This window comes from Carassius carassius, chromosome 10 (assembly GCF_963082965.1).
Source record: "Carassius carassius chromosome 10, fCarCar2.1, whole genome shotgun sequence".
Classification (NCBI taxonomy): domain Eukaryota; kingdom Metazoa; phylum Chordata; class Actinopteri; order Cypriniformes; family Cyprinidae; genus Carassius; species Carassius carassius.
In genome coordinates, this window is record NC_081764.1 from 30,189,076 (window position 1) to 30,298,432 (window position 109,357).

General features: G+C 38.0%; 5 protein-coding genes, 1 long non-coding RNA gene and 2 other non-coding genes across 11 annotated transcripts; all 8 read left to right on the forward strand.

Moving 5' to 3' along the window:
• The first annotated feature begins 32,086 nt into the window (after window positions 1-32,086).
• plppr2b (phospholipid phosphatase related 2b) lies at window positions 32,087-41,069 on the forward strand. Its single transcript, XM_059559538.1, has 6 exons — window positions 32,087-32,102; window positions 32,209-32,415; window positions 33,483-33,733; window positions 36,356-36,532; window positions 39,407-39,546; window positions 40,851-41,069. Exons 1-6 carry the CDS (start codon window positions 32,087-32,089, stop codon window positions 40,960-40,962), a joined length of 903 nt encoding a protein of 300 aa, XP_059415521.1. The 3' UTR covers window positions 40,963-41,069.
• A 2,723-nt stretch (window positions 41,070-43,792) lies between these two features.
• myh9a (myosin, heavy chain 9a, non-muscle) lies at window positions 43,793-62,482 on the forward strand. Its single transcript, XM_059560875.1, has 41 exons — window positions 43,793-43,966; window positions 47,459-47,790; window positions 48,024-48,180; window positions 48,278-48,305; window positions 48,408-48,501; window positions 48,939-48,959; window positions 49,387-49,479; window positions 49,570-49,633; window positions 49,760-49,858; window positions 50,091-50,234; window positions 50,481-50,576; window positions 50,699-50,970; window positions 51,076-51,249; window positions 51,369-51,542; window positions 51,865-51,979; window positions 52,264-52,454; window positions 52,553-52,674; window positions 53,051-53,120; window positions 53,232-53,392; window positions 53,624-53,732; window positions 53,816-53,947; window positions 54,038-54,244; window positions 54,354-54,491; window positions 56,148-56,271; window positions 56,481-56,652; window positions 56,780-56,992; window positions 57,204-57,348; window positions 57,614-57,820; window positions 57,926-58,030; window positions 58,192-58,344; window positions 58,443-58,691; window positions 58,854-59,066; window positions 59,312-59,524; window positions 59,630-59,791; window positions 59,979-60,107; window positions 60,233-60,321; window positions 60,450-60,573; window positions 60,673-60,881; window positions 61,492-61,600; window positions 61,890-62,062; window positions 62,182-62,482. Exons 2-41 carry the CDS (start codon window positions 47,464-47,466, stop codon window positions 62,288-62,290), a joined length of 5,886 nt encoding a protein of 1,961 aa, XP_059416858.1. The 5' UTR covers window positions 43,793-43,966; window positions 47,459-47,463; the 3' UTR covers window positions 62,291-62,482.
• Window positions 62,483-65,731: 3,249 nt separating this feature from the next.
• LOC132152144 (mitochondrial glycine transporter B-like) lies at window positions 65,732-81,416 on the forward strand. Of its 4 annotated transcripts, XM_059560877.1 has the most exons (9): window positions 65,732-65,952; window positions 66,359-66,443; window positions 66,601-66,733; window positions 71,585-71,709; window positions 76,946-77,030; window positions 77,880-78,059; window positions 78,159-78,327; window positions 78,414-78,580; window positions 80,099-81,416. In XM_059560877.1, exons 3-9 carry the CDS (start codon window positions 66,719-66,721, stop codon window positions 80,219-80,221), a joined length of 864 nt encoding a protein of 287 aa, XP_059416860.1. In that variant the 5' UTR covers window positions 65,732-65,952; window positions 66,359-66,443; window positions 66,601-66,718; the 3' UTR covers window positions 80,222-81,416. The 4 variants fall into 4 exon arrangements, 3 of the variants coding, with proteins under 3 accessions (XP_059416860.1, XP_059416861.1, XP_059416859.1); XM_059560878.1 differs by lacking the exon at window positions 65,732-65,952 and having other exon boundaries at window positions 66,034-66,443; XR_009436483.1 differs by lacking the exons at window positions 65,732-65,952; window positions 66,359-66,443; window positions 66,601-66,733 and adding an exon at window positions 67,670-67,816 and having other exon boundaries at window positions 80,099-80,626; window positions 80,677-81,416.
• Window positions 81,417-87,553: 6,137 nt separating this feature from the next.
• rpsa (ribosomal protein SA) lies at window positions 87,554-91,230 on the forward strand. The gene is made up of 8 exons (XM_059560879.1): window positions 87,554-87,692; window positions 88,248-88,419; window positions 89,421-89,539; window positions 89,828-90,073; window positions 90,150-90,278; window positions 90,664-90,832; window positions 90,961-90,996; window positions 91,087-91,230. Exons 2-8 carry the CDS (start codon window positions 88,287-88,289, stop codon window positions 91,179-91,181), a joined length of 927 nt encoding a protein of 308 aa, XP_059416862.1. The 5' UTR covers window positions 87,554-87,692; window positions 88,248-88,286; the 3' UTR covers window positions 91,182-91,230.
• Window positions 88,046-88,187, forward strand: LOC132152324 (small nucleolar RNA SNORA62/SNORA6 family). Its single transcript, XR_009436489.1, has one exon. It is a non-coding gene; the product is annotated as a small nucleolar RNA SNORA62/SNORA6 family (small nucleolar RNA).
• Window positions 89,598-89,736, forward strand: LOC132152323 (small nucleolar RNA SNORA62/SNORA6 family). The gene has a single exon (XR_009436488.1). It is a non-coding gene; the product is annotated as a small nucleolar RNA SNORA62/SNORA6 family (small nucleolar RNA).
• A 2,967-nt stretch (window positions 91,231-94,197) lies between the features above and the next one.
• On the forward strand, window positions 94,198-97,229 carry LOC132152147 (uncharacterized). The gene is made up of 4 exons (XR_009436484.1): window positions 94,198-94,662; window positions 96,513-96,659; window positions 96,732-96,825; window positions 96,983-97,229. It is a non-coding gene; the product is annotated as an uncharacterized LOC132152147 (long non-coding RNA).
• A 265-nt stretch (window positions 97,230-97,494) lies between these two features.
• On the forward strand, window positions 97,495-104,775 carry ift56 (intraflagellar transport 56). Its single transcript, XM_059560880.1, is given in 14 exon segments — window positions 97,495-97,548; window positions 97,551-97,624; window positions 97,844-98,015; window positions 99,115-99,292; window positions 99,384-99,439; window positions 99,666-99,719; window positions 99,836-99,881; window positions 99,884-99,895; window positions 100,785-100,873; window positions 100,956-101,039; window positions 101,122-101,191; window positions 101,414-101,520; window positions 101,797-101,909; window positions 104,457-104,775. Coding segments are annotated over 14 exon segments (1,221 nt in total). The 3' UTR covers window positions 104,569-104,775.
• Window positions 104,776-109,357: the final 4,582 nt, after the last annotated feature.

Consider the following 109,357-nt stretch of genomic DNA (forward strand, 5'->3'; position numbering starts at 1 on the left):
CGTTATTGTTTGGGTGTGTGGGATCACTAATGAGTGTGTTTTGAATGTGAATGTGTGCTACGTGATTTATGCATTTGATATTTTACAAACTCAACTCATTTGTTAACAACTGCTGCTGAAGACTTTTGATTTCCTCCTATCTAAAGAGAAATGAAAAATGCACACAATGTGACTTTTACGTATTGTTTACATACAACATAACTATAAAATGTGAAAAGCTGATTTTGATTTATTGAAATCTCTTTGAATTGCGGACTTGCTCTTTAATCCCTTTGCATTCTAGGGGAAATAATTGTGATATTCAAGTTAATTATCATTTACTATAAGGTAAATGAGAATGTAAATATATATATTTCAATATATATCAATATACATTGAGTGGTTTAATGTATAAAGAGACAAATCCAACAGACCCTACAATGTTTTTTGTGTGTCATCTGTATGGCTGGTTGCAACAAACTTAATTAGTTAATGAGAAAACCTTTAGTTAGCTCTGAATGTACGATCACCTATACCATATTTCAGCAATTTCACAGGTGAAGTTCAGTCATTTCAATGGGAATCCAAGCGATTGGCAGTTTCATGTGATAGTGAAAGATTTCTTCATGCTGATTGGTCATACAAAAGAACCTTTTTAACCACCCGAAAGCTGCTTGGTTTGAAAATGTGCTGTGTGAACGGTTCATGATGCATCACTACACTTTACGATGGACTGTTGACCTTTTTGCCAAAAATGTCACTAATTTGACCTTACCTTAAGGGTTTTAATTTAATGTACTGTATATGGTTTGTCTCATTTGCTCGGCAAGGCTGCATTTATTGAATTAAAATACAGTAAAAACTGTAATATTGTGTAATATTATTACTATTTAATAACAGTTTTCTATTCTAATATATTAAAAAAATGTATTTATTGATGGAATGGCAAACGTTTAATTATTATCAATGTTGAAAACTGTTGTGCTGCTTAATATTTTAGTGGAAACAGTTTTAGGATTCTAATAGAAAGTTTAAAAAACAAGTTATTTGAAATCTATTTTTACTTTCACTTATAATACATTTAAAGCAAATACATTTAATAATTTCTTAAAATGAAAAAAATCTTACTGACCTCAAACTTTTGAATGGTAGTGTAGCTAGAAGCGTTCATGTACTTGTTTTGGGCCTGCTCTGTCTCTTGTTTGGATGTCAGGGTTGGGACTTCATGTCATCATTATTTAGGTCAGTCCCAGTCTAAGTGATAGTAACAAGGTCAGATGTCCACTGTGTGATGCAGTGCAGTGAATCAAAGCTAGATGAGGTCAACACAAGAGTCTCGATTCAGCTAGCCAGAAAAAAATATAAAATATATAAATAAAAAGATTTCCCAGCGGTATCAAATGATTAATTATCAGAGGGAGGGTGAATTAATGTCTGTCTCACCCAGCATCACAGAAACAGATGGTGAGATACCACAGATTCAAACATAAGAGGCTTTCTTCACTTGAGTATTTTTACACATGCTGCACACACACACACACATTTCTCATCTGTGCAAATGAGAGCAGAAGGTGGAAAAAGCTTGGCATCTTGTCTTCTTTCACATAGAGATGACAGCAGTGTACACAGGGACACCTGAGGCTCCCTGTGTGCGCTGAGAGGCACCTGAGCTTTTATTTGGGCAAAGCTGTGTGTTTTTTGTCATGTCTATCTAGTCTGTGTGTCTGAATGTGAAAGTATTTTTGTGATATATCTTTTACTTTGTTTATTTTGTGATGTGAGCCTGTATTATATTTTTATTATATTGTTATATTTTATTTTTGTTGTATTTTATTGTATTTCATGTAACATAATGAAGTAGAGAATGTGATGTATAGGGCTCTGTGTGAGCATATAGATGGGTGAATTATGAATTGTCCAGGTCATCTTTCACTCATGAATGGGACCATTCAAAATTGTTTTTGCATTGTGACATTATTTTCATATAGAAAGGCTTATTTATCTTAATGGGTTCATGAGTTACAGTTCTTTGTTTATAATGTTTTCTGAGGTCAACTTATAATGTTTTACATAAAATAATAATAATAATAATTTAGAAATAACTTTAGAAGTAACTTTTTGAAACATCCTGTTTTGATAGGCATGCCAGTTTCAAGACTTAGAAAGTAAAGGCCCACTGCTATAATTGGGAACAATTGTGCATATAAAAATGATAGATAGAATTGCTGTGATGTGCTATAAAAACATTATGGGTCATTTTGGTTGAAAGGATAAATACTCAGTACAATAACAGAAAAAGCAGTAGTGACACATAGTAAAAACATAGTTACTCACACAGTCACACTTATGTGTTGCAACATTAAAGTACTTTTGGATCCAACACAGTCAACAGTGTATCATCTTTTTCTTTAAAAAAGCCTGCATAAAAATCTTGTTTAAAAACAAATCTACAGTAAAATGAAGAAAAATAATAATAATAATTAACAGCATCTTAAGTGGTGTTTACTTGACAGTTTTCAACGAGTCTCACGTAGCCAGACCTTCAGACTGAAGGTCTGGAATTCATGGCAGGTTTCATTGGCCAAGGCCCACCCATGAGGCCGTTTGACCGACATGTCAAACAACCAATCACAGTTCGTTTCATTCAGCGTCACTTTTCGAGGCGTGGAAATGTCACCAGAATAACAGACCGGTGTGTAAAACTCTCGGACATATTTTAATGATTCTATTCTGCAAACTTTAATATTCCACATACTTTTGAAAATCCAGCATTTAGTTGATCCTGATAAGCACTCGTCGTCACAGTTGTAAACACAGTGGCTTTCTTCTTTCGTGAGGGAGTTTGGCACCATAGTATCTTTGTTTCCAGGCAGAACGTTAAAGAGTGTGACACACACGTCTCACTGAAATCCTGTAGAATTCAACCAATCCGATGACGACTTCGACACTCCTGAAGGATTTCCACTTTTTTTGTGCCATATGCATCAGACGTTTAGCCAGCGGTCTGTGGGCATGACGTCTGAGGCGGAGACCAGTTTTCAACTGACCTGAAACTTTTGAAAACATGTTGCACTTTGTGTTCAGTCTATAGGAATATTTGCACAGGAATGTGATATTGCCACCTGCTGGACTGGCATGCATACTACAGCATTTTTAGTCGTTATTGCAGATTTGTGTTGACAGGGATCATTTTGAAGAGGATTTCATCTGTACACAAATCTTTTCAAAGAGGCTAAGGAAGAACTTTTTCCATTTTTAGGCCAGTTGCTGTGGTGTGACCATACTTAAAAATAAAGTACATTCTTTCTTCCCTAATGTTACTCCGTGTCTACACCAGATGTGAGCAGCACAATGCAATGCGACTAAAAACAATAGAAGCCATTATAATTTGGTCTACACTGGTTGCAGCATGGTGCACTATTACAACATAGAAGGAGATTTGCAATGGCCACTTTACTGCATTCAGTGAAGCCTGTTGCAGTGGGATGCAACAGTGCTTGCATCTGGTGTAGACATGGTGTTAGGACCACAAGGAAAGCGGTGTAAAAATGGTCTTTCCATAATTTGGTGCACAGCATCTTGTAATCCTTGAAGGCATCTGGGAAGGAGGACCCAATTGCAGTGAGATAACAAGGTTTATTGACAAGACAGACTGATACAAGAGGCAGTGAAGTGCACAACAGATACCACAACAGGAACACAATAAACAGAACAGCTAGGGAAGGCTTCAGGAAACAACTGGCAGAATACTTGGGCAACAGAAGGGGAAGCAAGACCAGGCTGATAGAGAAAGCCACACAAGGCACCATAGAGCAGAGCTCAGAAACTTGTTGACCACTGACTCTGGAGACAGACCAAATGCCAGGCTGGTAGAACCAGGGCAGGATACATGGGAACAGGTCAGGAACTCGAACACAAGACTAGACAGGACAAAGCTCCACAAAAACACAAGTTAAAATCCAAGACAAAGAATATAAAACAATGAACTAATAGAAGTAACAAAATAAGAAACTACCAATTTAACCAACTTAAGAGAATGATCAAACAAAACCAAGAATCAAGACTAGAAAACTAAAATATTACAAATGAAAGCAAAGGGCAAGAACAAACAAATTACTAAAACAAGGAGCAAGACAAGAACACAGAATCACAAGGACTAGACAAAACAAGGGCACAAGACCAAACCAGACAGGGAGACATGGACACATATTCAGCCAGAGACAGAGGGGGTGAAAATGACAACAGACCAGCAAACACAAAAGGGTAAGACTAGAGGCACTATAAATAGGGAGGAAAATACATGAGGGACAGGTGAGCACAATTAGACCAACTAGGGTAACAAGAGGGTGTGGTAAAGAGGAAACAAGGAGGAGGGGCTAAAGGAGCACATGGCCAAGAAAATAACTAACAAGGCCATGTGCTGACACTAGACACAGGAAACAAACATAAAACAAAGTCACAGTGCAAAACCCTGAAAGCATCTCTATTGTTTTGTTGCTTAAGTAATCCTGTGTTTGCGCTGATCTCATTTTTACTCACCTCCTACTAAAATGGTGTAGAAGTAGGTATGATCTGCTGGTCTTTCGTCACACTATTATGTCATTCTGGGATAAAATATGAAACAAACTGTTTTGGTGGCTTGGTTTGTAAAATAATATAAAAGCATTCATTTTCATTTTTTTAAAGAAGAAGTTTTGAGTACAATGAATTGTATATGTCAAAAGATCAAAGAAAACCTGACTTGAAAGACTTGATTTTTATTCAGATTTTGAAGTGAAATATGATCTGGACATTTCTTCTCTTTCATCCATAGATGAATATATCTCTGTTGGAACACATGTTTATGAGCATGCTCTCTTTGTGCGTAACTACCTTTTCTCTTTGTCTTGAGGATAGTGAGCGTTTGCATCTGTGCCCCGTGTGCGTGCGTATGTGTGTGAGTGTGTGTGCGTGCGTATGTGTGTGTGCACGTGTGTGTATATGTGGGTTCTTGGAGTGTGTGTGGGCGGTTAGAGGTTTCTTGCTTTTGCTGAGAGTAGAATCTGGAAACGGTGATAGCAAAAAGGAAAAACTCTCCCGTCAGTTCTAGCACCTTAAATAAGACCGTTTTTCCTGCTATAAACTTCATTATTATTTAAGCTTAATTATTGAGACATGATGCCTCTCCACATCTGAAGATGTCAAGTGGCTCACTAATTCACAGCAGTCACAGACATTTGTGTTACTTAATGAGAGGAGTGCCACTGGGGACTGAATCGAGGTCCGTTCCATTTCAGTATAGATAGTTTAACAAGGAGGAGTGCTCACAATGCCTTACATTTCTTGAAAGCAATAGTTTACCAAATATTTTACATTTTGTCATAATTTTTTTTCAAACAATATGATTTATAGTTATTTGGCAGAATGTCCAGGCCGCTGTTTTCCATACAATAAGAAATGGGTATTAAAGCTACAAATAAAACAACAGCAAAAAAATAAAAAAATAATAAATATATAAAATTCACCATAAATGTAGTTTGATTTGTGCATTATTTTCCACATCTTCTTTGACTGATTGCTGTTTAAATCTAGCATCTCGACATGCTATATTTAGATTTCAGAACTACTATACATTGGAGGGTATGATTTTCAGCTTATAATGACTAAATCTCATACACAAAGATTTAATATGATTTCAGAGGACTTGGAATATAGTGTATAAGTCAACAACTTTTATTGTCAAGGACTTTTATTGGAAGGAATAAAATAAATTTGTTACAAAGCCATCGTAGTGTTGCAGTCACAAACCTGAACACATTAACATGAAAACCATCTGTTTATACAGCAGCGTGTCACGTCCTGATGAGCCCTGATGGAGAGTGAAGTACACAAAATGATAATGCAGACTGTTAACAGAGAAAGGTAGTGAAAACAGCCTGGAAAAGGTCAAAGAGTAGGTCAAGTTTTTAACTCTTAATTTAAATAGGAAACATATATCTGAGATTCGTCTAACATGAATTGCATTCAAAATCTAAAATACTGCACTGGAATAAGGATAACAATTATGAGGGATGTTGAAGGCATCAAGTATTATATAAGGAGTCCAGAAGAGGTGGTATGAAAAAGGGTCCTTACAAACCTTCATATACCCACACCACAAACAAAAACATTGATAGAACAAAAAAAAATTCACAAGTTACATAAGTATTTGTTGCTAGATGTTGGTGTGAATAATCTATTTGAAGCCCACTTTTTAGTTAAGGAAACATAGCCGAAATATATTGGTAAAACATGCCTCTACCTACCTACAAAACTACAAAAATGTACCAATCACTGTTATTATTGCGCATTATTGGGTTTAATCTGAACAAATTCTAAGCATTAACCTTCAGTGCATATTCTTCACTGTTTGTGCTATAAACAGACCTCAGATCATGCCAGTAAAAAACACTTGACTGAATGAAAAACTGTATGAAAAAATCAATGTGAAAAAGTATTGTGTGTGTGTGTTGCATGGAAACAGTAACAACATGCAAGTTTGGAACAACATGAGGGTGCGGTAATAATGAAAGAATTCCCATTTTTCAAATAAACCAGTCTATTAATTATGCTTTAATGAAGTCTACAAATGCTGACAAATACACCTTAAATAATTCATGCTGCTACAGTATGTGAGTTTTTGGCAGTCTGTTTTTCTGGTAAATATGGAAGCTGTTTGTTTGATCTGAAGTTGGCTCTGGCCCAGCAGAAATATACAGCATCATGCAATCAGAAGCTTCAGCTGGCTGATGTCACAACCCTTTATTCATGGATGTTTGGGGACCATGTGCTCCTATATGCCAGTAATGTGGTTTTGCCATAAGTGCGTTTCTGTGACCTCATTCTGTTTGTCTGAGGATGCTAGTGGAGAGATAATGGAGACAGGGAGAGAAAAAGATTTATTTAAGCAAAATCAAATAAGAAACATGTTATATCATCATACAAACAGTTAAATGTCTCACTACTGCTTGGCCATTTAAATTTGAGTACAGGAACTAATTATTTTATAATTGTTAATGTGAGAGCAGGTAATGCTCTTACAATAAACTTTAAAAAGGTAAAAAATACATCTGTAAAATTTAAAGGTAAACAAAAATGGCTTTGCATTCTAAAACTTTATCGTAAAAAAACTTTAAACCCTTAACTGTCACTCACATTTTTAAACATAGAATTCATAGTGCACGATCGAAACTTAGATTTTTATAATTCATGACTGAAAACATTTTGTAACATGATATTGATGTACCATTTACATGGTAATGCAATGTCTGATTTTAAAATGGGTTTTAAAGGATGAATTTTGGGTTTTAAGGTTTTAAGTTTTCAGTTGATATATAGTTTCTGATCATTTCTAAAATGTGACAGAGAAAAAGGCAATGAAGAAGTATTTTTTGAACAAAGGTCAGAACTCCTGTTATAATGTAGATTTTTGAGGGTGCACTTTTGTCATAAATCAATCTATTACTTTTCCTACATAATTTTTAACAAAATACATTGGTAAAATATATATTTGGGAGTCTTCAGGCCTGTTCACACCAAGAACGATAACTATAAAGATAGCGATATTAGCGTCCACATCAGCGAAAGATATTGTCTGTGTATTCTAAGTGGACGCGCGTCTGCTGCTTTAAATTCTCGAGCTCATTACACCAGGATTGATTCTGATTGGTTGGCAATGTTTTTATCGTTCATCAGAAAATAAAAATACGATATCGTTTCTCTGTGCCTTTATCGTTATAGTTGTGGTGTGGACTCCGCTATTCTTTAATATTGAGAACGATTTTTAGAACTATATCTTTATCGTTATCTTTATAGTTATCGTGCTTGGTGTGAACGGGCCTTTAGACCTTTCCAACGATATATAGTTTTAAACTTTATCCAAAAAAATTATGTTAATATACCAACTTACTGAAGTACAAAAAAAATCAGCTTTGTATCTTTCTAATACTGACAACCATCAAAAGCACAGATCGTAAAGAGACACAGGTACTAAAATTTTGCAATAAACATTAATTTGACAACATAAGATTTAACATATATCTAATTTACAAGACAATTGTTACATTTTCTCCCCAGTCTAGGGGTTTGAGGAGTAACAAGGAGAAAACAAAGATGTGGCTAAAAAAAGTTAGCCAAAGAAAAATTTGAACTAATAAATAAACTTGGAGAAATCTAATTTGCTTCTGTCCTAGCCCTAGTTAATCCTCACACACATTGTTTTCAAAAGGGTTTACCCTACACTCTTGATTAACATCATACCATAAATTTTATTTAAAGCTTAACAAAGCTAATAAAAATAGTAACTGCACAATCAGATTTATATAGTAAATATAAGAGGATAATATAGTATCCTCATATTCATAGGAATCTGTGCATGTTATTAGAGGGAACAGGGAGCTGAAGGACAGCTGTTATTTTTGGCTTCGGTGGCCCATCCCCTAACCAACTTTTTTACCCAGATAGGTGGATAAAACTCAGCATAATATTGTCTGTGTCATGCCGCTTGAAAATGTGTTTGTTTCAGCAGTTCAGTGTGGTTTGTTTATCTTGTAACCATAGTAACGTAGTACTAGTGCATGTGGGGAAATAGGAAGTAGCTACAATTGCCATGCGGTAATCAGCTACAGGAATGTGTGAGCTCTATCAGTCGTTCTGAGTCGATCGCTTTTCCTTTTTCCTTTTTGCTAAGGCAACGTCTGTAAGTATTTCTCATCGTGTAATATTTGGTTACTGCTTACTTTTAAGTTAGTAAGATTATTGAGACGGTTAAATTAGTTTGTTTATTGCTGCTGGTTGTTTCTACTAGCTTGATTGTGTTTATCATATAGGCTACACTGCTATGTTAGTTAAGTAGTGCTACTTACACTGTTATTGTGTATTTGAGTTTGATTAATAATATAGACATCTCATTGTACTGTATTGCAGTTTCACAAAATTCCCAGTAAACTTCATGGAAATGAATCAACTGTGTCCTGGAGTTTCTTGGGAGTGTTTAAGCTGAATGGAACATAGCCCATGACAGTGAAAAGACGGCATCACAGCTAATGAGGGACACAAGGATTGCCATCCTACAGAGCAACTCAATACCAAGAGATAAGCGGCTAACGCTACAGCTCCCTGTCAGCTACAAACTAGCTTCCTTCTCCTGATATTGAAAACGCGGTGAGTCACAATGTCACAACGTAACAACAATAAAAAAGGAAATGGAGATAACCAGACTGAGACTGTGCGCTCAAGAAGCAGTCGCTCATCTGGTTCATCGTCCAGCTCGAAGATGAGCATGGCCGTCGCCATGGCAAAGGCAAAGGCCGAAGCAGCGCAAGCTAGAGCGGTACATGCGCTAAAGGAAATTGAACTTAAAGTGGAGCAGGCACGAGTTCAAGCTAATCTTGATGCATTAAATGACGAAAAAGAAAAGGATGCTGCCATTGCAGAGGCAAATGCTCTCGTGGCTGGTTTACAAGATATGGGCTTTGAAGTATGCAGTAAGGCTAACAGCCCAGTCCCCCAATCGGTCAAAGACCAGCTCGTCGCCGCCTATGTGTCGACACAAGCCAGCCTATGCAGCAGGGGTCTATCCGTCAGAAGAGGGAGTGACTATGCTTCGCCAACGCTTCATCCTCCACACCAACCAATCAATGTTATCCCTTCAACACACCACCCACTCAATGCAAGTCAAACCCAAGCTGCTGCTTCCGCTGACATTATGCCACACCAAGTTCCTCAGACCAGTGGGGCACTGCCACAACAAAGCTTCAAGCAGCCTCTCAACTCCTCTCCAGCTCCTCAGCTTGGTGGGAATCTTCCGCAACAGAACATCAAGAAAGATTCCTCATCCCCTGCACACCTGCCTGCTCACAGGACGCCTTATGGAGGTAGCTATGGCCATTCTACGTCCGCTGGAGACCTCATCAAATACCTTGCTCGCAATCGCCTGGTGACTTCAGGCATCACCACATATGATGACCAGCCAATGAACTATTGGGCCTGGAAAACATCGTTCCTGAACGCTATCGCCGATCTAGACTTGTCTGCTGCAGGAGAACTCGACCTCCTCACCAAGTATCTGGGAAAAGAGTCAGCAGAACAAGTAAGAAGGATAAAAACAGTCAACATTAAGGATCCAGCGATTGGACTGAACATGGCATGGGGGCGCCTCGACGAAATATATGGCTCGACAGAGGCCGTCGAGCAGGCTCTGTTCAACAAACTAGAAAACTTTCCAAAAGTCACAACAAAGGATCCACGGAGACTCAGGGATCTAGCCGACCTGTTGTCAGAGCTACAAGCTGCCAAGGAAGATGGCTACCTTGCAGGCTTGTCATACTTGGATACCTCCAGAGGAATTAAGCCTATCATTGAGAAACTCCCATACAACATGCAAGAAAAGTGGCTTTACTTTGGAACCAGATACAAACAGGAACATTTCGTTAGCTTCCCACCCTTCTCCGTGTTTGTAAACTTCATCGCCATGGAGGCAAGGGCTCGCACCGATCCAAGCTTTAACCTCTTCACGCAAGCTCCAGCAGAGAGAAAGAGTAAATGGGAGAGGCCCATAAAGACATCGGTTTATGTTCACAAGACGCAGGTCTCAGGAACTGCTAAGGCCGAGTGCAGAGAAAGTATGGAACGAATTGATCCAAATAAATACTGCCCTTTGCATAAAAAGCCCCACCCTCTGAGGAAATGCAGAGGCTTCCGTGAGAAGAGCATAAACGATCGCAAACAGCTTTTGAAAGAGCATTACATCTGCTTTTGCTGTTGCTCCTCCACAGAGCATCTTGCAAAGAACTGCACTGCTGAGTTAAAATGTACAGAGTGTGAGAGCACTGCTCATGTGACAGCGCTCCACCCCTGCCCACCTACCTGGAAATCTAAGTCGTCCCCTTCCACTTCAGAGGACGGCGGCGAGGAGGACAGAGCAGACATCCAGGAGGTCAAGTCGACGTGCACTCAAGTATGTGGTGAAGGATTGAGTGCCAGAGCATGTGCCAAGATCTGTCTCGTCAGCGTGTTCCCAAATGGATGCAGGGAGGAGTCCAAGAGAATGTACGCCATACTGGACGAGCAGAGCAATCGCTCCCTGGCGCGGTCGGAGTTCTTCGAGGTTTTTAAGATCTCCGGAAGCTCCTACTCATATACTCTCAAGACCTGTGCGGGGCGTTCAGAGACAGCGGGGAGGAGAGCCAGCGGATACACTGTGGAGCCGGTGGACAAGAAATTGAGCATTCCTCTGCCTACACTCCTCGAGTGCAACCAAATCCCTAACGTTCGCTCCGAGATTCCTACGCCGGAAGCAGCCTACCATCATGCCCACCTGAAGCGCATCGCCGACAAGATTCCGCCTCTGGATCCAGACGCCAAAATACTCCTCTTACTGGGTAGAGACATCTTACAGGCACACAAGGTCCGAGAACAGATAAGTGGCCCAGGAGATGCACCGTTTGCTCAAAGGCTTGACCTAGGATGGGTTGTCGTCGGCGATGTGTGTCTTGGAGGTGCCCACAGACCACTTGAAGTGAGGAGTTACAAAACAGCCATCTTAGAGAACGGTCGTACGAGTTATCTTCAGCCATGCAACAACCAGATCAGAGTGAAAGAGGTATTTGGTCAAGTGCCTAAAACTCAGCATCATCCTGCACCTACCTCCACCTGTGGCTTAATGATGCTCAGTGGAGACTGCCTGGGGCAGACTGTCTTCGCTCATACTCCCGACGACCACAGACTCGCTCCATCCATGGAGGATCTAGAGTTTCTGAAGATAAAGGAAGCTGAGTGCTATCAGGACAGCTCCAAAAGTTGGGTTGCACCTTTACCCTTCCGGTCGCCAAGACAGCGGCTGCCTAACAACAGGAAACAGGCTTTCGACCGTCTTGTCTCACTCCGGCGCTCATTGGAAAAACGACCACAGATGAAAGCCGATTTCCTAGAGTTTATGGAGAGGATGCTTAAGAAGGCACATGCAGAAGTTGCCCCGCCAGTGCAGCCTGGACAAGAGTGCTGGTACCTGCCCCTGTTCGGTGTGTACCATCCTAGGAAGCCAGATAAAATCCGTGTGGTTTTCGACAGCAGCGCGTCATGTGAAGGAGTGTCACTCAACGATGTTTTGCTCACTGGGCCCGACCTTAATAATAGCCTTCTAGGTGTTCTTATGAGGTTCAGGAAGGAACAGGTGGCGATCACCGCCGACATTGAGCACATGTTCCACTGCTTTGTCGTTAAGGAGGACCACCGCGATTTTCTCCGCTTCCTGTGGTATAGAAACAACGACCCTACCTCCGACATAGTGGACTATAGAATGCGAGTTCACCTCTTTGGGAACAGTCCCTCGCCTGCCGTTGCAGTGTATGGTCTGCGACGGGCAGCTAAGGAAGCAGAAGCCGACTATGGCAGTGATGCAAGAAGATTCATCGACCGCGAGTTCTACGTTGACGACGCTTTAAAGTCCTTTGGCACAGAGGAAGAGGCCATCAGCGTCCTCGGGCGAGCACAGAAGATGCTTGCAGCTTCTAACCTCAGGCTGCACAAAATTGCTTCAAATCGACTGGCAGTCATCGAAGCATTTCCAACCGAAGATCGCACCAAGGACGTCAACAACCTAGATCTCTTTGTTGATGATCTGCCCATTCAACGTAGCCTTGGATTGTTCTGGAACATGCGCACAGACACCTTCATGTTTCAAATCAAAGATGATCAGAAGCCATTCACTCGCAGAGGGGTACTCTCAACCGTGAACAGCCTCTACGATCCTCTAGGTTACTTGCACCCATCACGGTTCATGGAAGACTGATACTCAGGGAACTCACCACGCAATCAGAGGACTGGGACTCACCTCTTCCCAAAGACATGGAGATTGAGTGGACTAGATGGAAACAGTCACTCCAAGACCTAGAGGGGCTCCAGATACCACGCCCCTATACGTCCTTCTCCACCGCAGGTGCGCTAAGAAGAGAGCTCTGTGTCTTTGCAGACGCATCAGTCAAGGCTATAGCAGCCGTTGCCTACATAAAGGTGACAAGCCACCAAGAACAGACTGAGATTGGCTTCGTCTTCGGGAAGGCAAAGTTGGCCCCCCAACCTGGTTTAACTATCCCTAGACTTGAGCTCTGTGCGGCTGTACTCGCCATTGAGATCGCCGAGATGGTAGTCACAGAGATGGACACAACATTCGACAACATCACCTACTACACAGATAACAAGGTTGTATTAGGGTACATCCAGAACCAAACAAGGAGATTTTATGTCTATGTACACAACAGGATCCAACGAATCCATCAATCACCTTGTTCTGGTCAGTGGAAGTACGTCCCAACGCACCTCAACCCAGCTGACATTGGGTCAAGAACTGTGACACCAGCTTTGCTTAGCAGCACAACTTGGCTCAAAGGACCAGCCTTTCTCCATGATGCATCTTCGTATTCACCTGAGCTTCCAGAGACTTATAACCTTATTGACCCTGACACTGACTCTGAAGTGCGTCCTCAGGTGGTGACAAGTCTCACACATGTTACCAGAGATGTGGTGCACCCACAACGCTTTGAACGCTTCTCCAAGTTCAGCACTCTCCTCACGGCCATAGCGCACCTCATCCACGTGGCTCGTTCCTTTGCCCACTCCACCCAGAATGAATGTCAGGGCTGGCACATCTGTCGCTCTACAGAGGAAGAGTTGCTAAGGGCCAAAGTGTGCATTGTGAAGAGTGTCCAGAATGAGTGCTATGCAGAGGAACTTAAGTGCATCAACTCAGGATCCAACATCCCATCTTCCAGCAGCCTGTGGAAATTGCACCCCATCATGGACCACGATCAACTTCTTAGAGTGGGAGGTCGGATTGGAAAGTCAGATCTGAGCACGGACGAGGCTCATCCCATCATCATTCCTGGCCGACATCATCTCGCAACCCTGCTTGTGTCTCACTATCATGAAGCAGTGAAACACCAAGGAAGACATCTGACCGAAGGTGCCATTCGAGCGGCAGGGTTCTGGCTGGTAGGAGCTAAACGCTGCATCAGCAGTCTGCTTCACAGATGTGTCACTTGTAGAAGGCTGAGGGGGAAGACTGAACATCAGCAGATGGCAGCTCTGCCGGCAGAACGGTTACAAGTAGCACCTCCTTTCACCTACGTAGGTGTCGACGTCTTTGGACCATGGGACATTGTCTCACGCCGCACAAGAGGAGGAGTCTCCAACCCTAAACGATGGGCTGTGATGTTCTCATGCATGTGCTCAAGGGCAGTTCACATCGAGGTAATTGAAGCAATGAGTACCAGCAGCTTTATCAATGCCTTGAGGAGGTTCTTTGCAGTCAGGGGCCCTGCAAAGCAGATTCGCTCTGACTGCGGAACTAACTTCGTCGGCGCCTCTCGTGAGCTGGAGATGGACAAGACTAATCCAGGCTTCAACAGTGTGGAAGAGTACCTGGACACACAGAGCTGCACCTGGGTATTCAACCCGCCCCACGCGTCCCATATGGGTGGCGCCTGGGAACGCATGATTTGCATTGCCCGCCGTATTTTGGACTGCATGCTGCTTGAGCAGAGGAGGTCTCACCTTACACATGAAGTTCTGACCACACTTATGGCTGAGGTAGCTGCAATCATGAATGCTAGACCGCTCATCCCAGTATCATCGGATCCGGAATCGCCTGTCATCCTCACCCCAGCAATGCTCCTGACTCTCAAGACAGGATCTGCTCCTCCTCCTCCGTCAGGAAGCTTTGAGGAAGCGCATCTCATCAGAGAGGAATGGAAGCGGGTTCAGGGCCTAGCAGACATGTTTTGGAACAGGTGGAAACATGAATACCTCAAAACATTGCAGCTTCGGCACAAATGGCAAGGAAAAAGGCAGAACCTCCAGGAAGGAGACATAGTTCTCTTGAAAGACAATCAGGCAAAGAGAAATCAATGGCCTACGGGCATCATCACAAAAACCTTTCCAGGAGAAGATGGACTGGTCCGGAAGGTTCAAGTGGAAGTCGTCAAGGATGGAACCAGAAAGGCTTTTTCTCGGCCCATTGAAGAAGTGGTTCTGCTTCTCTCTCCAAAGACTGATTCTGTTAATTAATGTGGGCTCTTTAAAGACCCCAAGCGGGGAGTGTCATGCCGCTTGAAAATGTGTTTGTTTCAGCAGTTCAGTGTGGTTTGTTTATCTTGTAACCATAGTAACTTAGTACTAGTGCATGTGGGGAAATAGGAAGTAAAATTGCCATGCGGTAATCAGCTACAGGAATGTGTGAGCTCTATCAGTCGTTCTGAGTCGATCGCTTTTCCTTTTTCCTTTTTGCTAAGGCAACGTCTGTAAGTATTTCTCATCGTGTAATATTTGGTTACTGCTTACTTTTAAGTTAGTAAGATTATTGAGACGGTTAAATTAGTTTGTTTATTGCTGCTGGTTGTTTCTACTAGCTTGATTGTGTTTATCATATAGGCTACACTGCTATGTTAGTTAAGTGGTGCTACTTACACTGTTATTGTGTATTTGAGTTTGATTAATAATATAGACATCTCATTGTACTGTATTGCAGTTTCACAAAATTCCCAGTAAACTTCATGGAAATGAATCAACTGTGTCCTGGAGTTTCTTGGGAGTGTTTAAGCTGAATGGAACATAGCCCATGACAGTCTGGATGTTTTCAAGTGTCGCCAATTTTTTTTCAAAAAGTTCATATGCATGTAAAAGTACTGTGATAATTATGTCGTAATCTAGATAAGAATCGATGGGCAGAGAAGAACAGACCTGCACTTTTCCTAAATTGAACAGTATTTTTCAGTTAATTTGTTTACGGTTGACCAATTAACAGGTTTTAACAGTGAAATTTTAACATTCTTTTATCATTAAAAATTACAAACATTTTTTTATCGAAACATAACAAATTTAATGGGTTTTAATGGGGCTGCATCAATACTGAAATCTAATAACATTTTACTTCTCTAATACGTGTTTGAGGGAGGCAGAGAAAGAGAAAACATTGAGGGAGAATAGGAATCAGGAAGAAAGAGAGACACATTAAAAACGATATTCTCATTGAGATCCGTGTCATCCGCACTCAGCTCTTGTAAGTGTACACCAATGCCCAGAGGATGTGTTTAACCTCTCTCTGCAGAGACAATCCACAGCCTAATCTTAGTAAGCCTTAGATTAAGGCATCAGCTTTTGTTTAACACTCCTACTCAGCCTTGGGAACACTGGGAGTTGGCCATGTGGGCATGGAGCGAGAGATGTGCTGGAGTAAAGAGAGAAGCAGGACTGTTTGTGGATTGAAATGTGAAAAAAGGAGAAAATGAAGGCCCTTTCACATGACTTGGACTTCAGCACACTGCTTAAACACAATCATCTTACACTGCTGTGACCTTCACATGCAAAGCATCATCGAAGGGTGATTCTACAAGGTTGCTAGATAGCTAGAAGAGAAAATGTTTGTGTTTAAAATAGAAAAGGACACATCAAACTTATTTTTGTCAATTAATGATGAGATCTAGCATTAAAATATTTTTTTTTAAAAAGGAAATGTTTGCAAAGATAGAAAAAAAGTATTATTATTATTAACTATGAATGTGCATTAAAATAAAAATAAAAAAGTAGTTCAAAGGTTTGAATTCTGGAAGATTTAAGTGATTAGTATTTTATTTTTAAATAATTTTTATTCAGTAAGGACATATTCATATAAATTGATCAAAAGTGACAGTAAAGATTTTTACATTGTTACAAAAAACATTTCAAATAAATGCTTTTCTTTTCACAAAAATATTATGCACCATACAGTTGTTAACATAATAAAAATGGTTCTTGATCACCAAATCAGCACATTAGAAAGATTTTTAAAGGATCACGTGACACTGAAGTAATGACTGCTGAAAATTCAGCTTTGCAACATATAGAAAACGATTTTAAATTGTAGTATTATTTCCCAGAATTACTGATTTTACTGTATTTTTGACTAAATAAATGTAGCCTTGTTGAGCATATGAATTTCTGACCACAAACTTTTGAATGAATATGCTATATATATATATATATATATATATATATATATATATATATATATATATATATATATATATATATATATATATATATATATATATATATATATATATATATATATATATATCAGACTGAAACAGGACACTGAGTAAGAAATAAACAGGACTTATTACATAAAATGATAGGATGATGAAATGTGGGCATTACCAGAAAGAATTCAGGTGCTTGGAGCACTCAAAAAAACGACTCTTTAAACTTACTTAATTTAATTATGGACAGTGGTTCCACACAACCAAATTGTGTTTTGATAACATTAATGGAATTTTTTGAATCTATGCAAACTCCTTGTGTTGTGACAACAGAACTGAATGAAGTAGAATCTATGTGAAATAGTAATGTCCAACCAAATCAATTTATTCACTTTGCTTCAACTTAAACCGGTTAAGTTAACTGAACATGTTTTGGTTTATTACAATCTAGCCAAATTTGTTTCATTCTATCAACATACGGAGGTTTGTTTCAAATTACTCATTTCAATTATGGACAGTGGTTCCACACAATTAGTTCTAGTTACTTTAACTAAATATTTTCTATTTAAAGTTACCCCCTTCACCAAAGCATTTTTTGTGTGATTTGTCTTGTAATGAGTCAAAAGACAAGATGTCACAAATGATCAAAGTGTATTTGTTAAACAAGCAATAAATAATTACACACAGTTAAATACAGATGAAACCATGTTACAAAATTACACAAAATAGCGGAAATATGAAACTACTCATTTTCTTACTGCCATTCATGGGTAACCAATCAAACCTTATTCCAGGAACAGGCTCCAGAAATAACTTCTTCAGTATTCCAAATGTGTACCTGAGTTCAGGAGGTTTACTCAAGTTCAGTCCATATATCAGTCCCAGAAACACGGTTTTGCAGACTGTAAACTGCTATAGGTCCTGAAGAACTTTATCCTTTAAAACTCCAACTTCTGCTGGACTGTCTTCAATGACTGCAGCTTCAAATAGATTCCCACGAGTCTTCTGGATCACCTCCTGATTGCTGGCAACATCTGTATCCTAGAAGTATTTAAAAGCATGGAGAACTCAAATTCTTGTGTATTAACTTTAACAAATCATTCATCAACCTTGAACTCACCATATACTCCATACTGCTAGGGTCTTCATTTGGATACTTCAATTTCATTAGCCTGAAGATGAAAACAACTAAATTTAGCCTTTGTTTTTTTTTCTAAAATTACATGGAAAAAAAATTCAGTCATTCATCTTCTTATGGGAAATACAGGCAAGCAGTCAAGATGGGATTCTAACAAACATTACAGTGGAAAATGGTACACACATCTGGACCCTGTTCAGTAAGCAACAGAACTGGAATGTTCCCAGACCCAGAGTCATAGTAAGGACATCAGTAAAACAGTCCATGTGACATCAGTGGTTCAACCATAATTTTACAAAGCTACAAGAATACTTTTTTGTGCAAACAAAACCAAAAGAGCGACTTTATTTAACAATTCTTCTCCAATTCGCATCTTCCACCATTATCAACAGCACGTAAATAATTCATGCGCATGGTGCTGCTGACCTAGAACACGCATGCGCTGAGCCTTGATTACATGCAGAGGAAAGCAATGTTCATGCCTCTTGTTACTCTCCATAATGGCGGCATATGTGATTTGGAGAGGAATTGTTGAATAAAATCGCTATTTTTGTTTTCTTTGCACAAAAACTTATTCTTGTAGCTTTGTAAAAGTGTGGTTGAAGCATTGATGTCACATGAACTGTTTTACTGATGTCCTTACTATGACTCTGGGAACATTTCAGTTGCATTGCTGCCTTTATGGAGGTTCAGAAATCTCTCGCATTTTCATAAAAATATTAGGGATGCATCGGTTGACCCGCCATCAATCGGAAACCAGACGGTTTTTGCTTAAAATACGCTATTGGTAATCGGCCAGACTTTGGCCTTTTTTTCGGCCGATTTTCCAGAAGTGCGTCAGCGTGCTCAGACTCAGAGGCGTCGTGCCCATTCAAAGTGAGGGAGCACGTGCCCCCTCAGATTTCTGAGCCAAGTGGATTTTAAATGCAGCTTCCAAACGAAAAAAAAAAAAAAATTCAGAATAATATTTTTTATATATTTGATACAATCACAGAGGTGTGATTAGATCGTTCAGTGCACAGCATCAGCTGCTAAATTTAAATCTGCGTTCGCTGGCTGGCGCTGAGCCAGAGACAGACGCGTTCGTACAACGCTTCATGATAACCAATCAGAAACTATTCTGTTGCGCTTATGGATGCAATGGCCAATCAGAGACGTCCAGAAGAGTCATCACTGAAACGCGGTGTTTTGTTCACTTGCTCGCTGACTGAATTATTTAGCGAATTCTCTCATCAGAAACAACAAAAAGTGCAGATGTGCGTACGAATGTAAGTAAGATATTCGTTTCATAATGTAAAGTGCTTCAGTGATTTTAATGGGAGTTTTTGATAGTGCCTGAACTCTGGCTAGACTGAATGAAAATGTTTTTTGATAATGTAAATGTTCTTTACTCTCTGTAAAATGAAAGTGTTAAAATAAGTATCTTACAATATTGTTATTAAAATTTACATTAAATGCAAATTCAGTCGTATTAAAAATATTTTATGGCATGATATGGCACTTAAGTAAAAAGTCAGGTTTTTATGTGTAGTTAATAGATTACACTTCATTTCCATATATTGATCAAATAACAATCTATAAAGGTGCAAAACGCGTTTACCTACACATATTTGAGAAACGAGATATTTCCTGATATATTAAGCATGTTTAGAATTGTTTTGAATAAAAAGGAAAAAAATAATTAAAAAAATAAGCCTATATCAGTTATACAGTGCTTTCGTAGAATGACTTATACTCCCGACCCCCCCCCCCCCCCCATTTGTTCAAATCAAGTTCACGGATAATTGTGCGTGCATTTATTAGCCTAATCATTATGATACTAAAATCCTAACAAATAGGCTATGCTATGTACAAAAAATCAGATGAGCCCATAATATGAACGGTTAAGCATTTTCCTCCCATAGAAAACCATTATAAGAACGCTTAATGTGGCTTAATGCAGATTAGAATGTCCCCTTATTATGTCAAAATAACGAGATATCGATACTAGGCTACTGTGTCCACCGTGGTCTCCTTTTTGATCAGCGGAAACTATTTTTGCTTAGTTCAAAAGCAAACTTTCCTGTCTTTTTGACATTTTTCCCCTGCGTGAAACGATCGAGGCTAACAGCAATCTCAACTAGTACAACAAGCGCGCAAGCCATGTGTCACAAACATTGAACACTACACAAACAGTAATTTTTTTTTTCATTTAGGCAATTAATTTTAGTGACACGGGAGGTGCCAGATCCAATGTCGGAGGTGACGGAACATGTTCCGGCTCAAATTAAACCCTGGTAAAACCTGACTTTTCAAATGAGCGTGAACGTGAACTGCGCGTGCTGTTCATTCCTACCAGAGTGAGCGCCGCTCTCGTTCACGTTCATTGTATGAAAAGTGATTCGTTCAGTTCAGCGTTAGGCGAAAATATGAACGCGTTCAGTGAACGTCGTTCATTGAACGTAGGGCTGGGCGATATATCGAATATTAGCGATACTATCGGAATAATTTTGACGTGTACGATGTACAATTTGAATATATCGGGAATATCGAATATTTCAAATTCAAGCATACTTTCCCAAAAGAACGCGCCGAATGTCCAAAAAAGGAACCTGTAACTGCTGACTGCTCTACGCCCCTCTACTACGAGACCTGTAATGATAGCGGTTGCCAGATAACAATAGTTTAAATCTCCGAATCATAGCTCCACTGTTACAAGGATACATTTTCTGCCCGGTGTTTGCTTATTTTAAGCAATCTGGCAACCATGCGCACGTGCTCACTCCTCATTGCGGAAGAGCCCCCGACGATAATCTGAAAACACTAACAAGCTGGAATTGAGCGATCTAATGAAAGCGTCGTTCAGCCGGTCTGTGTTCTGTCGTGAGATCTCAACTGTATTGTTTGCATTTGTGATCGCAAAATAAATGCACTTACTCGACCGCTGATGTTTGAATAGAGAAACATAGGCTATGGCCATTTGGAATTACTATTGGGGAATTTCACTGATATGTTTACCAGTTTCCATAATATAGACAGAGAGAATGCAAAAGTCTTTGGTATTCATTTATATATATTTATATATAAGAAATGGCTATGTGCTTCAGCAACTAGCTCCCCATCTAAGAGGGTTTTTAGTGTCAGTAGGAACATAGTTTCATGCCACAGAGCTTCTCTTAAAACCACAGACAGTTGACAGACTTGTGTTCTTAGCTTAAAAACTTGTTAAAAAATTAAAATAAAATACTTATCCCAGTTGCATAGTTTAAATTGTGAATTGCATGCACTAAAAAGTTGACAGAATGCACTTTCTGTAACTGTTACTTAATTTGCACTGCTTCAGTTACATATAGGCCTACATGTATTCATTAATAAAAAGCAGTAAGTGATCTCTTGGTCTAGACTTTTTAACTGCTTAAATTAGCTGTTTAATCTAAATGTTTTTTTTTTTTTTTTAATGGGCAAAAGAAAATCATGTTTTATTTTTTATTATTTAAATGCAAACATATCGAGATGTATATCGAATATCGTAAAAAATTTGACAATATCGAGATATCATTTTTTTTTGTATATCGCCCAGCCCTAATTGAACGCGTTCATGCACAACACTGGGTGTGTTAGAGCTAAACTCCAGAGAACACTGGCTTTCCTAGAGCAGGTCTGGACACCCCTGCCTTGCATCAAAATGAATGGTTTTTGGGAGGCAAATGCACTCATAATCTGTCAGTTTATAGTAATACCACATATTTTGTATTGTATTAATAAACCTAATCTTATTATATCTGTCTTTTTTTGTCAATTCCCAGTGGCCAGTGAGAGAATAATGTTTTAATACGAGGTATTATATGCAAACATATTCAAGTTTTGCAGTGTGGATCCATTTTGGCAAAGATTGTTGATTCTAATGGGCCTATGGTAATTCTGTATGTCTCAAATTCTGCACAAATCTGTAAACACATGAAGTGCAATGTGTTACAAAAAACAGCAAAAACCAATTCAATTATCAAAATATGAAGTGATTTATTTGTGTGAGTGATGAATAGTGTCATGTTTACCATTCCAAAAGGGTGAACCTGATTACATATCTGGAGCATTTGTATAATGTGAATAGCTCAGAGTGTCCGGTTTAAAGTCATTGTATGACCACACCGCCATGTTCATAAACAAAGCTTCAAATACTTTCACTGTGCTGACCCAGGTGTCTCCAAACTCGGTCACATTTCATGGTTAAACATTTATTGATTATTTAGCTTTTGCAATTATTTAAAATATACAGTACATATTCTAACAAATAAAGGTAATTACTTCCGCTTTTGAAAGTCATTATGTATTACTAGTATACAATTATATTAAAAACAAGTAAATATATTTTGCACACAAAATGAGATAAGAAAGAAACTCCTATTCGCCATTTGATTAGCTATAGGAGGAAGTAGCTGAATGACAAATCATTCTGCCTCTTAACATCTCTTATTGTAAGCCATTTGTATAATAAAAGTAAAGGTAAGTGATAGGACGTTTTATTTTTGGATAAACATTTTACTAATAAATACAATCTCTCTTAAAATACCTTATTGGGTTATGATATTTAAAACAGTTTGGTTTGATCTAGCGCAGAACTAAAACTTTAATGAAATATTTCCCCCAATTATAAAATAAATTTATGATTAGCTAGGTCCACACTGGAGAGCTGCTTTATAACAGGAAATCAAGTTATAATTCTAGTGACACTGACTCTGTATTTTCATGTTTAATATTGAAAAGCTATCTATTGCATAAGGACTGTTATATAAATAAACGTGACTGGACTTTTCTTTACTGGAGTGCCTGGAGAACCTCAGAGTTCGTGCAAACATCCACATCGCTGTAATCAGTGTTGGGAAGGTTACTTTGGAAATGTAATAGGTTACAGATTACAAGTTACCCTGTTTAAAATGTAATAGTAGTGTAACTTTTTCAATTACTTTATTAAAGTAATGTAACTAATTACTTTTGAGTACTTTTTGATTACTTTTCTAAATTTGTGAAAATTAAAGAATAATAAATAAAAGCATATACATCAACTTAAATACAGTTATCTAATAAGCATGTGACGTATTCTGTGTACTAAACTCCTGAAACATTGGTGTTTTTTTGAAACTGCTGTCTCTGTATATGATGATAGTTTTCTCAAAATAAGTAAAATGCACATTAAGTGACACAAAGCAGTTATAGAAATTATGTTTATGTGCTCGTGTACTCCTATATTGAGGCGGCAGAGATTGAAAACACTGCGAGCTTCAGTATGCCTGTGTGTAGTAAATGAAACCATGTCTTTGCCATTAATTTACAGGAGGGGCAGACTGGGAAAAAATTCAGACTGGAAAATTCAAACTCATACAAACAAATTCATGGACAAAACTATTTTTTATCTATTTTAAATCTTTAATTTGGGGACATGCAAAATAATTAAAAGTTCTTTCCTGAACTGTACCTTCACTTTCATTTTTCTCTTCAGTTTCTTTATTTTGACCTGTTATCCATCTCTCTCACGACTTTAATACTCAAGTTTGAACAAAACTATACTTTACAATACAATACTCTACAATACTACAATATCTTTATAGAAAAATCCTAATACTGTACACGAGTCATGTTTTTCCCTTACAAAAATTAACCTTGCTTTTATTAGCCTATATAAAAGTAAAATAACCTTGTTTAATTTTTTTTTTTTTTTTGCAAATGGATTTGTATTTATTTTTAAATAAATACATTTGTAAAATAATTTTACATTTTTGGTTATCACAGTTCAACAATAGTAACCATTTTCTCTGGATTTATAATTAAATATTAAAATGTAAATTTTCGTAAGGGTTGTGTTGTTGTCTGTCGTAGCTCCCCCTAAACCTATAAAAAAATCTGAATTTTTTTCAGCTAAATTACTACTGTAACATTACAACAGATAATAATGATGTCCTTTATATAGTATTTTGAGTGATGACTGATGAGCAACGTGCTGCTGCTTGATTAAATAAATAAAAAAAACAAAGACAAAAAAAGCATCTTTACAGATGAAACTCTCTCTCTCTCTCTCTCTCTCTCCCTCTCTCCCTCTCTCTCGCATTGATTACTCTGAGTCTGATCCAAACCGTTTGGCGGAGGCGCGGAGAGCGCGCGAGTCATTACTAACAATTCATGATTTATTAGAGATTTAATTATCAAATGGCGGATTCGCAAATGATCGCTTTAGTACATTCGGCAGGCAATTATACAATAATGATATTAAATAGCGGGCAAAATCAGCTGCCAGGCCACCGGGAATTGTCCCGGTTCTCTCGATGTCCAGTCCACGCCTGATTTCCACAGACACGCAGAATGTGCGGGTCATATATTGCATTTTTGGGGCTTAATATTCACAGACACTAGTCGATGTCATGTTTTGATTCAAGTGTACTGACCTACTTTTGATTTAGTCATCCAAAATGTGGCATATTCCGTCCGCGTTAGGTATTCCGTTTTTATGACTGGATTCTAGGAAGCAGACTGTATTTCCGCATCCCGGAAATTATTAGGGCGGTATGTCTCAGAATAGTCAGTGCAATTTGGGAAAGAAATCCGTTAAATCTGTATGTGGATGTGTGTAAATATTCAAATGTAATCCCCTTTGTAATCGTTAAAAATTTCATAAGTAACTGTAATTTAATTACTCATTTTTTCGTAGTAACTGTAACTAATTACAGTTACAATAATTTTGTAATTAAATTACGTAACGCCGTTATATGTAACTAGTTACTCCCCAACACTGGCTGTAATCAAATATGTTCTTAAGAGCTGCTTTTATATCTTAAGAGCTGCTTTTATATCTTAAGAGCTGCTTTTACATCGCGGTCAGTTTATGCAGTTATTGAGAGGAAGGCGTGCAGTATATATTTACATATTCATCCAAGGTTCGGATCGGCTCGGTTTCCTCAAACTGAAGTGATATCTTCTTCTTTTGAATTGAATCAGGAGAGTGTATTACAATCTTGCGCTACAGCGCCACACTGGTCAAACTGCATTATTGGAGGCTTTCACATTAGGCATACGAGATCAAAACCCTAACGTTACTCAAAAACATTTGCCGACAACTTTTTTTTTTTATCGTCAACGTTGTCGATAATGTCGGCTAATTGTTTCAGCCCTAGTGTAACGTTATATATATATATATATATATATATATATATATATATATATATATATACTCAAGTCAATACGTTACAGAGAGTCGTGCGCTTTCACATCTCCCAACCGCTCAAAATCATCTATTAACGGTGCAGTAAACCGATTTCACAATACTAGACTGCAAAACAAAAGCACCCCAAAACAGAAACTCTAAGAGAAATTAAAGACTTTGACTTAACACAAGAAAAACTTTAGATTTTCTTACCTGACTGGTACCTCTTGCTCTCCTTCGCACCGTCATCAAATGCGTTGGAAATCGTCACTTCCGGGTTTTTTTGAATTACGAAATTAAACACTTTCCCTTAGTTTAACGATTGATAATTAAGTAAAATTGAAAATGAAACAGTTTAAGTTGATTAAGCACAATACAATTGTGTTTTGGCGGAAAACTAAATATATTTGTGTTGTTTTAACAAAACATATCTGTGTAAAACGAACAGTGCCACAAATCCATTTTTTTGAGTGAGGTGCATGCCTCTACCCTGTTTGTTTTCAGCGTAAAGTACTGCCTTTGATGGATAGTCACTAAATGAAGGGTTTGTGTGGATTCTTGTAGTTCCATCAGCCAATCAGTGTTATCAGTCATGATGTAATTTTCCTGCAGCTACAACGTGAATAGTCACCTGGCATTTATGGCTCAAAACAACCTGGCAGCAGATCTAAGCACCCAGAAATTGGCAGATTTTGAAACGTGTACTTCCAGGTGGTCCTGCGCCAGCCAAGCAACTTCCATTGGGATGGGAATGCTATTAAACAGCACTCTCTTGGTATTTTAGACCTTTCATCACTAAGGAAAGTCATTTCAGAGGAGGATCAAGGTATTGTATTTTGACGAATGATTACAAAGACTAACATTTGTTTTTCCTCGCAGTAATGTGCACTGATGAATCATCTACAATGAGACTAAAGAGATGCTTTAGGAAAGTAAATGGGATCAAATTTCATTTCATGTTGACTTTAAAGAAGAGAATATAGCATGAGAAATGAAAACATTAGAAGGAAAGAGACAAGGACTGGTGGTTAGTATAGAGAGATGATGCTAACCCAGTTTCCCTATGGTCCTTGGAGAGATGCCCACAGAAAGACAGAAGGACAGATCCCAGAAATCAAGAATGATAGAGTGTGAAATCCACAAAAAGGGCAAGAGAAAAGAACAACTAGATACAAGAAATAAAAATAAGGTTGTGATAACAGTGGGCACACATTATACGCAGATCAATGCAAACACACTGGTACTGATATCTCAGTTTGCTGTATTCAAATGACAACAAAAAGTCTGACTGACAGAATGTGGAAATGAATGTGATCTGTGATGTGCTTCTGTCTATATTTGATCTGTATTGGATTAGCAAGAGCATGAGAGGATCAGCTGTCATACTGATGCCATGGTAATGCTATGACAACAGATATTCGCCTGTATCCTCAAGCACGTCACCCAGATAAGATCCTAAGTGGACTGTCAGTCTCAGGGAGAATGGGAAATTCAGCTGAGCAAACTTAATATGTTTGATTAGTGTGTCTTTTCAGAATAAGCTCATGTCTAATAATTTCTTCTTTTCGGGTGTCATTTACTCACCCTCATGCCACTCTAAACCAAAATGACTTTTTTCTTCTTCTGTGGAACACCAAAGGAGAATAATAGTAGAAGGTTGATGCTGCCGCTTTTTAGCACGGACAAGGAGATGTGTGGAAAAACAAATGTGAAATGAGAGTTGTGGATCTGGAAATGGCATTCTATGAGCAGTAAAATTTCAGTTTCACACCCCACCCCTCTCTTCCATGGAAGAAGAAAGCCGATTTGCAAATAATCATAAAAAATACAAAGTGTGAGTCCATTTGAACATTTTATTTGACTCTTGCAGTTTCCTTTTAAGATTTGATTTACCATTTGCGATGTTGGTTTGAGCATTAGATTTATGATTTGAGCATTTAATTATAGATTTTAAATAAGATTATAAGAAGGTTTATACTTGGTTGATAATGAAAATTACATTTCAAATACGAATGATTTTAAATTAAATTTTGATATATTTCATGCTTCCCCGAATGAGGAAATGAAATTTAATTTGAACATTTGAGAAGCCATTTTGAGCCAAATTTTATTTATTATTTAATAATTTGAGCATTTGAATTTTTGAAAATGGCACTGAAATATGCAAATACCAAACAGACCATCAGCAGCCATAAGCGGGGCTTGAGTAATGTGACGTCATATTGCTCAGAAAATCAAAGTGGCTTGATAAATGAGACTGTTTAAGTTTTGGGGGGAATTAAAAACAAAAGCATGGTTGGTTGTGTCTAAACACAGTTATATGCGAACACCATGTAAAATTGAATTTTGCACCCAATGTCTCCATCTTCTCTTTAGAAACAATGACCTTGTTCCTTTCCCAAACAGCCCCTTTAAGGCACATGATGTGTACAATGAATTATTAATATTGTTCTGTCACTGTGGACTGGCAGTATATTGTAAGTATCCAGTCCACTGAGAGAATTGGTTTGGCAGAAGAGAAGTGGGCCAATGGTTGGTGCACTGCACTGCCAGTGAAATGTCCAGTACTATTTGTGGTGTGATACCATCCTGCTCATAAACCACAGTTGTTCCAGGTGCACCAGCACCTCCCTATGAATCATCATAATTTGGAGATGTTGGTTGTCAGCATCAAAATGACTTTGGTCAACCAGCTTCAACAGTCAAGTCCAACAGCAAGACTTGCACCAAAATTACCAGTATGGAAATTCATATTGATTTTAATCTGTGGACGGTTTCATAAAGTTCTTAGACGAGTTTACGATTTATTATAATTATTATTGTAATAATCTTTTTAAAGGAATAGTTCACCCAGAAAAGAACATTTGCTGAGAATGTACTCACTCCCAGGCCATCCAGGATGTAAATGAGTTTGTTTCTTCATCTGTACAGATTGAGAGAAATTTACCATTTCATAACTTGCTCACCAATGGATCCTCTGCAGTGAATGGGTGCCGTCAGAATGAGTCCAAACAGCTGATAAAAACCTGAGTAATCCACACGACTCCAGTCCATCAATTTAAGCTGTCGCTTCTTGCCAAAATTTAAATCCTTTATCCATAAAATTGCTTTCATCAGTGAGAGAGTTCTCTTGTCTGACACAAGAGCAAAATATGCACTGATCAAGCACCATTTGCGAGCAAAAACAGTCCAAACCAGTTCTAAACAAATCATTATTTTAATGTGAGAGGACTATATAGGGGGTGGTCTTTTTCACAGGAGGACGTGTTGTTATTGATTGTGGATTTTGTCTAGAAGCAACAGTCTAAAGTTAAAATGTGTTAATGATGGATTTGTTTCTTATTAACATGCACCTTTTTCACATCACAAGACATTAACTGATGGATGGGGGTCATGTGGATTACTTGTGGATTATTATGATACACCACTTGCAGACTAGTTCTTAAGACATTGTTATCATCGTGGCCCCTGGTCTTTCAGTAAGGTCACTGACATTTTTTGTGTTAAAAAAAAAAAAAGACTAATTTTCCCAGAAAAGGTCATGTAAATTTGGCATACATATTTTAAGACTTAAGCAAAACAAATCTGTGTGTTCCTCTCACAACCTCAGTAAATATTATAGAGCAAACTACCTGCTGTTTTTTGGCTCGAGTATCCTCTTTTAGAAATTTAATTTCTGTAAGTTGTATTTTCACAATGTTTCTTCTCACTTAATTTGACCTTTGTCAAGTGCTATAATTTATGTAAATTTTGCCCTTGTGCACAAATCTTCTAGCTGCCTGCTGCACAATCATTATAGATTTAGATCCTTTTGCCAACTTTCTAGGTAAAATAACAGTTGGTGGTTCAAGTACTGCTGGCATCCCATCTGACATAAAAATGTCATCCCATCTTTGATCAATCTTAAGACTTCACACAATACGCACGTTTAGATCATAATATTCAGAACTGCAGTTAACACATCAGTATATATATATATATTTAGATATTTAGATATAAAATGTAAATGTACTCTACAAGTCAAAAGTTTAAAATAAGTAAGATATTAAAATCTTTCCCTTACACTTACCAAAGCTGCATTAATTTGATCAAAACTACAGTAAATTTACAGTAAACTGTTTTCTACATTAATTTGTGTCACATGATCCTTCAGAAATAATTGTAATATTTCGAATTGGTGTTCAAGAAACATTTTGAAACATTTTTTTTTTGCTTAATATTTATGTGGAAACTGTCCATTCAAAAACCTAGGGGTAAGTAAGGTTTAACTGTTATTTTAAACTGTAATAATATTTCACAGTTTTACTGTTTCTACTGTATTTTTGATCAAATACATGCAGCCTCAATGAGCATAAGAGAGTTCTTTTAAAATCATTACAAAATTTGCTGTGTTTCTCTTCGATTGTATTTGTTTTCTCAACACCTCAAGGCAATCTGTGGTGTTCATGTGGTTTATTTTGACACCCACTATAGACCGCAGAGGGTTTTTGACATCACTAAGTGCCTACATTTTTTGGTGCTCTATTTTTCTACTAGAAGCTTTTGATTTGACAGACTCCCGGCTGCCACGAAACGTCTGTGTCTACATTGTTTACACACTATATGATTTCCTCGGGAAACAGACATTCATACCATTCACTTCAGCCATCATATCTCTTTCCCCTTTTATTTCAGGAGATTGATCTTGCTTTGAACTCCTTGTCCCCATCCCTCCCTCCATCTGTCTTTCCCTCAAAGTCTTCATCATCAGCAGAGCTGTTTCATCAATTAAACATGTAAGCACTTCACTTCAACAGCTTCCATGAATCCACTCTTAAGACCATGTTTTTGTCATCTCTAACTACTTCTAGAGGACGAGTTCAACTTTGGATCTTAATTTACAGGTGAATATGACATGACAATGACGGCTCCATTTCTGTTCAGTGAGGATGATGTTGCCTTGGGGTTTTGCTGCTGGTGCTGAACACTGACCCTGTCTTGCTGCTTTATCCATTTCCTTCTCAGTATCTATGCCAAAACTACAACGAAATGCTCACTGGAAATGTCACTGTTTGAATATTTGTGGCATATCAATTCAAAAAATTAATTAAAAGGACAGTTCTCACAAATATGAAAGTAAATTGATATGATTTAGGATTGTTTGTTACTGTAGATTTATAGTAACTTATCAAGTATAGATTCAAAAACATCACACAAATTTAAGTGCTTTTTAACAGTATAATTTAAGTACATTAAGTAGCGTTCCTGTAACTCAAACAGTAGTGCATGGTGCTAGCAACATGGCACTTTTTATTTTATTTGTATGTTTTGCATAAATGTAAATAAAATAATATCTAAAGGCTGTTCAGGAACAGGTGTTCCCAACATGCATTTGTAGTATGAATAATTAACAAGGTTGCATTTCCGCAATTGTGTAATTTGCTCTGATGCTTTGGTTTTTATTTTGCACAAACCTGACCAAAACAGTACAGCCCTAATGTATCCATGCAAGTGAACTCTACCTGACTAAAGAGTGCTTTGAGCTCCTTTAATGGTTGACACAGGCATTCAATGAATTCCAAATGTTTTATTCCATCTGTGTGTGTGTGTCAGTTTTTCCAGAGTTCTGAAACTCTTCAGAGCAGGTGTGTTGTAATTGTGATGTGTTAAGGATTTGAAAGCATCATGGCTGACAGTATCACTGCTGCTTCAACATTGCAGCTTCAGAGCACTTCAGATATGTCAAGAGTTTTCCACTTTTTTTTTTGTTATACCACAAGACAAGAGCCATCAGAATGCCACAATATACCCCACAAAATATAATTTATGAAGCATCACTAAACATTTGAAGGTTACTGAGAAATTCAGGCTTTTATGTGCCTGAATAATTTCCATTTCCCTTAGTAAGAGGGTTAGAGTGGCATTTGTGAACTCAGAAAAATAAGGCATTAGACAGAGGATGAGCTCTTTTGGCACAGGCAATGATGCATAATAACAAGCACTGCTTTTACCACACATTCACCGGGATCTTTATGTCTGTGGAGGTTAAATAGTTTAATAGACTTGGTTAAGTATAACTCTTAAAAAGGTGTCTTTGTGATATTCAGTTCTAAACCTCTGCTGTTTGAGAAGCACACAAACTTTTCACAGTCGCAACCAACTCAGACACTGAACTCCATAACAATTGATTACTTTATGAAAGCAGTCAAAGTACTGCATTTTCTGCTCGTCCAGCAGCAGTAAGGTGAAAATTACAGTCTTCTGCTCTGGGGTTTCTTTTTTCTTCTTTTTTTTTTTTTTTTGGTATTGATACCATTGGTTTCTTATTGAATGTAATTGCTGAAAATGCATATATGAATATATGATGATAAATATATGATGTGCATGTTTTTAATTTATGAATTACAACTCATTTTGCTGTTTTTAGAAAAGTGATACTGTCCAGATATTATGAACAAAAATGTTTCTCCTCCAACTCAAAGTCATGTGCCTTCGGATGATGTAACCACAAAATGGAAAATGTTATTTGAAGAGCTAAATGTTGTGTGTCAAGGAGTGTCTTAACACCAACATAAATCTATAGTAGTATGAGTACATTTTTAAGAACTTGATATGTTTTACCTTTTGCTGTTATTTTAACTTGATCGTGGACACTTTTATTTATCATTGACTTTCAGTATGTGATGCTGTGTTCCAGTCTGTGAGGATTCATGTTTTATGAAAGCAATTCCATTAGGGCATACTGAACATATATAACCTATCTCAGCTGTGCTGATGCATTTAGCATTTATGTATAGGATTGAAAGTGAGATTCTCTCATTTTCATGATTTTGTTGTAAACTCTGGTATTGGAGTACGAGCAGTCTTAACAATGATAAATGTTTCCTTGTACATTTGACAATCAGTGTAAGGCAATTATTGTGGTTCCCCCCTAAGCGCTGTTCTCTGTCAGCTATGTGCACCTGAGAAATCTCATTCCCACATCTGTCTGCTCCAGATTCTGCTGGGGGAGCTCGCATCCTTCTTAACTAAACCTGAGGCTACGCAGGAGAAGACAATTGTTACGGCTGACTGCTGCTATTTCAACCCACTGCTGAGACGCATAGTCCGCTTCCTTGGTAAGCAATGCTTCCTTTTTTTTATTCTTATTATTCTTATGTAAATTGTTAATCTTTTAGAAACAAAGCATCAAACTTTTCCTGTTACATTATAATTTTTGGGTCTATGTGTTTGTGTGCAAGCACCTTTACTGTTTAAAAGCTACAAAGGTTCCATTCATTTATATGTTTTCTATTTTAAAGGATTAGTTCAACCAGTAATTGCAGAACATTTTTTCTAGTCCTTGTGAAGCAAAAGCAAAAACAAATCTATCATTAAGGGAGTTTAAGCCATCATTTCTTGCCAAAATTCTCGATTATAACACTTCCTTCAGTGAAAAAGTCCATCCCATGTTGTCCTCTCACATCAAAATCCACTGACATATTTGTTTAGAAATGTTTTGGACTGTTTCCGCCTCTAAACAGTGCTTGATTTGTGCTGATTTCTCTCCTGATTCAGACAAGATGACTTTTTCACTAGAGAAAGCAATGTTATGGATAAGGGACTCGTATTCCAGCCAGAAGAAATGGTTTGAATTAAAAACATCTTAATGATTGATTTGTTTCTTACAAACTTGCAGATTTTTGCTTCAGAGGATATTAATTATTGGACTGGAGTCTGACGGATTGTGATGTTTTATCAGTCATTTGGACTCTCAATCTGACGGCACCCATCCACTGCAGAGTTTCGTTTATTGAGCAGCTCTTGCAATGCTAAATTTCTCCAAATCTGTTCTGAAGAAGAAACAAAATCATCTACATTTTGAATGGCCTGAGTGGGAGTAAATGTTGAAATTTTTTTGCCGCTTAATATTTTTGTGAAAACCATGATATTTTTTTTCCAGGATTCTTTGCTAAATACAGCTTTAAAGAAAATAATTTCTTTGAAATATAAATCTTTTGTAATGTCTTTAATGACACTTATGATCATTTTAAGGCATCCTTGATGAATACAATTATTAATTTCTTTATAAAAAATGTACTGTCCCACAAACTTTAGAACAAGCTACTTTAAATGACAAAAAGAATGTGAAAATCCTCTTATAATTATCAAGTGGTTGATGAAATGTTTTCTTCCTCTTGTTCAGGTGTGTATTCCTTTGGCCTTTTTACCACCACCATCTTTGCCAATGCAGGGCAGGTAGTGACAGGAAACCAGACACCTCATTTCTTGTCTACTTGCCGCCCGAACTTCACAGCACTGGGCTGCCATTCAGCGCTGCAGTACATCACGGAGCGGCGAGCGTGCACCGGGAACCCTTACCTCATCACCTCCGCCCGCAAATCATTCCCCTCCAAGGACGCGGCGCTGAGTATGTACTCAGCTGTCTATACAGTGGTGAGTACATCCAGGACAATATTATACTGTGACGAGTGGGGCGGGGCCGAGGGACATGGGAGCGAGGCCGGGGGAGTGATTGGAGATGAACTACACCTGTTCGTCCCACCGGTCTCGCGGCCCATGGAGGAGATGGAAGGATATAAAACTGGAGCGACGACAGTGAAGGACGAGAGAGGACCAGGCCTGGGCTTTTAGTTGTGTTTTGGTTTTTATTTTATGCGCACCAGTCGTCCGTGAGGGGCTGGTGCGCTGTTTTGTGTTTATTTTGTTATTAAAATGGTTTTGATTGTCCGCCGGTTCCCGCCTCCTTCTTCCGGATGAATATCAAGGTTGATATCATTACAGTGGTGCCGAAACCCGGGAGAAGGAGGGACGTGCTGCTGAAGATCCCTCGCCGCTGTGGTGAATCCGCGGTGCCATCGAGCTGGCGAGGAGTGTGCCGCCATGGACGCTCGAGGCGGTGGGCTGGAGCGAGTTGCCGGGGACGGGCGAGCTCGCTACCGGCCGCCCACGATGTGGAGAGACGGCTGCCGTCCGTGAGGGAGCGGAGGAGTCGGCGCCGTTCGCCAGGTGGCCGGAGCCTGCTGCCTCCGCCGGAACGGGGAGGAGCAGGGAACGGGGGACTCCTGCCGGCTGCCCAAAACCGGAGGAGCCGTCGCCGTCGCCGTCCACCGGGCGGCGGCGGAGTGTCGTGCCGTCCGCCGAGGGCCGTCCAGTGCCACCGCCAGGCGCCGCGGAGGAGATCACCCAGCTGGTGGAGGGCCGAGCAGCGGTGCGTCTGGGAACCGGAATTTTTTTTTTTTTTTTTTTTTTTCTTCTTCCTCTCTCCCCTCTCTCGTCTCTGTCGCTCCTCCTTCCATCTCCTTTTCTCTCGCCTCGTCTGTCCTACCCCCAGGTTCCCGCAGGTCCCCGTGAGCGGCCCCCCCGGAGGGAGGGAGGGGGGGGGGGGGAGTAGAGCGCAGTCTCGGGAGTACCCCCCGGCCTGCGAGGGGCGATGGGGGTATGTGACGAGTGGGGCGGGGCCGAGGGACATGGGAGCGAGGAGATGAACTACACCTGTTCGTCCCACCGGTCTCGAGGCCCATGGAGGAGATGGAAGGATATAAAACTGGAGCGACGACAGTGAAGGACGAGAGAGGACCAGGCCTGGGCTTTTAGTTGTGTTTTGGTTTTTATTTTATGCGCACCAGTCGTCCGTGAGGGGCCGGTGCGCTGTTTTGTGTTTATTTTGTTATTAAAATGGTTTTGATTGTCCGCCGGTTCCCGCCTCCTTCTTCCGGATGAATATCAAGGTTGATATCATTACATATACTTAATAATGTTAAAATAGCTTTCATATTCTAAGATATTCAAAGTTTTTTTTTTTTTGTTTTTTTTTTTGCTGTGATGGCAAAGTCCAAATTACAATATTGTTTCTTGAATAAAAATACAATAAAAATACAGTTAAAAATAACTTAATTAATAGCATTTTAAAAGTTTCAAATATCATTTATTAACTTAAGACATTTGTATGTTTCCGAAAAAAAACGAAATCTTTGTTTGAATTGAGTTTGGTCATGTCTGTTTAGTTCTATTGCTTTTCGGTTCGTTCCTTCATTTGTCTCCTCAGTAGTTAATTAGCTCCTCACCTGTTCTGTTTTCCCCTGATTATGTTTGTTGTGTATATTGAGTCCCTCTCCTCGATTCATTAAATGCCGGATATTATTTGTGAATGCTGCTTGTGTTTCCCTGTGTTTTGAATGGATTTTCATTTGGGATTATTATTAAATTATATATTTGATTACGTTCGTCTTTGTGCATCTACTACACAATATTGTTTCTTAAGACATTTTTGTTTTTGAAAGTAGTTCATAATTCAATCCCAATTTAGCATTTAATTAAAATACAGGGAAACAAGGTATTATTGTACATAATTGTGAATGTTTGAAATATACATTTTTGGCAGAGATTAGCAAAGCCGTTATTCCAGTTTACTAAAAAGTTTTTGTTATATAATCCTTAAGATATTATCATAATGTGTTGATTTAGTACTCAACATCCTTCTATTATTAGCACGCTTGAAAATGATTCTGCTGTTTAATGAAGTATGGACACTGCAGTACACTTGCTGAAGTATAGTAGTGTGTGTAGACACCACACAATTGTGTGATTTCTACCAAGGGGGCTCCCAAAACTCTAAACGTGCCCCTGCATTTGGATATAAGTCTTTATAAACTTTTAAGTTTCAAGTCAAAATTTTGATTTAAAAAAAAAGGCCCAAAAACAAACAAGTTCCTTTAGAAACCATTTAGTCTCATTAATGTTGTTCTTTTGAGGGATGAAGTCTATTTCATAAACTACTGGATCTAACCATCACAGACAGAAGTGGACGCCCAGGCAATAAATGAGAAGAACAGCTAAAAGCACCATTGAGCAGTGCACAATAGACTCTGGCTTCATCTGCAACAGAAGAAAAGAGATGCTTGTTGGCCTTCTGGCAGTGTTTTGAAGTAACAACATATGACAAATAAAAATAAAAGGGCAGAATGGGCGAAATAACTTCAGGATTAGTTGTAAAATGATTAGACAAGAGCATGATGCATGAATTAATTACCAATGTGTATTTTGTGTATACTGCAGATGTATATAACTCTGGTATGGAAGACTAAAGGCACAAGGCTGACCAAACCCACTCTCTGTCTGACTTTCCTCTCATTGGCTGTTCTGGTGGGCATCGTGCGTGTAGCTGAGTACCGTAACCACTGGTCTGATGTTCTAGCTGGATATCTCACTGGAGGAGCCATCGCCGCTTTCCTGGTAAGAATCTGTCAACCTTGGAGACCAACAAACGCTAAAGCCAGGCAGTTCAGTGCATGCCCATTTGAGTATATACACTACCATTCAACAGCTGAAGAAATGAACTATTTTTATCCAGCAAGGGCACATCAAATTGATCAAAAGTGACAGTAAGGATATTATTTGTGTTACGAAAGATTTCAATAAGAGATGTTCTTTTGAGGTTTCTATTCAGCAATGAATCCTGAAGAAATGTATTATTGTCTCTCCAACAAATATTTAGCAGCACATCTGTTTTCAACATTGTGGAAGGGAAACAGGTCAATTTAGCTCAAAGGGAATCATTTAAGATTTTAAAGGGAATTTGAACAGAATCACTGTTTCACGGCTGATCACTGAGACGCCCTGCGATTCACTGAATGAGCCGTTTAACATCAAATCTGCGCTGGATATTAATATCCAAACTATAGTGAAAACACTATCAATTAGCACAGTAACCAGATCGGCAGTTTAAGACATTAACTTGTAAGCACAAAACACAAGATACTTCTCTCTTTTCAATATGAATAAGGCTTTATTAGATAAATCTAAGACATATAAACTAATCTAACACACAAACACACGCACACATTCACTCAAGTTGCAGGAAGATCGAAAGTTAGGGAAGAATGAGTTTAAGAGAATGGAAATGTGGAATCCCAAGTTTACAGCAATACGTTAAATTGCATAGACATGAACAACCATCAATCACTTAATTAACCCTCGCATTGAGTTCCTCAATGAGGTTAAAGTTATATTAGATACACCAGCACCAAATGTCTGAAGGTACATTGCCTGTGTTCCCGTTGTTGTCGTTGAAAGGGGTATCCCGATGTCGCTGATTGGCTGGAAGTTCAGTAGTCGTTGAAATGACGTCTTGGGAAGCCCGTGGTTGGGCGTTGGCTGAAGATGTGGAGTTGTGTGGCTGGTTGAAATTGAATGGGCAGTCGAGGTCAGATGTCGGAGACTCGACGTTACAAAACTTAACTCAGAACACAAAACTCTCAAACGGAAAAGAAAAGAAGTAAAGCTTGGCGAGATTAGGTGGTGTTTCTTCTCATCGTGGCTAAGTAGCAGCAGGCGTGCAGGCCGAAGCACGCTGGAACCGCGTTCAAAGAACGTTTAAAGCATGGCTAAAAGCTAAAGCTAGGAAGCAAAGCTACAAACCAAAAGCTAAAAGCAGGCATGACTAATAGCAGAAGCAAGGCTAAAACTAAAAGCAAGATTTTATGGTGTCCAAAGTATTTAAACTGGCCTGTTGGCCACACCTCAAATGTTGTCTTGACCAATCAGATATTGTCCTGGCTCGGGGGTATCATAAATCATATGTTATCTTATCAAGCATGTGGTCCGAATTTTCCCGCTCTTGCAGGGTCTAATTTTGGACATGATTCCTATAACAAGAATATGATACATTTGACAAATAACTGATGGTCATGACTGTTTCAAGCTAACAGATTCGAACACGTACATACTAAACATGAATATGTATCTTTAAGCTATACAATAGTTATTAAAAGACATACACAATAAGTAATTAAACATGATAGTCAAATGTGTGGGTTACACATAAATGAATAAGGAGTGAAGCGATGGACTGATATTCATTTATACGTCTTTTTGAGTTCATTTTGGTCCATATATATGTAGAAAAGACAGTTTCTGTGCCATTATCTGACATAGGGATGTTCTGTGGAGACCAGAGGTTAAAAGGCCCCCTTTAGGAATTTCAGTCTGGTTCTGCTAGGTGGGGGAAGTGTTTAAGGATATTGTGTATAACTCTCATGGGTTTACATGTGATGTCCGGCGTTGCATCTCAATTACGAACAACAAATTTGACAATCTCTTCTCCGAATTGAAATTGTCAATAATTGTTCTAGTGGTGTTAATGTTGAAAGCTGTTCTGTGAAAGAGTTGGTTGGTTATCTTGCTTGGGACTTGTGGCACAAAATGTTTTATGACTTCCTGTTGCCTTACTGAGGAATTGGGGTCGTGTTTCAACCACAGTCCTAATCGACTCTTTAATTTGTCTGATTCGGGTCAGATCTTCTACAATTGATAACTGATAATAAGGAATAATAATAACAATAATAATAATAATAATAAATGTTTCTAGGACAGCAGATTTCAAATTCAGCTTTGTATCAGGAATACATTACATTTTAAAATGTATGATTTTTTTTTTTTTAATTGTTATAATATTTCATGACAAATAAATATAGTGTTGGTGAGCTTTTTTCTTCAAAAAAATCTTACTGACCCCAATGTTTTAAACAATAGTGTAAAAAATACACTGCATTACATGTACTACATCGCTGAATATCTGGAATCTGCATCATAAAGTTGCAAGAATTAGCATCCAGCTAAACAAATGTATCTACAACTGAAAGAGTTCAAAGAAAACCATCACAAACTCATCCACTTTGGTTGAACAGGGTTTTGTGAACATTGCTAGTCCAAAAAGAATGACAGAAACAACCCCAAAATAATGAACCAGCCAGACTGCCACCTGGATTGCACACATCATTGCATACTATCTAGGATGGATAGAGTGCGAATTGGGACACGGCCAAAGTCTCACGCCATGTCAGAGGTTAAAACAGGTCATTACTCTGAGCACATACCTGTTAACAGCTAATACTAGTACGCATATGTTTAGTGAATCTGCAGCTAATCTGCTAGCTTTATATTCCACCCTTCATCCTCTTAGACAAGTCCAATCACAACCATACCAAGGCTGAACATGCTCTGGACATAAAGCCTTAATCCACAAGATGCAGAATTGCGTTGTCGTACTGTAAATGCTTTGCACGTTTTTGGTGTCATTATAAACCCTTGCTCTTGGTTCACCTCCAGGTCACATGTGTGATCAATAACTTCAAGCAGACCCAGTCTCAGCTGCCACCCTTACCGCCCCCTGTGCACCCTCCACGCCCGGAGCCCTCGCTCAACGTGCCCATGGTGGCCATGCACTGTGTAGAGAGTCCACTCGAAAAGTTAAGTGGCCCTCAGGTAAGGGTGACGGGTGGGTGCATTGAACACCAGGAAGGCGTAGGAGATTTAAACAAGACCTACAGTAACTGTACTGTATAATAATATACCTGCTACAACTGAAAGAGGTCGGCTGCCCACATACTCGGGGTTTTTAAATAGCCGTGAATAATGGGATCATATATTCAGAATGTGGTAATACTCATATTATTGGCTCTGAAGAGGAGTTTGGTGCATTGTTTTTTTCTTATTAGCTCGGTTCCAACAACTAGTTACCAGTCTACCTAGACAGCATTTTAAGGCATCATAGGTGTGCATCAGATGTAAAGGCTGTTCCAACAAATATCATAGGCTCCTTATTAACCAGATTTTAAACTATATTGCATCCAGTGTCGGAGATGAAATTTTTCAAGAGATATCATTTGCCCCTTGGGATTGATTTCCAGGGTCACACAGAGAAATTTGAACCAAACTATGTTACAGACTTCTCATTAAGACCCTAAAGAATCATATCAACTTGTGGAAAATGGGAATCTGATGACCCCTTTAAGGGGACAAGCAACTGTTGATTCAGAAGCATACACTGGAGTGAAACAGCTATGAATAAAGATTTTGCTAGCAAAATCCACTAGAGGGGGCAATCTGACTAGTCTCCCAGCTAGTCAAGTGAACTCTTCATTGGATTTCTGGAGTTTGAGAAAAAAAACATTGGAAATATTGAAAATCGACTCAAAAACAAGCTCAGCCGTCACACTAAATTTGGGTTGCTGTTTATATTTTTAATGTTTCAGTAAAAATAACCGTCTACATCAGACACAGTAAAACCCATTGTACTCAATCGACTGGCGAATAAAATTAGATTAACACAGAGGGCGCATGTCCTAAAAGGTTGAAAACCCCTGTTATAGATAATAACATTTTCTCAAAATCAACAAAATCCATATTTATACTGCAGAGATGGAACAGAAGCTGCATCTGATATGCCATTTAGGTTTATTTAAAGCTTGTTTAATGTTACTCAAAGGTGACATACATGTATTTACACAACAGTTACATAATATAAATAGCCTAAAAAATATGTAGAGCTGCAATATGACAAAATTTTGTAAATGTAGTGGCATAAAACGGGCATTTTTTTTACCACTTTTATCTTAAAGTTGGGAAGCATTTTGGTTCATTTAGGTGGCATTTTTGCCCCAACCCACAATAATTTCTCAATCTTAAAATATTTCTCAATTTTGAAATGTCACCCTGACCCTGTTCTCTCTCTTCTGCACTCTTTCAGAAATGCTTTGTTTTCTATCCTCAGCAGGTTCCAGGGGTTTTGTACACAGGCATCACATGACCATCAGCCATACCTGGCCCCCGCCCCTCCCGATGTCCTCATCCACTCACGTCGCTACATCTCCAGTGCAGTCTAGACATGCCTTCAGAATATTCTACCTGCGCTCGCCCTAGACCCTCTCTCACAAGATCATACTCCACTCAGGTCTAGGGGCTCCCCGTACTCTGCTGCCCCCTACTGACTCACAGAGACATCTATAGAGATCTATTGGGGTTTTTTTTCTCTTTGTAAATTTGCAGTGTATTTCCATCATTAAATGCCAGACACTTTTTGTACATTATAAAAAAGATTTTCTCATCTAACAGCCATACAGAAACTGAATATCAACTGTGAAATGTAAGATTTCAATTAACATCTACTGACATTTAAGAGTGAACGGGAGAAAATCAATTCTATTTTTTGGAAATATAGATTGGTAGGATGTAGCAAACTACTAGTAAGCTTATATGAAAGATATTAAATAGATTATTAGCTCTATTTTTATGGCTAAGTATTTGAGTTAAGTATCCATAGAGCAAAATATTGCATTGTTCAGAAATAGGGTTATAGAGAATCAAAGCTATAGCTGTACAGAGACAGTTTTCAAGGGTGTAATATATTTAAGAGAATTTCATTGTAAAGGAAACAAATATGTACAGAATGTAGCAAATGTTTTATATCTTGCACTGTATAAAATGTGAATGTTTTCCCTTGGAATTTTACTAGAATTATTGGCAGGTTTATTCAATCTGTAATATAATCCAGAACCAAAAATCCAGAGACTATAAGGAATGACCTCAGGTTTCATCCTAAGGTTAATGGGAGACATCTGCCAACTGTCCATGTCTCACTGTAAGATCATACAATTTTACTGTTTTCACTAAACAACTTCATTCTGTAGAATATACTGAATGTGTTCAAGAGACTCCGTTGTGATTTATGTTTATTTTTTATTTTTTTGAGATTGTGAAACTGAACCAGTGGAAATATTCTGTAAAGCTTGTTGTCAGACATTTTGTCTATTGATGTTATTGGCTTTTTTTTAAACCAGCATTTTTCTACATCGTACATCCACTAAAGTGAGATAAAGCCTTTGTGTGTAACATGGTGCTTGAATGTGACTGTTCAGGTATAGCCCTCCTTACATTTTATATTAAAAAAAAGATAGATGATTCTTGCAGAACAAGCTCATTGTTAATTAAACATTTAATTAAAAGGAAACGTCTTGAATTGTTTTATTGCAGTTCGCCCCTGATGGTGTGTGAGAGAAAATTACACAAGCTAATAAACATAAGTTACTGAGGCCTCTGGTCCTGTCGATTGATTGTGCATAAAGATCTTACAAATTCAAAACCTTATTAAAACAATATATATATACACTACTGTATACACTACCCATTAAAAAGCATGTTATCTTAATATTTTTTTATGTTTTTGAAAGAAAAAATATATGAGAAAAATCTTTTAGGAGTTGTGCAGCAGACACTGCAGGGCCCTGCAGTTATATGTTATGTCATCTCAGTTGTCTATTTTTACCTTTGGGCCTATAAATGTCAGGAAACTGCATCAGGCTGAGAAGTAGCTGACATAATGGAATTGTTTAGAGACCAAACAGTTTTTTTATTTCATTATCATATCAAATAACATACCCTACATTGGTTTGGTATGCATAATATGGATAAGAATACAGATGCCATAGTGTATCTGAAGCAGAACAATGTGCAAACGAAAGCAGGGTTTAGAAAGCTCAATTGCTGTCTGCTTACCTGGCGTGTTGTCATGTAGTGACAAGCCTTCTATTGACAGTTTATCTGCTCATCTTTCATGCCTCTGAGTATTTCAGATTAAGAGTAAGAAGGAAGGTAGAAAATGGGGAGGGCCAGTTTGGTTATTGGTAATCCAAAACCACTGTTGCTTAAATTACAGCCCTTTCACTCTGTTTGCTTCATTACCATATAAGGAAGAATCAACCCACCTGAGGCCAGGTAGACTCAAACTTATACTTGTCAGTGCGCTTAAGGACTCCCAAACAAGTTTTCTTGCTGCGAGTCTCCATTTTGTTTATTTCCATAAAATCAAACTTTCTGCCACAAGTCAGTTTCACATAGGATTACCAGCAAGAATCTGTCTGACATTCTTTGTGACCTTACGTGAACTTTTCTTTTTTTGTTGGAATTTTTCTATAAAGGAGGCCTGTTTACTTTGTTGCCAATAACAGCAACATCATTTACAATAATCAATTCACATATCTGGCAACCCCTGATTGACACACAGAGAAAAATGCAATATCTATAATCGCCCATGAAGATAATGTGTCAGTAGTTTACAGACCAGGTCATCATAGTTATCACCTGACCACTGGTTATTGTTTTATGATATCCTAAGGGTGACTTATAGCAGTATACGTTCACTTTAGTCTCCTGCTCTCTCTCTCTCAGTCCTTACCTCTACAGTATGTTTAAATATACTGAGGAAAATCACTGCAGGAATGCAAGTACAGACAAAGAACCACATTCCTTCACTAACAACTCCACCAGCAGCCTTCCTCCACTCCAGCTTCCTCCAGCATTTATGAAGCATCTAATGTTTTTTTAGTGTGTAATTATATAAGCAATTTCAGTAGTAAAATGTGTATAAAAATTAATTAATGTATATTTAACTAGCAAAATCTATTTTTGCCTCTTTCCAGTATAAAACAAAACAAACAAAAAAAATTTAGTTAAATTAAACTCAATGATTAAATCCTAGAACTAACAGCCTTAACCTAAGATCAATGTTTTGGATCAATTTTAAAGAAATGATCAATCACATCTTTTGATTGACACGTCCACAGAAGCGCTCAATCATATAAATGGGCGGGGCACGGGGTGTGTCGACGTTGTGTTGACACGCCCACACAGCTGATTTAAGAGTCAGGGCGAGTTTGCAGAGTGAAGCAATAGGAAGCTAGAGAGCAGTACGCTGATGAGCAAACAGGAGAGTGTCACAAACTACAAAGCTTTTTTCGGATACATTTGTCGCATCCGTGTTATTCTCTGTGAAAACGCAGGAGATTTGGAGAAAGAAGGTCATCTCAATAAACGGTGCCTGAGAGAAAACAGGTGAGCGAACATTTAATATTCAGCTGCAGTTCATTCTCAACTGAGCGAGCAAGCGCGCACCTGTACCTGTTCTACACAATCAGCCAGTGCACGCGCTTAAAACTATGCTGTTCTTCTACTTGATAAAATTATTTCATGCTACGGAAATGGAAATTCTAGTCTTTAATTTAGCGTAGCTTAATTAAACACTTTTAAAAATGAAAATATGATGCCATGTTGATTATGTATTTTCTTATTTTAGCAGCCTACTGCTACTCAAAATAATGTAGCTAGTAAAACGCACGCGCAACTCCGCTATCTGTAACATCTCAGGTGATCCGTCTGCTCTGTTTGTGCAACACGCCCAACCTGCTTTCAGGCCAGTTTCTTTAGACACGGCCCGAATTGCTCAGCCCTGAGGACACCCATTCTTCTGAGGACACTCAGTTATTACGTCACAATGCTAGTTGCATGAACGTTTTTATTTCTTTGTGAAGTCTCCTGTGTTGCTGTTGTTCATCTCAGAGCTGTTGGCATTTGAACTGTAAGTAAGGATTGAACATAAGCCAAGATCAGTGGGATGAGAGAACGTGCTGATGGAGGGATAAAGTTCGGCATGGCACTGCAGGTGACTACTCTGACGGCAGGACAGACAAACACATGTCCCACATCACCCCCTTCAAAAACAAACGGCAAATAAATCCGTTTGCATGTAAAGCTAATATGGCATTTAATCTTTTTATATTTCAGCCTATTTGAAAACTCATTTTATTGTATTACAAAACAGATTTAGATTTTACAATTATTTGCATTACATTTCCATAAAATTGGCATTTAAAGGAAAGACAACAAATATTAAATATAAAGGGGTATCTTGCATTAAATTTACATATTATAGATACATAATTAGTTAGTTAGTTTCCAGAGTGAAGTATGATGGATATTTTACCAAGTCTTGTGTTTGGCCATTATGACCAGATATAATTACGTTGGATATTCTCCATTTTAAATGTAGACCGAAATATTATGAATGCAATAAAATGTAAAGGTAGGCTGTTCATTTTAAGATGGCAAGCTCTAGCATGTTGCCTTCTAAGGTCATGCATTAATGCTTCAAGCTAGAGGAAGTGTGTCAATGTGGTTAAGCAATTTTTCAATATCATGAAACCATTTCACTTTTTTTTTTTTTTTTTTTTTTTTGTTCCTCATTACTAAACCATAATTGTCCAACTCTTTTGTCATTTTACATGTACTGCAATTCACTCCTAGTTAGTTCCTTTTTTTTGATCTTGTATAATCATATGACAAACCATCATGGGGCAACCCAGCAGAGGTGTATGTCATGTGCACACGCACATGCTGTCATCTGCATTTAATCACAGCGACTGTATTTGAGCTGTTAATGAACTTGCAGACAGAGATGACACCCTGCTAATCTCCTTATCCCTCTTACACTCCCTCTATCTCAACTGTATGCTAAAGCTGTGCTGTTCTTTCTTTTCACTTTCAAGATGCCTTTCTCATGCTTTAAGTGCTATCAGTGGTATCGCTGCACACCATGTAGCATCTCTTTTTTTCACTCTGGATGTCTGGCTTTCTATCTGTTAGGTTAGAAATGAGTGTACATGTCACTGCAAGTAAGTATATTCAAAGTTTGAATTGGCATAGAACTTTGACTCCCAGAAGCCTCTCTTTTCCTTGCCCTTGAGGCACAGGTAATATTTAGTACACTGGTGTATGACTCTCCTTTAGTCACAAGTGAAATCCCAACTGTAGGTCACTTATTTAGTGTTTTTTTTTTTTTCTTCTACTTTTAATAATTTTCTATATATTCTTTATTTTATTTTAATTGTTCTTTCAGTAACCATATTGTGTTTTACCAACATCCTCAGAATGAGAGTAAAAAATATAAAGTCTCTTTAGATACCGAAATTAATAGGATTTTATTGACCACGTACTATAGATGCACCTCAAAACAACAGACATTGACCATTTTTAGTGGTAATGAACCGATTTCTAGTAAATGTGAAGATATTGATGTGTACTTCTAGATCTTTTAAATGAGTCCTAACATTGCTCCATTCTTATGCAAATAAGTATTTAGCCATTTAGACTCATACAGCAGAGACTATATATCTTTTGCTTTCCAGAAGACCTTTGCATAATTTATCAAACCCATCTGATGTTTCTTATTTGCCCTCTAAATATTTCTTAAGTGGGCTCTTGTGATAGTTACTGAACATTATCTGAACATCCATCGCTCTGTAAGCCTTTTAAGCCATATAAGGTTACATTTTTGCTCTTTTTGATAGAAATAAAGGTCTTCTCGTTCGTTTCAGAGTTCTGGAGTCTTCCACAGGGTGTGGCAGATAATGACATTGTCCAAACTTGTTTAGGAATTACTGCTTCAGTACAGATGTTCCTCCACTTCAAAGTAATAAGAGCTTGTGTCTTGCGTATGTGTGAAACGGCACACATTAGGTGTTAGGTTGGATTGGATCTTAGTGGTGATCTGCCAAACGAACTTTTCATTACTGCTGTACGTTACTACTATTTGTCTTTTTCAAATTACATTGATCTTGCTGTGAATGAAGAGCATTAGATGTTATGGAAATACAAGCAAACAAACAAATGTAGGCATGGCACAATAAATGTTATGGTAATATGGAAAAGGTGAGTCATTCACTATTAACTGCATTCTTGCCACATAGTTCTGTGCACAAAATTGTGCATGCATAGTTTTACATTTACAAGACCGTTTTAGTTATTCAATTTATATGCAGTATAAAATATACCACAATATAGTTACAATGTATATAATGTAATGTTAATTAAAAATGATTAATATATGAATTATAAAATATAAAGTTTTGGAAATCTTGACCTTTTTTAATGTGGTGGTCTAATTGGTTCTAAATTTTTATCATTAAGTAAGAATGCATTGAAATGTGAACTTTTTGTGATTGTGATTTCTGAATGAAAATGGGTGTGTGCGCACGTGTTAAACAGTTACTTTTTGTAAGTTTCCAGGTTAGTCAGACTTTGTTTTTAGCCACAAAAGCTCTTGTATTTGGGGATCTGAATCTTTAAAACTGAATTGTGGGGTTCTGAAATTAGTGTGGGAATGTATGGAGTTGCTATAATTGGGGTTGTTGAAGGAAATTGACTCTGTATGGAATAAATAGTGAAAGGGAAGTAGAATGGAAGTAAAAGAGCTGAGGTAGTGCAGTATCAGTCAGAGACCTGTCACCTGAGCAGGTGTGGTTGTCAAGTTTTCTAGTACAATATTGACATACTGGAGTCAGACGCTTGAACGAGTCGCCCCAATGTAGATGTCTGTGCACGATTGGGGAACTACAAAGACACTGTTGTCATGCTAGTTTTAATTCTCAGATCCTCTTCTCTAAACATTAAACCTCATATTGGGATATCCTGTGGAACTTTAAAATCACAAAACCATAACATTTTAAACCACCACAAAACATAAATACTTATACCTTCTCTCACATGTAGCCAAAATGTCAGATGCAGAGAAGTTCCTCTATGCCGACCGCAATACCATCAACGACCCTTTGGCCCAGGCGGACTGGGCTTCTAAGAAGCTGGTGTGGGTTCCCTCCGAGAAGCTTGGCTTTGAGGCCGGCTCCGTCAAAGAGGAGACTGGAGATGAGTGTCTTGTGGAGCTGATTGACTCTGGCAGGAAGATCAAGGTGAACAAGGATGACATCCAGAAGATGAACCCACCCAAATACAACAAGGTGGAGGATATGGCGGAGCTTACCTGCCTGAATGAAGCCTCTGTTCTACACAACCTGAGGGAGAGGTACTACTCGGGACTCATCTATGTAAGTCTGTCTGAATTGCATATGTTTGTAGTGTTCAAGTTTAGGGAATTCTGCACACATTGTGCGTTTACTGGCAAGTTAACAAATGGACATGTTGACTATGCAGAAAACCTGTGGAAAACTCATAATTGTTCAACTCCATTTAATGCGGAGGCATTTATGATTGATAATTAAATTGGTAGTTAATGTTTAGTCAATGTTAATGTTTTGTTTCATGATGTAAATTGTTTCAGACATACTCCGGGCTCTTCTGTGTGGTAATAAACCCATATAAGCATCTACCGATCTACACGGAAGAAATCGTAGAGATGTACAAAGGCAAAAAAAGGCATGAGATGCCCCCTCATATCTACGCCATCACAGACACGGCCTACAGGAGCATGATGCAGGGTGAGAACACTAACTGCATGACTGATATTATTATTCTTGGTAAAATGGCACTCCTGTTCATGTGATAGTATTAATTAATTTTTCTTGATCTTTGTAGATCGTGAGGATCAGTCCATATTGTGCACGTAAGCTCGACTTGGACCTTAATGTGAAATTCCAGTGCCGCAATAAAATATCAAAATGACACCTGTTCTTTCAAAACTTATTATTCATTAATATTTGTCCAGGGGTGAATCTGGTGCTGGAAAAACTGAAAACACAAAAAAAGTCATTCAGTACCTTGCATCTGTAGCGTCATCCTTCAAAACAAAGAAAGATCAAGTGAGTACAAACCCTTTTTGTTTTTTTGCTGAGTTCAGAGTCATGGAAAAGTCATTAACAAGCAAATGTTTATTTGCATGCACAACTGACAGACACAACGAGTGCTGATTGTCATTACAGAGCAGTTCATAAATAATTAACCGCATCCATTTTTAACATCAGCTATTCTGTCTCCAGCCCCCATTATGATACTGTAAATGTTTTGTTAATATCACTCTGATCTCTTCCTGTTAAAAGTGTTTGTGGATTTGAAACTTCTTTCAGTCATTCTCCGCTGGGTATCAAATTACTTTGTGAATACCTGCATGTCTCTTAAAAAAAAAAAACAACCCTACATGCATCCCATTATTGAATGTTGTGCCGTACGTTTAAGCATGTTTGAGTCCCCCTTCATTTTGTGCCAATATTTTGAGAATTTCTTTCTTTTCATCCTCCAGAGCAGTGTCACCCTGTCACATGTGAGTTATGACTCCCTCATTCCTTTCTCTGTCCAACCACGTTCACTTTTTTTTTATTATTTTTTTTTTTTTTCCACTTTCCTGGTCATGTAGGCCATGGTTGTTTGCAGGCTTAACTATAGAAGTTATTTTGCAAAGTCTAACTGCTTCAGCTAATGCAAATTCTAACACTGTGGAACAAAGTTTAATGCATGAACTGTTTTTAGCATTATAAATTTAATGAATGTACTGAACTGCAAAAATAGGCATCAGTTTTCAGCCTCAAGCAAAACTTTTATTTGCAAATAGGTGACCTGGGTCTACTGCGTATTGGTGTATCAAGCTTTTTCAGGATTTTTTTTTTTTTTCACTATTTGCTAACAGTTCATGCATTTTTTACTTTTAAATGCACTCTTCCTTCCATATTCTCAATTCTTTGTCTGCTAAGGGGGAGTTGGAGAAACAGCTGCTCCAGGCTAACCCAATTCTGGAGGCCTTTGGCAATGCCAAGACTGTCAAAAATGATAATTCTTCTCGATTTGTAAGTTTGCACAGACAAAAATCTACTCGACTCCTTTTAAAAGGTCCCACTAAGTGTTGACGTGAATCAATATGAGCGGTTCATTCACAGGGAAAGTTTATCAGGATAAACTTTGATGTCAATGGTTACATCGTTGGAGCCAATATTGAAACTTGTATCCTTTTATTGACTGAACCATCATTTAAGAAACTAAATTATTAACAAGCTAACAATTTGTTTCATTGTTCTCATGCAGAAATGTATTCAGCGTTCTGTTAATCCCCTAACAAGCCTTTGTCAGATCTGTTAGAGAAGTCTCGTGCGATCAGACAGGCCAAAGTTGAACGGACCTTCCATGTTTTTTATTACCTGCTATCAGGAGCAGAAGACAAATTGCGTGGTGAGTACCATTTATGCCATAAACAGTCACCGATGTAGTGTGTGTGTGTATACATGTATAATATCCATACTGTTTGTGTATTTTTTTTTTTTTTTTTGAAGGAACATTAAATTAATCTTCTCTTAATGGAGACTTTTTGTGAATGTACACCAAGTTTAAATATACACCAAGAACTTTAATACTCTATAAACTTTTCATAGATTAGTCCTAAAGTTTATTTTCCTCTCTACAGCTGAGCTGTGCCTAGAAGACTACAATAAGTACCGCTTCCTGTCAAATGGAAATGTAACTATCCCCGGACAACAGGATAAAGAATTGTTTGCTGAAACCATAGATTCCTTCAGGATTATGGGCATCCCTGAGGAGGAGCAGACAGGTACAGAGACCCAAACAAGACACTTTCATTTGTAGTTCTTCTGCAATGTTTTAAACACCTAAAGGTGTGAGGTCTTTCATGAATCAGGAAAGTTTTCCAGTTTCACATGATGGACTCTGAGATCATAAAATGTAGTTATTCTGTCATATTGACTGAATTTGAAGTTTGGTGTTTATCTTCCTAAGGGGTGATGTGTTTGTTATTATCTTGTCTGGTGAAATGTAATGTTTGGTTCTCATGTCCCAGGTCTTTTGAAAGTGGTTTCTTCTGTACTCCAGCTGGGAAACATGAGCTTTAAAAAGGAACGCAACTCTGACCAAGCCTCCATGCCCGATGACACAGGTTTAAATTTCTTTATTAGCATGCACTATAAATTAGTCTTAGTTTGGTTTTATTCTTGCGTGTTATGTGTATGAGTTACGTATCATATACAAGTTCTCAATGTCCATTTTCTCATTTATCAGCGGCCCAGAAGGTGTGCCACCTCTTGGGCATGAATGTGACAGATTTCACACGTGCCATTCTCATGCCACGCATCAAAGTGGGTCGTGATTATGTTCAAAAGGCTCAGACTCAAGAGCAGGCAGAGTTTGCAGTGGAGGCTTTGGCCAAAGCCATGTATGAGAGACTGTTTCGCTGGTTGGTTATGCGCATCAACAAAGCTTTAGACAAGACCAAGCGTCAGGGAGCTTCTTTCCTTGGAATCCTGGATATCGCCGGATTTGAGATCTTTGAGGTATGAAAGGATTTTGGAAAAGAATAAACATTTTCCAGACATTTTATTTTGTGAGCGTCTTCATTCTAATGGCCCGTTTTGGTTTAAATTTTGCTTTCTCTTTAGCTGAACTCTTTTGAGCAGCTCTGCATCAACTACACCAACGAGAAGCTTCAGCAGCTGTTCAACCACACCATGTTCATCCTGGAGCAGGAGGAGTACCAGCGTGAAGGCATTGAATGGAGCTTCATCGACTTTGGCCTTGACCTGCAGCCCTGTATTGAACTTATTGAGAAGCCTGTAGGTTTATCCTTTCCTCTTTAAACATTGTAGAATACGATTTTAGTCTCAAACGCTCCTTCATTCCCTGATTTTTCCTTTCTTTTATCCCCTTGATTCCTTTTTTTCCCCTTCCTCAGGCTGGTCCTCCAGGAATCCTGGCTCTGTTGGATGAGGAGTGCTGGTTTCCCAAAGCCACAGACAAATCCTTTGTGGAGAAAGTAGTTCAGGAATTGGGTGGCAACTCAAAATTCCAGAAACCCAAGAAGCTCAAAGATGATGCTGACTTCTGTATCATTCACTATGCTGGCAAAGTAAGAACCACTATGGGTCTTAAACACTATTTGAACAAGATTAGTTTCTCATATGTTTGTAAAGTAATTGATACTGTGGATGTCTGTATCATGGAGTCACACTGGATTGGCAATGTCTGTGGAAATTGCTGAGGTGGCCAAGTGAACGCATCACAACGTTATAATGTTCAGTATGAAAAATAAATTTCAGCATTCTTTAAAAAATTACATTTCCCTCACCTCCCTGTATAAAACTAAAAACAATTGGGGCTTAATAGGATATACCTAATTGGTTGTTATTTTTAGGAGTGTATCATGTATGTGTCTGTTCGGTCTTCTACAGGTTGATTACAAGGCAAATGAATGGCTAATGAAAAACATGGACCCTCTGAATGACAATGTAGCTACTCTACTCAACCAATCATCAGACAAGTTTGTGTCTGAGCTGTGGAAGGATGGTATGTGACTTTAAGATGATTTTAATGGTTTGTAATTTGAGTATGATTTCACTAATGTCTAACAAGTTTTGACGACAATCCACCTGCTGCATTGAGCTTTTGTTTGTCAGGCTTTTAGGTCGTCATAAAGTAAAGTGAGTCTGGTTCTGCCAGTGTGTAATATGCAGGTGGTCTGCTACTGTTCATCCTGGACACTAAAAGACTCCACAGATAAACATGAAGTTGTCTTGCCTCTTATATTGGTTTCCGGCATAATGTGTTTTGTTTTTCATTGTTTTCATCAGTGGACAGAATTGTGGGATTGGACAAAGTGGCTGGAATGGCTGAATCCTTGCATGGAGCCGTCAAGACACGTAAAGGAATGTTCCGTACAGTAGGACAACTGTACAAGGAGCAGCTGACAAATCTGATGACCACTCTCAGAAACACCAACCCGAACTTTGTCCGATGCATCATCCCCAATCATGAAAAGAAGGTATGAAGAGAAAAATCTTCAAAACCATTTGTAAAGCCTGATGGATCATGTTCCTTTTGAGGCCTCCAACAATTTAAGTCATTGCTTTTCTCCTTAAGGCTGGTAAATTGGCGCACAATCTGGTTCTAGATCAACTAAAGTGTAATGGTGTTCTAGAAGGAATTCGGATCTGTAGACAAGGGTTCCCCAACCGTGTTGTCTTCCAGGAGTTCAGACAAAGGTATTTGGATTTTCATGAATGCTAAGTATTGGGACTGCTTCTATACTATGTAGCAGGAAATAGAATTGTCTATTCTATTTAGTACCTATAGACTTAAATGTTATTGGACAATTCTAATTTTAATTCAATGTAGAAACCTATATGAAGTATCCTCATTCAGGGACTTGTTTAATTTTTACTTGTTTAGTTAAGACAACATTCTTCATGTGCTAATTAAAAAATTCTTGAACAATTTTAACTCCTGGTTTTTTTTTATGTATTCCAGCTCAGTTTTGCCATAAAGATAGCCTTGGGTGCTGACATGTCAAAAACTACTACTACTGTATAGACTACTGAAACGGAGTCTCTAATTTATTCTCTCCTAATATAATTTCAGATATGAGATCCTTACACCAAATGCCATCCCAAAGGGCTTTATGGATGGAAAGCAGGCCTGTGTCCTAATGGTAAGAGTTAATACACACTGTTATGTAACTCTTCAGCTTTGACAATTGCTACTTTTTGTTGAAAATTTAAGTTGTTAATTGCATATATAATTTTGTTTCTCTCTCTTTCAGATCAAAGCCCTGGAGCTGGATTCTAACTTGTTCCGTATAGGTCAGAGTAAAGTGTTCTTCAGGGCTGGAGTTCTTGCCCATCTGGAAGAGGAGCGAGATCTGAAGATCACTGATGTCATTATCACTTTCCAAGCCTGGTGTAGAGGCTATGTGTCTAGGAGGTAGATATTTTAAATTTTTTAATTTAGTAAAGCTCACATTGCCATGACACTACAGCTAGAACCGACCGAAGTGACTTTTAGGGATTCACCAGATGCATTACAATTCAGGCTGATACTGAGAAGCTGAAAAACTTTTATAAGTGATATTGAAATGTCTTTGACAACAGATGTCTGTAAGGTGTTAATTGAACGGGTCTCTGACAATGACAATTTGTGGTTTGTTTTATGTAGAGCCTTTGCCAAGAGGCAGCAGCAGCTAACGGCCATGAGAGTGATCCAGAGGAACTGTGCAGCCTACTTGAAACTCAGGAATTGGAATTGGTGGAGACTCTTTACCAAGGTAGACATCCAGATTCATAAACCTGTATGTTTATAAGATCAATAAGAGGTCTAAAAGCAGTTTCTCCACTTTTCTCTTTTCAGGTGAAGCCTTTGCTGCAGGTGACCAGAAAGGAAGAGGAAATGGTCGCTAAAGAAGAAGAGTTGGTTAAGATGAAGGAGAGACAGCAGCAGGCTGATGACCAACTGAAAGAGTTTCAGGCCAAACAACGGCAGGTATATATGGTGGTGGTCTGTTTCCTCTACTTCAAGAAAGAATAAACCATCTTGGGGTCCATAATCTTATCCAATATATCCCTGTTAAAGTTACATGCAGAGAAGATGGCACTGCAGGAGCAGTTGCAGGCAGCGACAGAGCTGTTTCAAGAGGCTGAAGAGATGAGGGCACGTCTTGCTGCACGTCAGCAGGAGCTGGAGGAGGTCCTGCATGACCTGGAGTCCCGCTTAGAAGAAGAGGAGGAGAGAGTCTCACAGTTTCAGACAGAGAGGAAGAAAATGCAACAGAACATCACGGTCAGACCACAAGTTTGATGAAATGGTTTACATTTGGGAGATCGGTGCTTTAGAGCTTCAGACTGAAATTACTCTACTTGTAATTGAAAAACCTAAAATCCTTTCCCAGGATCTGGAACAACAACTGGATGAGGAGGAAGCTGCCAGGCAGAAGCTGCAGTTGGAGAAGGTCACCATGGATGCCAAGATGAAGAAGATTGAGGAGGAAATTATGGTTCTTGATGACCAGAACGCCAAACTTAACAAGGTCTAACAAAAATGTCATTCTTTTAGGTGCAACAGCTACGAAGTAGTTTCAATTAACAATTCCTTAATTGGGGGTGGGAAAGGAATTTAACAGAATCAGAATGAGCTTTATTTGCCAAGTGTGTGTGCAAACAGCGAAAGAATTTGTGGGGCTTTTTTTATATATATATATATATATATATATATATATATATATATATATATATTAGGAGCTCCTGGGACAAACATGCATACATTTGACATTATCATCATCTAAATGTTCTTTCTGTTGTCAATGTCATTGGAACATACATTGGAACAGAATATTTATGTACATATTTGTGCATTACAGTATATACAGCTGTATAAATAAATGTATTAACATGATACTTGAGCAGGAGAGGGGCAATAATTAGTTATGAAATTACAGAAGACCGGTGGTTATTTGTGTTAGCAGTTTAAGCTAGAGATGGCATGGGGGGAATGTTTTTATGCCTAGATATTGTAGTGTTTTTTTTTTTCTTCAGAGTATCGTCTCTTATCTCCCTATTTAGTGTGTGTTTTTGGTCTGTTTGTATAGGGCCTTTGTCCTGGTGAAACCGTTTGAGTTTGCCTTCAACCAGGTCATATTTAACAAACCTTGGTTCGAGCACACATGTCCTCACAGAAACTGATGTAGGATGTAACCGTCTGTGAGATCAGCCAGATCAGTGGCTGCAGCTCCAATCCGTGCAATCGAAGCAGGCTTGTAAATCCCGCTCCGCTTCATTAGTCCAACTCTTAACCGCTATTATTACAGGCTTTACAGATATGTTTTTGCTAGTAGAAGTTGAACCAAACAGTGATCTGAGAGTCCCAGAGCTGCTCAGGGGACAGAGTGGTATGCATCCTTTAAACTGTGTAGCAAGGGTCCAGTATATTGCTGTCTCTGGTAGGGCATGTGATCTCTGTAAGGCAATTAACAGGTGAGATTAGCTTTATTAAAATCGCATAGAATGTCATTGTCTGGGTAATGCCGCTCTGTGTGCCAGCTGTTTTAGGAATGTATGCACTCACTACGATAAAAGAGAGAAACTCCTGCAGCGAATAAAAAGGCTTGCAGTTAATAAAGCTTCCAACTCTGGCCAGCACATCTTTAAAACTGTCATGTACACCAGCCTTCGTTGATATAAAAACCTAATCCATCGTTTTCCCTGATGGAGCAAAACATGTGAATGCCGAAAAGTCTGCAAAAATTGATTAGGTGTGTCATTTCTGATCTTCTGGCTTTCATCCCTAGTAAAGCTTATTGGGGGAAAATGTTTCTTTAAAACGGGACAAAAAAATGGTAAAAGTACCAAGGCGCTACAAACAAGGAAGCCATGCACAGCGCCATCTTGTTCAAATGAATGTCAACAAACATGTCTCTGATTCCACCTTATGATTCTGGATCCAGACAGTTTGACTAATTCTACACAAAACAAATGTAGTATTTAACTACCACTACAATAACTTTCTCCCAAAAATGTGCTTTAAGCAAGTGACTTTCCTGAATAAGAACCATTTCTTGATTTCCAACCAGAATATAAAGTCAGCCATCTCTTCAACCCACCTGCAAGGACTGCACTAGGTGCAGTCTGCTGCAGAAACCATTAAGTGCTTGTCCTTTATAGTTGTGTGTGGGTATCTGTGCTTGCAGGAGAAAAAGCAGCTAGAGGAGAGAATTTCAGAGTTCACCATTAACATGGCTGAAGAGGAAGAGAAATCCAAGAGTTTGCAAAAACTCAAGAACAAACATGAAGCTATGATTACAGACCTGGAGGGTAAGTGTTTTCAGGACTTTAAACGAGCATTTTTTTTTAAAAATTAATTCAAAGTCAGCCCAAAAATGCTGATTGGAAAAAAATAAATAACATTTGCCATAACAAAGTCATGTTTTTGTGTTCTCTTTTCTCGATCTCTACATCTTTGCTTTTTTTTTTTTTAAATACTCCCTTTGATGTTAAATGATGTCTCCTTTTTATGTTCTCAGATCGTTTAAGGAAGGAAGAGAAGCTGAGGCAAGAGTTGGAGAAGAACAGGCGGAAGTTGGAGGGTGACTCTACAGAGTTGCATGATCAGATAGCAGAGCTGCAGGCTCAGATAGCAGAGCTCCGTGCCCAGCTGGCCAAGAAAGAGGAAGAACTCCAGGCTGCACTAGCAAGGTGAGTAAAACTTAACAAAAAAATAAGGGTTTACTGGAGAATTAGCATTGCACTTCCACTTTTGCCTTTTTTACTTTAATGGCCTTAATTTCTAGCTACTAAAAAAATGACACTGTTTTCACTATAGGATTGAGGAGGAAGCTGCCCTTAAGAACGCTGCCCAGAAGAACATTCGTGAGTTGGAGGCCCAACTATCAGAGCTGCAGGAAGATCTGGAGCTGGAGAAAGCTGCTCGTACTAAAGCAGAGAAACAGCGCAGGGACCTGGGAGAGGAGCTGGAAGCTCTGAAGACCGAACTCGAGGACACCCTGGACTCTACTGCTGCTCAGCAGGAACTCAGGTCAGCCATGAGGAAAACTGACTGGGCTAGTGAAGACATAACTTGAGATATTTTGCTTTATCAAATCTGAACTTTTGTTTAATTTATGACTGGTAATTACGGTTGAATTATCGGTGTTAATTCCACAATGGTAGCATGTCATTCTTAAAGGAAAATGAAGATACTGCACTATCCTTTATCAGCTTCACAATTGTTAACTTTCTATCTGAAGGGCAAAGAGAGAGACTGAAGTGTCTCAGCTGAAGAAGACTCTGGAAGATGAGGCTCGTTCACATGAACAGATGCTAGCTGAAGTTCGACAGAAACACAACCAGGCCTTTGAGGAGATCAATGAACAGCTTGAGCAGGCCAAAAAGGTGAGACCATGTGAATGCTGCGAGGATTATAATTTTTTTTTTTATATGAGTGTTTCTTGAGTTGAAAAGCTGGCTCTATGATTGCCATATATTTCAGTGTTGCATATTGTATGTATTTAGCACTTTTGTACAGATTTTTCACAGATTTATATTTAACCAGTTAATTTTAAAGGTAGTGTTTCTGAGAAGTGTACATTTATTCTTTCCATCCACAAAAGCAAACTGCAGAAAAATGCTGACTGACTTTCACTGTTGGATCCCTCAGAGTAAAGCATCTGTGGACAAAGCTAAACAGGCTCTAGAGAGTGAACGCAATGAACTTCAGATCGAACTTAAGTCATTGTCACAAGGTAAAAACGAATCCGAGCACCGTAGGAAGAAAGCCGAATCGCAGCTCCAGGAGCTCCAGGTCAAATATGGAGAGAGTGAGAGACAGAAACTGGAAATGGCTGATAAAGTGTCAAAGATGCAGGTATTGAAACTTAAAAGAATCTTAAAGATATTTGGACAATTGCACATTTTAGTGGAAACTCATGCCTCCATGAAAAATCCTATAATTTTCTGTATCAATGATTAGGTGGAGCTTGAAGCTGTTCAAGGTACCTTGAGCAAAGTGGAGAGCAAATCCATCAAAGCTGCAAAAGACTGTTCTACTGTTGAATCTCAACTTAAAGACACACAGGTACAACTCGGTCATGCACTATTGTGCACTTGCTTGCTCTTAACATCAATGGTGGACTTTCAAATAGCTGATTGTTTTACCAGTATTGCTGATAAAACTTTTTTTTTTTTTTTTTGAAAAGTTATTTTTATTTTTATTTTATATATTTTCTCTGTGGTTAGGCATTACTGGAGGAGGAGACTAGGCAGAAGCTTGCACTCTCCACTCGTATTCGGCAACTGGAGGATGAACAGAACAACCTGAAAGAGATGCTGGAGGAGGAAGAGGAGAGCAAGAAGAATTTTGAAAAGCAGCTGCACACTGCTCAAGCTCAGGTGCATGCACCATTGAGTCTGTGGACATCTTCTGGGTGATGCTGGTCTAGGAGCAGTTTGTCTTTGAGAGCACTGTTCTTATTGTTTTTGCTTCTCAGTTGGCAGATATGAAGAAAAAGGTCGAGCAAGAGGCCCAGAACCTAGAAAGCGTGGAGGAAGGGAAAAAGAAATTGCAGAGGGAGGTGGAAAACTTCGTGCAGCAGTTGGAAGAAAGGAATGCTGGCTACGATAAACTGGACAAGACCAAGACTCGTCTGCAGCGAGAGCTAGATGATGTCCTGCTAGACCAGGCTCATCTGCGTCAGACCGTTCAGGAGCTAGAACGCAAACAGAAGAAGTTTGACCAGGTAGACAACAGTGTTTATCTGTAAATTGAGCATGTGTATTTTCTATTAATGGACAAGATATGGAAATTTTGAATGCTACTTCTCTGGGTGTTTTTGAAAGTGTTTAATCACCTTTACAGTCTTGCAGTCTTTTTAAGTGATAAAATACATCAATTTGTGCAGATGCTGGCAGAGGAGAAAAACATCTCTCAGAAGTACGCGGAGGAGAAGGATCGTGCTGAGGCAGAGGCACGCGAGAAAGAGACCAGAGCCCTGACTCTGACTCGAGAGTTGGAGGCCATTACCGACGTGAAGGATGAACTGGAGCGGGTCAATAAACAGCTCAAAACCGAGATGGAGGACCTGATGTCATCCAAGGATGATGCTGGAAAGAGTGTATGTGAAACCGAAGCATTATAAGTCTAACATGTATTTTTAGACGACAACTGTTCCAAAACCTAACAAGCTGCCATTTAATTATCTTTACAACATGCTAACGTTTTGGAACAGAGCTATTATTGTCATTGCCAAAACATCTGTTCATTTAAATTCTAAAAATTCAGTTTGCTAAAAGTATTAGTCATGATTTATTCTTGCCCCTTATCTTAGTTGTGCGCAATTTTTTTTATTTCTCTTTTAAGGTACATGAGCTTGAGCGGGCCAAACGAGGAATGGAACAGCAGTTAGCGGAAATGAAGACTCAGCTGGAAGAGCTGGAGGATGAACTGCAGCTCACAGAAGATGCCAAACTGCGCCTGGAGGTCAACTTGCAGGCCACGAAGGCGCAGTTTGAGAGAGACCTGCAGAGCAGAGATGAGCAGGGTGAGGAGAAACGGAAGCAGCTAGTCAAACAGGTATGTGCTCATCTGCCTGACCTCTGCAGAACAGTGTTAATCGATGAGATGTTGGGGAAACTGGGAGATGATCATGTCTACTTGTATTATTCTTGAATATGTCAGGTGCGTGAGATGGAGATGGAGCTTGAAGATGAGAGGAAACAGCGGGCTCAGGCCGTATCTGTGCGCAAGAAGCTTGAGCTGGATCTGTCAGAGTTGGCTGCTCAGATCGACAATGCCAACAAGGCTCGAGATGAGGCCCTCAGACAGCTCAAGAAACTACAGGTATACAAATATACATTCTGCATGAGCATATGGCCATCACTTTTGTATTAAAGTGGTGGCGAAGTTTCTGGTTTCAGGGACTAGAAATCAGATCTGTACTTTTGCATGTGGAATAAAATAATTGGCGCACATGCAGTGGCCGTGGCTTCAATGTGGTATCAGTGTAATTTCCTCTATTGCTTTGCAGGCCCAGACGAAAGATCAGATGAGAGAGGTTGAGGAACTGCGTCTGTCCAGAGATGAGGCTCTTAACCAGGCCAAAGAAAATGAGCGCAAGATCAAGAGCATGGAGGCTGACATCATGCAGCTGCATGAGGTTTGAATTTGTTGGATCAGAATTGTTGCAGCCAGGGCCTAATTAATTGTTTGTTTAGAAGAATATGATTCTTTAAGTGTGTGCATGCAGAAAACCTTTCCCCCTTTTTTTCCCTCTCTCTGTAGGATCTGGCTGCTGCTGACAGAGCAAAGAGACAAATCCAACAAGAACGAGATGAACTGCAGGATGAGCTCAATAGCCAGAATGCCAAGAGGTGAGTTACCTGCTGTCACTGAGATGTGATGTAGCGTGTCCTAGAAAATCGAAGTGTATTGGTTATCTCACAGTGTTGTGTGGTTTAAATAGGGTTGTTTTTGTTTCATTTTTTTTTTCCTCTGCCAGCTCACTAAGCAGTGATGACAGGAGGAGACTGGAGGCACGTATTGCTCAGCTTGAAGAAGAACTTGAGGAGGAACATCTCAATGTGGAAATGGTCAATGATCGACTTAAAAAAGCAACACTGCAGGTAGAATACAGAGAGCTTCATGAGATGACTGCTGAGATTTGGGAACACTTCAAATGGTGTTCATTTATTCTCTGTGGCTTTATTTTGGTTTAACGTCAGGCTGAGCAGGTTACAGTGGAGTTGTCTGCAGAGCGTGGTAATAGCCAGCGTCTGGAGGGTTTGCGCTCTCAGCTGGACCGCCAGAACAAGGACCTGAAGCAGAAGCTTCAGGATTTAGAGGCAGCTGTGAAAAGCAAGTACAAGTCCACTATTGCTGCTCTGGAGGCCAAGATCCCACAGCTCGAAGAGCAGTTGGATAATGAGATGAAGTGAGTGATGGTAGATGGTTTGTTAATGGCAGCAACTTTCAAACCCACACAGTCTGGCATAATATACAGATATCATTATAGACTTGCACAGCATGATTACACCTCAAATCCCCCAATAACATTTCAGTTGTCAGCTTGTTGTAAGGTCTTTATTTTTTTTAGTATTATAACATGTGTCAGTGGTTTACTTTGTTCACCCAAATATTAAAATTATGTCATTAATGACATGTTTTCTGGCGCCCAATAACAAAAACATATCAGCAGCGTCGTTCGTCAACAGTCAGAGCAGTCGCGCTCACAACAGACCCGGAAGAGAAGACGATGCTGAATAAAGTCACTATTTTTATTTTTTTGTACCAAAATGTATTTTCGATGCTTCCAACTAACCCTCTGATGGCACATGGACTACTTTGATGTTTTTATTACATTTATGGACATGGACCGTACACCGTACATACATTTTCAGTGGAGGGACAGAAAGCTCTCGGACTAAATTTAAAATATCTTAAACTGTGTTCCAAAGATGAACGGTTTGGAACAACATGAGGGTGACTCAATGACAAAATTTTAATATTTGGGTGAACTAACCCTTTAATTTACTCTCTCTCAGGGAGAGGCAGCAGTCCACTAAACAGGTGCGGCGTACGGAGAAGAAACTCAAAGAGATCTTACTGCAGGTTGATGATGAGAGACGCAATGCAGAACAATACAAAAATGAGGTAGGTTGTGCATTTAATTTATAATACAGTAAGAGTTCAAACTACTGCAAAGCCAAGGCAGAGTCTTAATTTGATCTTTATACATTCTCAGATTAAGGTGATTTGATCCACTTGGACCATTAAAGCTAATAGAAATTCAAGACCTGTTTTGTTGTCTTTATTGCTAGTTAATATTCCTATTTAATAGTAATGAAGTTTTACTCTTAATGGTGGACAGCTGAAATGTAAGTATCATAAAAGCGCTGTATTTGAAATGCCATTAATAAAGAAATCTTCCCCTTCCTGTCAGACTGAGAAGCTGAACTCGCGTATGAAGCAGTTGAAGAGGCAGCTAGAGGAGACTGAGGAGGAAGCGTCTCGAGCTAACGCCTCCCGCAGGAAGCTGCAGAGAGAGCTGGAAGATGCCACAGAGTCTGCTAATCTTATGAACCGAGAGGTCAGCACCCTAAAGAACAAACTCAGGTGTGTACTCCGCTGCTTTGTGGAAGAATGACAAAGAACCATGACTACAACAAACATCGGTTTTACATTTTTATGCCTTTTTTTTTTTTTTTTTTTGTATGACTTATGTTTGTCTTCAGGCGTGGAGATTTTAATGTCAACGTACGTCGTACAGCTGGACGCTCGGGTGTGGATAGTGATGAGGAGAACAGTCTGAAAAGTGAGGGGTCAGAGCCAACTCCGGAGTAAAATTCAAAGTGGTGTTACAGATGAGGATCTATTTGCCACGAAGTTTCAAATTTAAATGAAATTTGTATGCTTTAAGGGCAACCGTATCCTTTAATGGGGTTTTCACTGTAATTTTCAATGTTTTAAAGCAGATTCGGAGCCAAACAATTATCCAAGCCATAACTTTGCATCCAAGGGAAAAAAAAAAGAGAATTTAGGATGAGGAAAGCTCTTTCATTTTGCCATTTATCAAACATTTATATTTCCAGTGAAACTGAAAGTTCATTTGGCGTAATTTGTCTTGCCCTGTTGATAACTGCCTTACAATGCATTTGAATAAATATTGAATATTTATATTTTACGGGGAAGACAAAGTATTTATCCACTTTCAAAGTAAATTAAATGTTGGAAAATTTTTATAATTGATAATGGGAAGAATTTTCATTACATGATGATGATGATAATAATACATCCAGGATTAAGAGAAATATTACTCATCAGCCAAAGAGATTAATTTTGTTTCAAGAGCACTTCAGCACCAATTAAGCCTTTTTCCTAATAGATTAACGGGCACTTTTCCACCTCTTCTACGGTTTTAAAATTAAGACTGATTGCCTTAATTACATATATTATTAATGTTTTTGAGAGTTCTCAGGATTTGTACACCATGTATTACTGCAAACTAAATGTGTTTTTTTTTTTTTTTCTCTCTCTCTGTTTTTGAAGTTCACAATTTAGGTGGTGGGGTGTGTAAAAGTTTTCACTTGTACTCAAACTTTTTTTTGTATTCAATTTTAAATGTATTTGCTAAAATTAATCTGTCATATGGTATTTTTCTGCATATTACATTATACTGTATACATTATCCTGATGTATGTTTAATGGCACCATTTGGAGAATCTTGATAGACCCATAAATTGTCAAACTTCAGTACAATTGTTGTGGACTGACTGTATTTGGAACAATTGAAAAGATCTTTTCCTCTCACTTTTAATGTCACCTATGGTTTCATTACATCTGATTAAAGCTTTGTCTTTTGTACCCTCAATTTTACCTCTAATTCTTCCAAACGCAGCAGTATCTCCTTAGACAAGATTTTTTTTTAATGATTTAAAGTGATCAAATGGTTAAAGATCTCTGATAACTGAAAGACTGTAGATGGAAACATTATAAAGGCACATTCATAAAATATTTATAATAAAATGGTTCAGTGCTGCCCACAGGTTTGAAATGTACTTGCGTTGGTGGCCAGGTGGAAAATCCTCCTGTTACCCACAGCACAAAACTGGTCTATGTGACGCATATTGTGATTCTTAAAAATGTTATCTGAATTTGTTTTAATTACATGTATAACGTATTATTATGCATTGTAAATTATGCAAAATTACAGCATTTAAATGGTTGCTTTGTCACAGTGTCTCTCGGTGAATGGGACGCATATTTTACTGATACTAGTAAAATCTATACATTGAAGATGAAGAATGTCAAATAATGTTCTTTGACTGTTCTTTATGTGTGAGGCATCCCAGCCAGAAACTACAATAGTTTACTATGAATTGAGATTTAATTAAATTAAAATGTTATTTGTGTAACCAAAATACCAATAATGCGCAAAAGAAAAACACAACTTGTGTTTTTTTTTTTTTTTTTTTTACTAAAACGAAATCTATCAGGACTCTTATCTTGAATTGGCTGAACCTGTATTATTACTTGGGTGGCCGTTTGGAAATGCTGGGTTGCTTCTGTGTAACTTTAGCTTATGTAATAAATGTAACGTTACTGTACTTTATTTTAAATTGGCTTCTGGGTTTATAACCAAAGTCTTGATGGGGTTTCTTGCACTAAAAAGGGGAAGACTCTTCAATCAATGACTAATACCAGTAATAAACTGCAGTCTTTATTAATATTTCTAATAGGCAATTAAAAAATACGTTTTTTAAAACCCATGGCTTAACTTTCGTTTATTTCGAAAGAATGCCCAATTTATCACAAGAGATGTCATCAGTGTTAAATCAATTCGGTGTTTGGGATGGTGTTGTCACGGTACCAAAATTTCAGTATTCGGTACCGATACCAGTGAAAATCCACGGTTCTCGGTACCAATTTCGGTACCAAAGCAAAACAAAAATATGCTAATTAAAAATAAAAATAACTTTTTAGCACTAAAAATAAAACCAATGCCATTCTTTATACTTATTTACAACTGTGTTTAAAGTTTTTCTACAAGTTTCACCCAAATTTAATTTGTCTTTTATTTTTTTGAAATTTAAACACATTTTATTTTTGGTAAATAAAGGGGATTTGCTATTAAAATTAAAACATGGAAGAAATATTGTGATTTATTTCTCTAAAAAATAAAGTATTATAATTTTTTTCAACAGTCGTAGCAGCATCACATACATTTTACTAAATAATAGTAATATTTCTAGCACAATGCCTTGATGTAAAAATTAACTTTTAGGTCTAGCTAATGAATGCATATTTGTCATTTTAACTGAACTTAAGACTGGTGGTGATGCTTAAGATATTTTTGGTCATTGAGGGTTTCTGTAAAAAAAATAGTAATAGATCATATTAATTATTATTAAAAGACAATACTACTACTAATTCTACTATCATACCAATGTATATACAATGCACTATGAATTGATGAGCTGCTGGGTTCATGAATATTAATCACGTTGTCTGCGTTCGGTCAAAATGATTTGCTGAAATCAAAACAGGGACGGTAAGAGATCAGCGCCAGCCAATGAAATTGCCATTTGCGCATTAGCTCCGCCCACTACCGGAGAAACCGTTATGTCTTCTGCTTGTTCGAAAATGAATATGAATAATTCTATATGAACTCCATTATTTTGACTGGAGAAGACAACAAAGAATAGTTTACATATAGCGTGTCGATTCAGCGTGGTAAGACTCTCGCTCTCTCTCTCTCTTTGCATGTGTGAGAAACAGCGCTATCAGCAAAGCGACGGTGAGTCGTGCGTCTTCACAAAGAGTTTACAGAGCATCAAATACAGGTGCGCTGTGCGTCCATTGAGATGAACTGAAAAGTTCAGATCGCTTGATGGAGAGAGAACTCTGAAGCTCAGATGCTGAAATTAATGCAAGCGTCATGCGCTTCAGTCTATGTAGTAAACAAACCCGCACGTCTCTGCCATTCATTAATTCACACGGAGACGCGCAGAACACATAGCGCGGAAATCATAGCGCTGAACCGGGTTTGAACGGGACCTCGGTACTACCGGTACTTAAAGAAACCTGGTACCGTCACATACATTTTTTTTTTAGTACCGACTTTGTACCGAAGTACCGGGTCTTTTGACAACACTAGTTTGGGAAGACATTTACCTCCGAGCTTCAGTGGGAGGGCATCAAGTGTCTCTCCCCCGAGTGCCGCTGGAATAATCGAGCTGAAACCGGTTCTTGCGCGTTGTTCTGCAGATTACGCGTCTAGTAAGTTACGCAGGAGTTACGCAAACAACGCACAACTTTCTCGCGCAAGCGTAGCTCCGCTCCAAACTCACTGCTCACTGTGTCCGAGCAGGAATGTGATGTTGAAAACTGTAGTGTAACGAACGCCTGCTGTTTCACCACAAATTTAGTAAACGTTTCATTGATTGCCGGAAACATTTTTTGAGATAACGTTACTGGAAAACGGAACAACTGTAACGTTATGTAAGGTAAAGTTTATGGCTTGTGATGGAGTGAGAGGTGACTTAGCATTACCGGCTAACTTTTTTTTTTTTTTTTTTTTTCATTACCGGCTAACTGACATAAATCAGCTGACGTGTAGTGCACCACTTTATCTCCAATATTTTCTAATGTGTTTATTGACAGTTTTGTATTTTATGAAGAAAACAATATACATTTTATCCGTTGCAGGATATATTTGAAGTATGCTGGGCCAGAGAAATTAGCATTAGCTTTTACTAAGATCTGCTTTAGTAGCGTTAGTTTGTTTTTATTTGACATTTAAATCTGTGGTATGCTGCAGATTTCTACATGTTAATGTAATATTATAATAAATTAAATGGCGATTTCTGTGTTTAAATTTGTCGGCTCCGTATGTAACGTTACTGTTGACAGCTGTGCGTAAAGTGACAGAAAAAACGAGAATCATGATGAAGATCAGTCCTCATTCATTCTCCCTTCTTCTGTCCATAAGAGACAGGTAAGTTAAACTTTATTAAATATAACTTAACCCCCCTCCCACACACACACATTCCCCCAACGACTAGTTTGTCTTGATTGTGTGCTTTTGTTGTTTGTGATTATAGCAGTGCTTACTTAAGCAGGATGGGTATTAAATTTATTTCTCCCTCATACAGTCTGGAATCAAAGCTTTAACGTCTCAGACATCACCCATCGGCAATAGAAGAGATCAAAGGGCGGGAGTTGAGCTCTTCCTCTGTGCAAGCTTCATCATCATCACCCTTTCCATCTGAAATGGAGGTTGCCCTGGTGAGTTGGTGCTAAGGATGTGTGCTTTACTGTAGATTTGTTTTACTGAAGTGAAATGTGAAATGTTGAATAACTTGAAGGTGAATATATTAGAATAGCCTGAGATTGAGCTACTTAAACTGACTGGCTATTAAAAAGTGACGGTGACATTCTTTTCTGATATATTCTGCAATGCTGATTGCTTACTAAACAGTAACATCAACTTGAATGTGTGACATTCTTTTGTGGAGAGAATAGTGGTTGTTCAAAATAAAACATAAAGTCAAGACATAATAAATTTCACTGATACTGAAAGAAACATACACACTTATTTTACACAATATAAATTCCGAATTCACTAAAATATTTTAATATTAATATTTAAGTATATTTTAACTGATGAAAAAACTTCTACATGTGTTTACTGACCAATCTGTCATAGTCACCGGCTGATGTTGAATGTCTCAAAAGGGCCAAAAACCAGCAGAATTGTTGTTTTGTCCGACATTATGTGTATTGGTAGGCTGAGGGAGTGTGCATGTTTTAGTGGCATTGCTTTTCTCAGCACAAAATCTTTTTTTATGTGCAAAAGGCATATAAATATCTGAAAGTCATTTTCTTTGTTGTGCTACCCGCCTGAACCTATGTTGGAATAATCTGATACATGCATCCAATGTATGACCCACATTTCCTCTGTCACATCCACACAAGCACACACTCACACAAATATACATATGCCTTCAGCGACTGCATGACTCACACTGTTCTGAAAGCACTTGATCTGGAACACAAACGGGGGGACTGAAACCACGGATGTGCGTTTAGGTATGCTAAGGAGTGGAGAAAGCCAGTGCCGAGATCGGCAAGCTTGGAAGCTTGTGGATTAAGCCGCTGAATCTCCTGCTGCTGGGTGGGAGGGGGTTAAAGAGAGATTTGTGGGTTTTGTGTTTGAGAGGAGAGAGTCGGGGGCTAACTCTGTCATGTGCTGTTAGTGGTAGCAGAAAGAGTGAGTGAGTTTGAGAGAGAGAGAGAGAGAGAGAGAGAGAGATAGAGATGCAAGAGAAAAAGGACCCTCATCCCAAATCTGCCAGCAGCCTGGGAAAGGTAGGGCAGATTAGTCAGTGGTTCACTGTATGTTTCTCTGGTGTGTGCTTCTGTGCAGTTGTGTGTGCGTCTGGCTTTCACTTGTGTCTTCTGTTTTCATGCTTTTAAATGAATCTCAGTGCTCCAAGGAGTCTGTCGGCAGTGCCCGAGTCTTAATGTGCATGTCAGTGTGCGTGTGATGTTGCTGACAGTGTCAGTGTGCGGTTGTGCATCTGTGTTGGGTGTGATTCTTTATTATGGCCAGTTTTGATGTGCGTTCATGTGTACATGTGGTCATACACAAACATCATATTACTTTTTTGCATAAATGTACATTGCATAATTGTATTGTAAGGTTTGGTGTCCATGCAGGGCTGTAAATATAGGATGGATATTCAGTGTGTGAGAATATCCTTTTATCTGTGGTGTCACTTTTGGTCACTGTGGTGTTTTTTAAGTGCCCTTGCAGTAGATGCAGAAGCTTGTTAAAGGGGGCATTACATGGAAAACTGAATTATTCTGCTCTTATGAAATAAAACTTTTACAATGCAGAGATGCCTTCCTAGTCCACCCAGAATGTTAATGAAAACCAAGCTGCAAAATGATGGAAACTATCTTTAGTAAAAACTTATTTGAAGTGTAATTAGATTATTTAGTTTGGCTCATATCCCATTCGTTTACATAAAGAGGGCGGGGTTTATGACTGCACTCCTTGATGACATTAGCATATGGATGCCCATGTTTCCATTTTTCAGCCATATGATGTGTCTTTTATTTTATTTTTTACAGGTCTGTTTTATTTTGTTTTGTTTTATATTTATTTCTACTTAACAAAATTGTTTTTTCCCCTTCATTTTAATAATCAGAAAGCTTGTCTAATCAATTGAATAAAATACAAAATAATTTCATTTACAACACAATATTGCATTTTTTTTGGTTATATATTTAAGTTAAACCAAACTTTTATTTTGGTGACTGTAAAAATAGATGGACGATGAAGGCCCCGATATACTTCGAACAAAGTTCATTTACGTTCTTTGTTTGGGGGCAAAAAGAAGTTTGAAAAGGCTGTGCGACGATATACTGTTTCCAAACATTCCAACATCCCCGTGCTGTTGGAGGCAGGGTGAAGATTAATGTAAACAATAACATATCGCGATGCTCGCACGTATCCCCTAAACAAAACAACAATGAAATGATGAAGGGTAGGCAATCTAGGTGTGAGACTGGCCCAATGCTCAGAATATTATAGACAAAAGAATAATGATTACCAGCAGTTCAGTCAAGTATCATGTTTGCAATACTAAAGAACCATTCTATTTCCATAATCAGTAATTTATGGGAAGTCTGAATGGCTCATAGGCTACGTTCACACTGCAAGGCTTAATGCTCAATTTCCGATTTTTTAAAAAAAATGCGATTTTTTTTTTTTGCAAGGCCGTTCACATTTCCAATTAAATGCGACCTTTTGTGATCTCCTGTGTGAACGTGAAATGACCCAGAAGTGACCCGCATGCGCAGAAGAGTACTCAACGCTCAACGACGTCACTCGTTGTTTGCGGAAGTAGCTACCGTTAAACATGGATGTCAACAACAGTGTAGTCAACAGCGGAGCTCTTTTTGCAATATTAAAGTTATTTTCCCAACGGAGCCAGCACAATTACAATCTTCTCATTTTAAGAAGAAAATTAAAAAGAAGGAGGAGAGCAAGGTTTTTGGCCATGGCGTTTTGTGGAGCAGTGTTAGCAACGTCGATACAGAGAAACGTGTGGGTGCGGAGTCGCATCCAGGAGTGGTGGGATACTGATGTGAGTGGCTTCACTAATACAGAATTCATCAGTTTATCTTCTCGTTCCCGCCTACTTCAACGCAGAATTATGACGTTTGTAGCTTATAAATGACGTACGGGTCGGATACATGTGGCCAGGTCGTTCAGACTGTCATGAAAAGATCAGATACAGGTCGCATAGGGGTAAAAAAATAGGAATTGGTTCGTTTCAGCCTGCAGTGTGAACGTAGCCATAGTCTGAAAAGTCAGTTTGTTACTTTATTTTATTACTGTTCATTTATTTTATTAAACTGGATAAATTGTTACACCTCTTTAAATTTTATGTGGTGCCATGATTTACTTTTGATAAAAACAAAGGTTTATTGTATATTCGTTTGGCATTTCATTTATTGTATACCCTTTAAATATTGTTTATTGAAAGAACAACAGCAGCAGCAGTATGGTGTAACATTTATTTGAAATGCATGTATGTGGTACTTGCCACCTTATATCTTTACTCATTCCTTTCATTTTTTTCATGGCTTTGGAAAACTTGTCTCGGATGTTTCTCTACATTACTTTTTGCATAACTCTGGGTCGTCGACACCATGCTTCGTTGCAAGGAATTAAATGCTTTCTGAATCTTTAAAGTCTCTCCGCGAGCGATCATACAGGTGTGGATATATTTGTGCCAGCTCAGCTATTTGACACTCCAGTGTATTCAGGAGATGGTGTTCTATGGTCAGAACTCCATAGAATGAGAAACAAACCAGTGGGAAAAAATTGCATGTCAAAGAAGGTGGAGTTTCATAACACACTCACTGATTGTGTAACTGCCACGGACCAATGGAAGCTCAAAGGTGTTTAGGAGCCATAACAAACTCCTCCAGAATGTTCACTTTGGTCAGCTGTTTCGAATTGCCGAAACAAACTCAAAGCGAACTTCGTTTCTGGCTGGTTTTGTTGGAAATGACATCATATCAGTTCGTTCTTCGATTTAGTTTGAAGTATATCGAGGCCTTGACTCTCCGCTTCCTTCCACTATTGAAAAGTGAAACCAAACTTGAACATACGTTAACTTGACTAGAGAACTACTTAAAATGATGGAAAACATCTTCAGGAAAAACATATTTGAAGGGTAATTGGATTATTTAGTTTGGCTTAAATCCCATTTGTTTACATAAAGAGGGCGGGGTTTTTACGACTGCAGCCAGCCACCAGATGCCGTTCAATTTTTTTAGCTTCACTTTTCAGGTCGTGTGGGGGCCGCACAAATGGTATTTTGTAGTGAAGGCCTTTGTTTTTTTTATATAAAAATCTTTACTTTATTATCTAATCTAAGAAGGATGTAGACAAACAATCAGCAATACAGCAGTGAGAGAAAAACAATACAAAATATAATATTCATGAGGTCAGTCATTCATTAGACAGGTTTAACATATAGATGTCTATAAAGTCGCTGTTTGAATTAGTCTGAAGCACTGTCTTCTATAATTTACAGGATTTGATGAGAGATTTCTTTCGTATGTGAGCAAAAAATGCACAGTTGGAAAATACTCAAATGAGCTGGATCGAGCTTGTAAATGAGAATCAAATCTGTAAATATGTATTGATAGCCAGCCCTACTGTTTCAGGAATTACACATTTCATCTTTAAATGAACACTAGCAAAAACAACCTGTTTTATTCTAAGGGTCAGAGGTGAAAGATGGTCATAGATCTAAACTATAACTGTTTTTGGTGCAACAAATTTGGACTAAAATTATAAGTAGACTTAAAGGAAAATAAACAAAATTGTAGTACTGTGTTGAATATGACCCCTTTAAGGTGCTGCCTTAATTGTATTCTCTTAAACTCTAGTTTTGTCATGTGATCTTTCTGTTCATCCGACAATTATTTGACTTCTCTGCCATAACCCACATTTTATATCCATCCCCTCATACTCTTTTCTAAATTTAACCCTTGTCTTGTCTTTCAATCCTTATTTCCTCAAACTCTGTCTTTCTGTGTTTGTCCTCTCAGGCTTATCCTGCCCTGAAGGCCTTCATGTGCGGCTCTCTCAGCGGCACGTGCTCCACTCTGCTGTTCCAGCCGTTGGATCTGGTGAAGACCAGACTGCAGACCCAGCAGAACAACATGCACCCAGGGTAAGACGTCACCAACCGACATGCCTGCTGTGACCCTCGCTGACCAAGTCTAGACATAAGCCTGCCGTTAGGCTGCTGTCTTTCTGCCCTGATCTTTGTCGGGTATTAGATGTCAAAGTCTTAGTTGGACTTGACTGACAGATTATAAACATGTCTTGTTTAACTTTAGTTAGTCTGTAATGTTGCTGTTTGAGCATAAAAATATCTGCAAATTTACAAATCTCAAAGACCAATTCAAAAGGAGATATTTTAACAGAAATTACTTTTCAAAAACTACAACGAACGACTCGTTTGGACTACAACGCATATTTTCCAGGATTTGTGATATCACAGATATCGATGAATGGGACAAGACCTGGTTGAGCTGCACTAGAGAAGGCAAAGAGTGTTATCACTTTGTTGGAGACATGCTAGCTTTCCCAAGGCAGATGAACTTAAGAGTGGTTACAATCATCTGGGTTTAAATCACGCTCAAATTGATTTGATTTTGACGCAATATTTACACTGAAGCTCGCAGGCAGCTATGGTAAGGGGCATGACATTTCCTGACCAGGCACCGAGTGCTGCCAATCACAACACATGCTGACCCAGCTAACCAATCACAACACACACTGACCCAGCTAATCAATCACAGCACACACTGACCCAGCTAATCAATCACAGCAAACACTGACCCAGCTAACCAATCACAGCACACACTGACCCAGCTAACCAATCACAGCACACACTGACCCAGCTAATCAATCACAACACACACTGACCCAGCTAACCAATCACAACACACACTGACCCAGCTAACCAATCACAACACACGCTCCAGCTAATCAATCACAGCACACACTGACCCAGCTGATCAATCACAGCACACACAGACCCAGCTAACCAATCACAACACACACTGACCCAGCTAATCAATCACAGCAAACACTGACCCAGCTAATCAATCACAGCACACGCTGACCCAGCTAACCAATCACAACACACACTGACCCAGCTAATCAATCACAGCACACACTGACCCAGCTAATCAATCACAGCACACACTGACCCAGCTAACCAATCACAGCACACACTGACCCAGCTAATCAATCACAGCACACACTGACCCAGCTAATCAATCACAGCACACACTGACCCAGCTAATCAATCACAGCACACGCTGACCCAGCTAATCAATCACAGCACACGCTGACCCAGCTAATCAATCACAGCACACGCTGACCCAGCTAACCAATCACAACAGACGCTGACCCAGCTAACCAATCACAACAGATGCTGACCCAGCTAACCAATCACAACACACGCTGACCCAGCTAACCAATCACAACACACGCTGACCCAGCTAACCAATCACAACACACACTGACCCAGCTAACCAATCACAACACACGCTGACCCAGCTAACCAATCACAACACACGCTGACCCAGCTAACCAATCACAACACACGCTGACCCAGCTAACCAATCACAACACACGCTGACCCAGCTAACCAATCACAACACACGCTGACCCAGCTAACCAATCACAACACACGCTGACCCAGCTAACCAATCACAACACACGCTGACCCAGCTAACCAATCACAACACACGCTGACCCAGCTAACCAATCACAACACACGCTGACCCAGCTAACCAATCACAACACACGCTGACCTAGCTAACCAATCACAGCACACGCTGACCCAGCTAACCAATCACAGCACACACTGACCCAGCTAACCAATCACAACACACGCTGACCCAGCTAACCAATCACAGCACACACTGACCCAGCTAATCAATCACAGCACACACTGACCCAGCTAACCAATCACAGCACATTTCGTATTTCAGAATCCAGGCCATCATTTGATACAGGAACTATTCGAGCCGTTCATGCCAGACTGGGGAGAGAGTTGTTGTTATAATGTAAAATATGTGATTGTGAACAATATTGTGTTTTTCGAACAACCTAGTATGAAAGCCTGTATAGTACACCCCAAAATAAAATCAAGACTTTGTTAAAGAGCATAATAGGACCCATTAAAAGGGATAGTTCACCCAAAAATGAAAATTACCCCATGATTTACTTATACCCTCAAATCATCCTAAGTGTACAGTATCTGACTTTCTTTCAGACTAGTGTTGGGAATCGTTAGAAATTTTTCGGTTCTACCTAACGGTTCCGGTTCCGATTCCGGTTCCATTAAAATCATTAAACAACTTTTGAAAAACAGTGGTAAAGAAAAATGCACAATACTCAATGCTCAATACTGTTTATTAGTTACTGTCAACTTAATTTAAAGGTTTCCCTCAATTAATGAAATATAAACTGTTATACTTATAACCATGTATACACACACTCCATAAAGCCGCTATTTTACAAATAATAATGCAGTAAGGAGATGGTGTGATGCAATGAGTGGTTTCCACATTATTAACATTTAAAATGCATTAAAATAAATACTATTTATCACTTTGTTTATCACTCTTAAAAATGACCTGTACACTAAATAATCTAACCCTCATATTTACATAAAAATTGCAGTCTGTTTATTTAGTGGTCCAAGTTGAAGTGAGTATGTATATTAATAACAATATGGGACAAATATAATGTAATTTAGTGGCAGCAAGTGGCTGCATTTCTGTTATTTGCTTTGTGACATCTTTTATGGGAAACGCTGAATCGTCAGAACACTGGCGGAAGACTGCTCACAGCGCTTGGTCACATGTCGCACCAGAACCGTTTTCGGTTCTTTTCAAAGACCAGAACCAGTTCTGAAAAAGAACCAGTTCTAGGTTCCAACCCTATTTCAGACAAATACAATCAGAGTTACATTAAAAAATGTCCTGGCTCTTCCAGACTTTATAATGGCAGTGAATGGCTGTTGATATTTAATCAGTCTCGCGAGAACCATTGTTGTGTTTACAGAAGCAAAGTTTCCTTTCTTTAGCAAAAGAAAACCAGTGTCCTCTTGGCTTAGAATCCAAAATCGTAATTTTATTCTTTGCTCTCTCCTCTGTGCTTCTGCATTTGTCATTTCTCACCAGAGCTTACACTTTTTATCATGGATGGATGCTCTTTGGTTTTGCTACCCTTTCAGTTGTCGTGGCAACTGTGCGGCTGTAGCTTTTATTTTTTGGTGAGATGCTTGTTGAGTGTATGTGCCTGTGTTTATATAACCGTGTCCTCTCTGTATGCTGTGTGGGAGTGCTCTGTTATTAAACTGTCTGCCTCTCTCAGCTTGGCAGAGAATAACATGTTTTTTTTTTTTTTTTTTTAATTGCTTAATTTACATAACAAGACAGGGAACCAACAATGTAAGACACTTTCATATAGACGAGCACAAAGTTTACATTAAAGAGAGAAAAATAAATAAATAAATACATAAATAAATAAACACAAATAAAAAACAAAAAACAAAACAACAACACAAAAACAAGGAGCAAGGATGAAACCAAAATTGTAGTCAAAATCTAAAAAAAATTAAAATAACAGATATTTTGACAAAGAGAAACATAACCTTTCAGATTTTCTATTAAGTGTTTTGAGGCATTTTAAGCTCTGAAACATTTTAACAAACTCGCATAAAAATATATTGAAGGAAGGTTTACATTTTTTCCATTTACAAGTATGTATATGATATTTACCCATCAACAAAACAAAATTCACAACATCAGAGAAGGATGAATTTAAATCACATTTAAAAAAGAGCACATCTTGCTAGGTTATAGGAGAAACTGTCTCCATTTTTACTGACAACCAGCTATGTGTATCAAACCAAAATTTAGAAGAAACCTCACAATAAAAGAAAAGGTGATCAAGTGTTTCAGGAAATGAAGAGCAGAAACCACAAGGATCTACATCGAAATGAAATCGTTTTTGTATAAAGTCACTAACTGGATATATCCTAAACATAATTTTATAATGAGTCTCCTTGACCTTTGGAGCAACTGGGTAAACCATATAACGGGTAAAAGCTTTGTGCTTTACTGAGGTTTCAACATCTCCCAAAAAATAACATTTATAATCACCAGTGATGATACGTTTAAGTTCTTTATAAATAAGTTTGTTGTTACACTTATGGTCTAAAAGGTCAACATTACATATTTTCAAAGAGGGAAGAGAAACTACTGGTCTAGATAAAAGATCAGAAAAACTGCTTTGGATTATTCTTAACAATCCAGTAGGTATAGCATTGCATACCTTATTATAACCTTTTAATGTAATTTTAACTCTGTGTTTATTAATGAAACCAATATAAGATAAGAAAAAGCCATTATCATCTAACAAATCATGAATAAAAATAATACCTTGACTATACCAATCACTTTTAAACAGAGATTTTCTATTAACAATTACAACCCTATTATTGCAAAGAGTGGAGTTGTGAGGGGAAAAGTTATGGGTAAATATCATTTTCCAAAAAAACATTACTTGTTTATGAAAATTAGATACCTTCAGAGGAATTTTACAAGGGTCGAGATCACATCTCAACACAAAATCAAGGCCGCCAATTTTTTTAAAAATGTGGTTAGGAATATGGTACCATATCGAGTGTGTCTTTGTTAAACACTCTTTCAACCATTTTATTCTGAATGTACCAAGAAGAGATTCAAAGTCAATGGCTCTCAAACCTCCATGTTCATACTCTTTTACCATATGAAATTTACGTAAATAATGTGTTTTATTTTTCCAAATAAATTTAAATAAGATTGAATTCACCGATTTAATTACTCTCGGGGCAGTATACAAGGCTTGAGATAAGTAAATAAGTTTGGATATTCCCTCAGTTTTAGTTATGAGAATTCTACCCAATATAGATAGGTCTCGAGATAACCAATGATTTAAGGATTTTTTCATACTTTCTATTTTAGAGTTAAAATTTGAGTGTTCTCTATTAACAACATTATTTGTAATCATAACCCCTAAATACTTAACCTCCTTTTTTACTGGAATGCCCTCTATAACGTCTAAATTACAATTATGGATTGCCATTAGTTCACATTTTTTAAGTTTAGAGTCAGGCCTGATGCCTTTGAGAAAACAGAAATTTTTTCAATAACTAATGGAAGTACCTCTTTATTTTGAAGAAATAAAAGAGTGAGAATAACATGTTACCCATGTCATATTATGTGTCCTTATGTGCTCAGCATGCCAACTAACCTCAAAGATGTTTGTCTCCTTCACCCTTCTTTATCTCTCTGTCCATGTCCCTCATGACCATTTTTATTTCTGTCTTTGTCTCTCAGTGCTCCTAAAGTGGGGATGATTACAGTCTTTTTCAACGTGATCCGCACAGAGAAGCTGCTTGGCCTGTGGAAGGGGGTTACACCGGTGAGTCAAGTGTGTTTGCTGCTGTGTCCATTTCCTTTGGTCCTCGCTCACTGTTTGATCTCACTACAGCATCAGTGTTGTGATCTCAGACATTCTTCCAATTCTTCATTTTAATGCAACTGTAAACCACATACTTAATGTGGTACAAACAAAAATGAGTCCTGTGAGGAATATTATTCCATATCGTATCGATTAAAAGTACACTTTTTTTAAACCTGTTTTGTTGATGGTGAAACCGAAAATTCAGGATGCACTTTGCTGAAAACTGAACTTAAAAAATGAATGTTAATTAATAATTAATTAATTGATCAAACTATACAAACATTTAAAGTGCACATAAGGCAGTTTTTTATGTCAACTTAAAAGAAATTAGGTTTCTTCTCTAACTTTAATGTTTAAATATAAACATTTAAAGGGTGGCTCTAATAAAAGCAGATTTATTCAAACATATGTTACATAATGACGACAACAGGTTAAGTGAATAGTGTATATATTTAGCAAAATACTTCTCTATAGAATTGTTTTTTATGGACATTGAATTGCATTCCTGAGGTAAATGTGGCATTACCTGACATTTTTTTACAAGCTATTTTCTTGATTTCTGTTTTGTGGCTGAAACATTGGTTTAACGATTACATGTGACATGTCACATTTCAGTAAGTTGTTTGTTTCAAAATACCCTTGATGTTCATTTCTGATATTTTTTTTTGTGCTACAACTAGTAGTAAAAATTAAGAGATGATTGGTTCATCTCCATGCTGCCACTTAAACTGAACTGGTTGCCAAAATTTAAATACATCATTATTATTATTTTCTTTTTTCACTGTTCACTCTCTTTGTCCCCTACAGTCGTTCATGCGCTGTATCCCTGGTGTAGGGATCTACTTCAGCACATTTTACTCGCTGAAGCAGCACTTCTTCCAGGATAGGTCTCCGAATGCAGGGGAGGCGGTGTTGCTAGGGGCTGGGGCTCGTTGTGTGGCAGGTGTGGCCATGCTGCCCATCACAGTCATTAAGACTCGTTTTGAAGTGAGTATTATTACTCCGCTCTGACACTGTATGCACATTGAAAATGCATGTCTTCTGCTGTATCTGTGTGTTTATTTACTGTTGCATGTTTTATTTCAGAGTGGGCGGTACAATTACATAAGTGTAGCTGGTGCTCTTAAAAGTGTGTGTCAGAACGAAGGACCGAGGGCGCTTTACTCTGGGCTCACAGCGACTTTACTCAGAGACGCCCCGTTCTCTGGCATCTATGTCATGTTCTACAGCCAGGCCAAAAAGGCTTTGCCACAGGGTGAGATCCTGATCAAGTCATGATTGTGATGAAATCTGAGGATATGGCATTGTTTAATAACGTCTGCTCTCTCTCAACTCGCTCAGAGATCAGCTCATCCTCCTTTGTTCCAATGGTTAATTTTGGCTGTGGTGTGGTGGCTGGTATTTTGGCATCTCTAGCCACTCAGCCAGCAGATGTGATCAAAACCCACATGCAAGTGAGCCCAGCGTTGTATCCCAAGACCAGGGATGCTGTACATCATGTTTTTACTGTAAGCATCGTGGGATAAATCATATTTGTCTTTAGTGACCTTTGAAAATGTTTTCAAATACAAAATTCTAATTTTGTATTTAAATTATTTGATTAATCAAGAAACCTAAAAATATGTATTAAAGTTTCCATAAAAGTTGTTGAAACAATTTTAAACATTGATAATAATAAGAAATGTTATTTAAGCAGCAAATCAGCATATGATAACGATTTCTGAAGTATCATGTGATGCTGAAGACAGGAGTAATGATGCTGTAAATTCAGCTTTGATCACCGGAATAAATTACATTTTAAAATATATTCAAATAAAAAACAGTTACTTTAAATTATATTTCACAATATTTCAGATTTTACTGTATGTTTGATCAAATAAATGTAGACTCTGAGCATATATGACTTTAATATATATATATATATATATATATATATATATATATATATATATATATATATATTATTATTATTATTTTTATTATACTTTTTTTTTTTTTTTAACAGTAGTGTACCATTTTTACCATTTTAGTTTTGAATGCAGTATGTATTAGATGCACAAAACTCACGTACGGACAGACTATCACATTCACTTTTTGTTTGTTTGTCCTGAATCTCTCTAAATCTCTGAATACTTTTATGAAACAAATTTGATGTAAACCCAGTCAGTTATGTTTTCAGAACTGGACTAAACATCTGATATGTGGAAATAGATCTGTACATTAGTGTGAACGCAGCCTATTAAAGCTGCCACTGTCTGTAATGTCATCAGTAAGAATCAAACAGCAATAGTGCTGAGAAAAAAATAAAAATCTATTACTATGTTTGTCTGTAAACTTTCAGATACTAAAATTTGTTTTTGTTCATCACTTTTAATTGTCTTTTTTCCCCTTTATTACTTTATATTTGCTTATATGTTTAGAAGCTATATTTTGTTGGTTAAATTCTTTATTGTTTTATTTATTATAAATGTGTAATTTATAAATTTATTAATTATTAATTAATTTATTTATTAATTTATTATTATTTAAGTTATATTAAGTTATCCTGCTTTTATAATTAAATAAAAATGCACAAAATAAATTTGATATAAAATTTATATAAAAATGTAGCCATGTGCAGTAATATTGGAAATTGAGGATGCAATGCATCATGATGAATGACATGATGAATGATAATCCTGATCGAATCGAATTGTGAAACCAGTGAAGATTCAAAATTCTCTACATAGTGAATGCTGTGAATGTAACTGAAAGATAATATTAACACCCAACATTTTCGTCTAAATGTTCTGTTTCAAACTTGACTATCACATTAGTCAAATGAATTTAAGTTAAATGTTAAATGAATTGTGAAAGTTGTTCTGTATTTTATAAAAATCTGTTTTTAAACACATTTGGTGTATTTTATGTATGGAGTTCATACTGTGTCAGGTTCTTAAGTCAGATCTTTTGTCAGCAGATTAAAGTCTCTTAGACTAAGTCAGTTACAGAATTTGAATTCTTTTCTCTCTCTTTTCTGATTTTAGAAGCATGGCTTGAGCGGGTTCTTTCAAGGAGCAGTTCCTCGTTCTCTGAGGAGAACCCTCATGGCAGCCATGGCCTGGACTGTGTACGAGCAGCTGATGGCACGCATGGGACTGAAGTCCTAAAGACACCCCGCACACTTTATATGTGGACTTCATTCTGTGTGTGTCCGATACAGGAGTGTGTGCTTTTCAGACGGTGGTGAAAAGATGGCGTTCTATTATCCTTGAAGGCTTGATCAAATCAAAAGCAGCTAGTGTTGGCTGAGGTACCGGTAATAGTAGGTATGTGTGTGTGATTGTCTGTGTGTGTTAGTGTTTTCAGGTGCAGTGAGTCTTTACCCCGTGACACCTCTGACAGTGACATTCCTAAATTGCCACAATGTGAGTTTGTCTGCCTACATATTGAGACAGGGGTCCGCAATGAAGAATACCAATGAGAGACCGTCAGCTCACAAGAAAACACTCCTTTCACAAGAAGAAAATTGGCAACTAACCTTAGTATACTACATGACTCAGTGTCATTGAAAAGTGCCCACCTTTTCAGGGTTTTCAGAAATGGACGACTCCATAGACTCCAGTGTCTGAGATAGTTCCTAAGCCTAAATCCTTTTTAGTCGAGTATGAGGCTTAGTGAGTGTCCAAGAGACTGGTGTTACAAAGACATGTTGACATAATACTCCAGCACTCCAGCAATCAGACCGAATTACTCTTGGGCTGAGAAACTCAACTGACAACACATGACTGTCTCACCAACATACTCCGTTCCGAACATAATTGCTCGTCTCTATGCGATGATTTGTGCTGTTCTACTGATTTCCTGTGCTGTGTGGCTGGATGGATTTATCAGTGCATTCAAGTACACTGTTTTTTATTTTCTTGAACGCTCACTCTTGGGCGCAGACAAAGCTTAGATTTGGATTGAATGAGACTTCGTAAGATTTAGACCTGGAGAAACATTTAATATTTATTAAAGAAATAGGAGAACAAATGTTATTGTTCCTGGGAAAACAATGTTTGAAATTGCAATACTTCATTTATTGTATTTGCAAACGTTGTATTTTGTGTGAAACCAATGTAAGACTCCATAGTGTCATCAATGGTGCTCGGTGTGAACACAGTGTAATGTTGATTCAACATGACCCATTAGTTTTAGAAAGTCTGTCAAAAACATGTCCGGGTGGTTGTTCAAACTTAAAATTTGTAGAGAAAATGAAGCTTATGAGAACCATTAGGATTTCTGGCATTGTGATATTAGTTCCATTTCTTTTAGGCACATTTTCTCCCCAAATTTGCATTAAAAAAAAATATATATATATATATTTATTTTTAACACTATGGTAGATTTTGTTGTCCTGCCTTTAATCAGCAAATTACAGTAACTTGTAGTATAAAACCTTTGATAATAATAAAATTCAAGGATTCATTACAATAATAGATATTTAGGCGAAATATTATTAATTGTCTTGTAAATAATGTCACAATGCAAAAATGTTTATGGATTCGAAATAGAATTTGATTTAAGCCAAATATAATTTCTTTCCTTTTTTTTTCTCCTCTTGAAATTTTGGGAGTTAATATCATGTGGACATGTTTTCATGAAATTCACAGTATAAAACTTTGGGTTTCTTGTCCTCTTGGTTATCTTGGTGATAGTATGTTACTATTTGTCACTGTATATACTTTGAGGGTTGGTACTCCATCTGTGCACTGCTTAGTGTCGAACCCAATAGGAATTAAACGTTTTGATTGTACTACAAGGATCATTATATATGTCAAATGACTGGCTATTTAAATTCAGGAATGTGTTATACTACAGTAATTATAATTTAATTTAGTTTGCGGAATTCAATTCCATCAAAAAATTGTTTTAAATTGTCTTGATTATATTGGCTTATTCCTGACACAGAAAGATGATCTGCTGCAGAATGAAGTCTGGAAGACATTTGGAGCTTAGTAATACAAGTGGGTTCATAAGTTTCGATCACTGCACACTACATGCATATAGTTTGTGAAAGCACTTTAAAATCAGTAAAGCTGATTGCATTCAAACTGATTCTGGGTGGTGTGTGTGTGTGTGTGTGTGTGTGTTGGTCACATGTTGCTATGTGTCATTAGTCATTGTGCTTTGTGCTGTACTGTGGAGATACTCTTTTGCCTTCACACAATCAGTATTGTCTCTTCAGCATTTCTTATTGCCATTATTGTTGATATTTTGTCTGTATGTGACAATATTTGTACATGCAAATGTTACGCCTATTTTAAAATGTGAATATATCTGCCCTGTTTTATAATTGGTTGTGAAAGGTTTTTGTTTTGCAGGTGGTTTTGTAACTTAGCAAAGATGGATAAAAATCAGTAATGCTCTTTTTGTGCTTTTTGCTAGGGAAAAAACTGAGAACAATGGTTTAGTATACTGTTAACGTGGCACAAAACGGTCTTGCTTTGCTGTTTTTGTGCTCTGCTGGGTGCTGCTGATGGTACAGACCCTGACAGCCGGACAGCTCCGTGTCCCCAGACATGCAGCCAGACAGTGTAAAGAGAGTCAGGTATGAGGACACTAGAGGGATTGAAGCACTGCTGTGACACAAGTCAAACGACAAGCAGTGATTATACCACAGACACCAGACCTCATCAGTCTACTGTCTGCTTTTTTTTATACCTAACTGCAAAATGACTCAAGCATAGTTTTCAGAAGACTCCTTAAGGAAATGATGATCTCATAATAATATGAGCATAAACCAGAATGCAGACATTAGACTTGTGCTGCTATTTGATGGAGTTAACATGGTTAAAATAAGCAATAAACAAGACAATACATTACATGATGTCATTTGCTTATATACAGTCATGGCCAAAAGTTTTGAGAATTACATAAATATTGGAAATTGGAAAAGTTGCTGCTTAAGTTTTTATAATAGCAATTTGCATATACTCCAGAATGTTATGAAGAGTGATCAGATGAATTGCATAGTCCTTTTTTGCCATGAAAATTAACTTAATCCCAAAAAAACCTTTCCACTGCATTTCATTGCTGTCATTAAAGGACCTGCTGAGATCATTTCAGTAATCGTCTTGTTAACTCAGGTGAGAATGTTGACGAGCACAAGGCTGGAGATCATTATGTCAGGCTGATTGGTTTAGAATGGCAGACTTGACATGTTAAAAGGAGGGTGATGCTTGAAATCATTTTTCTTCCATTGTTAACCATGGTGACCTGCAAAGAAATGCGTGCAGCCATCATTGCGTTGCATAAAAATGGCTTCACAGGCAAGGATATTGTGGCTACTAAGATTGCACCTAAATCAACAATTTATAGGATCATCAAGAACTTCAAGGAAAGAGGTTAAATTCTTGTAAAGAAGGCTTCAGGGCGTCCAAGAAAGTCCAGCAAGCGCCAGGATCGTCTCCTAAAGAGGATTCAGCTGCGGGATCGGATTGCCACCAGTGCAGAGCTTGCTCAGGAATGGCAGCAGGCAGGTGTGAGCGCATCTGCACGCACAGTGAGGCCAAGACTTTTGGAAGATGGCCTGGTGTCAAGAAGGGCAGCAAAGAAGCCACTTCTCTCCAAAAAAAAACATCAGGGACAGATTGATCTTCTGCAGAAAGTATAATGAATGGACTGCTGAGGACTGGGGCAAAGTCATATTCTCCGATGAAGCCCCTTTCTGATTGTTTGGGGCATCTGGAAAAAGGCTTGCCTGGAGAAGAAAAGGTGAGCGCTACCATCAGTCCTGTGTCATGCCAACAGTAAAGCATCCTGACACCACATTTTCTCCCCAAATTTGCATTAAAAAAAAATATATATATATATATATATATTTATTTTTAACACTATGGTAGATTTTGTTGTCCTGCCTTTAATCAGCAAATTACAGTAACTTGTAGTATAAAACCTTTGATAATAATAAAATTCAAGGATTCATTACAATAATAGATATTTAGGCGAAATATTATTAATTGTCTTGTAAATAATGTCACAATGCAAAAATGTTTATGGATTCGAAATAGAATTTGATTTAAGCCAAATATAATTTCTTTCCTTTTTTTTTCTCCTCTTGAAATTTTGGGAGTTAATATCATGTGGACATGTTTTCATGAAATTCACAGTATAAAACTTTGGGTTTCTTGTCCTCTTGGTTATCTTGGTGATAGTATGTTACTATTTGTCACTGTATATACTTTGAGGGTTGGTACTCCATCTGTGCACTGCTTAGTGTCGAACCCAATAGGAATTAAACGTTTTGATTGTACTACAAGGATCATTATATATGTCAAATGACTGGCTATTTAAATTCAGGAATGTGTTATACTACAGTAATTATAATTTAATTTAGTGTGCGGAATTCAATTCCATCAAAAAATTGTTTTAAATTGTCTTGATTATATTGGCTTATTCCTGACACAGAAAGATGATCTGCTGCAGAATGAAGTCTGGAAGACATTTGGAGCTTAGTAATACAAGTGGGTTCATAAGTTTCGATCACTGCACACTACATGCATATAGTTTGTGAAAGCACTTTAAAATCAGTAAAGCTGATTGCATTCAAACTGATTCTGGGTGGTGTGTGTGTGTGTGTGTGTGTGTTGGTCACATGTTGCTATGTGTCATTAGTCATTGTGCTTTGTGCTGTACTGTGGAGATACTCTTTTGCCTTCACACAATCAGTATTGTCTCTTCAGCATTTCTTATTGCCATTATTGTTGATATTTTGTCTGTATGTGACAATATTTGTACATGCAAATGTTACGCCTATTTTAAAATGTGAATATATCTGCCCTGTTTTATAATTGGTTGTGAAAGGTTTTTGTTTTGCAGGTGGTTTTGTAACTTAGCAAAGATGGATAAAAATCAGTAATGCTCTTTTTGTGCTTTTTGCTAGGGAAAAAACTGAGAACAATGGTTTAGTATACTGTTAACGTGGCACAAAACGGTCTTGCTTTGCTGTTTTTGTGCTCTGCTGGGTGCTGCTGATGGTACAGACCCTGACAGCCGGACAGCTCCGTGTCCCCAGACATGCAGCCAGACAGTGTAAAGAGAGTCAGGTATGAGGACACTAGAGGGATTGAAGCACTGCTGTGACACAAGTCAAACGACAAGCAGTGATTATACCACAGACACCAGACCTCATCAGTCTACTGTCTGCTTTTTTTTATACCTAACTGCAAAATGACTCAAGCATAGTTTTCAGAAGACTCCTTAAGGAAATGATGATCTCATAATAATATGAGCATAAACCAGAATGCAGACATTAGACTTGTGCTGCTATTTGATGGAGTTAACATGGTTAAAATAAGCAATAAACAAGACAATACATTACATGATGTCATTTGCTTATATACAGTCATGGCCAAAAGTTTTGAGAATTACATAAATATTGGAAATTGGAAAAGTTGCTGCTTAAGTTTTTATAATAGCAATTTGCATATACTCCAGAATGTTATGAAGAGTGATCAGATGAATTGCATAGTCCTTTTTTGCCATGAAAATTAACTTAATCCCAAAAAAACCTTTCCACTGCATTTCATTGCTGTCATTAAAGGACCTGCTGAGATCATTTCAGTAATCGTCTTGTTAACTCAGGTGAGAATGTTGACGAGCACAAGGCTGGAGATCATTATGTCAGGCTGATTGGTTTAGAATGGCAGACTTGACATGTTAAAAGGAGGGTGATGCTTGAAATCATTTTTCTTCCATTGTTAACCATGGTGACCTGCAAAGAAATGCGTGCAGCCATCATTGCGTTGCATAAAAATGGCTTCACAGGCAAGGATATTGTGGCTACTAAGATTGCACCTAAATCAACAATTTATAGGATCATCAAGAACTTCAAGGAAAGAGGTTAAATTCTTGTAAAGAAGGCTTCAGGGCGTCCAAGAAAGTCCAGCAAGCGCCAGGATCGTCTCCTAAAGAGGATTCAGCTGCGGGATCGGATTGCCACCAGTGCAGAGCTTGCTCAGGAATGGCAGCAGGCAGGTGTGAGCGCATCTGCACGCACAGTGAGGCCAAGACTTTTGGAAGATGGCCTGGTGTCAAGAAGGGCAGCAAAGAAGCCACTTCTCTCCAAAAAAAAACATCAGGGACAGATTGATCTTCTGCAGAAAGTATAATGAATGGACTGCTGAGGACTGGGGCAAAGTCATATTCTCCGATGAAGCCCCTTTCTGATTGTTTGGGGCATCTGGAAAAAGGCTTGCCTGGAGAAGAAAAGGTGAGCGCTACCATCAGTCCTGTGTCATGCCAACAGTAAAGCATCCTGACACCATTCATGTGTGGGGTTGCTTCTCATCCAAGGGAGTGGGCTCGCTCACAATTCTGCCCAAAAACACAGCCATGAATAAAGAATGGTACCAAAACACCCTCCAACAGCAACTTCTTCCAACAATCCAACAACAGTTTGGTGAAGAACAATGCATTTTCCAGCACGATGGAGCACCGTGCCATAAGGCAAAAGTGATAACTAAGTGGCTCGGGGACCAGAATGTTGAAATTTTGGGTCCATGGCCTGGAAACTCCCCAGATCTTAATCCCATTGAGAACTTGTGGTCAATCCTCAAGAGGCGGGTGGACAAACAAAAACCCACTAATTCTGACAAACTCCAAGAAGTGATTATGAAAGAATGGGTTGCTATCAGTCAGGATTTGGCCCAGAAGTTGATTGAGAGCATGACCAGTCGAATTGCAGAGGTCCTGAAAAAGAAGGGCCAACACTGCAAATAATGACTATTTGCATAAATGTCATGTAATTGTCGATAAAAGCCTTTGAAACGTATGAAGTGCTTGTAATTATATTAGTACATCACAGAAACAACTGAAACAAAGATCTAAAAGCAGTTTAGCAGCAAACTTTTGAAAACTAATATTTATGTAATTCTCAAAACTTTTGGCCACGACTGTAGAATGTAATATTTCCAATTTTAGAGTTTATTTAATAATGTTTTCATTTTTTATTTTTTACATTGCCTACTGGTACCAGTGTACGTTTAACTTAGATACTATTTTAGTTTTATTTTTTTCCATTTTCATATTAGTATAAGTTTTAGTAATTCAGTTGTGTTTTAGTCATTTTTTATATATTTATTTTTGGTTTAGTTTTAGTCGTTTTATTATATCAAGTCACACTAAATAAAAATGGGAAATATCGACTTGGGGAATATAATATCTTTAAAACAAATGTTTTCATATTATTTAAGTTAATATTTATTTATTTCAAGTAAGAATATTGTATGGTTTTAGTTTCACTTAACTATAATAACCCTGATTTCTACTCGCGTGTGTATGTGTGTGTAATACAGTCCACGCATTAGCAAATCGTTGGAAATCTTACCTTGAAAAAAAAAACATCAAAACCTTTTAAGAGCCCGTTTTTATTGAACAGATGAACTGAGGGTTAATGTGAGTACAGACCTCACGCATGTGAAATCTTCCACCGGTCCGGTAGGAGTAGTATGTTAATTTGATTAGACACATTAAAAGCAAAGAGCAAGAAATCTCTTCGTGTGATTGGTGGACACCCGGGTATATAAAGGACGTCATTTCCTTATTCCACCCTCTTTTCGCCGTGAGGTGCAGAACTCCATACGGCGTTGTCTCGTGGTGAGCAGAAATTTTATAATTTTGTCGTCTATTTGAGTCGTACTGTTTTGAATAAAGGTTATTTTTGCCAGTATTTATCAAAAATGTCAAATGTGTAGTTTCCGCGAGTTCTTTTAAAAACTGTAACTTAGGCCTCAGTCTCAACGGTTTATCTCGCACGAGGAAACACGTGCACGGCTACATTGAGTAGCGCGCGCGCAGTGGTCACTCAGTATTTTGATTGACATCAAATGTCTGCATACCTCTTAATTTCTCTTTTAGTTGATTGTGGAAATAAGTTGCTCATTTCCTTAGTGATTTAACGATAACGTGTAGCATCTGACGTCATAAAGATGACTTGAAATCGGCGAAGGTCTGCACACCGTTAAAGCCTCGCACTGATGTCGGTGTGAAGGTGTCGGAAGTGTGCTAAAGTGATTCAGCCGGGATTTCGCTAACACCAGTAGGGCTGATGCGTCCTATGACTGGGGTTTGATAGCAACCTGAGCTACATTCATCCTTCAAGCCAGAAATATTTATTTCTCGACTAAGCCTCCTGTATACGTTTCCTTCCAGCTCTCCCACTGAAGTCGTTACGCAGGGAAAGTGGTCACGATGTCCGGAGGTCTGGATGTCCTTCAGATGAAGGAGGAGGATGTGCTGAAGTTCCTGGCAGCTGGAACTCATCTGGGAGGAACCAACCTGGACTTCCAGATGGAGCAGTACGTCTACAAGAGAAAGAGTGACGGTAAGAAGTGCAACAAGAGAGGGGTGATATGCCTTTCTGGTGCTTTATTAATCTTTGTAGGTCTCTAACTTACATGGGTTTGTGAGGGAACTGCAGGTGGATGAAAGTTCATTAAAAAAAAGCTGAATTAAATCATAATGTAAAACTAAAACCACTTCAGTTGAAATAAAATGTAAAAAATTCAATATGGCTTAAAAAGTTCAGCATTGGTCAGATTTTTGTATGCAATTCGTTTGCACAGAGTGACCAATGAGAAGAAAATGGCATGTGACAAAGCATGCATCCTATTGGTTGGCAAGTTTTCTTTGCGGTGTGATGGAAAAGATATTAGAACCCCTCTCGGTAAGATAAGTAATGTTGATTTGACTGCATTCAGTTTTTGTGTCAGTCTGAAAAGTTATTAGCCAGTGATTTAAAATTATTTGGGATCACAACATGGACCAAGGACCACTTTATCCTCACTTTCACCATTAAAAAAAAAACCGTATGTAATGAGAAACATTTATAAACCCATGGTCAATCAAAGACTTTTTGACCAAAATAAAAGCTTGAGGGTTTAATGTTTAAAACATTAGTTTTCTTGTGTATATAAAACTACAAATTAATTACAGTAGTAATTTTTTGATAATTATAGTTAATAGTAAATCACTGAAAGAGTTCTTGATACATTAAACCCAAGTGTGAACGACAGCACAAGATGTTTTATGAGATGAAATGTTTCTCACTGTGGCTTGACAAAAGAATCTTTTTTTTACAACTGTGGTTTGCCCCATCCCACCCTATGCTGTAAAAACAATCCAATGATAAATTAGTTACATTTATAATCAACATAAAAAATGTTTACCTGCATGTCTTGTTCATGGTTTTCTAATGCCAGTTAATGCTCACATGTGAATGTTAATTTATGGAAACATTTAAAGCCAAGAAAATATTTTATCAAAAGTTTTTATTTTTTTGGTGATAATTTCGGATCCACTGAGCCTGTGTTTGCATTTCTGCAGGCGTGTACATAATCAACCTTAAGAAGACCTGGGAGAAACTGCTGTTGGCTGCTCGTGCCATTGTTGCCATTGAGAATCCAGCTGATGTTTGCGTTATCTCCTCCAGAAACACTGGCCAGGTGATTGACCCTCCATGACTAGTTAACGACAGCAGCAAATGTAAAAAGAGCTTTTTACCAGGCACATTATTAAAACCTGGCACTGCTGTCGGTGTTTGGGTGTCGGAAGTGTGCTAGAGTGACTTGGCCGGGATTTCGCTAACACCATGAGGGTTTTGCCCCATGACTGGGGTTTGATAGTAACCTGAGCCACAGTGTTTTTACTCCTTCACTTGTACAGGATGTCTTTTGTTAACATGACGGTTGGTGATTTTAGTGATGTTAACAGTCACCCATCGTTCTTGTCAGAGAGCTGTGCTCAAGTTCGCCTCTGCAACTGGTGCGACCACCTTCGCTGGTCGTTTCACTCCTGGAACCTTCACCAATCAGATTCAGGCTGCTTTCAGGGAGCCCCGCCTCCTGATCGTGACAGATCCTCGTGCTGACCACCAGCCGCTGACTGAAGCCTCTTACGTCAACATCCCAACCATTGCCCTCTGCAACACAGACTCCCCTCTGAGATACGTCGACATTGCCATCCCATGCAACAACAAGGTATGAATGAGAAACTAAACTTTATGCAAGTGGTGTTTTTCTATGTGGTTTTAAGGTTTAAAATGTTGTGTTTTAGGGTCCCCACTCTGTGGGTTTGATGTGGTGGATGTTGGCTAGAGAAGTGCTGAGGTTGAGGGGCACCATTTCCAGGGAGCACCCATGGGAGGTCATGCCTGATCTGTACTTCTACAGAGATCCTGAGGAGGTACGATGCAGAATATTCTTGTATTGATCTCTCTTCTTGTCCACTGATTTGGAATTGCTCGGAGAATTTCACATTTGTGAATCCTGTGGGGAAAAATATGCATCTACCCTTTTTAAATCTAGACATGAGAAAACAGTTTGTATAGGTCATACAATTTAAAGAATGTATAGTTACGTATATACACGGGTCACAATTTTTTTTTTCCTAAGTTGAAATATATAAAATGTTTGTTAAATGATGAATCTTTGTCTGCCATTTAATTGCCATTGAAGCTGATATTGTCTAATTTAAATACAACCAACCAATATTTAGAATCTGTTCCATATGGCTTTATTCCATCGCTGCTTTAATTGTTCAGAAGTGCTAATTGTCTTTCCACCTCTAGATTGAGAAGGAAGAGCAGGCTGCAGCTGAGAAGGCTGTTGGTAAGGAGGAGTTCCAGGGTGAATGGACCGCTCCTGTGCCCGACTTCAACCAGCCTGAGGTTGCTGACTGGTCTGAAGGTGTTCCAGTTCCTTCTGTGCCCATCCAGCAGTTTCCAGCTGGCATTGAGGGTAAGCTGCTTCTAGAAGATTTATTTCCCCACATGCCATACATGCAGTAAAACTTTGGATCAATTTAGATCATTTTACAACTGAACGTTTGAAATTAGTGTGAACTAATCAACTCTTCTGAACTTTAGCTCCTGCCAAAGCTGCACCAGCTGAGGTGTTTGCAGGTAAGGTTTTTCTGCTAAGTCGCATGAAATGTATAATACAAAATGAAGTGTGTAACATTTGGTGTAATTTTGTATTTCTCTCGTCATCAGAGGACTGGAGCGCTCAGCCTGCGACTGAGGATTGGTCTGCTGCTCCCACTGCTCAGGCCGGAGACTGGGGTGGCGCCACTGCAGACTGGTCTTAAGAGAGATGTTAACGGTGATCGTCAAATCAATAAACTTGGTTGTTTAAAATCTTGTTTCTGATATGGTTTTGTTTAAACTGATTTCTGAATAAGCAATTAGGGTTAAAGTGTCTAATGTAGCATCTAGAATAGATGAAGTCCACCTCTTTTAATTAAAAAAAAAAAAATGTACTTTTTTTTTTTTTTTTTTTTTTTACACACTTGACACCAAATACAGAATGGCAGATATGCAATGCCTTAATGATGGGCTAATGTACATGCAGCTGAGCAGTATTCCATGAACCCTTACTATGTTTGACATTTGAGTGACAATGTGTTGGCTAGCAGCGATTCAATCTTTGGCCATTGAACCTGAATTTATAAAGTTTCGTTTGACAGTTTTCAGCATTATTAGAGAGCTGCCCTATTGAAATCAAAATAGTTTTCAGAGTTTATTATTGATTAAACTTCAAAAGGCTAACGTTATTTCACTGATTGAACATGAACGCTTAACATTCTAAATCCAGTGCTGTTCTTCTGTTACCAGGGGAACAGTTATATTTCTACCAAATGCTCCACCTACTGGCAGAGAATGAATGAGCATTTTCAATACAATTCTTGTTTAGTTCAGAGTTCAGAACAATATGAAAATCGACCCATGTTTTTACCCTGCAGAAAAACAGAGCTATAAATGTGTACTGGTGGATCGATAAGAAGATAATGCATTATAAAAATCTAAACATAGGGGTGTGCAATATGTATGTTCTGCGATAATATTGTAATTGTAGGTTTATGTGCGATTTGATAGGAGTATATCGCGAAAGGCAAACACCGAACTACAGAGTGCACGTAAACGGAGCGCGTTCTTTCACTGCATGCATTAATCAGTCTATTAAAATGCATTTGGAATTATCATATAATTTAAGATGGGGCCAGACAATTTATACTGATATAATTTCATATAGTTAATATCACATGAAGAATTTTTTTTTCACCAAAAGCAAGCATGATTACAAATGTGATATTGATTTTATACAAGCAGTTAATATTAAGAGATTACAGTTTAGACACCATATTTTTAGTTTTTGCTCTATTTCTCAAACAACAACAAAATCATTTCAAACAGCCACAGCGCTGTTTTGCGTCTCTGAGCAACAGCTGTTTTGTTCCCAAATGAATCAACCATTTAAATGATTCGGTTCATTCGCAATGACTCACTTATTAACAGTGACTTAATGTCGCCTTACTGGCGGTTTTAATTTCACATTTAAGGTGTATATATATATATATAATTTCAAACATGTATGTTTAAAATATCAAAAAACATTCATGCATTTGTAACTGCAGGTTAAGGTATTTCATTAATGTGTAAATGCATGTAAATGACACTTCTAATTCAGCTTCTATGTTTCCTCTGCATTCGCAAAGATAAATTCTGTTGATGCTGATTAAATTTGCTTGGTAACAACCCAAATGTGATAATCTGATTTAAAAGATGATGCACACTTAAAAAAAAAAAAAAAAAAGACTTAAAGATTAAAATACCCATTAAACTTGATGGAAATTATTAATTTCTATTACTGCTGTGAACTGACCGAGTTCAGGAGTCAGTTGTCCACGGCAATCCTTAAAATATCAGCACAGTATCACACTCAGCAAAATATAATCTAATTATCGTTATCAATAAAATCCCAGATTATTTTGATCTTTTTGAGATCTTTTTTTTTTCAATATCACCCCTAATTTATATTATTTAATTGAAATTGAAAACTTTAAAACCTGAAATGTAAAGATTATCATTTTATAAAACTTAGTTTTTGTGAAAACTTGTATCTGAACTGTAAATTCAGCTTTTTACATCTTAAAAAAGGTCTTAAAAAGTCTTAAATTTGAGCTTAAAAATCCTGCAGGAACCCTGAAATTTAGACCTTTAAAAGTTAAATTCATAAAGTCACGACGTGGCTAATGTTGCATGCATATAAAAAAATTATCTCAGTATTTTGGTTTTCCAATACATATATCTGAGCATTAAAACATTAAATCAATGCACTATTTAATGCAAATATAAATTGAACTAAATTGAATATTCCATGAATCAACAACAAACATCTGTCAATGGGGTATGTAAAATTGTTTTCCCTTTGTACATTGATTTCTGTTAGCAAATATTTGTTCTTAGTAATGATATTTAATAATGGCATTAGCCCTGGGAAATGACAAAAATACTGCAGAATATCACTTTTCCAGTGTGATAAGGTAAAAAATAGTTATGTATTTTAGCCTTAAGGTGATTTTTTTTTTACTAAAAAGTGTAGCTAGAGACAATATTGTCTGCTCCATAGACATTTACATTTAAAGAACACCATAATTTGTTCTTTTCATTTTATTCCTTAGATTTCCTTGGCTTGTTCTTAAAATGCTTCATGTAACCTTCATCAAACCTGCAGAAACCCTGGTTTTAGAATCTCAAACCTCTCCCTCATTCATGTGTATTATTATTACTAGTGAATATATGAATAGTTCAGATGCAAAAGCCTCTAAATGCCATCTGAAATTTTCATCAAAAATTAGGATTTTTTTCAGGCTCCTATATTTATGTTCAGTTATTTCACTTTAATAGCCTGGAAGAGGACCTTCACATTGCCACTTAAGTAAAATGACTCAACCTAAGCATAGGAGCTTGATAAAAATCCTAATTTTAGAAGAAAATTTCAAATGGCACTTCATATATATATATCTATCTATCAAATAACGGGTCGTATTGTTGGTATTTAAGGTATAACGAAAACGTCACACCCCAGATGGGACTCAAACCCACAATCCCTGGCTTAGGCGGCCAGTGCCTTATCCACTAGGTCACTTGGGCTTCAGAGACTTACTCGAGAAAGATTTAGCTTGTTTTTATATTATTAATAATAATAATAAAAACACATCTAACGTTATATGTATTTCCTGTGGGCAAACTTTTAGATATTTCCTTTGATGTTTCTGTTATATTTCAACCCAAGGCAAAGCGCTGAGCATAAATCGCAACACATGGCGGTCTTCTGTCCTTGATCTGGTGGAAGAGTGGGTTGCTTAGCAACATCGTGAAGCCGCGCCGCTAAACATGGTAGTGGAGATTAGCTAGAGAACATTACACACAACATGACTAGCACATTATTCATTCACTGTGTTATTATTTATAATTTATTTTAATTCAGGAAGTAGGATCGTTTGTTTGTGTTCAAAATCAAGTGTAGATCAGATTAACATCTTGCCCGCAAACCCAAACACAGTCGCTTAGCAAGTTTGCTAGCTAGTAACGTTAAGCTATCTGGCTAGTTCGCGTCATCTACAGATATAATGCTCCTGGATTTATGCACATCTGAGTCGATGCTGTTTGTAGAGCTAGTGATTTCTTTCATAGGCTTTCTGGTGGTCAGAGGGCTAGTAAAATGAGCCGCTAACTATAGGCTAGTTTCAGGATCGTGTTCGTGGACGGTAAAGCACCATCACCATGGTGAGTATCAACCAAAATATATGATATCTGCGGGTTCTGATTAGTTATTAAGTTCATAATCAAATGTTAAGAGGAAGCATAATTGTGCGTATATTAAATTTTACTAGTTACTTTTGCTGTTGTCATGAGTATTACGTTTCAAACTGTACCTTGTAGCTTTATTTATTCCTAGTTTTATTCCAAATTTTAATTATTATAACTAAACTAAATTTATTTTAGGGCTCTTGTTATTGCAGTAGCTGGCTAATCATTTAAAATAGACTCTACTAATATTAGTCAACCTCCCTATTTGTTCTCTATAAAAATAGGCTACGTTCACACTGCAGGGCTTAATGCTCAATTCCGATTTTTTGAAAAAATTCGATTTTTTTCCGTTCACATTTCCAATTAAATGCGACCTTTTGTGATCTCCTGTGTGAACGTGAAATGACCCAGAAGTTACCCGCATGCGCAGAAGAGTACTCAACGCTCAACGACGTCACTCGTTGTTTGCGGAAGTAGCTAACGTTAAACATGGATTTCAACAACAGTGTAGTCAACAGCGGAGCTATTTTCGCAATATTAAAGTTATTTTCCCAACGGAGCCAGCACAATTACAATCTTCTCGTTTCAAGAAGAAAATTAAAAAGAAGGAGGAGAGCAAGGTTTTTGACCATAGCGTTTTGTGGAGCAGTGTTAGCAACGTCGATACAGAGAAACGTGTGGGTGCGGAGTCGCAGCCAGGAGTGGTGGGATACTGATTTGAGTGGCTTCACTAATACAGAATTCATTAGTTTATCTTCTTGTTCCTGCCTACTTGAACGCAGAATTATGACGTTTGTAGCGTATCAATGACGTACGGGTCGGATATATGTGGCCTGGCCGTTCAGACGGAGGTCGCATTTCAAAAGATCGGATTCAGGACCACATACCCAAGTGCCCTGGGTCAAATTTGAAAAGATCGGATCTGTGTCGTACAGACAGTCATGAAAAGATCAGATACAGGTCGCATAGGGGCAAAAAAATCGGAATTGGGTCGTTTCAGCCTGCAGTGTGAACGTAGCCATAGTTACCGTCCAATAGTCTGCAACAGTTAATGCTGCACATTGTTGGATAAGATAGTACTTTAATGATCTCCTGAGAAATTTAGACATTACAGCAGTAAATATCACAGGAAAATACCTTTTAAGAACAAACAGGAAATAAAATGTAAATACAATGCAAAAACAAAAATACAGTGAATAAACAAGTCTAATGTAATCAAATGTGAGACTTATCTAAAAATGAAGTCATAGTTTTATTGCGCAACGACGCATTTAACTTAAAGTGACAGTAAAGACGTTGATAATGTTACAAAAGAATCATATTTCAATTTCAAATAAATGCTGTTCTCTTGCTCTTTTTGTTCATCAAAGTATCAATAAAAGCATGGAGCAGCAGGGCTGTTCAACATTTATAATACATATTTATTAGCATATTAGAATCATGTGACACTGAAGACTGGATTAATGATGCTAAAAATTCAACTTTACCCTAACACAGGAATAAATTACATTTGAAATATATATTCAAATTGAAAAACCTTGATCATATTAAACTATTTTTCATTTCATTGCAGACTAAGGGATTTCTTTCAAAAATATTAAATAATAATAAACAATGATGTGCACAATATACATGCTTAGGATACAATAAAAAGATTGGAATGCTCCCTGGAGGGTTTTGTTCTAAATGAGAGGATAAAAAGATAATGTACATGAATAATTACAAACCAGAGTAAATATGTATGTACATGTACTTATGAAATAATAGAATGTTGTCTGAACTATTGTAAATACTGATAGCAGCAAACTCCTGTTTCTGTTCTGAAGCTCTTGTCTCGGATGAAGCCAGCAGTGGCTGGTGAAGCATCCACCAGCTCGAATGAGAAGAAAAGGAAAAATAAAATGAAAAAGATTCCAAGACTTGAGGATTATCTAAACCAAAGAGACTATTTGGGAGCCCTGACCCTATTAGAGGTACAAACACGAGACCTCCGATTACATCTCTGTGATATTAGTATGAAGTTGCTTCAAACTCTGTGATGTCAGTTTCAGCGTAATGGCGGGGTGTCTGTGGAGCATGCAGACCTTTTGGATTGGCTTCTGCGCCTTTCATTTGGGAGACCACAAGAGAGCAACGGAGGTTAGTAAAAGAGATGCTGGATCCAGTCAGTTTATGCTTGATCAGGGAATAAATCATATTTAAAGAGCGAGGGTGTGTGACATTACGGCTGATTGTTTTTTTGTTTGTCATTTGTTTTATGTAACATGAACAATTCTTACTTGTTACATATATTCAGGAGTACAAAGCTCTCACTTTTGATGCCGGAGTGTCCGGTGGAAGTTTGGGTATATCTGGGCTGTTCGCTCTTTTTCCTGGGGCTTTATAAAGAGGCAGAGGAGGCTGCATTAAAAGGTTGTCTTCACATACTATATACACTGTTCTGTAAGATGTTTTTGAAAGAAGTCTCTCGTGCTCACCAAGGCTGTATTTTTGTAATATAAAATACAGGGAAATCATTAATATTATAACAATTTCTAACTGTTTTCTGTTTGAATATTTTAAAATGTAAAGTATTCCGGTAAAGGCAAAGCTGATTTTCATCATCATTACTTCAGTCTTCAGTGTCACATGATCCTTCAGAAATAATTCTAATATGTTGATTTGGTGCTTAAGTTACATTTCTTCTTATTGAGTGAGTTTTTCCTGATGTTTCATGCCCTGCTTAACATTATTATGCTAGTGCATCAGCTGATAATAACATGATCTGCTTTGTTTTTCACCATGAAGTTCAGTGATGAAAAGAAGCTGATGGGTTTCCATCAGAACCTGGAGGACGTGACCGAGGACCAGCTGAGCTTGGCATTCACTACATTCACTACATGCGCTCTCATTACCAAGAGGCCATTGATATCTACAAACGCATCTTACTGCAGAACAGGTGCTTCAGAACCTACACAACCTACTGCATCACGATCGCATCAACATATGAACCAGAACCTCTGAGTACCATTACAATGCATTTGTACAATAATATAAATAAATTAGAATTTGACTTCAACATTTTTGCATGTAATCCCGTCTTTAATGTATGTAAAGTCAAACACATTCAGCACATCAGAAATTTTGACAAATGATTTGTCTCTCTTCAATTCTACAGAGACTTTCTTGCCCTGAATGTGTATGTGGCTCTGTGTTACTATAAACTGGATTACTATGACATGTCACAGGAAGTGTTGGCTGTGTATCTGCAGAGTATTCCTGACTCTACCATCGCCCTTGACCTCAAAGCCTGCAACCACTTCAAACTCTACAATGGTAAAGCTGCTGAGGTCAGTTGTACTACTACTACTACTGTTTTCTAATATACAAGATGAAAGTTGATGATTATGATCCTAAAAACAACATGAATTACACTACTGTTTAAAAAATAAGGTAAGATTTTTAAAAGTATCTTATGCTGACCAAGGCTGCGTTTATTTGTTCAGATATACAGTAAAAACGGTAATAGTGTGTTATTCAGTAATTCTTGTGATGCAAAGCTGTATTTACAGCATCATTACTCCAGTCTTCAGTGTCACATGATCCTTCAGTTGGTTGGAGGCTCAGTGAATGCGGTAATATCATTGTTTAGTCTAACAATAACAATATTAGCGCTGGTTCAGCAGCCGGGCCTCTGTGCTGTATGGAAGGGAGCCAGTGACAGAGTTTGTTTTCTTGACACAAACTATACATCATCCTAGACTGAAAAGATGGCAAATATGTCCTTTCTATTTTACTGCAAAATTTAACTTTCACCTAACATGGTTATTTTATCTTTATCTTATGCTGACCAAGGCTGCGTTTATTTGTTCAGATATACAGTAAAACGGTAATAGTGTGTTATTCAGTAATTCTTGTGATGCAAAGCTGTATTTACAGCATCATTACTCCAGTCTTCAGTGTCACATGATCCTTCAGAAATCATTCTAATATGCTGCTTTGCTGTTGTAGTGCCATTTAATATTTTAATGGAGACTATGATAAAAATAATAATTTTCAGGATTTTGTCATATTTCCTGTCACTGTCACTTTTAATCAATAGAATAGGTCCTTGCTGAATCAAAGTGGGTTTTTTTTGTTTGTTTTTTAAAGAACGTACTAGCACCAAACATTTGTATGGTAGGGTATTTCTGGGTGAAACACAGGAAAATAACAGCTCTTTATTTTATCCATTTGGGATTGGGATTAAATTGGATTATGAATTTGTTGTTATGAAATGTGATAATGTAAAAACAATGTTATCAGATAAAACATTAACAGACTAATTTGAACACCATTACAGCTGGTACATTTATTAAGAAAGTAAATACAATTAGGTAAAATGCAAAAAAGTGTGAGAAAATGGTTCTTTAATTAACCTTTTCTTTTTCGTCTCTCTTGACTCTTTAGACGGAGTTGAAGAACCTGATAGATATCTCTTCCAGCTCGTTTCAGTTTGCTAAAGAGCTCATTCAGCATAATCTGGTTGTGTTTCGTGGGGGTGAGGGGGCCTTGCAGGTTTTACCTCCTCTGATTGACGTCATATCAGAGGCCAGACTCAATCTTGTCATCTACTATCTCAGACAAGGTATGTCGATCAGGCGTAGCCTCTTGTCTTTAGCAGATACAGGGAGACTGGATTATCAGGTTGGTTATTAACTTCGTCATCTCACATCTAGATGACATTCAGGAGGCCTACAAACTCATCAAAGACCTTGAGCCCACCACACCCCAGGTATTTAGTTCTCCCTTTTGATTCTTATGTGTGTTTAGTAAGTTATTATAACTGAAAGTGAAAGTGCTTTATCTGATGGTGTGTGCTGTGATATGAATGAACTGACAATTCTAAACTAATCAAATAATATTTTCCACCATATGGCACCATTTTCCATAATCCAGTCCATTGTTATAATACATTTTGGGACCAGTGATAACATTTTATCCTCTGGTGTCATTTACAGGAATATATTCTAAAGGGGGTGGTGAATGCTGCTTTGGCACAAGATATTGGATCGGTTCGTGAGGTTTATTTAAATCAGATAGCAGTATTTCCTCTCAAACTCCATTTCTCAGCAAAGCCTTTGCACATGTTTCCCAAATCAGTGTGGTCTTATCTCATCTGTTTTTACAGAGGGACCATTTAAAAATCGCCCAGCAGTTCTTCCAGTTGGTTGGAGGCTCAGTGAATGCGGTAATATCATTGTTTAGTCTAACAATAACAATATTAGCGCTGGTTCAGCAGCCGGGCCTCTGTGCTGTATGGAAGGGAGCCAGTGACAGAGTTTGTTTTCTTGACACAAACTATACATCATCCTAGACTGAAAAGATGGCAAATATGTCCTTTCTATTTTACTGCAAAATTTAACTTTCACCTAACATGGTTATTTTATAAATTCATTTTATAAATATTTTTAACTAAAGTTATTTTTGCCCCTAATGCAGGATTGCAAAATCATAATTTTGAATGCTAAATAGGCCATTTGTGTGATTTATATAGTTCCGCTGAGTGCTGGAAGTGCTGCACTGTGTTCATTTACACGTGAGCAGGTGATGTTTTCAGTGTCTCAGAGCGGATCAGTTTGCAGTAAGTGCTGCTCCGCACAAACTTCATCTTCCCAAATGTGCAATGAGAATCTGTTGTCAACAAAAGAGAAGCTTTGAGGTCTCCCCTTTTATTTTTGTTTTCTGCAGAAATAAAAGCTCAGCGGTTTCATGTTTGACAGGAGAGAAATTAGGACAACCATGAATGTTAGTATTGCCGTTTTACTTTTGTTCTGTAAAATAAAATAAAAAGATATATACTGTGTGTGTGTGTGTGTGTGAACAAACAAATTGCAGTTTCCACTAGAGTAACCAGTTGACTGGCAATTAGCTTTATTTAATCACCAAAGACTTTTTTTCATTTTGTATTTTGTAGTGTTCATTTTGTACCTGTTGGCATTTTGTACCCGTTTTTCTACATAGCACATTAATAAAATGTAGGTTTTGTACATTAGTATGGCTGAAGATGCATTTTCCTTTGCCCTGGACATGTACAACACATTTAACGATCTATTTTCTGTTGTCTTTTTTCTTATAAGACACAATACCGGGCAGGCAGTGTATGGCTTCTTGTTTCTTCCTGCTGAAACAGTTTGAGGATGTGCTTATATATCTCAACTCAGTCAAGGTATTACACATATCAGAGTGTTTGGACTAAAAGCAGAAGCATTAAAACATCAACATCAAACATCTATCTTGTATCCCTGTAGAGTTACTTCTACAACGACGACACATTCAACTTTAACCACGCTCAGGCCAAGGCTGCCCTTGGAAACTACAGGGAGGCTGAAGAGGTACATAGCAACTGTGGTTCAGAAAAATGATTTAGGAACTATCTGCAAGTAGTGTGACTAAATCTGAATTGAATGTGAACAGGTGTTCCTGCTCATCCAGAATGAGAAGATCAAGAATGATTACGTTTACCTGAGCTGGTTGGCATGCTGCTGTAGGTTCTCCTATATCTCTTTGAAAGTTTTGAACCATGGCCAACGGGCAAGTTCAGTTCATTTTCGCACATAATGAAGATGAATGACGTGAGTAGTTTTTCAGTAGTTTTTCAAAATTTTGCATAGTAGCGTCTTTTACATGTCACCTCTTTTTGATTAGTCATTTCTCTAGTTGCATGGAGCACTCGTTCTCTGATGTCAAGCTCCCTCCTCTGTTCTAGACATCATGAATCAGAAGACTCGACAGGCCTGGGAGCTCTATCTGAGACTGGAAACCTCATCTGATCCTTTCAGCCTCCTTCAGCTCATCGCAAACGACTGCTACAAGGTGCAATATTATGATTGTAATTTAGCCAGGCATGACTGTAAACACACTTTCATTCATATATCAGCTTGTCACTAATTGCTTTTTTTTATATAATGATAAAGGCACAGTGTTAAAAGTAGCCATAATGAGATAAGCATTTACCATTGCTGATTCTTCAGTCAGAGGTTTCTGGCTGTTGTTTCTACAGCGCTGTTTATGCTTGCTGTGTCCCCCCACAAGGTTTTCTTCTGAAGGTTTCAATAGATTATTTCTATTTATTCTGTGAGCTCTTTTCAGATGGGACAGTTCTGTTATGCAGCTAGACTGGATTAAAACCCTGAGTACTGGGAGGGGAAGCGTGGAGCATGTGTCGGGATCTTCCAGCTCATTCTGGCAGGCCGAGAGTCCAGGTATGAACCAATGACATGTCTGAGGAATGAGGTGTTAAATGCAATTTGAAAGCCATTATCATTTGGTTCAGATTACTAAACTAAATTCTTATGAGACTCGTGTTAGTTCTACATTGATCCCAGTAAACCCTGACATATGAAATAATAGTCATAAAAATCACTTTTTTTGTTAAATGGAATCGTTTGTTACCAGTGTTGGGGAGTAACTAGTTACATGTAACGGCGTTACGTAATTTAATTACTAAATAAATGTAACAGTAATCAGTTACAGTTACTAAGAAAAAATGAGTAATTAAATTACAGTTACTTATGAAAATTGTAACGATTACAAAGAGGATTACATTTGAATATTTACACACATCCACATACAGCTTATTTCTTTCCCAAATTGCACTAAGACATATGGCCCATAATCTCCGAGACGCGGAAAACACATTCGTAGAATCCAGTCATACAAATGGAATTCAGCCTATAACGCGGACGCAATATGACACATTTTGGACGAATAAATCAAAAGTAGGTCAGTACACTTGAATCAAACCCGATATGGACTGATGTCTGTGAATATTAAGCCGCAAAAAGACTGAATATGAATCCTGCACGTTCTGCGTGTCTGCGGAAATCAGGCGCTGACTGGACATCGGGAGAACCGGGACTATTCCCGGTGGCCTGGCAGACGATTTGGCCTTCTACTTTAATATTGTTATTGTATAATTGCAGGCCGAATATACTAAAGCGATTATTTCCGAATTCGCCATTCGATAATTAAATCTCTAATAAATCATGAATCGGTTAGTCGTGACTGGCAATGGTTGAGCTCGCGCGCTCTCCGCGCCTCCGCCGAACGGTTTGGATCAGACTCCGAGTAATCAATGCGAGAGAGAGACCGGAGTGAACTGTAGCGCACAGCTGGAGCAGAGAAGCGACACTTCTGTTCAGGGTTTCAGGTGCAGGTCAGTTTCATCTGTAAATATGCTAATGTAGTTTTGTCTTTGTTTACTTAGTCAAGCAGCAGCAGCACATTGCTCGCAATCACTCAAAATACTGTATAAACGACGTCATTATTATCTTTTGTAATGTTACAGTAGTAAGTTAGCAGACAAATCATCATATTTTATCATAGGTTTAGGGGGAGCTAGTGCATACAAAAACACAACCCTTAGGAAAATTAATGTAGCCTATGGTATGGCACTAAAATGGTTTAACTATGGAATTTGTAGTAAAAATAAATACAAGTGGTAATTCATTTGCCAAAAAAACAAAATTGCACTTACAAAACATGGTAAAAGTCAAATAAAAATCTTCAGTATTAAAGTCATGAGAGAGATGGATGGATAATGGAAGTGAAGGTGCAGTTCAGGAGAGAACTCTTGATTATGTTGCATGTCCCCAACCTAAGGATTCAAATCTTTTTCATGTCAGGTCCAAAAAACAAATAGGGTTGTCCATGTTTCAGAATGGGTTGTGGGTGTATGAGTGTGAGATTTCCCAGCCTATTTTTTTCCCAGTCCGCCCCTCATGGAAATTAATCTCTAGAACAGTCACTTCATGAGCATTTTTTACTTATTTTGAGAAACTATCATCATATCATATACAAAGAGACAGCAGTGTTTCAAAAAGACACCAATGTTTCAGGAGTTTAGTACACAAAATAGGACACATGCTTATTAGATAACCGTATTTGAGTTGATGTATATGCTTTTATTAAACCATTGTTAGATGCAGTTAGATGCCTGTAGTTATGCAAAGATTTGGTTTCAAAAACAGTATCTATAAACTATTTCTTTTGATTTTAAATCTGCTTTGAACTTCAGATCAATCTCTAAGTAAAGTCTGATTGTGTGGTGGATGTGTTCAAATGTGATCATCTTAATTCAGGTGATGAAGGATGGTGAAAGTCTGACAGTATTGAGCACTACTGTAAGGTTAAACCTGCATGGTGTAAAATGGTTGAAGATGATTAACAGTTGCAAATTAACATTCATTAGAAATTTATAAAAGTAATCAAAATGTACTCAAAAGTAATTAGTTACATTACTTTATTAAAGTAATTAAAAAAGTTACACTACTATTACATTTTAAATAGGGTAACTTGTAATCTGTAACCTATTACATTTCCAAAGTAACCTTCCCAACACTGTTTGTTACATCAGGCTTTTATGGCTTATATACTATGATATAGTGAGAACGTGGAAGTCACACTCAAGGAGGAAAAAACACAAAAATATGCAAGATTTTACAACAAAAAGACACGTGTACCACAACCTGAAGGTAGACAGTTTTAGAATTATACATTTTTGCTAAAAGAGTACAAAACTATTAATCAGACAATGAAGGCATGTGGTAAACTGTGTACAACAGGTTTTTCAGCAAAGTTGTGATCATATTTAGAGGCCTTAGACATTTGTATATCAAATATGATACAGTAGGCTACAGAGTTATAACAGACTGCTGTAGTTCACCAATTTTTTTTTTTAAATCAAGAGAATGATTTTTTTGACCTCTGCTCATGTTTTCTATACTTAAATTTTCTTTTCTTTTTTTCAGAGAGACACTGAAGGAGGTTTTGCCGATGTTGAGGAGCACTGGCAACCCACAAGTTGAGTACATCATCCGCATCATGAAGAAATGGGCCAAAGACAACAGAGTGGCTCTCTGATCATATTTACAAAGGAGCTAACACACTGCAGTAGTTCTTCATGGACATTTATGTTTTTGTAAATGTTATTATTTATTTTTTTTGTATGGTATCCTTATGCTTGTTTATCGGTCAACAAAATATGAGTACAACAGTTCAGATGCATCTTAGAAAAAAAAAACTCTCTTGTGCTCTTATATAGTTAAAATAAATGCAGCCACACTATAACATTTACTTAGTATTTATTACATTATATATATTTTTGCGATATATTCATGTCAATGAATGTTTCTGTGAGATGGACAATGCAACAAATAAAGTTTATATGTTTCCAAACTTGAGGCAACATAAGCCTTCATTGTTTTGTCTTGGGAACAATAAATGTCTGCTAGTTTTTTAATTTGATAGGTTTTATAAAATTATACAGAGTGTTACGAAGATTCATCTGTTTGAAGAGTTATCTAGCTTTGGCATGATTTTTACACCTTTAGAACAAGTGATATCATCGACTAATGTATGTACTAATCGACTAATTACATTTATTCATTTAGCAGACGCTTTTATCCAAAGGACAGTGGAAGCAATCAAAAACAACAAAAAGAGCAATGATATATAAGTGCTATAACAAGTCTCAGTTAGGTGAACACAGTACACCTAGCCAGTGTTGGGAAGGTTACTTTGGAAATGTAATAGGTTACAGATTACAAGTTACCCTATTTAAAATGTAATAGTAGTGTAACTTTTTTAATTACTTTAATAAAGTAATGTAACTGATTACTTTTGAGTACATTTTGATTACTTTTATAAATTTCTAATGAATGTTAATTTGCAACTGTTAATCATCTTCAACCATTTTACACCATGCAGGTTTAACCTTACAGTAGTGCTCAATACTGTCAGACTTTCACCATCCTTCATCACCTGAATTAAGATGATCACATTTGAACACATCCACCACACAATCAGACTTTACTTAGAGATTGATCTGAAGTTCAAAGCAGATTTAAAATCAAAAGAAATAGTTTATAGATACTGTTTTTGAAACCAAATCTTTGCATAACTACAGGCATCTAACTGCATCTAACAATGGTTTAATAAAAGCATATACATCAACTCAAATACGGTTATCTAATAAGCATGTGTCCTATTTTGTGTACTAAACTCCTGAAACATTGGTGTCTTTTTGAAACACTGCTGTCTCTTTGTATATGATATGATGATAGTTTCTCAAAATAAGTAAAAAATGCTCATGAAGTGACTGTTCTAGAGATTAATTTCCATGAGGGGCGGACTGGGAAAAAAATAGGCTGGGAAATCTCACACTCATACACCCACAACCCATTCTGAAACATGGACAACCCTATTTGTTTTTTGGACCTGACATGAAAAAGATTTGAATCCTTAGGTTGGGGACATGCAACATAATCAAGAGTTCTCTCCTGAACTGCACCTTCACTTCCATTATCCATCCATCTCTCTCATGACTTTAATACTGAAGATTTTTATTTGACTTTTACCATGTTTTGTAAGTGCAATTTTGTTTTTTTGGCAAATGAATTACCACTTGTATTTATTTTTACTACAAATTCCATAGTTAAACCATTTTAGTGCCATACCATAGGCTACATTAATTTTCCTAAGGGTTGTGTTTTTGTATGCACTAGCTCCCCCTAAACCTATGATAAAATATGATGATTTGTCTGCTAACTTACTACTGTAACATTACAAAAGATAATAATGACGTCGTTTATACAGTATTTTGAGTGATTGCGAGCAATGTGCTGCTGCTGCTTGACTAAGTAAACAAAGACAAAACTACATTAGCATATTTACAGATGAAACTGACCTGCACCTGAAACCCTGAACAGAAGTGTCGCTTCTCTGCTCCAGCTGTGCGCTACAGTTCACTCCGGTCTCTCTCTCGCATTGATTACTCGGAGTCTGATCCAAACCGTTCGGCGGAGGCGCGGAGAGCGCGCGAGCTCAACCATTGCCAGTCACGACTAACCGATTCATGATTTATTAGAGATTTAATTATCGAATGGCGAATTCGGAAATAATCGCTTTAGTATATTCGGCCTGCAATTATACAATAACAATATTAAAGTAGAAGGCCAAATCGTCTGCCAGGCCACCGGGAATAGTCCCGGTTCTCCCGATGTCCAGTCAGCGCCTGATTTCCGCAGACACGCAGAACGTGCAGGATTCATATTCAGTCTTTTTGCGGCTTAATATTCACAGACATCAGTCCATATCGGGTTTGATTCAAGTGTACTGACCTACTTTTGATTTATTCGTCCAAAATGTGTCATATTGCGTCCGCGTTATAGGCTGAATTCCATTTGTATGACTGGATTCTACGAATGTGTTTTCCGCGTCTCGGAGATTATGGGCCATATGTCTTAGTGCAATTTGGGAAAGAAATAAGCTGTATGTGGATGTGTGTAAATATTCAAATGTAATCCTCTTTGTAATCGTTACAATTTTCATAAGTAACTGTAATTTAATTACTCATTTTTTCTTAGTAACTGTAACTGATTACTGTTACATTTATTTAGTAATTAAATTACGTAACGCCGTTACATGTAACTAGTTACTCCCCAACACTGCACCTAGCATGGGATTTTAAATAATATAATATAAAGAAAAATAAAGAAAATAGATAGAATAAAAAAAGAATAGAGCAAGCTAGTGTTAGAGGTCTTACACATACACACACACATACAATTGCATAATTAATGAAAAGAAAAGAAAATATAAAAAGATTAGAAAGGTAGTTAGATTTTTTTAAAGAATAGAATTAGAATAGTGAGTGTTAAAGTTAGAGGGTCAAATAAAGATGGAAGAGATGTGTTTTAAGCCGTTTCTTGAAGATGGCTAAGGACTCAGCTGCTCGGATTGAGTTGGGGAGGTCATTCCACCAGAAGGGAACATTTAATTTAAAAGTCCATTAAAGTGACTTTGTGCTTCTTTGGGATGGCACAATCAAGCGACGTTCACTTGCAGAACACAAGCTTCTAGAGGGCACATAAGTCTGAAGTAACAAATTTAGGTAAATGGGTGCAGAGCTAGTGGTAGTTTTGTAGGCAAACATCAATGCCTTGAATTTTATTCGAGCAGCTATTGGAAGCCAGTGCAAATTGATAAACAGAGGTGTGACATGTATTCTTTTTGGCTCATTAAAAATTAATCTTGCTGCCGAGTTCTGAATTAATTGTAAAGGTTTGATAGAATTGGCTGGAAGACCTGCCAAGAAGGCATTGCAATAGTCCAGCCTGGACAGAACAAGAGCTTGAACAAGGAGTTGTGCAGCATGTTTCGAAAGAAAGGGCTTGATCTTCTTGATGTTGAATAAAGCAAATCTGCAGGATCAGACAGTTTTAGCAATGTGGTCTGAGAAAGTCAGCTGATCATCAATCATAACTCCAAGACTTCTAGCTGTTTTTGAAGGAGTTATGGTTGATGTGCCTAACTTGATGGTGAAATCGTGATGAAACGATGGGTTTGCTGGAATCACAAGCAGTTCTGGCTTGGCAAGGTTGAGTTGAAGGTGATGGTCCATCATCCAGGAAGAAATGTCTGTTAGACAAGCTGAGATGCGAATAGCTACCATCGGATCATCATGATGGAATGAGAGGTAGAGTTGAGTGTCATCAGCATAGCAGTGGTATGAAAAGCCATGTTTCTGAATGACAGAACCTAATGATGCCATGTAGACAGAGAAGAGAAGTGGTCCAAGAACTGAGCCCTGAGGCACCCCAGTAGTTAGATGTTGTGACTTGGACACCTCACCTCTCCAAGATACTTTGAAGGACCTATCTGATAGGTAAGACTCAAACCATTGAAGTGTGGTTCCTGAGATGCCTTTTGCCAGTAGGGTTGATAGGAGGACCTGGTGGTTAACCGTGTCAAAAGCAGCGGACAGATCAAGCAGGATAAGAACTGAATATTTGGATTCCGCTCTTGCCAGTCTTAGAGCTTCAACAACTGAGAGCAAGGCAGTCTCAGTTGAATGTCCACTTCTGAAGCCAGATTGGTTGCTGTCAAGGAGGTTGTTGTTTGTGAGAAATGTAGAGACTTGGTTGAACACAGCTCGATCAAGTGTTTTTGCAATGAAAGGAAGAAGGGAAACTGGTCTGTAGTTCTCTAAAAGAGAAGGATTGAGGTTGGGTTTATTAAGTAGTGGAGTTATACGTGCCTGTCTAAATGATGAGGGAAAAACACCAGTGTGGAGGGATGTGTTGATGATGTGAGTGAGTGAGTGCAGGTACAACTGTAGGAGAAATAGCTTGAAGGAGATGAATGAAGGGGAATAGGATCAAGCGGGCAAGTAGTAGGGTGATTAGAAAGGATGAGTTTTGAGACTTCTGCCTCAGAGAGTGAAGAGAAGGATGTAAATGAGTGTAAGTTTGCTGATGATATGAGCTTGACTGATTGTGGTGTGGAAAATTCTGCACTAATGTGTTTAATTTTATTAATGAAAAACGTTGCAAAGTCGTCAGCTATTAGAGATGAAGCAGGAGGGGGAGGAGGAGGACAAAGAAGTGAGGAAAATGTTTTAAAAAGCATGCGAGAGTTAGACGAATTGTTAATTTTGTTATGGTAGTATGTCATTTTAGCAGTGGAGACATTAGCAGAGAAAGAAGATAGGAGTGACTGATACATATTAAGGTCAGTAGTATTTCTGGATTTGCGCCACACCCTTTCAGCAGCTCTAAGCTTAGAACGGTGTTCGCATAGAACATCAGATAACCAAGGGGCAGAAGGGGTGTTACGGGCTGGCCCGGAAGATAAGGGGCAAACAGTGTCT

Bases quoted from the DNA above. Each gene is read 5' to 3' on its own strand.
- plppr2b (XM_059559538.1), top strand. The intron at 32,416-33,482 runs GTAAGCAATGCT...CCTCTTGTTCAG, and splicing joins ACGCATAGTCCGCTTCCTTG to GTGTGTATTCCTTTGGCCTT. The intron at 33,734-36,355 runs GTGAGTACATCC...TGTATACTGCAG, and splicing joins ACTCAGCTGTCTATACAGTG to ATGTATATAACTCTGGTATG.
- myh9a (XM_059560875.1), top strand. From the start codon at position 47,464: ATGTCAGATGCAGAGAAGTTCCTCTATGCCGACCGCAATACCATCAAC. The intron at 52,455-52,552 runs GTATGAAGAGAA...TTTCTCCTTAAG, and splicing joins TCCCCAATCATGAAAAGAAG to GCTGGTAAATTGGCGCACAA. The intron at 59,792-59,978 runs GTATACAAATAT...ATTGCTTTGCAG, and splicing joins GACAGCTCAAGAAACTACAG to GCCCAGACGAAAGATCAGAT.
- LOC132152144 (XM_059560876.1), top strand. From the start codon at position 67,766: ATGCAAGAGAAAAAGGACCCTCATCCCAAATCTGCCAGCAGCCTGGGA. The intron at 71,710-76,945 runs GTAAGACGTCAC...TTTGTCTCTCAG, and splicing joins CAGAACAACATGCACCCAGG to TGCTCCTAAAGTGGGGATGA. The intron at 77,031-77,879 runs GTGAGTCAAGTG...TGTCCCCTACAG, and splicing joins TGTGGAAGGGGGTTACACCG to TCGTTCATGCGCTGTATCCC.
- rpsa (XM_059560879.1), top strand. From the start codon at position 88,287: ATGTCCGGAGGTCTGGATGTCCTTCAGATGAAGGAGGAGGATGTGCTG. The intron at 88,420-89,420 runs GTAAGAAGTGCA...GCATTTCTGCAG, and splicing joins CTACAAGAGAAAGAGTGACG to GCGTGTACATAATCAACCTT. The intron at 89,540-89,827 runs GTGATTGACCCT...CGTTCTTGTCAG, and splicing joins CCTCCAGAAACACTGGCCAG to AGAGCTGTGCTCAAGTTCGC.